Source organism: Pinus tabuliformis, chromosome 3_2 (genome assembly GCF_031772625.1).
Source record: "Pinus tabuliformis cultivar Carrire ecotype Pingquan chromosome 3_2, CPIR1, whole genome shotgun sequence".
NCBI classification, from domain to species: Eukaryota; Viridiplantae; Streptophyta; class Pinopsida; order Pinales; family Pinaceae; genus Pinus; species Pinus tabuliformis.
The window spans coordinates 530,804,443-530,948,621 of record NC_142302.1 but is presented as its reverse complement, the minus strand read 5'-3'; positions in this window follow the sequence as shown (position 1 = coordinate 530,948,621).

Here is a 144,179-nt window from a genome sequence, read left to right as displayed (position 1 = left end):
TATTATTCTGTAAATGATATGATCTAGGTATAACTGAAGTCCGGAATAGTTGCAAAATTATGAATTAATATTTGCAGATGTATACGCTGGTTGGATTCGTGAAAAGCGCATATACACAGATTTTCGACATATGAAAATAGCGTCTACCTTATAAAATATGTTTTAGTTATTGTTGTTTGCTGTTGCAGAGTTTTGGGTTCTGGTTTGGGTTCTCGTTACTATAGTCTACCTTATAAAATATGTTTTAGTTACTGTTGTTTGTTGTTGCAGAGTTTTGGGTTCTCGTTTGGGTTCTCGTTACTGTAGTCTGGTGACAGTACTCTGACTGATCAGAATGATGGCTTATCTAAGTGATTGATTTATTCGGTTGTGATTGGTTCAAAAAGTGATTGGTTGATGGAGATATATTTGATGATTGAATTACACTTATGATGTTTTTGATGGATCCAATCTAAAAATTTATGAAAGTGGTCCCTCGAGGAAGAAAGAAGGTCGTAGCCTTTCGTAGATCGACACCTATGTACTAGTAAACATATCGACTAGTACAAGAGCTAGGGGGTTGTAACTCCCTTCCCGTAGAAGCTGGAGAATGAGAGAAGGTTGTAGCCTTCTGCAAGTAGAAGCATGCGTACTGGTATAAGACTGCACGAGTACAGAAATTATAAACATAATTTTCTTATTATTAAAACAAGACAAAGACGACATCAACAGGTGGTTTTCACCCACATTGGGTTTCCAAATTATATCTTGGCATTGATGTGTTTCTTATGTGTGATGATTTATTCTGCTTTTACTGCACTGTCTAATTAATCCCTAATATACTGGTTAAAGTTCAATGCATGATAATTTGGGTAAATCAAAATATCTCTGCATATACGTTGGTTTCCTTAAGTACAGTTGCGTATAAACGCTAGTTCACTTAGCTGAAGTAGTGTATACAAATGAGTTCTGAAAATTAAATTATTGATCTAATAATACTAATTCACCCCCCCTCTCAGTATTATATTCAACAATTGGTATCAAAACAAATCCTTCAGAAGAAGCTTGATCACTTGAAGGAAGATCCATCATCATGAGTAATAAAGAAAGCGGGGGATCCATCACACCGCTAATCTTTGATGGGAGCAACTTTGTTTATTGGAAGATAAGAACCACAACCTATCTTCAATCTCTTGGAACATATGTCTAGAAAATCATGGAAGGAGGATATAAATTTCCATCAGCAATTCCTACACATACAACAGGTAAAAATCAATATGAAACCAATGCCAAGGTTGTCAATACATTATTGGGAAGTCTGTCACAATTAAAGTTTTTCAAAGTTATGCAGCTCAAATCAGCAAAAGAAATATGGGACAAAATCGTTCTAAGTTATGAACGAGAATCTTAGGTAAAATGTGTTAAACTGCAAACTCTGAGAATTTAATATGAAACTCTTAAGATGCATAATGATGAAAGTATAACTAGTTACTTCTTACGTACAGATGAGGTTTTTAATTGCATGAAGAATTTGAGTGAAGAGATAAAGGAAGTTACCTTAGTTGAAAAAGTTTTAAGATCCTTGTCTGCTAAATTTGAATCAAAAGTATCTGCCATAGAAGAAAAGTAGGATCTACAAACTATTACTATGACACAGCTTCACAGAATCTTAACTTCCTTTGAGATGAGAAAAGGAGGTCCATCAGATATGAGAAAATCCGCATTTGAAGCTTCAGCAAAAGGAAAAGAAGAACTCAATGCATTAGGACATATTTCAAAAGAAGAATATTAAGTAAACTTTGTCAAGAAGCTTCAACGGGGTTCTAGAAGATTCAGAGGTAAACTGCCTTTCAAATGTTTTTCCTGTGGTATAGTCGGTCATTATGCTACCAAATGTCCTCATAAAGATAAATATGATAAATGGAAGGAATCTGCAAAATGGAATAGAAAACAAAGTGTAAGTAAAAAGAGCTACTATAATCATGAGGATAGCGATGGTTTATCAAATAGTGATGAAGATTAAAATAGTAATGACTATAGACTTCTGATGGCTTATGAAGATGATAATTTTTGCGATGCTTTAGATGAAGATGACCTTTATGAATAAATCTCTAAACTCAAAATCTGTTTAGAAGAAAACAATATCATTATAGATACATTGACACACAAACTTGTTGAAAGAGGAAAAAACAATGAAAAACGAGAATGTGAAATTGTGGGTCTAAGAAAGGATCTCGAGAAAAAAAAATCTCTCAATCTTAGATTTGCTAAAGGATCAGAAACCTTAAATGAAATGATCAAAGTGCAGTGTTCTCCTCTGATAAAGATAGGTATTGGATATACTGAAGAAGCATCTCAATCATAGAAGTCGTCAACCTCCACTAAAAGCTATCTTGATGCAGCAAAGAGTAGTGAACAATTTTATAATCGTCAGCAAAGGCATAAAGCAGATCACCAAGTAAATCAGGCTCAATTTACTTCAAGGATGAATAGAAGCCACAACCAACCTCAAGTAAATCATACTCAATTTGCTTCAAAGATGAATATTAATAGAAACTACAATCACCAGGTTAGTAAATCTGATAATCGCAGGAACATCTTTAATGATCAATGTTTCTCATGTCATAATTTTGGACACAAAGCTACTCAATTTGTTGCTTACAAAACCATCATGACTAGAGAAACACGAAATCAAAGCAATGTGACACGGATCAAGAAAAGTTCCTATAATAACTTCTCTTCTTGAAAATGAAACAGAATGCTCAATCTGCAACAACCTTGGCCGTGAATAATCTTAATGTAGGAGTAAATTTCAGCAAATACCTCAAAAGGATAAAATTCCATTAAATCCCAAAATATGGAGAAAGAAAGAACCGCAAACAGAAAGATGTGGTATAGCCTTCTATGCAGAAGGACAAGAAAACCAGTGGTACATCGAGAGTAGATTCTCAAAACACGTGACAGGTGACAAAGAAAAACTACACTCATATAATTCCTTAGAAAAGGAAAATAATGTCTCATTTGGAAAAGACACTCCTACTGTCATAAAAGTTAAAGGCTCTGTTTTCATGAAAGAAAAAGTTAAAGCTCGAAATGTTATATATGTTGATGGCTTAAAGCATAACCTATTGAGTGTGAGTCAAATGTGTGATCAAGGAAATGAAGTGGTGTTTCGATCAAATAGATGTGTTGTTTGTGAGCTTGATACAAGAGAAACCGTGATCAAAGGTACAAGATCTCCAAACAATCTATACATACTGAAGGGAGGATAACAACAATTCTATCTAAGAAAAAAAGATGAAAACTGGCTATGGCAGAGGAGATTGGGACATCTAAGCTTTTCTCAAATAAGAAAAGCATGCAAATTCGAGGCTATTTGTGATCTTCCAGATATCAGTGTTCCTGAAAATACCATATGCAAGTCAAGTCAATTTGGTAAGAAAACCAGATCTCACTTCATCAAAAAGGAAGGGTCAGCTAGTAAGCCTCTTGAACTTGTTCATACTAATTTATGTGAACCATCAAGGAAAAAGTCGCCTCGTGTAGAAGAATACTTTATATTATTTATTGATGATTTTTCCAAAATGTGTTGGATAGGTCCTCTAAAGCATAAAGATAAAGCATTCGAAAAGTTCAAAGCCTTTCAAGCTTTGGTTGAAATGAATAATATTGCAAAATCAAATGCCTCAGATATGATCGGGGAGGGGAATTTACCTCGAATGAATTCTTTGACTTCTGTGAACAACATGTAATAAAAAGGCAGCTCTCCAATGCAAGGACTCCTCAGCGAAATGGAGTGGTAGAAAGAATGAACATAATTGTTCAACAAATGGCTCGAGATACGCTAGATGAATCTAGAACTCCTACAACCTTCTCGGGTGAAGTTTCATTCGCCGCCGTCACTATTCTCAACCAAGAAAATGTTCGAGTAAACATCACTCAAACTCCACATGAACTTTGGTATGGTAAGACTCCTACTGTAAAATAATTCAAAGATTTTGGAAGCAAATGTTACATCAAAAGGACTGATGAAAAACTTGCTAAGTTTGAACCCAGATCAGATGAAGGTATTCTTCTTGGATACTCTATCCAAAGTAAAGGATATAAATATTATAATAAAAGACTTTGGAAAATTATTGAAAGTATTGATGTTGTGGTTGATGAAGCATGCAAAAATCCAAAATAGATAAAAACCAAAGATTATGACAATGAAGAAGATGAGGATCATTTTCCCACATCAAATCACACTGATTTTGAAGAAGAAACCAATGAAACATCAGAAGAAGAGATAAAAGTAGAAGAAAAGACTCCGTCCAGGTATGTTCAAAAAAATCACCTAGAAACTCAAATTTTAGGTGATAAAGGGGCAGGTGTGCAGACAGGAAGAACTATTACAGAAGCCTCAAGCTATCTAGCATTACTATCTTCCACCGAACCTCAAAATGTAAATGAAGCATGCAAATATGAATGTTGGATCAAGGCCATGAATGAAAAACTTGATAAAATTGAAAAGAATAATACTTCGGAATTAGTTCCTAGACCTCATGATAAAAATATCATAGGAACTAAATGGATATTCAAAAACAAGCTGAATGAAAATGGAGAAGTTATTGGAAACAAGGCCAGACTTGTTTGTAAAGGATATGCTCAACAAGAAGGTATAGATTTTGAGGAAACTTTTGCACCTATTGCAAGAATTGAAGCGATAAGAATGTTTCTTGCTCTTTCTAGTTTTCAGAAATTCAAAGTATACCAAATGGATGTAAAATCCGCCTTTCTTAATGGAGACTTAGAAGACGAAGTCTATATTGAACAAACAGAAGGGTTCATTCTTGGAAATGATGAAATACTTGTATGCAGACTCAGAAAGGTTCTCTATGGTCTGAAATAGGTTCCAAGGGCCTGGTATTACCATCTTGACAAATATCTCCATGAACATGGTTTTTTAAAGGGGCTAGCAGATATCAATCTATATACAAACATTGACAAGAACAAATTGCTAATAATTATTTTTTATGTTGATGATATCATTTTTGGTAGCAATGAAGAATCCATGAGTTAGAATTTTGCTTCAGTAATGCAGCAAGAATTTGAAATGTCCTTTCTTGGTGAGCTTACCTATTTTCTTGGTGTACAAGTTCAACAAATTGAAGATGGTATTTTTCTCTCACAAACGAAATATCTCAAACAGATCTTGAAAAAGTACAACATGGAAGATTCTAAACTAGTATGTACCCCAATGCTAACATGATACAATCTCAGCTCAAATGATGAATCAACAGCAGTACATCAACCAACTTACAGATCCATGATTGGAAATCTGCTTTATCTAACAGGTACCCTACCTGACATCGTGCATGTAGTTGGAATAGTTGGAAGATTCCAAGCAAATCTAAAGGAATCACACCTTTAGGTAGTCAAAAGGATTTTCAAATATCTTCAAGGAACATAAAACTTTGGTTTATGGTATCCTAGAGATATAGATCTTACACTGCATGCATATACAAAAGCAGATTGGGCAGGAAGTGTTGATAACCTAAAAAGCACTAGTGGTGTTGCATTCTACATGGGTTCCAGGTTAGTATCTTGGTTCAACAAGAAACAAACTTCAATTTCATTATCTACAACTGAAGCAGAATACATGGCTGCTACATCTTGCTGCACACAACTACTTTGGACGATGCAAACCTTGCAAGACATTCAGATCACATGTACTCCACCGATCTCCATTCTGTGTGATAATACGAGTGCCATCAGTATTTCAAGGAATCCAATCATGCACTCCAAGACCAAGCAAATACCCATCAAATATCATTTTCTACATGAACAAGTGCTTGAACACAACGTCAAATTGGAGTATGTTCCCTCCAAAGAATAGGTTGTTGATATATTCACTAAACCACTGCCCAGAGAGACATTTGAATATCTCAGACAAAAACTGGGAGTAGTTACAACATCATCCTACTGTTAAAATCCATTTTTTTTAGAAAGGTTGTTATACACAAGTTTCATGAAGTGTAGTTGCATACGCACGCCAATTTCTACGTGCACAGTTGCATATATGATGGTTTGAGGAAAAGCAGTGGGCCAAACTCAGGAGAAAGGGGTCTAATATGGTTCAGTGAATTATCTCCTCTGGTTGATGATGGTTACAATCTGTTGATGACATGTGGAAATATGTTGGTTGTCATAAGTTGTTGATAGCTTGATGTATAACTGATTGATGATGATACCTTGATAATTCTTCTGATCAGATCTGACAGTGAACATCTGGCACTGGTTCAGGGGGAGCATATGCTTCTAATAATGCATTGTTGGCATTATCGTAGAAGATCTTTGTATAGATCCGCATACTTTTTTTATTCAGGTGATTCTTTTTTATCGACATATACAAGTTGATGGTCTGGATGCTGTTCACAGATGCTTATGTAGCAGATCATACATGGTGTATGATAGTTTCTAATGACTATCATGATCTTGCTTAGATTTTTTGGTATCTGTTATAAATATCATGTATATCATTCAATGTAAAGGTCATATCAAGATCCATGATGTAATAAATTTTCTCTGTCTGTTGTAGTCTTTTAATGAGTCCCTTTTGGTCATATGATGTAATTTGTACCCCCACTATGCATGGGAAGGATGATGTAATAATTTCTATATTTCAGTCATGTATAAACAATTGGTATATCCCCACTTGGTTGGGTGGATGGTTCAAGTTTGGTATATCCTCACTTGGTTTGGAGAATGGATGTATGTATGAGAATTTGGTGATAGGGACGTCAAACTCACTTAGTTGAGTTATAGAAGTCATGTCATTTTTTCTTGAAAATATTTGCAGACTTTACATGTGCTCAGGGGGAGTAAGGATGATCTAGTACATCTCAGCATGACAAAGGGGGAGTTCAATCAAAGAATTCAGCATGTTCTTGGTCACCCCTTTGTCGTTGATGTCAAAGGGGGAGAGTGTCTTGGTGTTGTTGTTGCCATCAAGTCCAAAAGGGGGATATTGTTGGCATTATAATGTATGTGTTGTACTTGATGGCAGCCCACTTGTAGTAGAACAACTCACTTGTCTATGGTAACTAGATGAATCTACAGAAGATATATCAGATGTGATAGAGTGCGGATGAAATATCACAGTATAGCAGGTAAACAGCAAAGAGTTACAGATCAGTATTCATAGAATGAGGAAAGAGAGGTATACGTTGGTTCACCATTGACCAAGCCGCGTATACACATAAGTTCATTGTATACAAGTCGCTTATACATACACATGCACTTTCACAAAAGGAAAAGCGTGTATACCTTGGAAAATTAAGTTTTTGGTCTAGAGTATTTGGTCCATGGTATTTTGATCCATGGTATTGGTCCAAGGTATCTGGTCTGAGGTATTGACCCTAGGTATTTGGTCCAAGGTACTGGTCCTAAGTGGTTTTGGTCCATAGTATTGAGAAAGGCCTAAAACTATAAAAGGAGGAGAAGATCATTAGGCCAAGGTGTGCAAGTATCGAACATCTGACGAAGTGTGAGATCTAGTATACAGGTTATTAGGTTATGGTGCATTGCTGGATTTGAACCAAGGATGAACGTTAGCAAATGATGAGGAACTAGATCCAATGATGGTTCAGGATCTTAAGGTGTAAAATGAACTATCTTTGAGTGTTTTTAATCATGAATATTCTAGATCTGAATACTGACGCATATATTATTCTATAAACGATATGATCTGGGTATAACTGAAGTCTCGAATAGCTGTAGAATTATGAATTAATATTTGCAGATGTATACACTGGTTGGCTTTGAGAAAAGCGCGTATACACGCAGGTTCGACATATGAAAATAGCGTATACCTTATAAAATATGTTTCAGTTGTTGATGTTTGTTGTTGCAGAGTTTTGGGTTCTGGTTACTGTAGTCTGGTGACAGTACTCTGAATGATCAGATTGATGGGTTGTCAAAGTGATTGATTGATTCAGTTGTGATTGGCTCAAAAAGGTGGTTTGTTGATGTAGTTATATTTGATGATTGAATTACACTTATGATGTTGTTGATGGATCCAGTTTGAAAATTTATCAAACATGGTCCCTTGAGGAATAAAGAAGGTTGTATCCTTATATAGGTCAGCACCTTCATACTATTAAACATATTGGCTAGTACAAGAGCTAGGGGGTGGTAGCTCCCTTCTAGTAGAAGTTGGAGAACGAGAGAAGGTTGTAGCCTTCTGCAGGTAGAAGCTTGCATACTGGTATAAGACTACACTAGTACAAAAATTTTAAGAATAATTTTCTTATTATTAAAAGAAGATAGAGATGACAACAACAGGTGGCTTTTACCCACATTGGGTTTCCACCTTATATCTTGGTGTTCATGTGTGTTGCTTGTGTGTGATGCTTTATTCCGCTTTTACGGCACTGTCTAATGAATTCCTGATATACTGGTTAATGTTCAATGCACGATAATTTGGGTAAATTAAAATATGTCTGCATATACGTTGGTTTCCCTAAGTACATTTGCGTATACACACCAGTTCACTTCATTGAAGTAGCGTATACAAATCAGCGTTGAAAATTAAATTATTCATCTAATAATATTGATTCACCCCCCCAATATTATTTCCAACACACCATGGAAAATCATCTCAAGAGCATCGCTAAGTGGTTATTAATTTCTAAAACAATAGTGGTGCTATAGTAAATCAAAATATCGATACAGTACTTGTAGAGAATTTCACTAGGGCATCTCTCCAGAAAATAAATGCCATATTTTTTAATTAAAAAATGTGGTGCTTTTGAATATATCAGGTACTCGTGCATTTGGAGAAACACACCAAAGGAGTGTTAAAAAAAACCCTCATGGACATAATTTTCATTTTTACAATCTAGAGTGCGGAAGAGATATGAATCACCGGTGCCACTCTTATCACATGCAAGTTCCCTGACGTTTGTGCTTGTTTTTCTCACCATCCTTCAATACTATGCTCACTGTTTGAGTTTTCAATTTTTTCAAACTGTCTTAAAATGTGTTTTTCTCTATTACATGTCCACAATGCATCGCTAGCCAAATGTCTAGGTAATGTCTATGTTTCTTTGTAATTTAATTGTTTATAAAATTAGAATTGTATATTAGGCTAAATTTTCCACTTTTTTTCAAATAATAAAAATAATCATTGCATGGTGCATTTGATACATTCGGCTCAAACCGGGCGAGGTGCACCCTGTAAATTTATAGTTTGTACCACATTTTGGTGTGTGAACATAATGCACTGCTATTTTTGTAGTGCGTTTTGTAAATAAAAACACACCAAGAAACATGTGATATATTGTATGTCAATGTCTCACTCCTGGTACATTTATATTTACCAAATGCATCGTAAAAATAATATTTAAAAATGTTCCTATAACTTAGTGCGTTTGATAACCTAAACATTTTGTATCGATGCATAAAGGTCATATGTGCACACTAATGCACAAGTGTGTTGCACTACTATCAAAAGTTAAATTTGTTAAACAACAATCGTGCATCATACTTATGTGTGCACCAATATTGGTGTTTTTATAGTTGAAAGAGTACCAAAGTCAGTGCATGATTGTGTTTGGAGCGCACCAATGATTTTTTATTTTTATTTTAATTGGAATTTATGTTTGCATATTTATAAATACATGTTTCTTTAATAAAAAAATTGATCTTTATGTATGAGGCTGATGTATTTTATATGTGAATCATGTAGTAAAGGCATCAGCAGAGGAAGCAACAATAGGACCCAGAGTAGTAGGCGGACCCATACAATATGGTCCGAACATGACAGGCCATAGAGAGTGAGAGGGATTGATACCCTTTCCCTATACTATGGTGACCCAATCAATCTTGAGGAATGTGGGCCTCCTCAAGTGTTATGAGGAGGTTACGTCCATGAAGGTGTAGGTTTTAACCCCATACATAAATTAGTTGCATACGAATTCTAAAACACAGAAAATAAACAATGCGAGAGTAGAACACATAAAACACATATACAGAAATATTTTCCCCTCGATCCCAAAACTGGGACTATCAGCTTGATTTTCATTATATTCCTTTCAGTGTTACAAAACATATTTATACATGTCAAAGCATCCAATACCATGGACCAAAAACCATCGCGTCTAATACCATGGACCGAAAAACCATTGTGTCCAAAAAACATGTGCAAAAATCATTCACAAAACCATAGGTGGGTCCGCCCAACCTAACATAGGGTCCAAAACCAAAATTTTCTGTGGAGTTGCCCCGGACCCCATAAAGTGGGCTTACGGGTGCCCCTCAAATGCCCTATAACCTACCTCCCTCTAACCCCCAGTTAACTACATGGGCTAGTCATGGAAAGAATATAACAGAACCCAACATTCTCCCACTTGTTGTTTTCTTTCCACAGGCGGCCACAAGAGAGCTTAGTCATTTATCCACCCCTACAATGCCCATTGTTTCTCTACACCAAGGGAACTTCTTAGAGCTCACAAATTTTGTCAATGCATCTGCAATATTCTTCAGTGTCCACCTTTACCAGCAACACCTTTTTGTCTTCTATCATATCCCTCACAAAGTGATACTGAACATCAATGTTCTTTGTCTTTGAATGATATGCAGGGTTCTTTGCCAAGAAAATTGCACTTTGGCTGTCACAGACTATCCGTATAGCTTCCTGTACTAACCCCATACTTGAACGCAATCTCTACAACCAATCTGCTTCCTTGCTTGCATGAGTGGCTACCACGTATTGTGCCTCTGTAGTTGATAGTGCCACTACAGATTGTTTCTTACTCATCCAACTGACTGCACCTCCAAATAGGTTGAACACATACCCACTTGTAGATATTCTCTGATCCAGATCTCCTGCCCAGTCTGCATCAACAAAGCCATGAATGTCCAAAACTTTGTCCAATCCTTGTCTTCCTTGGTAGCACAGACCATAATCACTAGTGCCACACAGATACCTGAAAACCTGCTTCACTGTTGTCCAATGCTCCTTTCCTTATTTTGACATAAACCTGCTCGATACTTCCACTGCATGTGCAATGTCTGGTCTAGTACAGACCATTGCATACATCAGGCTACCAACTGCACTTGCATATGGAACACGAGACATGTCCTCTTCCTCTTATTGTGTCTTGGGTCATTGTTCAGTAGATAACCTCACACCTACAGGAATAGGAACCTTCACCGGTTTAATATCCTGCATGTTAAACCTCTGTAGTATTGTCTTGATATACTTCTTATGGTTTAACCAGAGCTTCCTCTTTGCTCGATCTTTTTTAATTTCCATGCCCAAAATATGGTTTGCAGCACCAAGATCTTTCATGTTGAATTTGGAGGACAATTGGGTCTTGAAATACTGGATAACTTCTTTTTCATTTCCAACCAGCAACCTATCATCCACATACAAGACCAGATAAATAACATGGTCACCAATTGATTTAAAATACACACAATCATCTGCTTTGCTTCTGGTGAAGCCAAATCCCTGTATAAATGTATCAAATTTCTGATACCACATCCTTGGTGTCTGTTTTAACCCATACAAATACTTCTTTAACTTGCATACTAGTTCTTTCTTACCCTTCACCGCAAAGCCTTTAGGTTGCTTCATGTAGATATCCTCTTCCAAATACCCATGAAGAAATGTTGTCTTCACGTCCATTTGTTCTACCTCAAAATCAAAAGCAGCAACAATAGATAAAAGTAATCTAATAGAAGTTACCTTGGAAACAGGAGAAAAAATATCACCAAAATCAATTCCCGGCGCCTGGGAATAACCTTTTGCTACCAACTGAGCTTTGTATTTCTCCATTTTTCCTTTTGCATTTGTCTTATTTTTGAGCACCCATTTGCTGCCAATGATTTTCCTTCCAGTCGGCAACTCCACGAGATCCCAAACCTCATTTTTGTGCAAAGATGCCATTTCATCAACCATGGTCTCTTTCTAGAGTTTTCCATCCTATGAATCCACTGCTTCCTTGACTGTTCTGGGATCATAATCAGTAATAGAACAAGAAAAATTTGAACAAAAACAAGATGGAATATACCTTTCTGGCTGCCTTCTTTCCCAAACTGATCTTCTCACAGCGAGAGTTTGTGTCTCTTCATCTTCTGATTCCTCCTCTGTTGTAGAGTCTAATTCTTCCTCATTTAGCTCAAACTCTATCTTCTCAGGTTCCTTTGGTTGGAATTCATGTTTGATAACATCTTTCACCTCTCTGAATACCACATCTTGCCTATACACAACCTTCCTTGTTACTGGATTCCAAAGCCTATAACCATTTAAGCCATCTGTATACCCAATAAAGATGCACTTTTCAGATTTACTATCCAACTTGGTTTGTTTCTCCTTTGGAACATGTACGTATGAATCACATCCAAATACCCTTAGATGTGAAAGAGAGGGTTTCTTACCAGTCCATACCTCTCGAGGAGTCTTATTCTCCAACGCTGATGAAGTTGACCAGGTAACATGCAGTATCCACCACCTCTACCCAGAATTCTTGTCCTAACCCAGCACCATTGAGCATGCTTCTTGCCCTTTCCATCAACTTCTTATTCATTATTTCTACAACTCCATTTTGCTGAGGTGTATATGGAGTAGTCTCCTGTGCTACTATACCACACTTCTTACAAAATTCTTCAAATTGCTTAGTGCAAAACTCTCCAACGTTATCTGTCCTCAGCACCTTTATCTTCTTCTTTGTCTGGTTTTCCATGAGAGACTTAAATTCTTTAAAGTTGTCAAAGAATTCAGATTTCTTCTTAAGGAAATATATCCATGTATTCCTTGAGAAGTCATTTACAACAGATACATAGTACACAGACTTACCCTATGATGGAACCTTCACAGGTCCAAACACATCACTGTGCACAAGTTCTAATATCTGTTTCACCCTCTTACCACTAGAGGGGAAACTCACTTGATTTTGCTTCCCATATACACAATTTTCACAAAATTTAAAATCCAGAGAGCTATTACTCATAGCTTCTACCATACCTTTACCATGAAGTATCTGAAGGCCCTTTTCTCCAATATGTCTAAGCCTTTGATGCCACAGCATGGTCTTCTCTCTAGAGACCTCTAGATTTTTTGCTCCACTTTTAGGAGCCACAGAACTATTGCACCCATCAATAATAGTGCTACCTTGCAGCTTATACAGAGTTCCAATCCGAACTCCTCGCATCAATACTAGTGCTCCCTGAACCATCTTGCAGGTATCCTTCTCAAACACTATTTTTACACCTGCATCATCCAACTTGCTAACAGAAATAAGATTTATGGCTAATGCAGGAATATGTAGAACACTTGGAAGCATTCTAACCCTTCCACCTTGTAACTTCAACTTTACTTTTCCATGACCAATGATCCTATCCTTCTTGTCATCGCCCAAAAAGAAATCACCACCATCATATTTCTCATACTTGCAGAACCACTCTCTATGCAGAGTGAAGTGAAAGGATGCACCTGAGTCAATCAACCATGCCTCATGATCTACATGTGTACTTGAAGAAGCCAAGTACAGATCCCCACCTTCATTTGAGGTGGTTTTTGCCTCTGCAGAAGGAGCCTCATCAAATCCCTTTCCTCTGTCAGTATCTTTAGATTTATAATCCCTTTTGTAGTGCCCTTCCTTTCCACATTTCCAGTACACCACCTTTACAGGTTTTCCTGGATATTTAGATCTCTCTTTAGATTTAGATCTCCCACTCGATGACTTATTTTTGTTTCTGTTCTGGTTCCGCCCTCGTATAGACAAGGCATCACCATTTTGGTTCTCCATATTTTTCTGTCTCATCTCCTTCGTCAGCAAGGATGAGACTATTTCATCAAAATGTAAGGTAGTTGCATTTGCTACCTATTGCAATATCCAGACTATCCCACGAATCTGGTAGATAACACAACAAACTGATGCACTTATCTTCATATGAAATTTTAATATCAACAGATGCTAACTGACTTACCACAGTATTAAATGTATTCAGATGCTCTACCACCGAGTCTCCATCTTTGATCCTCGTGTTATAAAGCTTTTTCCGCAGGAATAGTTTATTCACCAAAGACTTAGATTGGTACAAAGTCCCTAACTTGTCCCACAAAACCTTCGTCGTGGCTTCCCCTGATACATTCAGCAATACTGAATCTGAGACACACAATTGTATTGTGCTCTTTGCCTTTCGATCCAACTTCTTCCATTATTCATTAGACAATCCTGTTGGTTTCGTACCCAGATCTACCGTGATCCACTGATCTTTATCCACCAATAGATCCTCCATCTCGAGTTTCAACAACTCAAAACTCTAACCATTAAATTTCTCGATCTCCATCTTTCCACTACTTGCCATATTCTTTCACCACCCGAATCGATCTCGAAGATTTCCCACTGAACAGGGTCTACCATAGGCCTGAGCAAAACCCCTCAGCAACAAAGGCGTCCCCTTGAAGCCAAATCTGCTCTGATACCAAATGTAGGTTTTAACCCCGTACAGAAATTACTTGCATACGAATTCTAAAACAGAGAAAATAAATAATGTGAGAGTAGAACACATAAAACACATATACATAGAGATTTTCCCCTGGATCCCAAAACCGGGACTACCAGCTTGATTTTCATTATATTCCTTTCAATGTTACAATACATATTTATACATGCCGAAGCATCCAATACCATGGATCGAAAACCATCGCGTCTAATATCGTGGACCGAAAAACCATTGTGTCCAAAAAACATGTACGAAAATCATGTAGAAAACCATCGGTGGGTCCGCCCAACTTAACATAGGGTCCAAAACCAAAATTTTATGGCGCGCTACCCCGGACCCCATAAAGTGGGGTTACAGGTGCCCCTCAAACCCTCTGTGACCTCCCCACCTCTAACCCCCGGTTAACTGCATGGGTTAGTCATGGAAAGAATATAACACAACCCAATAGAAGCCACACTCGGTCTTATTGTTGCATCTGATGCAGCAATGGAGCACCTAGGAGTAGGCTTTTCATGTTGGCCTTGGGGTGTGGTATAGGCTCACTGAGGAGGACATATACTTTATCACTGACCTATCTAAGAGAGGGGAGGATTTTCCCTACTTCGAGATGTCCCCCACGGTGCTGTAGCTGAGACTCAACTTGAATAAACTCAGATATATGTGGAGCCTCATGCGGTCCGTCCATCATGTTTCCAGGCCCATCGTGGACAAATACATATTTCTTCTTTTTCTCAAGACAAGGTTAGGTTCCTTCCGTTATTAGTCACCACCATTACACACTTTAGTGGTGATGGGAAGAACATTAGTTTCCATGTTTTATATTATGTTTATTTTTTAATTCATTTACGTATTGCATCAAATGGTTTAAATTATTTTAGGAAATTTTACATGGCTTTAGATAGATGTTGTGCATTGAGACATGGGAGGGCGACCTTCCATTTCGATTTCGGGTTTTTTTCTTAAATTTTTGAGAGGTTTCTAGAGACAAGGCCTACATTTGACCATCACCGTCCTAAGCTGTTCACTTAGGCCTGGATGTGCATGTGGGGGTAGATGATGTGCAAGAGGGGCCTACTAGAGTGTCCAACCAAGATTTGTCATGAGGAACTAACATTACAATCCAGTGAGGATGACCATGTGTTTGTCACATTGGTGTTTCTATACACCGGTATAGATAGGAGAGGTTGTGCTAGAATCTTGTTCATAGCGACTGAGCCTCGAGATGATAGAGGTAATATTAGTGTTTTCTATAAATTAATCTAGTTTCATTTACTTGTTTTAATGAATTGGAATAAAATTTATTCTAGCACATTCCTTAACTTGTTTTATTAAATTTTGTAATGAAGTTGTCTAATTATTTTTTGTACTACATATCTTTTGGACATCTGCACATTCTATGGGGACATGCCTCCTACCGCACAAGATTTTATAAGGGATATGGAGATGGGTGTGGCCCGTTAGAGGAAATTTTAGCCTAAAATTTCCCATGAAATTTTCACATAATTTCCATGTCATAATATGTAAACCAATCAAAATCAATTAAATTTAAAAGGAGGTATGTGTAAATATTTTGGAGGGAGAAAAAACTACATTTTTTAATTGTATTTTTGGCTTATCTACTTATAGGATTACTAAATTTCAAGTGTAGACACTCATTGGATGTGGAATTAAATTTCTCATCCAACAAGAACCCATTATTCATACTTTTGAGAAGACCCACATTGATAAAAATTGAAGATACATTAAGAAAGCATGTTCAACATGTATTTTTAATGTATCTTCATTTTTTATCAATGTGGGTCTTCTCAAAAGTATGCATAATGGGAACTCATTTGATGCAAAATGTAATTTCACATCCAACTAGTATCTACACTTGAAATTTGAGTAAACCTATAAGGATATAAGCACAAAATACAATTAAAAAATGTAGTTTTCTTCTTTTCTCTCTAAAATTCATAGCTCTTATTTTATTATTTTAACTATTGTTTTATTATTTTTCCTTAGGATCCCACTTTTAGGCTAAAATTTCATCTAATGCAAGATGGTGAGGCACATCCTCAGGAGTGTGTGAGCATCTGGGGTTGTAGGGTTGGTCTACGAGTTCAAATGGACTACTGTGACATATTGGATAGAGTTTTTCTTAATTCGAGAGTCCTCCCTGTGAGGGCTAGAGATATCAAGGTGGACCCTAGTTTAGTGGGTTTGTATAGGGACTTTTTGTTATTTCTCTTATGTGGTATATCATTAAAGCTAGTAGGTTACTGACAATGTTGAGGGATGCAAGCCAACATCATGCAATGATAGATAAAATAAATGAGGGTGGTGATGATGATGATAAGGGTGATGATCATGATCATGATGATGAGGGTGGTTATCATAATGCTTCTGGTACTACCACCCCATCATATCATGGTCATCAGGGTATCCATGATCCTTCTATTATTACACCTCCTTGTTAGTCAGCTGATGATGAGATGCCAAAAATAGAATGTATGCCTCATGTTTCTCATGACAGAACAAACCAACTACCTCGTCGTCCACCTTAGATTTTGCTAGACCACATTGAGGGCACAGATGTAGTTGACTATCCATCATCTTCTTCTCATGCAGACCGGCCACCTCCTCCTCCAACTCAACTAGATTCGACAGAGGTTGATCATGTAGTAGTTCACCGTCCATCATCTTCTAGTGTAGAATAGCCTAACACTACGTCTCTTTTATTAGATATTTGATTGTGCTCATTCGACTTGATGTAGTTATTTGACTTATTTTTGTATATACATGTTTACATATATATGGTGCATTTTTTTCATGTTTATGTACTTAATTTATATGTTGGTGTCTATGTGTATATTCCTAAGTCATGTTAGATATGTTCATGTAATGTGCTTGCAGATATGTGTATCTGATAAGAGTTATTTGAGATGAGATTTATATTAATTTGAGGATGTGTGTGGTGATGATGTTAGAGTACAATTTTTTTGTTTGGTTAGATGTTATAACGATGATGATGCCTGCTTTTATTATTAGAGTTTTGGGCTAGATAATGACGTTTATATGTGCCAAAGGTGTAGATAATTAGATGATGGTATTGAATTCGAGTATGTATTTTAGATGATGTTTATGATTGTTAAATGTTTATCATCATGATTTTTATTTTTAGAAATAATAGCTATTATAGATTATGTATGGGTGAAAGTCAAACTTTTATATATGAAATTGCATGCAAAACGACATAGTTTAAAAAAATGCAAAGATATTTTTATAAATTACAAAGTTTAGTATGGTTGAAACTATGATTGAAAAATTACAATAAATATTTTTCTATTGATTGGATAGTTCATTGATATTCAACATAACTTAATTAGTAAAATATTTCAATACTGACAAGGAAAATACAATTAAAGGTAAAATAATTTGGTTAGTTATTAGTAATAAGAAAATACATAACTAATTCAATTTTTAATATAAAATATTATTAATAATAGATTATTTAAAAATGCAATTTAACTAATTAAATGTTACTTTATAAGATCTAATCTATTGTTAAATTTTAAAAACCTAAGTTATAGATTTTTATAACCTATATCCTAGATCCATCTTAACTTTGGATCTACCAAGCATCGATAGGGATCAAATACCTTAAGATGCAAACATATTTTAGAGTGAAAAGAGAATTGATCCATTTAGACAATTGATCCATCTGGGTGTTTGGTAGATCCGGAGTTAAGATGGATCTAGGTTGCTATAATATATATGTACTTGACATTGAAATATTTTATTTATAATTCATGTTCTCCACATTAAAATGTTAATATATGCCCCTTCATAATTTTTTCATGTATGTATGCATTTAATTACTTTCATTATTAATATTTTCTACAATATTACATATCAAATCTATATTAAACATTCAAAATTTTACAAATATCCCTCATACATTGAATTACAAGTAAACAATTAATGGAATAAGAATTCTCTCAATCTTTCTCACTAAAGTGAAAATATAAGAAAATTTTCAATTTAAATTAGTTTACTTTTCTCTAAATAAAGTATCTATAAAATTATGTTATTTAATATGGACAATGAAATATTTTACCTAACATTAAAATATTTTTTGTGATAAATATTTTTTGTTTTAAATATCACATATAAATGGAACATATAATGAATTACACATAATGTAATATCAATAATAATATTTATTGTCATGTGAAAAAATTACATTTCTTCCTTGTAGTAAAAAGTAAATTATATTTTTTTACTCATTACATTTCTTCCTCATAATAAAAGATAATTTATATTTTTTTACTTTCAGTTAGTTAGTATATGTGAATAAAGTTATATAATATTAAGGTGTAAATTGAAGTATTGTAATTATGGTGGACATTGATTTTTTTTGTTTTCACTATTTTTAATTTGCTAATTTAAATTATTATTTTACTATTTTTAAATGTATAGTTAAATGACAACATCTCTCCCATACTGAGTTGTAGAGAGCCTCTTGGCCCAATTAATTTAGATTTAGTATAACTTGAAAAAAATTATTTACATAAAAATTTAATTTATCATTAAAGTTATGGGTTTTTCAAGCTATTTAAATTTAATATTGATAGAAACTGGAAATTTTTTTCTCTAAAGGTTAGGAAAAAGAAATGTAACATAAGGCTTAATGTGGAGTTACTTGTAGTTGGGGAGTTTCCCTATTGGAATTTCTCGCTTAAAGAGGAAAGTGAATGTTTTCTAGTAATAAAGATATAACATTTTGATGCTATTTTGGATCTTTATTTGTTATTGTACTGATTTAAATTTAACTCTTTTTAGTAATAAATATGAGATAAATAATACAAATATGATAATATATTCGATTTAAACTTTTGACAAATAATATATTTGATTTTTGTGAACAACTCACAAAATATTATCTGCTCCACATACTTATCATGAGATAGTCACTAAAATTCACGTTTTTCACATTTCTCCTAGCCAATATTACATCATCTTCACAATCATAATGAGATGACTAGTCCTAATGATGTGGTCCAATAGTTAGGTGGGGAGGTTCAATCGCCACAGGTCATCTAGTCAAATCTTGGATAGGACTATGTATGTCTGAGACTTGCACTAGGTACGAATTTTTCAGTTCAAAGAAAATTGATAAAGACATTTCTACTTTAAATAATTTAGATATAAATACCTAAAAAGGAGATATTTATTTCACATAATCTAAATAGGAAATGAAAATGCATCATCAAGTCTATATGAAAGTAAAACAAATGCCTCCGAAACACCATCACAAATTCAGTCTACTTGATATGTTCCTCTCACACCGGTGTGATCATATTTATCAAACACAATGCACAAATGATATTTAAACATATAATTATATCTTAGTGCATTTGATAACATGAAATTTCCATACTGGTATTGAAACATTATACATTCCCTCTAGTGCATAAGTTTGACGCCCCTACAAAAATTTAAATTTGTGAACTAATAAGGGTTCGTCAAAGGTATTTTTGCATCGATTCTGGTGTGGCTGTTGTAACAAATTCCTCCCACATTTACCCAAGTTAATCAGTATTCTAGGGTAGACATGTGACAAGAGGATATTGTGATATGACTCAAGTACCCGTGTACATTTAAGGAAGTGGAACCAACAAAAGACAATCAATTTGACCTTCTACACATGCTACAAAACCTTCAAGAGCCAACTAACCCTTCTAGGTGACCAACCTTTGAGAAAAATTGACATTTTACTTATCTGTACCCTCATTCTCTCCCATGAAAATCCATGCATGTGAACAAGGCCTTCTAGTTCCTCACACAGCAAGGCATTCCAACGATTATGGGTGTTTTTAGCCTATTTTGAGCGAGTGACCCCGAATTTTGAGCCACATTTTCAGGGCTGGGTCTGAGGCTACTTCCTAGAACTTCATGTAGCCTTTAAAAAAGGTAAATAACAATGGAATAAGGATACTAATGCAATCATTGGTACACTTACTTAATCTGACCCATACTAGCCATGATAGGAATTTCGTCAAACATGTCAGAAATATGAAATCTATAGGTCATAACAACATATTTGAGCATAGGGGTCTCATACTTATTTGAGATTTGTAAAGAAGAATTGATTCCTTATCACAATACCTAATGAGCCTCGATATTGCAACAAGAATGTTGCAACTCCCAAGGCTACCGGCTTTAAATATCAACCTAGGGTTTGTACAAACTTAAGAGGTATCGGCACTATATGTGCAGCATAAAATGTTTCCTTCCTTTGATGTCATGATGTAATGGAGTGCATGCACTAAAATCAAACCCTAAACTAATTGCAGAAAATGAAATGCTTGAAATGGAAACCCTAACATGTTGCAAGAAATAAAGTACAAGGAAAGAAATATATTCTAATTACATAAAGATCATGAACTAAATGTAAAAGAAACCTAACTTCACCCTTTTTATCACATATGATGATTTAAACTAAATGAGAATGGAATCTGATGTAGGGAGTATTAACTGTTGCATGCATGTGATAATTAAGAAATAAAAAGAACTATTTTTCTTTATCTTTTCATTTTATAAATGCAAATTCTAATCTTTACTTGTTCTTTGGTTGGGGAGATAGGTATGAAGGAAGAAGGGTACTATGGTTTTGATGGCTTGGAGGTCAAGTAGACGCCTAATCCCACCTTCAATGATGACTTTTCTCAATTCAGGCTCAGAACAGGCCACTACAGGATTTCCTATAGGATGTCTGTAGGATCTCTATAGGATGTAATAGTTCCTACAAGAACCCCTATTTAATTATAAGAACACGCCAAAATCGTAGGAAGTTGTTTAGAAGGTGGAATGGAGCTTCAGAAAGGTGGATAATGGAAGAATAAGGCATGGAGGTGGTGGAAACTTCCAAGATTTCAAGAAAGGACTTCAAGGCAGGTAGATTTTCTAAATGGAAATGGAAATTATTGGTTATAAAACAAGAATTCAGATTGAGATTTTAGTGGATTTTGGCAACATGGGTGGATGAGGCTTTGATGGGGCGAACGAGATGAGGTCTCTTTATAATGTAGAATATCCCGCAATAACACATAGTATTGTCTACACATATCCACAAATTCATCTATCCGTGGGAAATATTTATTAAATAATGGAAAATTACTAGTCTAAAATCTAGAAATTTGAGAATTAGTGAGCTAGTAAATCTATCTAATACCTAACCTAGTCAAGTGAAAATGCAATGGGGTAAATTTTTTTATTAAAAAAAATGTCTTTGTGATCTAATGCAAGTAGAATTAGCTTTGTTTGAATCTCGTTAGCATGTTCTAAAGACATAGTAGAAATTTACTATTCTTTGCTACAAAGGAGTTCTAGAAATCTAGATCAATAAGAAAACTAATCCATGTAGCTAAATGATTACTATGGCCTTCCAAATATTTTCCAAGGATGAAATTATGCTTGTTATCCTGCAAAATAGCTTGCATCAACCATTTAACCCAATCCTATAACAAGAATTCATTAATAATAAATGCAGAAATAAAAAGAAACAAGAACAAGAGATGCATGTGAATAAGAAGTGAAAAGAATAAAAACAAATGATACAAAAGGGCTCCGAGGCTCCTAGGATGGCCAAGCCCAAGGAAAATCAGAGTCCTATGTAGGAGAAGAATATTTAGAAGCTAAACATGACATCAATATTCATTATTTTCATCAATACAATTACATGCCTGCAAGAAATGACAATGGAGCTACAAAATTATGTGTTCTCTCCACAATAAGACTAATAAAATCCACCCCTAGAGGACAATTCAACTTGGTACTTATACAAATTGACTAGGAATCATTCCCCATGAAAGGACAAAGATTTCCCCACCAAAATCTTTTGATTACTGGATCTGGTTCCCAATACTATGAATCTGCATTAAATGGTAGGCAACCCATCCCTAGATTTTCTCAATCATTGGAGTTCTAGAATCTATGTCATAATTCCATAATATTTTGTTCATTTATTATTTAATATTGATCCTCCTAAAGTAGGGAGAAAGTACCTGAATTATCTCCTCCTCCAAATCTTCATAATGTGCCCAATATTCTCATAATATTCCACAAAAATAAGTAATATTAAGCACAAGTATGAAATTATCCATATACCTTCCTAATGAACATATTAAAGTTAAAAATACATTATCTAATGTAAAAAGAGAGGTTTAAAATGTTGAAGGATGGTTAGATGAGCCTTAATGTATGTTTAATTTACAGGCATGTGCCTTAATTTATGTCTAATTTAGAGGTCCATCATACCCACCTACTGAAAGTGTTGTTCATCCTTTGAGCAACTTAGTGACCTCATTGTTCCTCATTCATGGCCCTCGTGGCCTCTCTCTTCTGCATTCCTCAGTACTTTCTCTTAATAATCTTGGCTATAAGTTCTGCAAGGACAAGCCCAAAAATATATTTGTGTAGGGAAAAATCATTGTTTCTTGAGACCATTAGCTTACCTTCTTCTTTTATTTTGTGGCCTAGATGATTGCCTAGTGGCCTTGGAGTCTTATGTTTTGATTAGGTCTCTCTTAGGCACAACCTCTTTTTTTTTTGTTTTAGCACCATTTGTACCTTTCTTCCTTCTTGTAGCAACATTATGACTTCCTGTAACAGCCATTTCTTCTCATTCAGAGTCTTTTAACTGTATGGGAGTGATGAGAAATAATGCAGAGGATTTGGAGGATGATGCTAGGGCTTAGAGGGAGTAGTGTAGTTTTGTGAAAATGGAGAGGATGCTTTGTTTCTTTTTTTCAAGAAATTATCAGGGTGAGACAGAGTGCATGGCTTGTTATTGAAATTATGAAATGGGATGGATGCATGATGGATAGAGAGTGAATATGAAGTGGATGGAGGGCTTGGAGTGTTGTGGTGACTTGGCCTTTGGAAAAATTCCTTCTCTGAACTTTTGCCCCCATTCCTTGAAATCATCACCCTTCATAATTTGACTTTTCCACATTGCATGACTGAATGAGTGAGTCGAAATTAACTAGTTGAAGGTTGTCGAGACTTCTAACCCATCCTTGGCTTATAAAAACTCATCCCTTGTGCATTGACAATAAATTTCTAACTATAATATGCTCAAGAGAGGAGTTCGAGAATATTTCATACATGTACCTACTTGATGGTTGTTGGAGAGACATGCATGTTGCTACCTAGTTGATGTTGTTGTGCTGCTAATGGTTTAGGTACATCTTATTGACTGCCTTTTTTTTTTGTTGGTCACATTTTGTTGATGGGTTTTCTTCTTGTTGATGTGCAAGTGTTGGCAGACCTATATCAATCTTCCCTAAGGAATACATAAACGTTTGACTCATTTATCCATCAGATTACCTCTTGTAGCTTCTTCGCAGCCTTCTTGTAGAGATCATGTAGTAATTCAAGACAACGTCTTGTAGCAGACTTGTTTTTTCCATACCTCCCGAAAGGTAGAATGGATTGACTTGAAATTGTTTGAGCATATTTCCATGATCATTATGCACCTCCCCATAAAAAATCTTGGGCAATGGATGCACAAATCTAGAGAAAAGTGAAAAATCGTTGAAGGTGATGAAGGTCGATTCCTTGGAAGAAGTGCACTGGAATTTATTGAAATTTCTTGGGCATGTTACCATCATCCATATGCATCTCCCCATGAAACTACCTTTTAAATGGATCCACAGATATTGAGAAAATTCAACTATGGTTGTAGGTGATGGAGGTTGATTTCTCAAAAATTGTGCATTGGAATTTTCTAAAATTACTTGATCATGTTATCATCATCCATATGCATCTCTCCCTGAAACAACTTGACAAATAGATGCATGGTTTGAAAGATATGGGAAAAATAGTTTTCTTCTCTATGTATTTCTATTTCCTTTAGTAAAATAGAGCATTCCTGTAGTTTTTTAGGACAACAAGCAAAATGAGTGGTAGAAGCTTGGAAATTATGAGTGGATGGTGGAAATATATGAGGGTGATGGATTTTCATGGCCCTGGTCATGTTGGAGCATTTGAGAAGAGGAGAAGAAAGTCAAAATTTGGCTTCTTTTGACTAGGTTTGATCTACTTTTTCTTTTGCTGGTGCCAACTTGTCTCTGTTGCTTGCAGATATTCGAATGCACATACGTTCATCAGAGAGATACATGGAGCACATATTTTTTTATTTTTTCTCTTTTTTTTCTAGGCCTTCTAGCTGCATCAATGAGGTTTTCAACTAATATGTCTGCCTAGTTGCCTGAAACTAGGTTTTCACCTAAAATCTTTTTTTTCTCTCTTTCTTTTCTCTTTTTCCCTACCCATTGACTGTCTCAATAAGGTTTTCAATCAATGAGCTAATCTGAGGCTCCTCAAACGAGGTTTTCATATGAGATTTTATTTTTTTCCTCTTATTTTTCATTTTTGTTTTCTACCCTGCCCTACTTGAAAAACAAAATTACTTTCAAGTATAAGAATACTTCCAATGGAGCCATGTGCACATCAAGATGATAGATAATCTGATGTGTAGGCTTGCAATATATGCTTTGACATGAACCTATATTTAAGAGAAAAAATGATTTGACTTTGAAAGGATCAAGCATAATTGAAGAAGAGTGTATTGCTGCAACTTAATGATTGTCTGGAACCATATTTCAATATAGTTTTGATAGCCATAGTCCAATTACTAATTTGGATCATCTTGGATATATTATTCTTCCATGACCTTCAAATATTTGTCTTTTTACTGATTGTTCTATTGAACACATAGAGGATCTAATGGTAACCATGAGGGAGTTTTCTCAATATCTGATTTGTTGTCTTCTCTTCATCAAGTGCAACGCATGATTCGTTGATCTTCTCTTTCGAATCTTCTTTTTGTTCATGTTTTCCTTCAATGGAATTAAGAGAATATCTTTTTTTGAATATTCTTACTGAGTTGAGATGAATACCATTGAAATCGAAAGGAGATATTTTGATGTGCTGTACCTCGGCATTGTAAGTGCGCTGAGCTACTTCATTGTGTGGGTTTGTAAATGGTGGTATATGTAGTTGAGTGGGAATGGATATTTGAGATTGATGTGGTTGGGGTTGTGGTTATGGTGGAGGTGAATGGTAGGGTTTACATGGAGTTGGGTATGGAGGATATTGAGGAAAATATTGAGGATGTGAATGGCTCCCATAAGTTCCTTGGAAACCTTGTTTCCATGATTGGTTTTGTAGTTGAGATGGCCAATCTTGCCAAGGAAAGGGCGTTTTCCAATTACTTTGAGATGGATTTGCATAAGATTGAAATTATAAATTAGTTTCTTTCATCATACTAGGTTGAATAGGCTACCATGGTCCTCTTGGAGCTACATAAACTAGATGCGTTGGAAATTGACTTGCTCTATTTTCCTCTTGGTAAAATTCCCTCAAGCTTTGTAATGAGGTGAAATATTTAACATCGTGTGATTCTGCATGGATGACACAAATATCAAAATCTTCTTTTCTCTTATTTTGAATTCTTAACATTTTTACTTGTTCACTTAGATTGCTAAGATTTTTTTTCTAAGTTATCAAGAAAATTTCCAATTTTAGCTTGACTTACCGATCTTGATGTTGATTTACTTACTCTTGCACTTACTCTTGATATGTGTTTTGCATGTTTCACAAATTTCTTCAAATGATGGTATACGTCACCTCCCATCATGAGATGAAGGAGATCAATCCACACATCCCTAATTGTTCTAAGTAAGAGGGTTTTTAGTGTGTCAGATCCTAAATTATGTAGTTTTTCCCTCTTAATATTATACATGAACCTCTCTATTAGATCCTCTAGACTCTCATATTCTCTTTGATTCATTCTAAGGATGTATTATTTAAGATCGTGATCTTTATATTTTTCTAGAAATATATTTTTCATATCACTCCATGATCTTATTGAATCAGTCCCTAAACTCATGAACCATTTAAGAGATCTATCCTTCAATGTTTCCAGAAAATATCTCAGTTTTTGAATTTTTAATAAGTAACCATAAGATCTAAAAACAATTTCAAACTCAAAGAGAAATGTTTCTGGATCCTCTGACCTTAGACCATGAAATTTTGGAAGAGAAGGTGGAGGGATATTCTTCATGTGCACACTACCATCGGTATCTTGAACGGGAAATTCTACAGGATCTTCCTCATTTTCATCATCTCCATCCACCTCTTCTACATTCTTTGCCATTTTTTTCTTCTACCTACAAAAGTGAATGCTGATGTGGCTCTTACTACACCACGTGATCAAATGGGGAGGGTGGGTTGGTGTTGGAGATTTTTTTTTCTTATGATTGAATGAAAACATTAATGCAATGCACTTTTCTACTTTTGGAATGAAATATGCCCAATGCAATTATTTTTTGTTTTTTCAAAAAGTAAAAATAAATGAATCAAATAGGCAAGAAAACAATGCATACTTTGGCACCTCCATGGAAACAGTGCCAAAAAGTGATGAGCCTCGGTATTGCAACAAGAATGTTGCAACTCCCAAGGCTACCGACTTTAATTATCAACCTGAGATTCGTACAAACATAAGGGGTATCGACACTATATGTGCAGCATATAATGTGTCCTTCCTTTGTTGTCATGATGTAATGGAGTGCATGTACTGAAACCAAATCCTAAACTAATTGTAGAGAATGAACTGCTCGAAGTGTAAACCTTAAACTATTGCAAGAAATAACGTGCAAGGAAAGAAACATATTCTAATTGCATAAAGATCGTGAACTAAATGTAAAAGAAATCTAACTTAACAATATTTATCACATGTGATGATTTAAACTAACTGAGAAGAGAATATGATCTAGGGAGTATTAACTGCTGCATGCAAGTGCTGATTAAGAAATAAAAATAACTATTTTTCTTTATCTTTTCATTTTATAAATGGAAATGCTAATGTTTCATTGTTCTTTGGTAGGGGATACAGGTGTGGAGGAAGAGGGGTACAATGCTTTCGATGGCTTGGAGGTCAAGTATAAGCCTAATCCCATATTTAATGATGATGTTTCTTAATTCGAGATCAAAGCAGGCCACTACAGGATGTCTACAAGATGTACTAGTTCCTACATGATCTCCTCTTTTATTACAAGAATAGGCAGAAAGCTCATGAAGTCATCTAGAATGTGGAATGGAGCTTTGGAAAGGTGGATAATGGAAGAATAAGGCATGGAGGTGGTGGACACTACCTAGAAGAAAATAAAGGGCTTCAATATGGGTAGATTTTCTTAATGGAAATGGCAATTTTAGCTTATAAAACAAGAATTTGGATTGAGATTTTAGCGGATTTTGGCGAAATGGGTGGATGAGGCTTTGATGAGATGAACGAGATTCGGTCTCCCTGCAATGTAAAAGCTCCTGTAAAAACTCATATTATTGTCTGCATCTATCTACAAATTCATCTATACATGGGAAATATTTATTAAATAATGGAAAATTACTAGTCTATAATCCAGAAATTCGATAACTAGTGTGCTAGTAAATCTATCAAATGCCTAGCCTAATCAATTGAAAATGAAATGGGGTTATGTTTTTTATTAAATTGAATTTTTTTCTGATCTAATGGATGTGGAATCAACTTGATTAAATCTCGTTAATATTCTCTAAAAAATCGCAGAAAATTATTGTTATATGCTACAAAGGAGTTCCAGAAATCTATATTTGACAATAAAAAATCTAATCCAAGTAGCTCAGTTATTACTATGAACTTCCAAAGCTTTTAGAATGATTAAATGATGCTTTTGATCCTACAAGATAACTTATATCAACTATTTAACCCAATCCTACAACAAGAATTCAATAATACTAAATATAGAAATAGAAAGAAACAAGAAAAAAGATGCATGTGAATAAGAATTGAAGAGAATGAGAATAAATGATATAAAAGGGATCTGAGGCTCCTAGGATGTCCAATCCCAAGGAAAATCAAAGTCCTATGTAGGATAACAATATTTATAAGTTGAACATGACACCAATCTTCATTATTTTCATTAATACAATTACATCCTTGCAAGAAATGAAAGTGGATCTGCAAAAATACGAGTTATCTCCACAATAAGACTAATAAAAATACACCCCTAGAGAAAAGTTCGACTTCGTACTTATAAAAAATTATTAGCAATTATTCCCCATGACAAGAGGAATCTTTCCCCACCAAAATCCCTTGATTAGTGGATCTGGTTCCCAATACTATGAATCTACATTAAATGGCAGGGAACACATTCCTAGATTTTCTCAATCATTGGACTTCCACAATTTGTGCCATAATTTCATAATATCTTGCTCATTTATTATTTAATATTGATCCTCCTATAGTAGGAAGCCAGTTCCTTAATTATCTCCTCCTCCAAATCTTCATAATCTGCCCAATATTCTCATAATATTTCACCAAATAAATAATATTAGGTGCAAACATGCAATTTTTCATAAACCTTCATAATGAACATATTAAATTTAAAAATACATTATCTAATGCAAAAAGAGAGGTTTAATATGTTGAAGGATGGTTATATTGGCCTTAATTTATGTTTAATTTGGAGGCATGGGCCTTAATTTATGTCTAATTTAGAGGCCCATCAGTACCTAAATTATCATTTGTTAGGTCATAATTCATTATACATTCATTTTCTAATCAAAACATGATGATATCCATACACCAAGTATGTCATAAAATATACTTATAACAGGCATATATCCAAAATAAGTAAAAATGATATAAAAACCATAAGGATCACATATGAATGAGTATATTTACACATGAAATACCAAGGAGAAGGAGCTATTATTAATGAATGCATCATTCAACCAATCTTGGGACTTCCACAAACCAACTGATCATAGATTAGGCTGAACCAAATATTTATTTCATCTCATCACCCCCATGCCATATTCCAAGCATGAATATGGGACTCACAACAAAAATAACCAGGGCTTCCTCAGGAATTACCGTATATCTCACCAACGGATTCCTAGGCCCGAACCCTTGTGAATACAACCAGGCTTTACCGCAATCGCCATTGTATAAGTAGGCCCTAAACAAGCATGGATGCCTCTGGATCCTCCACCTAAACCATGAAGAATTTGTTTGTCTCAACCTCTCGCCCTTACCATGTATCCCGCCATTATGGGTCAAAGGATTACTATGCCTACGAGGTCACCACCCTCTAAGCTTTAACGTGCTTCCTTACATTATTAATGAAGGGATTCCTAGGCCCAATCATGGGTATTCACCTTTGAGCTTTACCATGTATCCATATACTCATATACCATGGATTCCTAGGCTCAAGCGAGGTGCTCACAACCAATATTTACCATGTATCGCATCCTAGTATTCCTAGGCCTTGTGAATATTCCTAAGACCACCCCACTAAGAATCGAATCCATTTGGAAATAGATCTCAACCAAAATAATAGAACTACATCACACCATGATATTTTGAAATGGAAAGACAAGGCTACAAATCGTTGTCACACTTAGACAAACCCATGTTGGGTTGTGTTATATTCTTTCCACGTAGTTAATAGGGGGTTTGAAGGGCACCCGTAAGCCCACTTTATGGGGTCCGGGGCAGTGCCCCGGAAAATTTTGGTTTTGGACCATATGTTAGGTTGGGCGGACCCACCTATGGTTTTGTGCATGATTTTCGCACATGTTTTTTGGACGCGATGGTTTTCAGTCCATGGTATTGGACGCGATGGATTTCGATCCATGGTATTGGATGCTTCGGCATGTATAAATATGTATTGTAACATTGAAAGGAACATAATGAAAAATCAAGCTGGTAGTCCCAGTTTTGGGATCCAGGGAAAAATCTCTATACATATGTGTTTTATGGGTTATGCTCTCGCATTGCTTATTTTCTTTGTTTAAGAATTCATATGCAGGTATTTTCTGTACAGGGTTAAAACCTACATTTGGTATTAGAGCTGTTTTGGCTTCAAGGGGACGCCTTTGTTACTGAGGGGTTTCGCTCGAGCCTGTGGTAGACCCTGTTCAGTGGGAGATCTGTGAGATCGATTCTGGTGGTGAAAGAAGATGGTGAGCAGTGGAAAGATAGAGATTGAGAAGTTCAATGGTCATAATTTTGAGTTGTGGAAACTCAAGATGGAGGATCTGTTGGTGGATAAAGATCAGTGGATCGCGTAGATCCAAGTACTAAACCATCGGGAGTGACTGATGAAGAATGGAAGAAGTTGGATCGGAAGGCAAAGAGCACAATACGATTGTGTGTCTCAGATTCAGTATTGTTGAATGTATCAGGGGAAGCTACGGCAAAGGCTTTGTGGGACAAGTTAGGGACTTTGTACCAATCTAAGTCTCTAGTGAATAAACTATTCCTGCAGAAAAAGCTGTATAACCTGAGGATGAAAGATGGAGACTCAGTGACAGAGCATCTGAATACGTTTAATACTGTGGTAAGTCAGTTATTATCTGTTGATATTAAAATTTCAGATGAAGATAAGTGCATCAGTCTATTGTGTTCTCTACCAGATTCGTGGGATAGTCTGGTTATTGCAATAGGTAGCAATGCAACTGCTTTGCAGTTTGATGAAATAGTCTCAGCCTTGCTGACGGAGGAGATGAGACGGAAAAATATGGACAACCGGAATGGTGATGCCTTGTCTGTACGAGGACGATCCCAGAACAGAAACAAAAATAAGTCATTGAGTGGGAGATCTAAATCTAGAGGGAGATCTAAATCTCCAGGAAAACCTACAAAGGTGGTGTGCTGGAAATGCAGAAAGGAAGAGCACTTCAGAAGGGATTGTAAATCTAAAGCTCCTGATAAAGGAAAGGGATCTGATGATGCTCCTTCTGCAGAGGTGAAAACCACCTCAGATGAAGGTGGGATGTGTACTTGGCTTCTTCAAGTACACATGTAGATCATGAGGCATGGTCGATTGACTCAGGTGCATTCCTTTCACTTCACTCCCCATAGAGAGTGGTTCTGCGAGTATGAGAAATACGATGGTGGTGATGTCTTCTTAGGAGATGATAGGAAGGCTAGAATCATTGGTCGGGGAAAAGTAAAGTTGAAGTTGCAAGGTGGAAGGATTATAACACTTCTAGGTGTTCTACATATTCCTACATTGGCCAGAAATCAGATTTCTGTAAGAAAGTTGGATGATGCAGGTGTAAAGGCAGCGTTCGAGAAAGATACCTGCAAGATGGTTCGAGGAGCACTGATATTGATGCGGGGAGTTCGGATTGGAACTCTATACAAGCTGCAAGGTAGCACTGTTGTTGATGGGTGCAATAGTTCTATGGTTCCTGAAAATGGAGTAGAAAATCTAGTGGTCTCTGGAGAGAAGACCATGTTGTGGCATCAAAGGCTTGGACATATTGGAGAGAAGGGCCTTCGAATACTTCATGGTAAAGGTAGGGTAGAAGGTATGAATGATAGCTCTCTGGATTTTGATTTCTGTGAAAATTTTGTGTATGGAAGCAAAATCGGGTGAGTTTCCCCTCTGGTGGTAAGAGGACGAAACAGATATTAGAGCTTGTGCACAGTGATGTGTTTGGACTTGTGAAGATTCCATCACTGGGTAAGTCTGTGTACTATGTATCATTTAAAGATGACTTGTCAAGGAATACATGGATATATTTCCTTAAGAAGAAATATGAAGTCTTTGACAGGTTTAAGGAATTTAAGGCTCTGGTGGAAAATCAGACAGAGAAGAAGATAAAGGTGTTAAGGACAGATAATGGTGGAGAATTTTGCAGCAAGGAATTTGAAGAATTCTGTAAGAAGTGTGGTATAGCATGGCAGAAGACTACTCCATATACACCTCAGCAAAATGGAGTCACAGAAAGAATTAACAAGACGTTGATGGAAAGCGCAAGAAGCATGCTCAGTGGTGCTGGGTTAGGACAGGAATTCTGGGCAGAGGCGGTGGATACTGCATGTTACCTGGTCAACAGGTCACCTTCATCAGCGTTGGAGGGTAAGACTCCACAAGAAGTATGGACTGGTAAGAAACCCTCTCTTTCACATCTGAGGGTATTTTGATGTGATGCATATGTACATGTTCCAAAGGAGAAATGAACCAAGTTGGATAGTAAATCTGAAAAGTGCATATTTATTGGGTATAAGGATGGTTTAAAGGGTTATAAGCTTTGGAACCCAGTCACACGAAAGGTTGTGTACAGCCGAGATGTGGTGTTTAGAGAGGTAAAAAATGTTATTCAACATGAAGTCCAACCAAAGGAACCTGAGAAGATAGAGTTTGAGCCAAAGGAGGAAGAATTATACTCTACAGCAGAGGAGGAATCAGAAGATGAAGAGCCACAAACTCCGGCTGTGAGAAGATCAGTTCGAGAAAGAAGGCAACTAGAAAGGTATAGTCCATCTTCTTTTGCTTTGTCTGTTACTGATGATGATCCCAGAACTGTGAAGGAAGAAGTGGATTCAGAGGATGGGAAAGTCTGGAAAGAGGCCATGGTTGATGAAATGGCATCTTTGCACAAAAATGAGGCTTGGGATCTGGTGGAGTTGCCGGCTGGAAGGAAACCCATTGACAGCAAATGGGTGTTCAAGAAGAAGACAAATGCGGAAGGAAAGGTGGAGAAATACAAAGCTCGGTTGGTAGCAAAAGGTTATTCCCAGCTGTCGGGAATTGATTTTGGTGATATTTTTTCTCCTGTTTCCAAGGTAACTTCTATTAGATTACTTTTATCTGTTGTTGCCGCTTTTGATTTTGAGGTAGAACAGATGGATGTGAAGACAGCATTTCTTCATGGGGATTTGGAAGATGAAATCTACATGAAGCAACCTGAAGGCTTTGCGGTGAAGGGTAAGAAAGAACTGGTATGCAAGTTAAAGAAGTCTTTGTATGGGTTAAAACAGTCACCAAGGATGTGGTATCAGAAATTTGATACATTTATATGGGGACTTGGCGTCACCAGAAGCAAAGCAGATCATTGTGTGTATTTTAAATTAATTGGTCACCGTGTTATTTATCTGGTCTTGTATGTGGATGATATGTTGCTGGTTGGAGATGACAAAGAAATTATCCAGGATTTGAAGACCCAATTGTCCTCCAAATTCGACATGAAAGATCTTGGTGCTGCAAACTATATTTTGGGCATGGAAATTAAAAGAGATCGGTCAAGGAGGAAGATCTGGTTAAACCAGAGGAAGTATGTCGAGACAATACTGCAGAGGTTTAATATGCACGATAGTAAACTGGTGAAGGTTCCTATTCCTGTAGGTGTGAGGTTATCTGCTGAACAGTGTCCCAAGACACAAGAAGAGGAAGAGGACATGTCTCGTGTTCCATATGCAAGTGCAGTGGGTAGCCTGATGTATGCAATGGTCTGTACTAGACCATATATTGCACATGCAGTGGGAGTATTGAGCAGGTTTATGTCAAAACCTGGGAAGGAGCACTGGACAGCAGTGAAGCGGGTTTTCAGGTATTTGCGTGGCACTAGTGATTATGGTTTGTGCTACCAAGGAATACCAGGATTGGACAAAGTGTTGGATATTCATGGCTTTTTTGATGCAGAGTGGGTTGGAGATTTGGATCAGAGAAGATCTACAAGTGGGTATGTGTTTAACCTATTTGGAGGTGCAGTCAGTTGGATGAGTAAGAAATAATCTGTAGTGGCACTATCAACTACAGAGGTAGAATACATGGCAGCCACTCATGCAAGCAAGGAAGCAGTTTGGTTGCAAAGATTGTGTTCAAGTATGGGGTTAGTACAGGGAGCTATAAGAATAGACTGTGACAGCCAAAGTGCAATTTTCTTGGCAAAGAACCCTGCTTATCATTCAAAGACAAAGCACATTGATGTTTAGTATCACTTTGTGAGGGATATGATAGAAGATAGAAAGGTGTTGCTGGCAAAAGGTGGACACTTTGAAGAATACTGCAGATGCATTGACAAAATTTGTGAGCTCTGAGAAGTTCTCTTGGTGTAGAGAAGCAATGGGAATCTCAGGGCTGAAAAAAATGACTAAGCTCTCCTGTCGCCCCCTGTGGAAAGAAAACAACAAGTGGGAGATTGTTGGGTTGTGTTATATTCTTTCCACGTAGTTAATAGGGGGTTTGAAGGGCACCCCTAACCCCACTTTATGGGGTCCGGGGCAGTGCCCCAGAAAATTTTGGTTTTGGACCATATGTTAGGTTGGGCGGACCCACCTATGGTTTTGTGCATGATTTTCGCACATGTTTTTTGGACGCGATGGTTTTCGGTCCATGGTATTGGATGCAATGGATTTCGGTCCATGGTATTGGATGCTTCAGCATGTATAAATATGTATTGTAACATTGAAAGGAACATAATGAAAAATCAAGCTGGTAGTCCCGGTTTTGGGATCCAGGGAAAAATCTATATGCATATGTGTTTTATGGGATATGCTCTCGCATTGCTTATTTTTTTTGTTTAAGAATTCGTATGTAGGTAATTTCTGTACAGGGTTAAAACCTACAACCCATTCCAATGATAACAAAAAACAAAATACACACATGCATGTATCATGCATGCCAAATCTAGCAAGGAAATCACACATGCACATAAATATATATAAGTAGTCTCGTTGTAGCCACTTGATCCGATTCTTACTTACTTTATCTTCGCTTCTCTTCCCTTTCTTTGTCCTTCCTTTCCTTTACTTGATCTAATGTTGCAGGGCTCCGAAAATGATCGAAGTGTCCAAGAGTGAGAGAGAGAGAGAGAATAGAGGGAGAGCTCCAAAACTGAACTTAGAAGAGGTTACTAACTAATCCTAATAGTCCCTTTTATTAATGAGGCTTCTAATTCCTTCAATTTTCCATTATTTTCCTTCATTTTCCTCCTCACATGCAACCTATGACATTTCACCTTTATTTTCTCCTAATTTCCATTATTTTCATTAATAAAATGGTAATTAATGCCACTTTGACTTTTCAAATCTTTTGTCATAGCCTTTTCCCATTTCCTTTAGCTAGAATAACTAAAGTGAACACCCACTAGGATTTTTTTCCCAACATTCAACTTGGAATACATGTCCCATGACCTTGGTCTTATATTTTTTTACATGAATTTTTAACCAGGGTTTCTATAGAACACTTCCCTTGGGGGAACGCCATCCTCAGTGTTGAATGACACGTATAACAAGAAAAATCACTAAAAAGAAAAACATACTATCCATGGAGCTTTATAGCACATCTCGTTGCAGTATTTTCTATGGACAAACTACTGAAAACATGCCAATCATACTATTTACTGGAGCTTTATAACACATCTCATTATGGTATTTACAATAACCACCATATATACTTATCCACATTTTCTTCAACCAACAAATAATCATACTATCTATAGAGTTTTATAAATCCATCTTAATACCATATTTTCAATGATATACACATATGTTAAGTTATGGTATGTTCTATGCTTATAACAATTTACTTCTTTTTCTTATTATATTCCACCAATTAGCAATCACATGTACATAAAGTAAAGTGTAGATAGAACATTAAACGATCGACAAAAAGCAAGCCAAGACAAGAGACACAAGATGTGGCAGCTAGCCAGGGACAAACCCCACAATGTGTGGGGAAACCCTTTGATCAAATCTTCTTTTATCTTCAATAATTCAGTAGAGAGAAATAGTACAATAAATATGATTCATATCAGTAGTAGCAAACCCTAGATCAGTAGCATCAGCGTTAGCAGCTTCATTATCAAACTAGGGCAGACCATATCTCACAAACCGACAATCGGATTGACTTCATTCCACCACCAAAAGTTTCGGCTTCCAGAGGAGGTTCAGATGAACCTACAATGCAGTTCAAAGGAGGAGATCTTCTAGGCCACGCAAGTCAATCTTTACTTCTGCAGTTGCAGCTTCAGTTTCAACAGTTTCCGGCTTCAAACTTGGGCAGTCGATATCTTGCAAACCGTTCGTTGGATTGACTTCATTCCACCACCAAAAGTTGCAGCTTTCAAAGGAGGTTCAAATGAACCTACAGCACAGTTCCAAAGAGGATATATTCTAGGCCACACAAGTCAATCTTTACTTCTACAGTTGCAGCTTCAAATTCAACAGCTTCTGGCTTCACATGTGTGAGAGAGAGAGACCCATTTTAGCACAGTAGAGAAGAGACTCATATCTACGCAGTAGAGAGAGAGAGAGAGAGATGTGATGAGATGAGTGAGTCCAAATGAGGAAAAGTCCTCTTATATTTATACACAACGTTGGTGGGTGAATAGATTCGACTGTTGGGCTTCTGAACCTACATGAGTTGTAGGTCGGCTTGATAATAATTCCATAATCAAAATAAATTCATATCTCCATGAATAATTATCAGAATTGGATGATCTTTATATCAATCCTACACCTCTCGATGAGAGGAATCTAATAAAAATGTTATTAGCCATGAATAAGATGACCCACATGAAGTTTTACCCTGGTTTCCAATTTTAGCACTCCCTCTCAACCATGGAGAACTTCATCTGCAATCTGTCTATCGGTCGTTACTATTCATCCATCAAATGCATTGCCTTGTACGGCCTGACCCTTGCCTTGCTCTGCTCTATTTTTCCTATTTTGTTTTGTCTTGTTTTTCCCTGCACTGATCTGTACTTTTTTGTTGTGTTCTGCTCTGCTCTTGCAGTGTTCTGTTCTACTCTGCTTTTGTCCGAATTATGAAGAAGAATAAATGATCGAGGATGTATCATACTGACTCAAAGTCAGTCCCAGAGTATGTACCACTGGTCCCAGACCAGTCTCAACCAACCCAAAGTCAGCGTCATAGTGAGTACAACTGCAATGGTCCTAGACCAATATCATCCTCCACTGACTCAAAGTCAGTCTCAGAGTATGTACCACTGATCCCAGACCAGTCTCAACCGACCCGAAGTCAGCGTCATAGTATGGTACAACTCCTACCACTGGTCCCAGACCAGTATCATTGATCCTAGATCAATGGAGGTCATCCTAGTGTAGGGAGTACGGTAGTTACAACGATGCGTCCATCGGTACTACTATGGTCCCTATCTTCATTTCCCTGCTCATTGATCAGATGAGAGGTACTTCCCATGAGTCCCACACTGCATGGGTAGGATGCCTCGACAGGAGAACTAATCAATCCTGTTCTCACAGGATAACACATCAATCCTGCTACAATCGCCATGGAGAACACATCAATCCAGGCCTCATAGGAGAATACATCAATCCTGCTACAATTGCCATGGAGAACACATCAATCCAGGCCTCACAGGAGAACACATCAATCTTGCTACAATTTCCATGGAGAACACATCAATCTAGGCCTCACAGGAGAACACATCAATCATGCTACAATTGCCATGGAGAACACATCAATCCAGGCCTCACAAGAGAACACATCAATCCTGCTACAATGTCGCCACAGGTTGTACATGTATACCACCAGGGGATAGTCAATAATCATGTGGTCATATGCTGCTCCAAGAAGCACCCCGCACCCCCCTGGAGCTCTCAGAGCTCAATGCATCATACATGACCCTCATTGGAGGGTCTTTGAACAACTCCAAGTTGTTCATGGAAAGTCAGAAATTTTACTTTCCCAAGGGGTTTTGTCAAAATGTCGGCGAACTGTTCATCTGTACCGATATGATGGAGCCTTATAGCTCCCTGTTGCACCATATCTCGAATATAATGCTATCTGATATCAATATGCTTGGAGCGATCATGGAATACGAGATTCTCTGACAAACAAATCCCACTTTGGTTGTCACAAAGGATCAAAGTGGTATCCAATGTGAATCCAAACAACTCACTGAAGAGCTTTTGCAACCAAACTGCCTCACAAGAAGCCATGCTAGCAGCAATATACTCTACTTCGGCAGTGCTCAAAGCCATCGACTTTTGTTTCCTGCTCATCCAGGATATCGAAGCAGATCCGAAGGAGAAACAACACCCGAAAGTGCTCTTACGGTCCTCCACATTGCCTGCCCAGTCAGCATCTGTGTATCCAAATAGTCTCACATCTTTGGTAATGTATCTTAACCCATAAGTGATAGTGCCACGAAGATATCTCAGCAGATTCTTGGCACCAATCCAGTGTATGTGGTGGGGTTCAACCATATGCTGGCTCAATGTGATGACTGCAAAGCATATATCTAGACGGGAGTTCACTAAGAACATTAATGCTCCGACGAGTTGCCGATACTCGGTAGCATTTCGTAAAATAGGTCCAGCAGCACTACCGCTTAACTTCTTGAAGTCAAGCTCCACCGGAGTAGTTACAGGCTTGCAGTCCACCATTTCGAATCTTTCTAATATCTTCATCACATATTTTCCTTGAGATAGGAAAATTTCTCCTGGCTTTTGCCACACTTCAAGTCCTAGGAAGTAGTGCATCAGTCCTAGGCCTTTCATTTCAAATTCAGAGGCCATCTCCCTCTTACATTTGTGAATGAGAGGGTTTGCACCTGTTAGAAAGAGGTCATCCACATACAACACTAGTATGAGAGGCTTGTCATCTTCAACCTTAAAGTAAAGGTTAGGATCGGCTTCACTCCTAGTAAATCCCAGCTTCATCAAGTAGCTATCGATCCTCTCATACCATGCTCGGGGTGCTTGCTTCAGCCCATAGAGAGTTTTCTTCAACCTGCATACATGAGATTTTTTATCATAAATCTCAAATCCTTTGGGTTGCTCCACGTAGACCTCTTCCTTGAACGAGCCATGCAAGAACACAGTCTTGACATCCATCTGATGTAGGTTCCATCCTTGTGAAGCGGCAAGGGCTATGATTGAGTGGATGGTTGTATATCTGGCAACCGATGCAAATATCTCATCATAGTCTATACCTTCCTTTTGGGAGAAACCTCGAGCAACAAAACGAGCCTTATACTTTTCCGTGCTTCCATCTGCTGCATGCTTTATCTTGTAAAGCCATTTGGAAGTAACAACAATCTTGTCCTGGGGTCTGGGAACTACTTCCCAAACATCATTCTTTATGATTGACTCATATTCTTCGGTCATAGCATCCTTCCATACTTGATGCTTGACAACATCTAAGAATGACGAAGGCTCATTTTGTATGATCGTGCTCATGATGGTCAGGTATCCTTGATACCTATTAAGTTTCTTACTTTCATGAAAGGTTCCTCGGGGTGCAGCATGTCCTTCACCATCATCAAGTAACCCCTTAAGCCATGAAGGCCTCTTCCTAGAAGAGGAAGGCTCATATGGAGGAGGATCAATCGGATCCATGGGTTCTTCTACATTAGGCATTGATTCATCATCCTTTTATTTATGCTCCCTGGTGTCGGCTTCTTGAGAGCTCCTCAAAGTCGGAAGATTGATCACCTTGCTGAGAGCCATATCTTCTTGACCGGCTACATAGATTCTATAGCCTTTAGTATTTTCACCATAGCCCATGAAAATTCCCTTCTTCCTAGATGATCCCAATTTATTTCTTTTCTCTTTCGGAAAATGAAAGTACACAGGGCTTCCAAAAATTTTAAAATGAGAAACATCAGGTTTCTTACCGGTGAGTTTTTCTTCAGGGGTCTTGGAACCCAATGCTTGATGAGGGCATCGATTTTGTACATATATGGCAGTGTTTGCAGCTTCAGCCCATAGAAACTTAGGAAGACTTTGATCATGTAGCATGGCCTGGATAGCTTCCATAATTGTGCGGTTCTTCCTTTCTGCCACACCATTTTGTTCAGGAGTATATGGTGTAGTAGTCTCCCTCTTGATGCCAGCCTCTTTACAAAAATCATGGAACTCATTAGATTCATATTCAGTCCCATTGTCAGTTCTTAAGATCTTGATCTTCTTTTCGCTTTGATTCTCGATTAGTGCTTTGAAGTGTCGGAACCAAGGGAACACTTCATCCTTCTTTTTCAAGAAGTATATCCAGGTCTTTCGAGAATGGTCATCTGTAAAAGTGAGATAATATGAGTATCCTCCCAAGGAGTTCACAGGCATCATACCTGATATGTCTGAGTGAACTAGCTGTAATATATTGGAGGTATTGCTTTGACTTGAAGGGAATGGTCCCCTTTTGAGCTTTCCTTCGGCACATCCCGGACATACACCTTCTTTCTCTACTTGGAATACGGGCATCCCTGTTACCATCTGTCTTACATCGGGTAGAGCTTTGTAATGAAGGTGGGCAAACCTCCAATGCCAAAGTTCGGACAGAAGCGTTGTGTCACAAGACATGACACCTAGCGGAATTCCACCGACTTGATATAAAGAATCAACTCGAAACCCAAGAGTGAAAGCATCTTTAACATTATTTTCCCATATGCGTACCTTGCCATTGTTGAAGGTTACCTTGTAGCCTCTATCTTCCATTGCCAAGATGGACACTAGGTTCCTTTTGAGGTCAGGTGTATTTAATACATCCCAGAATTTGTAGCCTTCTTGAATGCTTGTCCTCTTCCATGATTCCCAACTCTCCTCTTACCTTTGCTGTTCAATTTGTCATTCCTTTGATTGCCATCAGAGGGATTTCGAGTTGCACCACTGCATACTGTACCATGCTTCTCTAATCATGATTATCATCATGATGCCCATGTCCATGATTTTATAATGCTACTCAAACTAGTGTGCATCATCATCATGCTATCCTATATGTCCATGATCTCATTCATCATGATGCTCAAGATCTCATACATAGTGACTTGCTTTATTGCAAATGTAACATCGTCATTTTCTTCTAGCCTTAGTTCCAGCCTTTCCTTTTGATTTAGTCCCGGAATTATTTCTTTTCTTTGCATGAGAAGAAAAGGTAGCACGAGGACCTTTAGGCATGGGCATTTCTTGCACTTCTTCCCTTGCTTCTTCTTGAATGCATCTAGCCATTAATTCCTCGAAACCAAGAATTACATTATAGTTCAAAAGAGTAGTCCCGAACACATACCATTCAAATGGCAATCCTCTAAGAGTTGTGAGTGCCATTTCTCTGTCAGTAATAGTTTCCCTAGTAGATAGGAGATCGTTCTTGATCTCGGTGATTCTTAAGAAGTATGCTTACATACTTTCATCTTTACCCTTCTTGATTTACCTCAGCTTATTTCTAAGAAACAAAACTTGATTTGCATCATTAACTTTAAATAAACTTACCAGTCTATCGTAGATTTCCTTGGAGGTGTCCAGTTCAGAGATGTAGGCCACCAAGTGCTTGTCGATAGAGTCCTGGATGATCTTCTATTATTTTGACTTGTCCATTTTTTCATTTGTTCCAGGCAGCAGCGGATGCATTTGATGGAGGCTCAACAATATTGCCTCTCACATGATCCAACACTCCTTGATTCTCAAGGGTTAGATCGATAGACATCTTCCATCCGTGATAATCAGCTTTCTCACGGAGCTTGTCTTCAGAAGGAAAGAGTGTTGAGGACCCCATAGTTCTTTCAGGATAGCCTTGCCAGTCTTCTCTTCGGTGATTGCTCTTGCTCTTGCTCGGGCTTTGTATTCACCTCAGCTCTGATACCATGTTAAGTTATGGTATGTTCTATGCTTATAACAGTTTACTTCTTTTTCTTATTATATTCCACCGATGAGCAATCACATATACATAAAGTAAAGTGCAGATAGAACATTAAACGATCGACAGAAAACAAGCCAAGACAAGGGACACAAGGTGTGGCAGCTAGCCAGGGACAAACCCCACAATGTGTGGGGAAACCCTTTGATCAAATATTCTTTTATCTTCAATAATTCAGCAGAGAGAAATAGTACAATAAATCTGATTCATATCAGCAGTAGCAAACCCTAGATCAGTAGCATCAACATTAGCACCTTCATTATCAAACTAGGGTAGACCATATCTCACAAACCGACAGTCGGATTGACTTCATTCCACCACCAAACGTTTTGGCTTCCAGAGGAGGTTCAGATGAACCTATAGCGCAGTTCAGAGGAGGAGATCTTCTAGGCCACGCAATTCAATCTTTACTTCTGCAGTTGCAGCTTCAGTTTCAGCAGTTTCCGGCTTCAAACTAGGGCAGTCGATATCTTTCAAACCTTTCGTGGGATTGACTTCATTCCACCACCAAAAGTTGCGGCTTTCAAAAGAGGTTCAAATGAACCTATAGCGCAGTTCCGAAGAGGAGATATTATTTGCCACACAAGTCAATCTTTACTTCTGCAGTTGCAGCTTCAAATTCAACAGCTTCCGGCTTCACATGTGTGAGAGAGAGAGACCCATTTCAGCGCAGTAGAGAACAGACTCATATCTACGCAGTAGAGAGAGAGAGAGATGTGATGATATGAGTGAGTCCAAATGAGGAAAAGTCCTCTTATATTTATACACAACGTTGGTGGGTGAATAGATGCGACTGTTGGGCTTCTGAGCCTACATGAGTTGTAGGTCGGCTTGATAATAATTCCATAATCAAAATAAATTCATATCTCCATGAATACTTATTGGAATTAGATGATATTTATATTAATCCTACACCTCTCGACGAGAGGAATCTAATAAAATTATTATTAGCCATGAATAAGGTGACCCACATGAATTTTTGCCCTGGTTTTCAATTTTAACAACATACGTACATTTACTCTAACCAATAAATAAAAGGATATGATGCGTGCATCCGCAACAAGGTAATATAGAGGCTCATACCTCCACCGTAAAAAAAATACCAAGATTCACCTCCTTCCCATAAAGTCCATAATCCACTATCAAAATTAAATGTACATCCAATGTCCTCCTAGTCCTCCCAGTGAATAGTTACTCATTCATTATTCCAATGCACACTCCAATGTGCATCTGATTCCATCTAGTAATGGTAATAACCAAAACAAATCCATTCCTAGCCTTCCCTTCTCTGCTACATAGTCCCTTAGTCATTACAGTCACCCCTTCCATGCAGTTACTCACCTTCCATGTTTCCTGGAATCCCATGTCCTGGGAGATGCATCTCTTTGCAAGGTTTCCTCACATCGGAAGGTCGAAAATCCAAGGCATATCCCTACCTCAAAACCATCATACCAGTTATAGAATTCTCATAGAAATTAATGCACACTATTGGGTACCAGTGTCCCACAATGACCCTACTCCTGAAGTGATTTACTAGCATATTGTTGCCTCTTCCAATTCCTTTTGTTGTTGCTGCTAATGCTTGCAGCTAGTTTCAACCGCCCAAGCCAGGCATTTTTCCATGCTTTCATGTACCAAGCACATAATTTTCATTAGAGTCAAAACGAATTGAAATAAATCCAAAGCATACCTCATTGTTAGCTCTTCAATGAGGTACAATTGCAATTTTGTTTACTTCCTATCACAAGAAGAGAAATTAACTTTTTCATCAAACCATTATGTATAAACATATCACATCCAGTTAGCTTGAAACACAACCATCATAGATAAAAATCATGAATCACATGCCATCATGATAAACTAGAATCATAAATCACATGTACCCATCATAAATCAAAATCATAGATCACATGGATAATAAAATTAAAATAAATACTAATACCAATCCTTTTATCGGTCCTTCACTTCTACCTTTATCCTTTTTCCTTTTCGTACACACACTAGATTAGTTGCCACACCTAGCAAACACCTAGTTCCTTTTTCTTTTCTTCAATCACATAAACATACGCAATGTACATGAAAACACATAAATCTACACACATTGTACAACATCACACAATGCATACACCTACACTTGATATACATAGTGACACATACACCTACACCTGGTGTACAAAACAACACAATACATACTCCTACATCTGGTGTACAACACAATACACATATGTAAAGGTAGTACAACATAATGAATACACATGTCATAATGTCACAACTACAAAATGAACATATATAGTACCACATGTACACAACACAACAAGTATGACATGCACATAATACCACATGTACACTAGTACCACATGTACAACATGTACAAAGTATCACATGTACACAACACCACCTACACAATGTGTACATAATGCCATATGTACACCACACCACCTGTATAACATGTACACAACAAGACATGTACAATCATACACACAACACCATATGTACATAACAATACTTGTAATAGATATGACCCAAAGACATATGAAAATGCAAATATACCCAGAAATAACAAGATATAAATAGATAAACTTTAGATATTTATTAATATCAAACCCTTAAGGTAGGATAACACCATAAAATCACTCCTTAAGGAAGGAGAACACTCCATAATCCATATTCTTGTTCATACAATATTCCTTGACATTATCAATGGGGAGTCTCTAGTGTCTATTTATGATTCATACATATAATACCATGGGTCATTACCCTGGTTCTGTCAATACCATATATCTAATACCACGGGCTTACGTAGGGGTGTAGTATGGGGTACAAAGGGAGGTACCCAAGGGAATATTGTAATAATGGGATGGGCCGTAGTTATAAGGTAAGCTGGTGGTATTAGATATATGGTATTGAGAGAACCATGGTAATTACCCATGGTATTGTATCTATGAATCATATATAGAGGCCAGGGACTCCCCGTTGAGAAATGTCAAGGATTATTGTATTGGCAAGCATATGGCTTGTGGAGTGTTTTCCTTCCTTAAGGAGTGATTGTATGGTGTTACCCTACCTCAAGGGTTTTGATCAATAGACAAGAATTTCTATATTTTGTGTTTGTTTACAATTATTGGGTATATTACACTATAGGTACAACATGCACATAACACATATGTACATAGAACTGGATATACAACATGTACATAGAACCATATGTACAAAACACCTCATATCCAACATATGCACAACACCATCTTCACACAACAACACATATACATCATGAACACAATACAATATGTACACAACACCACATATCCAACATGTGCATAGCACAATCTATACCCAACAATGCATATGTAATATGAACACAACACCATATATACAATAGCCACACAAAACCATAGGTACAATCATTGAATATACAATATGCAAAACATATAAACAAGAGTAGAACTCCACATCCAAAACCACACTGTCTCTACCAAGAAATATTACTTCCAATGTCTCTCCACCATCCATGTTTATCTTAGCATGCCATGGATCATGTTGTTTTCATTATGTTGATGTATCTCTTAGCATTAACTATCCATAACATAAAAACATGCATAGTATAAACACATAATTTCAACTCATATCCACATGATACTGGTCTCACAAATTTGTCGAGGCTACTCTTCCCACTTTGTTCCCCATAATACCGGGAACCTCTTTCATGCCATTCACCTGCATAAGGAATCATTACTCCATAAGAATGATCCTTGACAACCATTTCAGGATGTGAGATAGATACATACGTATATATAAACATTAGCATAAAAAAATCATGATCATGTCAGACAACGACATACAAACATACGTATATACATATAAACATTAGCATTAAACAATCATGATTACTAACAACCCTGTCAGAAAATGACTTACATGTATAAATGTATACATATATAGACATCTGTATAATCATGATCACAACATAATTACCAGATAATATAAGGTCAATGTTAAGAGAACTCCTCTTATGCGTGCACAACATGCACAACATTGGGAACAAGAATTCCAAACTTAGCCAAGGCATCTGATGCCTCAAATCCATTTACTTTTTCTATCCTAATTACTTTTTTCATTATTATCCTACCATCATCCATTTACATCAATGGACCCAACCAATCCAACTGGTTGTCATACTATTGCCTTCAACTACCCTTATACACACATCAAGCTTCATTCAGGTCTTACATCACTTGTTGGATTTCATTTAGCTCTTCCTAAGCTCCATTAATTTCATCCTTCCAAATCAATTCCAAAGACCCTCAAAACAAAAAGGAAAGAAAAATAAACAAACAATAAGAAAACTATGAAAAACCAATAGAAACATGACACCACAAACAACATGGCAAGGCCCTACATGATGCAATCAAAACCTGTAAATCAAGCAGAAACAAATTACAAAATAAGAAAGGGACAAAAATCCCAACAAACACCATGACTCAACCCCATGGGTTCCCAATGAATCTAAGGGAAATTCAACCTTATCCTTTTTCAATATTTCATGGCAGTCTCATTTTATATGCAATCCTTGTTTCATACCTTCATAAACAGATAAACATTAGTGTATAAATAAATATAACAATACACCAGTTATCTTACCTTATTGTACCCATCACAGTCACCTGTAACTGAACTAGTACATATATCATCTCTCAAGGGACTCCATTCCCTTGACGAATCCATCCATAGTTGAAAACAAACTTAATATATCTTTCAAATGCCTGTTTGAGAATATAAAATATATCCACATAATATCATATAAAATATAAGTTAAGAGGACTTCCTATATTCAAAGCATTCATTCATTTGGAATTGTGGTTTCCAAACATAGCCAAAGTAATTCTCACCCAATTCCTTTCATTTACCTTTACCTTGCTGCAATTGAGCCTTACTATGTACTGTCACATCACCCAATGTATAGTTATATAAACAAATCAACTATTACCTTGTCATTCTAATACCAAGCATGGTTCCCTGCAACTATTTACACATGTTAGCCACATGTTCCAACAATCAAAAAATCATGTCTATTAACTAAAATCAACCCTTTCCAAGCCTAACAACCATGTCATAATCAACTATCAGTCATTACTCATACTAATACCACTAGCACCTACTTACACTCAAGTGCATATCAGTTGTCTCAGCACATATGTGCTAGTAAAATCATCTTAAAACAAGACCTTTCCTTCATGCAATCTAATAGACACATACTCATATCATGCAAGTAATCAAACATTCATACAACAGATAGCAACATAATAGACACCAAACACTCAAACACTAAATAAATGACATAATCAAACATTTAAACACCAAATAAACGACATAAGAAAAATCATACCTTAATGTATCTCACGGGAAGCTATCTTATCTGCAAACTCAATCTATATTATCACGATATATCTTCACAACATATCAACTCAAACGTAAATAAGGTCATGATGTCCATACCAGTAACTAGCCAACATTTTTACATCATAATACCATAAACAACTCTCGTTCATGCTTAACAATCACATATCCATAGTCAGTCTAGATTAGTATGACATAATATCACAATATATTAACTCATACCTGATTTTCATAACCATAATCATCTGTATATGTTAATCCAAATTAGCATGGTACATATAAAATCAAGACCTTAATTACAATTACCATAACCATAATGCATATGACCACAATGCATATACAATAAGTTACTACATCACTATCTGACACATGCATATGACTACACTAATCAAGTATCATTTATCATACATGTAATCACAACAGCGATAGAATGGAAAGAATGTACATAACCATAATTCTTATAAAACTCCATTAACTAACATACGTGAAGGCCAATAAGCAAACCTATATGATGGCCTTCTCTTACCCCAACATTCAATGTTGCAACCTCACTCTAATAATTTGCATCTCCTACTCCATGAAATCCAACACATCAGTCAACAACATCATGATGACATAAACTACATACAACAACCTCACAATGCATGTTTGAGATACTATACATGCATAACTGCAACTATGGCAATGCATGCATAACAACAAATAGACACTGGCATGCATAAAAGATGCATATATAACTAGCAGGCATTTATGACTAAATCATACCAACAACAACCTCATTAAATCCTAAATGGAAACACAAATATAATAATGGCCATTGCCATGCATAACAAATGCATATATAACTAGCATGCATTTATGGCTAAAGCATACCAACAACAACCTCATAAAATCCTAAATGGAAACATAAATATAATAATGGCCACTACAATGCAGACATGTAAATCACATCTACAACCTACATGCATGCATGAAAAAGACACCCACCCATCTAGTCCAAGTGTTGAACCATGCTCTGACATGACTCTGTGGTTTCAGATATCACACAAAGAGATCGGAAACTAGACACCGCCTAAAGAGAATGGAACCTGCTCTCATAACACTCTGTAACACCCTCCTCCCACATTTACCTAAGTTAACTGGCCCTCTTGGGTAAACATATGACAACAAGCTACTATGTTGTGATTCAACTCCACATGTATAGCTAAGGAAGTGGAAATAACAAAACGAAAGCAATCTTGCCTTCCACACCTGCTACAAAACCTTCACAAGCAAGCCAACCCTTCCAAGTGACCAACCCCTAAGACAACAAGACATTTTACTGATCTATACCCTCAACTGCTCCCATGACAAGCTAGGCATGCAACTGAGGCCTTCGAGTCACTCCCAAAACAAGGCATGCGAGTGAACGTGGAATTTCTCACCCTGTTCTTAGCCAGTGACCCCAGAACTTCAGGAAACCTTCAGAAATGTTAAATAATAATTGGATAAGGTGACTAATGTAATCACTATTAAAATTACTTGATGTAACCCCTACTATCCATGTCATACATGTTTTCAAACATGTCACAAATATGAAATCTACAGGTCATAACAACATATTTAAGCATAGGAGTGCCATACATATCTCATATTTGTAAAGAAGCATTGATTCCTTATCTAAATAGATGCATTATCATATATTAGGTAATATATTCATTGTACATTCATTTTCTAATAGAAACATGATGAGATACATTGTCATAAAACATACTCATAACTAGAATATAACCAACAAAAATAACAAGGATATAACAGCCATAAGGATCACATATGAACTAGTATATTTAGACATGAAATACCAAGGAGGAGGGCTATTATTAATGAATGCACAAGCTGACCAAGTATGGGACTTACATGAACCACCCGACCATAGATTGTGTTGAACCATATATTTTTTCAGCCAATCACCCATGTGCCATATTCAAAGCATGAATGTGGGATTCACAACAAAACAAACCACGGCTTCCTCAACCTTTAATGTGTATCCCACTAAGGGATTGGTAGGCCTAAACACTCATTAATACAACTAGGCTTTAATGCAATCCCCACCATATCAGTAGGCCCTAAACAAGCATGGATGCCTTCAGATATCTCTAGGTCAACTGTGAGGAATTTGTCTGTCTTAGTCTCTCAGCATTACCATCTCTCCTACAATTACCAGACAAGGGATTCCTAGGCCTATGAGGTCACCACCCTCTCGGATTTATCATGTATCATGCCACTACCACTCAAGGGATTCCTAGGCCCAATGAAGGGTTTTCATCTTTGAGCTTTACCATGTATTCCTCCATTCACCGATCGAGGATTCCTACGTTTGATCGAGGTGCTCACAACTAGGATTTATCGTGTATCCCATCCTAGGATTCCTAGGCCTTGTGAATATTCTTTAGACCACCCAACTGAGCTTTGAATCCATTTGGAAATCGAGCTCAACCAGAACAAGAGAACCCCATAACAACATGCGTATCCATAAATGACTACAGAACCAAATACACATATGCCAATGACAACAAGAGAACCATATACACACATACATGTATCATGTGTCCCACATATAACAAGAAAATTACACATTTAATTCAATACCTGCAAGTAGTCCCATTATAACTGCTTGATCTTCTTGTTCCTTTCTTTATCTTTACTTCGCTTTTCCCACTTTTCCCTTCCTTTTCTTTCCTTGATCCAATGCTAGAGTGCTCCAAAAATTCTCCAAGTGTCCAAGAATGTGAGAGAGGGAGAATAGAGAGAGAGATCCAAAACAAAACTTATAAAAGGTTACCAACTGATCCTCAAAATCCTTTTTATTAATGATGCCTCCAATTTCTTCAATTCTCCATTATTTTCCTCCATTCTCCTCCTCACATGCAACCTATGACCTTTTATCTTCCTTTTCTCCAAATTTCCATTATTTTCATAAATAAAATTCCAATTAATGCCACGTTTCCTTTTCAAAACCTTTGGCACTAGCTTTTTCAATTTTATTTAGCCATAATAACCAAAATGAACACCCACTGTGATATTTTTCTCAATATTGAGCTTGGAATATGTGTCCCATGACCTTGGTCTTTTAACTTTTTACATGAATTTTTAACTGGGGTTGTTACAGTTGTATTTTAAAGTGCACCAGATCTGGTGCATGGTTGTGTTTTGGGCACGTTGTTGCTTTTTATTTTTTAATTGAAAATTATGTTCTCACTAATACCTTTTTCATTTAATACAAAATATTGTGAATCTTACCAAATATATTATAAAATTCCAATAAGACAAATAAAAAAGCAATATAATTAGTGAAATAATAATAAAAAAAACACACAACAATAGTATAAATGATGAAATAACACAAGTAAATATCACTCTCCATTATTATCACTTTGATTATCTTCCTTGTTTGCATTGATAACACTTTTTTTCTCCAAAATACGTTTTGATCTAGGGTCAGGTCTTAATACAAACCACCAATCCCTATCCAACACATTTGAGTAAAAAAACATCTAGTTGCATTGTTTTGGGAATGTATAAGGCTCCCTAGCTTCACGCTACATCTTTCTAGAGTTTGTAGATATCAACCCACTATTGTGATATTCCTTTACATTATTCCGTTAAAAGGTGTCTTGCCAGTTGCACCTAAAAATAACACATTGGAATGAAGAGAAGTCCACCTAAATGATCTCTTGTATCTTTCCAGTGTAACCTAGTGTCCCCTAAATTATGTTTTTATCGCGATGGCTAGCATGACTAGATTTTTCAAACTTGACTTCCACTCACCAACCTTGTTTCATGCGTTCATCATTGACATCCTCCATCTAAAACTGATGTCCATGTGCCCACATAGATTGGAACAAATACACCTGTAAAAAAGTGAAAAAATAATAGTGTCATGTGTCTAATAACCTAACATAATTAGAAATAAAGAACCATATATAGATGTTACAATTCGAAGTTGTAGTATGAATTTAAAACTATACTAAAAGAAAATATAATTACCGAGTTAATACACCGAATCGCTATGTTTAGTGCATCCTCTTTAGGACATAGGTAACAACTTGATGTGTCATATTTATCTCTGACTTGATTAGCAAACCAACTGCTAAGGAATGTCATTGGCATACTTTCTTTTAAATAACGAAGATAAGGCATGATTCTACCATTCAACCATTTTAAATATCTCCTATCACTCTCCCATTTCCCCCTCTTGTCTTCATACAATGCAAAACAAGGTTGTGTCCTTCCATATTGTAAAGAATGAATTTGTTGATGGCTTAAATTTATGAATGTGTTGATGGTCAAATCACACACACACACACACACACACACACAGATATATATATATAGATATTATGTATGAGATCAAAATATGCATTAATATGAATTTGAGTGTGAATAGTTACTATGTGGTAATTTGAAAAATTATAAGCCTACACTTACTCTTTATCATATGCCTCTTTCCATTCATTTATAGAAGCTCCCCTCATCTTTTGTCTTTGAAAGACCTCCCTAGAACATCTACCCAAGTAACTGGCCAACCTGGGTAAACATGTGATGAGAGGATACTATGATATGATTCAACTTGCTAGGTGACCTGAAGGAAGTAGAATCAATGGAAAGACATGAAGCATACCTCCTACATCAAAAACAACACTCCCAAGCTCCATCCCAGTGACACGGGTATCATGCCCCTGAGTCCCACGTAATTTTTAATCTATTAAACCTCTGCACGCTCCCATGCTATGGGAATTCCAGTGTCCAAAAGGATTTGGATGCTTCCACAAGCTTGTGTCCATGGACTATTTCCATCATACCCGTGGCATATTTGGTGGGAATTAAGGCACTTTTCAAGATTGGAATTCCAGCCACAACACAAAACTTGTTGTAACTTCTTGAATCCATTAAACACATGATGATAAGGGTAATAAACTAAAAACTAACTCCACGACTAGGCCCAACCATCGCCAATGATGATTAGCATTCTATCAAACACTTGGCATCAATGCAATCTATAGGTGTAAACAACATATTTAAGCATAGACATCTCATACTTATGAGAATCGCTAAGAAGCATTGTTGCCTTATATCATTTTGATCTGAGCTTAAACAGGAATTCTACAACTTACATATATAATCATAAACACATATATGCAGCAAAAGAGTATTTCATTTCATTAATAGAAAAATATTGAACAATGCTTACAAACAGAATGGAAATAAGATAGCTTGGGCGATGGTAGCTTATCTCTGAGAAGATATGTGGTAGCTACATGCCTCTATACTGAGTTACAATGAGGCTCAAGGGCCTTTTAATTATTGGAGAATAAGAGAAAACCCTAAACAACCAAAACCCTAACCCGAGGAGATGTAACACCTAGAGTTTATGTGTCCCATTGTGGTTAGTTTAGCAGCCAACTTCCCGGGGTCGTAACTTGGTCACATTATATTTGTTTTATGTGTATGATATCTTGTTGGAAATATCTCTTTTAGGATTATAGCTACCAATGTGACTCTTCTCAACAAAGAAAAGTTTCCAAAAAAACGTCGTTTAACACCTCAAAACGGCTCCAGATGTTGAGGACCCGAAAAACTGTCAAAAATAGTAAACTATGCTACAATTCAAGAAACTAAAAAGCTAAAAGAAGCAATGGTGAGGGCAAGTGAAATAGGTGGGTGGCCACAAATATCCACCTGGATCAGTCCTCCCTTCGTAGGAAGAAATTTCACCGATTGCGTTGAGTTCCTCCATAAGATGAGGAAACTTCTTCTTAACTTGGTCCTTGGTGAAGGAGTCGATGTGCTTTGACAACTCGATATAGTTGTGTCCTCTGTTGCCCAATGTTCTTGATATGTGTGTCCATGATCTGATTAGTTGTGGCCTATTCCATGCAGTATGGGTAGAGCTCTATTGGTGTGAATTATTTTGCAATGTGAGATGTGTCCAATAATGGTGGAAAGTATGGCCGAAGGCAATATACATTGAACACTAGGTGCAAACTAAGAAATGTTGGGATGTTGAGATTGAAGGTATTGTCACCGAAAACCTTGGTGATGGTGTGTGATCCATCTCGGATTGGGTGAAGCCTGCGGTGGGGTCGAGCAAGGTGCTCCCTCTGCAAATGTACCCAAACGTTGTCGCCCACCTGGAACTTCTGTAGCACTTGATGTTGATCATGGTGTTGCTTGTACTTAGCATTAGCTCCGTCAAATATATCATGGACCTATTGGAGGATGTATTGAATGCACTCAATGAAGCTATTATCCCTTTTGGCTTCAGACTTCATGTGATCTGAGTCTACTTGAGTGGTTGCAAATGGTATGGCCACATCAATGGGGCATAATGGGTGAAATACCAGCCCTACCTAAAAGGGGTTGTGACCCGTTGAGCTGTGGAGAGCTCTGTTGTAACTATGTTGGACATAGGGGAGACTTTCATCCCATATGTGTGGATTCTTTGAGTTGTACATGTGCAAAATGTGTACAATCATTCTATTGAAAACCTTTGTTTAGCCATCAGTTTGGGGATAGAAAGTCGTGGACTTGGCAAGTTTTGTATCCAGCATCGACTAGAGACTTGACCAAAATTCACTAAGGAATCTATTGTCTCAATCTGAGACAATGGATTGTCAGATCCCAAAGTGTACCCACACTCACTCAAATAATAGCTTAGTAGTGGCCTTTGTTATGATACTCTTCTTCTAGGCCACCATGATGGCCATCTTAAAGAATCTATTGATGACCATGAAAATGAAATCAATTCCGTGCTTAGTAGAAAGAAGGCCAGACATATAATCCATGCAGACATATTCCCAAGGCTGACTAGGAGTAGGTAGAGGACTATATATGCCTTTCTTCTTGATGTTTTATTTTGAAATGGCATAGGAAGTGTAGGATCTAATGTACTTCCCACCATCCTGATGAAGCTTCGAACAATAAAAATACTTCTCCAATACTGCCATTTTTTTCTCTACTCTGAAATGTCCAGCGACTTGATTGTAATGTGCCTCCCAAATCATCTTGGCATGCTCATTTGAAGGAACACAGATGTGTCCCAAGCGGCATAATAGTGCATCCTAAAGGTGAAAATTTAGAAATTGCTTCCCTTCTAGGAGTGTCTGGTATATGTTGCTGAACTTTGGACCTATCTTGTAAAGATGCGATGACCCTAATGTCTCATGCTCATAAGAGTCGAGCACAGTGATTATAGCCATCACTACTGGTCAGATGAGGCAATCAATGACACTATTGGTGCTGCTCTTTTATACTTAATGTTCAAATGGAACTGTTGTAGATAGGTGGACCATTTCTGATGGTGATCATTCTGCAACTTTTGTTGTGTATGTATGAACTATAGAGGTCAGTGGTCTGTGTGGATTTCCATTTCCTTCCACAGAATTTAATGCTTCGATTGATGGCAGGCATGCACAATGGAATACATTTCTTTATCGTAATTGGGGTAATTTCAGACTGTGTCTAAAAGTGTCTCATTGTGGTAAGACACTTGACGCCCCTGCTGAGTAATAACCATACTAATAACATAGTTAGAGGCATCTCTCTCAATCTCAAATGGTTGTTCTAGGTCTGGTAATGTGAGAACTGATGCAAAACAGAGGCGATTATTCAACTCGGATAGTGCTCATTGTTGGGTTTCCAACCAAAATAACTTTTCTTTTGCTATGCACTTGGTGAATTGACATAAACTTGAAGTGATATGAGAGAACCCTAACATGAACCTATGGTAGAAATTGGAAAGACCTAAAAAGTTGCGAAGATCTCTTAGAGTGGTTGGTGCTGGCCAATCCCGAATGACTTTTATCTTGGACAGGTCCACATGTACACCCTTCTCATCAATGATGTACTCTAGATATTGAAACTGGGCTAGGCCAAAGGTGCATATCTCTAAGCTAGCACATAGCTTTTGTTGTCGAAGGGTTTGAAGGACCCGCCGAATATGGTGAAGGTGCTCTTCCCAAATTTGGATGAAGATCACGATGTCATCTAAATATACCACCTCGAATGCATTGGTGAAGGGTCGCAATTTGTTGTCCATCACTCTCATTAAGGTTGCAGGGGTGTTCGTTAATCTGAATTGTTGGGTTGTGTTATATTCTTTCCACGTAGTTCACAGGGGGTTTGAAGGGCACCCGTAACCCCACTTTATGGGGTCTAGGGGATAGAGGGGGGAAGGTCACAGGGGGTTTGAGGGGCACCCGTAACTCCACTTTATGGGGTCTGAGGTAGCGCTCCAGAAAATTTTGGTTTTGGACCCTATGTTAGGTTGGGCAGACCCACCTATGGTTTTTTGCATGATTTTCGCACATATTTTTTGGACGGGATGGTTTTCGGTCCATGGTATTGGATGAGATGGTTTTCGGTCCATGGTATCGGATGATTCAGCATGTATAAATATGTATTGTAACATTGAAAGGAACATAATGAAAAATCAAGCTGGTAGTCTCGATTTTGGGATCCAGTGGGAAAATCTCCATGTATATGTGTTTTTGTGTTATGCTCTCGCATTTTCTATTTTTCTGTGTTTTAGAATTCGTATGCAGGTAATTTTTGTATAGGATTAAAACCTACATTTGGTATCAGATCTGTTTTGGCTTCAAGGGGACACCTTTGTTGCTGAGGGGTTTCACTTGGGCCTGTGGTAGACCCTGTTCAGTGGGAGATCTATGATATCGATTTTGGTGGTGAAAGAAGATGGCGAGCAGTGGAAAGATAGACATCAAGAAATTTGATGGTCAGAGTTTTGAGTTGTGGAAACTCAAGATGGAGGATCTGTTCATGGATAAAGATCAGTGGATCATGGTAGATCCAGGTACTAAACCAACGAGAGTGACCAATGAAGAATGGAAGAAGTTGGATCGGAAGGCAAAGAGCACAATACGATTGTGTGTCTCAGATTCAGTATTGTTGAATGTATCAGGGGAAGCTACAACAAAGGCTTTGTGGGACAAGTTAGGGACTTTGTACCGATCTAAGTCTCTGGTGAATAAATTGTTCCTACAAAAAAAGCTGTATAACCTGAGGATGAAAGATGGAGACTCGGTGACAGAGCATCTGAATGCGTTTAATACTATGGTAAGTTAGTTAGCATCTGTTGATATTAAAATTTTAGATGAAGATAAGTGCATCAATTTATTGTGTTCTCTACCAGATTCATGAGATAGTCTGGTTATTGCAATATGTAGCAATGCAACTGCCTTGCATTTTGATGAAATAGTCTCATCCTTACTGATGGACGAGATGAGACGGAAAAATGTGGAGAGCTAGAATGGTGATGCCTTCTCTGTACGAGGACAGTCCCAGAACAGAAACAAAAATAAGTCATCGAGTGGAAGATGTAAATCCATAGGGACATGTAAATCTCCAGGAAAACCTATAAAGGTGGTGTGCTGGAAATGCGGAAAGGAAGGGAACTTCAAAAGGGACTGTAAATCTAAAGCTCCTGAAAAAGGAAAGGGATTTGATGATGCCCCTTCTGTAGAGGCGAAAACCACCTCAAATGAAGGTGGAGTTGTCTACTTGGCTTCTTCAAGTACACATGTAGATCATGAGGCATGGTTGATTGACTCAAGTGCATCCTTTCACTTCACTCCCCATAGAGAGTGGTTTTGTGGGTACGAGAAATACGATGGTGGTTATGTCTTCTTAGGGGATGATAGGAAGGCTAGAATCATTGGACAGGGAAAAGTAAAGTTGAAGTTGGAAGGTGGAAGGGTTAGAACACTTCCGGGTGTTCTGCATATTCTTGCATTGGCTAGAAACCTGATTTCTGTAAGCAAGTTGGATGATGCAGGTGTAAAAACAGTGTTCGAGAAGGATACTTGAAAGATGGTTCGGGGAGCACTGGTATTGATGCGGGGAGTTTTGACTAGAACTCTATAGCATTGTTGTTGATGGGTTCAACAGTTCTGTGGTTCTTGAAAGTGGAGTAGAAAATCTAGTGTTCTCTGGAGAAAAGACCATGTTAAGGCATCAAAGGCTTAGACATATTGGAGAGAAGGGCCTTCGAATACTTCATGGTAAAGGTATGGCAAAAGGTATGAGTAATAGCTCTTTGGATTTTGATTTCTGTGAAGCAAAATTGGGTGAGTTTCCCCTCTGGTGGTAAGAGGATGAAACAGATATTAGAGCTTGTGCATAGTGATGTGTTTGGACTTGTGAAGGTTCCATCACTGGGTAAGTCTGTGTACTATGTATCATTTATAGATGACTTCTCAAGGAATACATGGATATATTTCCTTAAGTAGAAATTTGAAGTCTTTGACAGGTTTAAAGAATTCAAGGCTCTGCTGGAGAACCAGACAGAGAAGAAGATAAAGGTGTTGAGGACAGATAATGGTGGAGAGTTTTACAGTAAAGAATTTGAAGAATTCTGTAAGAAGTGTGGTATAGCAAGGCAGAAGACTACTCCATATACACCTTAGAAAAATGGAGTTGCGGAAAGAATGAATAAGACGTTGATGGAAAGGGCAAGAAGCATGCTCAATGGTGCCAGGTTAGGACTGGAATTCTGGGCAGAGGCAGTGGATACTACATGTTACCTAGTCAACATGTCACCTTCATCAACGTTGGAGGATAAGACTCCACAAGAGGTATGGACTGGTAAGAAACCCTCTCTTTCACATCTAAGGGTATTTGGATGTGATGCATATGTACATGTTCCAAAGGAGAAAAGAACCAAGTTGGATAGTAAATCTGAAAAGTGCATATTTATTGGGTATAAGGATGGTTTAAAGGGTTATAAGCTTTGGAACACAGTAACAAGGAAGGTTGTGTACAGCCGAGATATTGTGTTCAGAGATGTGAAATATGTTATTAAACATGAATTCCAACCAAAGGAACCTGAGAATATAGAGTTTGAGCTAAAGGAGGAAGAACCAGACTCTACAGTGGAGGAGGAATCAAAAGATGAAGAGCCACAAACTCCGACTTTGAGAAGATCAGTTTGAGAAAGAAGGAAGCCAGAAAGGTATAGTCCATCTACTTTTTGTTCAAATTTTGCTTTGTCTGTTATTGATGATGATCCCAGAACTGTGAAGGAAGCAGTGGATTCAGAGGATGGAAAGCTCTGGAAAGAGGCCATGGTTGATGAAATGACATCTTTGCACAAAAATGAGGCTTGGGATCTGGTGGAGTTGACAGCTAGAAGGAAACCCATTGGTAGCAAATGGGTGTTCAAAAAGAGTACAAATGAAAAAAGAAAAGTGGAGAAATACAAAGCTCGGTTGGTAGAAAAAGGTTATTCCCAATTGCCGAGAATTGATTTTGGTGATATTTTTTCTCCTGTTGCTAAGATGGCTTCTATTAGATTACTTTTATCTGTTGCTGCTACTTTTGATTTTGAGGTAGAACAGATGGATGTGAAGACAAAATTTATTCATGGGGATCTGGAAGAGGAGATCTACATGAAGCAACCTGAAGGCTTTGCGGTGAAGGGTAAGAGAGAACTCGTATGTAAGTTAAAGAAGTCCTTGTATGGGTTAAAATAGTCACCAAGGATGTGGTATCAGAAATTTGATACATTTATATGGGGACTTGGCTTCACAAGAAGCAAAGCAGATCATTGTGTGTATTTTAAATTAATTAGTGACCATGTTATTTATCTGGTCTTGTATGTGGATGATATGTTGCTAGTTGGAAATGACAAGGAAGTTATCCAGGATTTGAAGACCCAATTGTCCTCCAAATTCGACATGAAAGATCTTGGTGCTGCAAACTATATTTTTGGCATGGAAATTAAAAGAGATCGGGCAAAGAGGAAGCTCTAGTTAAACCAGAGGAAGTATGTCGAGAAAATATTGCAGAGGTTTAATATGCCGGATAGTAAAACAGTGAAGGTTCCTATTCCTGTAGGTGTGCGTTTATCTTCTAAATAGTGTCCCAAGACATACGAAGAGGAAGAGGGCATGTCCCATGTTCCATATGCAAGTGCAGTTGGTAGCCTGATGTATGCAATGGTCTGTACTAGACTAGGCATTGCACATGCAGTGGGAGTATTGAGCAGGTTTATGTCAAAACTAGGAAAGGAGCATTGGACAACAGTGAAGTGGGTTTTCAGGTATTTGTGTGGCACTATTGATTATGGTTTGTGCTACCATGGAAGACTAGGATTGGACAGAGTGTTGGATATTCGTGGCTTTGTTGATGCAGACTGGGCTGGAGATCTGGATCAGAGAAGATCTACAAGTCGGTATGTGTTTAACCTTTTTGGAGGTGCAGTCAGTTGGACGAGTAAGAAACAATCTGTAGTGGCACTATCAACTATAGACGTAGAATACATGGCAGCCACTCATGCAAGCAAGGAAGCAGTTTGGTTGCAGAGATTGTGTTCAAGTATGGGGTTAGTACAGGAAGCTATAAGGATAAACTATGATAGCCAAAGTGCAATTTTCTTGGCAAAGAACCCTGCATATCATTCAAAGACAAAGCACATTGATGCTTAGTATCACTTTGTGAGGGATATGATAGAAGACAAAAAGGTGTTGCTGGAAAAGTTGGAAAATTTGAAGAATACTGCAGGTGCATTGACAAAATCTGTGAGCTCTGAGAAGTTATCTTGGTGTAGAGAGACAATGGGCATTTCAGAGCTGGGAAAATGACTAAGCTCTCTTGTGGCCCCCTATGGAAAGAAAACAACAAGCGGGAGAATGTTGGGTTGTGTTATATTCTTTCCACGTAGTTAACAGGGGGTTTGAAGGGCACCCGTAGCCCCACTTTATGGGGTCTGGGGGTTAGAGGGGGGAAGGTCACAGGGGTTTTTAGGGGCACCCGTAACCCCACTTTATAGGGTTCGGGGCAGTGCTCTGGAAAATTTTGGTTTTGGACACTATGTTAGGTTGGGCAGACCCACCTATGGTTTTGTGCATGATTTTCACACATGTTTTTTGGATGCGATGGTTTTTGGTCCATGGTATTGGACGCAATGGTTTTTGATCCATGGTATTGGATGCTTCGGCATGTATAAATATCTATTGTAACATTGAAAGGAACATAATGAAAAATCGAGCTGGCATTCCTGGTTTTGGGATCTAGTGGGAAAGTCTTTGTGTATATGTGTTTTATGTGTTATGCTCTCGCATTCTTTATTTTTCTGTGTTTTAGAATTTGTATGCAGGAAATTTTTGTACAGGGTTAAAACCTACATAAACGACATGATCCACCATTCGAAAAGGCTCTCCTTTGATTTGAAAGAAGTCTTCCACACATCGAAGGGTTTGATAGGAATCTGGTGATAACCTTGCTTCAAGTCAATCTTGCTGAAATATTTTTCCCCTTCGAGATGGTCGAAAAGGTCATCAATTCACGAGATTGGGTACCTACTCTGGAAAATAATACTATTCAGTGCCCAATAGTCAATACAAAGCCTTCAGGTTCCATCCATGTTCTATACCAATACAATCGGGCTCCCACAGGGTGATGAGCTTGGCCTAATGTGCTCTTTCTATAGTAGTTCCTAAATCTACCCCTTGATCTCATCATTCTCCATAGTAGAGCATTGATAGATCGGTACATTGGGCAGTGGCGTGCTCGAGGTCAAATCAATGGAGTGCTTGACCTGACAGTGCAGAGGTACCATTATGGGTGAGGCAAAAATATCCTGTTACTCCTCCATGACCTTTTCCATCTGTTGTTGTTGTGTAGAGGAGCCTTGCCTAGAAGTCGTGGCCACAACCTTCTTCTTTCCTTCGGGTGAATAATAACAAAAACAAATTTCCTAGTCTAGGAAATGATCTTACTACATTTCTTTGCATTCATCAAAGAGATGGCAGTAGGTTGGGATACCTCTAGTATCATGTAAAAGTGTTGTGGGCTCATAACCCTACCAAATGTAGGTTTAAACCCTGTATAGAAATTACCTACACACAAATTCTAAAACACAGAAAATGAACAATGTGAGAGCATAACACATAAAACACATATACACAGAGATTTTCCCCTAGATCCCAAAACTGGGACTACCAGCTTGATTTTTCATTTTATTCCTTTCAATGTTACAATACATATTTATACATGCCGAAGCATCCAATACCATGGACCAAAAACCATTGCGTACAAAATCATGGACCGAAAACCATCACGTCCAAAACCATGGACCAAAAACCATAGGTAGGTCTGCCCAACCTAATATAGGGTCCAATTTTTTTTTTCCCGGGGCGCTACCGCATACCACGTAGATGGGGGTTACCAGACCCCATGAAGGCCCCCATGTGACCCCCCTGCTGCGCAATCGTCATGACGAAGGGGCAGCTCCGCCACCCGTCTAACCACCTGGTTCACTACGTAGGTTAGTCGTGGAAAGAATATAATGCCAGTCAACATTCTCCCACTTGTTGTTTTCTTTCCACAAGCAGCCATAGGAGATCTTAGTCATTTTTCTATCCCTCAAACGTCCATTGTTTCTCTAAACTATGAGAACTTCTCAGAGCTCACAGATTTGTGCATCTATAATATTCTTCAAAGTTTCCACCTTTACCAGCAACACCCTATTGTCTTCTATCATATCCCTCACAAAGTGATACTAAAACTCAATGTGCTTTGTCTTTGAATGATAAGCAGGGGTCTTTGCTAAGAAAATTGCACTTTGGCTGTCACATTCTATCCTTATAGCTCCCTGTACTAACTCCATACTTAAACACAATCTCTGCAACCAAACTGCTTACTTGCTTGCATGAGTGGTTGGCATGTATTATGTCTCTTTAGTTGATAGTTCCACTATAGACTGTCTCTTACTCATCCAACTGACTGCACCTCCAAATGGGTTAAACACATACCCACTTGTAGATCTTCTCTGATCCAAATCTCCATCCTAGTCTGCATCAACAAAGCCATGTTTATCCAAAACTTTGTCCAATACTTGTCTTCCTTGGTAGCACAAACCATAATCTTTAGTGCCACGCAAATACTTGAAAACCCACTTCACTGTTGTCTAATGCTCCTTCCCTAGTTTCGACATAAACCTGCTCAATACTCCCACTGCATGTGCAATGTCTGGTCTAGTATGTAGGAATTTACAAGGTAAATTCCTCAGAAAGAACACCAAAAGGACACCACTAACAACCAGATCTCAAATCAATACACCAGTATTTTTGACGTGGTTAAAACCTTAAAAGAGGGAAACAGTCCACGGCCTGAGCCAACGTGGCCACTTCAGGAAATTTATTAATCAAAGAATGAAAATTTACATAAGCTTTCTCTCATAGACGGATTACCCGAACAATGACCCTCCATGCGCTTTAAATAGAACTCATGGACCAATCGGGTGTCAAGTCACGGATCAAGTGTCGGTAATACCGAGGAGAGAGTGAACCGTCGGATCACTACATATCGTGACCGTCGAATTGTAAGTTACAAAATGTACAACGGTAAAGAAACACACTTTACCTAACTCTATACTAGACCAAGTTGAACTTAACTATTTCCTATGTGTCGGAATATCCTAACATCCCCCCTTAAGAACAACTTGGGATAGGATTGAAGGATTTACAAATATGACACAATAGGAGAAGGAAGGAGGCACTAGAGCCTATGCCCCCTTAGTGACAACTTCCTGAACTCCAAGCATATATCGAAGTTTAGTGAACTTCGCCTCTGTGAGAGCCTTTTTGAAGATGTCTGCAACTTGATCATCTGTTGAACAATATTGCACTTCAAGAACATCGTCATGAATGAGCTTTATGATGAAGTGCATGTGTAGTTCAATGTGTTTGCTGCGCTGGTGCTGGACTGGATCTTTGCATAGCTGAATGGCACTTTGATTATCACACCAAAGTGTGGTTGGATGCTGCTGCTCAAAGCCAAACTCTGATAGGATCTGACGAAGCCACAAGGCTTCCTTAATAGCTTCCATGGCACCACGATACTCTGCTTCTGCTGACGAAAGAGAAATGGTAGCCTGTTTCCTACAAGCCCATGTAATAGGTCCTGAACCAAGAGTGAAGACATAACCGGCAGTAGACTTCCGATCATCAGGGTCACCAGCCCAATCAGAATCAGTGAAACCAACTAATAGAGGAGATGCTTTGGCACTGTAATGAATCCCAAACTGTACTGTACCTCGAACATAACGAAGTATTCTTTTAGCTGCTTTCCAATGACTTTCACGGGGGTTTTGCATAAAACAAGCAATAAGGCCAACAACAAAGGAAAGGTCAGGACGAGTATGGGTTAAATACAAGAGTTTTCTTACAAGTTGACAGTATAAGGTAGCATCAACTTCAGGAGAAGTACAAGAGACTGAAAGTTTGACTCCAGACTGAAAGGGAGAAGGGGCTGGCTTACAGTCTTCCATGTGAAAATGACGAAGAATATCACAAGCATACTTGGACTGGGAAAGGGAAATACCCTCCTTGGATTGCAAGACTTGAAGACCGAGAAAATAGTGTAAGTGTCCTAAGTCTGTCATTTCAAATTTCTTTTTAAGGCTGGAATTCACATGGTTTATAAGGTTGGGATCACTACCAGTAAGAATAAGATCATCAACATAAAGAACAAGGATGATAAGAGAGTTGCCCACTTTCTTGGTGTAGACAGTATTGTCAGAATAACACCTAGAAAAGCCAGATTCTAAAAGAAAGCTATCCATTTTGGCATACCAAGCCCGAGGAGCTTGCTTGAGACCATAAAGAGATTTCTTAAGTCGACATACAAGGCTGGAGTCTATTTGGATGAAGCCAATGGGTTGTTCCATATAGATTTCTTCATGCAAGTCCCCATGCAAGAAGGCAGATTTAACATCCATCTGATGGACTTCCCATTTTAAAGAGGCAGCAAGGGAAAGAACAAGGCGGATAGAGTTCATTTTGGCAACAGGGGAGAAGGTTTCAGTGTAGTCAATGCCTTCAACCTGTGAAAAGCCCTTAGCAACAAGACGAGCTTTATGTTTATCAACTTTCCCATCTGGTCCATACTTGGTTCTGTAAACCCATTTACATCTAACAAGTTTGCGTCCCTTTGGTAGAAGAACAAGATCCCATGTATCATTTGCCAACAATGAATGATATTCTTCATTCATAGCTGCTTCCCAATGTGGATGGCCTGAAGCTTATGCAAAAGGGTCAGGATTATGATTTACTGGAGCTTGAGCCAGTAAAGAAGAGGCTCTTTCAAACTGAGAACGTGTTCGTCGCTAATCTGTAGGATCACCGGCAAGATCACCTGCTGCATCCCGAGTAGCATGCACCCATATTGGAAGTTGAGGATCCTGAGAAGGTGGGGGAGGATTTTCATCCTCACTTTCATCATCTGAAGAAGAAATGTTTTCAAAAGTAGAAGAGATAGGAAGAGGTGGCACATCCGCCGGACTAGGCTCGCAGGCCAATTTATTTTCATCAAATTTTACATCTGTTCTAATGATAAAATTTTTGGACTTAAATGGAATAAGTCTATAACCTTTTACATCTTCAGAATATCCAACAAAAGTACATTTCTCACTCTTAGGTTCTAAAGCTTTATGCTTTTCATCTGGAATATGGGCCCATGCTTCACTTCCAAAAACACAAAAGTGACTTACATCTGGTTTAATGGAACTCCAAGCTTCTTCTAGAGTGATATTCTTTAGAACCTTAGTAGGAGTGCGATTTATTATATAATTTGCACAATTAATTGCTTTGGCCCAAAAACTAAGACTGAGTCCTTTAGATTGCAGCATACAATTAGCCATTTCCTTTAAGGTGCGAATTTTCCTTTCAGCTACACCATTTTGCTGTGGAGTGTATCGAACAGTATGTTCCATTTGAATTCCATTTTCGGTGCAAAAGTTGATGAATGTGTTTTTAACATATTCTCCACCATTATCAGTTCTTAGCTTAAGAATTTGATGTACAGATTGTTTTTCAACAAAGGCTTTGAAGGCCAAAAAAGTGTTAAATACTTCGCTCTTGAGTTTTAAGAAGTATACCCAAGTGCATCTGGAGAAATCATCAATAAAGGTTAAGAAATACTTGCAGCCAGAGAATGAAGCAACATGAAGTGGACCACATAAATCACTGTGCACAAGCTGTAAAGGGGCTGAGGCGTGCCAAGAGGCACGTTTTTCAAAACTGTCCCAATGATTTTTTCCGAGTACACATCCGGAACAAACACCATCTCTGCAAGATACCATAGGAAGACCTGTCACCATATTTTCTTTACATAGATGCTGAAGGGAGCGATAGTTTAAGTGACCAAATTGCTCATGCCAAAGTTTGCTCACTTCATCATTATGAGCAACAAATATTGAGGGAAGATTTGATGACCCAAAGTTGTGAAACTTATACAACCTTGTGGAATCATCGGCAATACCAGTAGCTAGAATCTGTTTAGGATCTCTTAGATCCTTGATTACAACATCATGAGGTGAAAATTCAACAATTTTACCTTCACCTGAATGAGTTATCTGATATACAGATAGAAGGTTGCAGGATAAGGTTGGAACACATAATACATCGTTAAACTGACCATTGTCTAGATGAAAAGTTCCAGTCCCTACAACATTAAGAGATCTATCATCACCAACATATATATTTTTGGTGTTACAATCATTTAAAGAAGAAAACATGGCTTTGTTTTTGGCCATGTGATAAGAGGCTCCAGAATCAATGAGCCACTCATGAGAATGAGAAGAAGAAGATACATTTAATGCGTAACCAGACTGAGATGATTGACAACGACATGCAGAAAGTGCCATTCCTGAAGATGAAGTTGAAGTTGAAGTTGAAGAATGCTCCACATGGATGTTATGTTTCTTCATTGCGGCTTCCAAGGCTTCCATCTTCTTAAAGCATTTAGATTCTAAGTGGCCATCTCGATTACAAAAGTTACAATGTCTATCAGTCTTCTTCCATTTGTTTTTATTGGTCTTATCATTTTGCTGAAATGATCTTTCATTTTGAGGGTGAGTTTGCTTAGGACCCTTGTTTGGTTTAGGACCATTCCTTTTAGGATATGACTTCTTAGGATTCTTTGAATTTGGTTGCTGCTGGGCGGCTAACGTTTTCTTGGAAGAGTTTCCAAGATTAAGAAGACCAATGTGTAAGAGTTTTTCTTGTTCTCTTATTAAAGAATCACAAAAAGAGTCAAAGGAAGGGGCCGTGTAGTCTTTTCCTTGACAAATGAAAGATTCCCTTGTAGAATGGAAGGTGGAAACAAATACAGAGTAGGTTGGTCCCAACTTAGTAAGGATGGAATAAATAAGGTTGATATCTTCTTTCTTAACCTTAACACCTTCCAAGAGATATCTCAGGGTCTTGAATTTGGACAAGAAATCTTCAGTGCAAGAAAAATTATTAGGATCCAATGTAAGCAACTCATTTTCAAGTTGATGGGCTCTAATTTCATTTTTAATCCCAAAAACTTTAGTGATTTGTTCCAATGCTTCATGAGGAGTATCAAGGTCTGCAATATGGAATCTAAGATCGGGAGAAATAGACATTCCTATCAAACCACGTGCTTGATCTTGTCTATTTTCCCATTTTGCAGCCTTGTCTTCATCTTTTGGTTTCTTCTTTTGGCCTGTGGCTATTCTGTAGAGAGATTTAATTCTAAGTAAATCTTCCATGTAGGCTATCCATTGGAAGTAGTTAGTGCTGTCAAGAATGACTTGGCATGGACTTTCCATTTTAAAAAAACTGAAGCTGAAGATGCTAAAAGTAAGTGTTCCAATGGATAGATCTCGAAAAATTAGGCTGTTTTAAAAAAAAACGGCTCTGAAAAAGGCTTCCGGATGAAGAAGTTATGGCTTTTTGAAAAAAATGTGTTGAAGTTGCGAGCAAAGTGCGGGAATGAAAAAAAACGCCCCCACAAAATGGAGATTTGAACCCAAGACCTCTACTCTCTTAAAATAACTTTGAACCAATTGAGCTATACAAAAAATTTGAGAGAGAGAGAGAGAGAGGGGGGGGGCCTTGGGTTGCGTGCTTGCCTTGAGAAAGCTCTTTTTTCCTACAAAACAAAAACACAAAACCCAACACGAATATGCAAAGAAAAACGAACCTTACGGCTCGAAGTTAGCTTTAGCCGGAAACTAAATATTTTTCTCAATGTTTCTTATTTTACCTTTAATTGTATTTTCCTTGTCAGTATTGAAATATTTTACTAATTAAGTTATGTTGAATATCAATGAACTATCCAATCAATAGAAAAATATTTATTGTAATTTTTCAATCATAGTTTCAACCATACTAAACTTTGTAATTTATAAAAATATCTTTGCATTTTTTTAAACTATGTCGTTTTGCATGCAATTTCATATATAAAAGTTTGACTTTCACCCATACATAATATATAATAGATATTATTTCTAAAAATAAAAATCATGATGATAAACATTTAACAATCATAAACATCGTCTAAAATACATACTCGAATTCAATACCATCATCTAATTATCTACACCTTTGGCACATATAAACGTCATTATCTAGCCCAAAACTCTAATAATAAAAGCAGGCATCATCATCGTTATAACATCTAACCAAACAAAAAAATTGTACTCTAACATCATCACCACACACATCCTCAAATTAATATAAATCTCATGTCAAATAACTCTTATCAGATACACATATCTGCAAGCACATTACATGAACATATCTAACATGACTTAGGAATATACACATAGACACCAACATATAAATTAAGTACATAAACATGAAAAAAATGCACCATATATATGTATACATGTATATACAAAAATAAGTCAAATAACTACATCAAGTCGAATGAGCACAATCAAATATCTAATAAAACAGACATAGTGTTAGGCTATTCTACACTAGAAGATGATGGACGGTCAACTACTACATGATCAACCTCTGTTGAATCTAGTTGAGTTGGAGGAGGAGGTGGCCGGACTGCATGAGAAGAAGATGATGGATAGTCAACTACATCTGCGCCCTCAATGTGGTCTAGCAAAATCTAAGGTGGACGACGAGGTAGTTGGTTTGTTCTGTCATGAGAAACATGAGGCATATATTCTATTTTTGGCATCTCATCATCAGCTGACTAACAAGGAGGTGTAATAATAGAAGGATCATGGACACCCTGATGACCATGATATGATGGGGTGGTAGTACCAGAAGCATTATGATAACCACCCTCATCATCATGATCATGATCATCACCCTTATCATCATCATCGCCACCCTCATTTATTTTATCTATCATTGCATGATGTTGGCTTGCATCCCTCAACATTGTCAGTAACCTACTAGCTTTAATGATATACCACATAAGAGAAATAACAAAAAGTCCCTATACAAACCCACTAAACTAGGGTCCACCTTGATATCTCTAGCCCTCACAGGGAGGACTCTCGAATCAAGAAAAACTCTATCCAATATGTCACAGTAGTCCATTTGAACTCGCAGACCAACCCTACAGCCCCAGATGCTCACACACTCCTGAGGATGTGCCTCACCATCTTGCATTAGATGAAATTTTAGCCTAAAAGTGGGATCCTAAGGAAAAATAATAAAATAATAGTTAAAATAATAAAATAAGAGCTATGAATTTAGAGGGAAAAGAAGAAAACTACATTTTTTAATTGTATTTTGTGCTTATATCCTTATAGGTTTACTCAAATTTCAAGTGTAGATACTAGTTGGATGTGAAATTACATTTTGCATCCAATGAGTTCCCATTATGCATACTTTTGAGAAGACCCACATTGATAAAAAAATGAAGATACATTAAAAATACGTGTTGAACATGCTTTCTTAATGTATCTTCAATTTTTATCAATGTGGGTCTTCTCAAAAGTATGAATAATGGGTTCTTGTTGGATGAGAAATTTAATTCCACATCCAATGAGTGTCTATACTTGAAATTTAGTAATCCTATAAGGGGATAAGCCAAAAATACAATTAAAAAATGTAGTTTTTTCTCCCTCCAAAATATTTACACATGCCTCCTTTTAAATTTAAATGATTTTGATTGGTTTACATATTATGACATGGAAATTATGTGAAAATTTCATGGGAAATTTTAGGCTAAAATTTCCTCTAATGGGCCACACCCATCTCCACATCCCTTATAAAATCTTGTGCGGTAGGAGGCATGTCCCCATAGAATGTGACGATGTCTAAAAGATATGTAGTACAAAAAATAATTAGACAACTTCATTACAAAATTTAATAAAACAAGTTAAGGAATGTGCTAGAATAAATTTTATTCCAATTCATTAAAACAAGTAAATGAAACTAGATTAATTTATAGAAAACACTAATATTACCTCTATCATCTCGAGGCTCAGTCGCTATGAACAAGATTCTAGCACAACCTCTCCTATCTATACCGGCGTATAGAAACACCAATGCGACAAACACATGGTCATCCTCACTGGATCGTAATGTTAGTTCCTCATGACAAATCTTGGTCGGACACTCTAGCAGGCCCCTCTTGCACATCATCTACCCCCACATGCACATCCAGGCCTAAGTGAACAGCTTAGGACGGTGATGGTCAAATGTAGGCCTTGTCTCTAGAAACCTCTCAAAAATTTAAGAAAAAAACCCGAAAGCGAAATGGAAGGTCGCCCTCCCATGTCTCAATGCACAACATCTATCTAAATCCATGTAAAATTTCCTAAAATAATGTAAACCATTTGATGCAATACGTAAATGAATTAAAAAATCAACATAATATAAAACATGGAAACTAATGTCCTTCCCATCACCACTAAAGTGTGTAATGGTGGTGACTAATAACGGAAAGAACCTAACCTTGTCTTGAGAAAAAGAAGAAATATGTATTTGTCCACGATGGGCCTGGAAACATGATGGACGGACCGCATGAGGCCCCACATATATCTGAGTTTATTCAAGTTGAGTCTCAGCTACAACACCGTGGGGGACATCTCGAAGTAGGGAAAATCCTCCCCTCTCCTAGATAGGTCAGTGATAAAGTATATGTCCTCCTCAGTGAGCCTATACCACAACCCAAGGCCAACATGAAAAGCCTACTCCTGGGTGCTCCATTGCTGCATCAGATGCACCAATAAGACCGAGTGTGGCTTCTGTTGGGTTGTGTTATATTCTTTCCATGACTAGCCCATGTAGTTAACCGGGGGTTAGAGGTGGGGAGGTCACAGAGGGTTTGAGGGGCACCCGTAACCCCAGTTTATGGGGTCCGGGGTAGCGCACCATAAAATTTTGGTTTTGGACCCTATGTTAAGTTGGGCGGACCCACCGATGGTTTTCTACATGATTTTCGTACATGTTTTTTGGACACAATGGTTTTTCGGTCCACGGTATTAGACGCGATGGTTTTCAATCCATGGTATTGGATGCTTCGGCATGTATAAATATGTATTGTAACATTGAAAGGAATATAATGAAAATCAAGCTGGTAGTCTCAGTTTTGGGATCCAGAGGAAAATCTCTATGTATATGTGTTTTATGTATTCTACTCTCACATTGTTTATTTTCTCTGTTTTAGAATTCGTATGCAAGTAATTTCTGTACGGGGTTAAAACCTACATTTGGTATCAGAGCAAATTTGGCTTCAAGGGGACGCCTTTGTTGCTGAGGGGTTTTGCTCAGGCCTGTGGTAGACCCTGTTCAGTGGGAAATCTTCGAGATCGATTCGGGTGGTGAAAGAAGATGGCAAGCAGTGGAAAGATAGAGATTGAGAAATTTAATGGTTAGATTTTTGAGTTGTTGAAACTCAAGATGGAGGATCTATTGGTCGATAAAGATCAGTGGATCACGGTAGATATGGGTACTAAACCAACAGGATTGTCTAATGAAGAATGGAAGAAGTTGGATCGAAAGGCAAAGAGCACAATACAATTGTGTGTCTCAAATTCAGTATTGTTGAATGTATCAGGGGAAGCTACGACGAAGGCTTTGTGGGACAAGTTAGGGACTTTGTACCAATCTAAGTCTTTGGTGAATAAACTATTCTTGCGGAAAAAGCTTAATAACCTGAGGATCAAAGATGGAGACTCGGTGGTAGAGCATCTGAATACATTTAATACTGTGGTAAGTCAGTTAGCATCTGTTGATATTAAAATTTCATATGAAGATAAGTGCATCAGTTTGTTGTGTTCTCTACGAGATTCGTGGGATAGTCTGGATATTGCAATAGGTAGCAAATGCAACTACCTTACATTTTGATGAAATAGTCTCATCCTTGCTGTCGAAGGAGATGAGACAGAAAAATATGGAAAACCAAAATGGTGATGCCTTGTCTATACAAGGGCGGAACCAGAACAGAAACAAAAATAAGTCATCGAGTGGGAGATCTAAATCTAAAGAGAGATCTAAATATCCAGGAAAACCTGTAAAGGTGGTGTACTAGAAATGTGGAAAGGAAGGGCACTACAAAAGGGATTGTAAATCTAAAGATACTGACAAAGGAAAGGGATTTGATGAGGCTCCTTCTGCGGAGGCAAAAACCACCTCAAATGAAGGTGGGGATCTGTACTTGGCTTCTTCAAGTACACATGTAGATCATGAGGCATGGTTGATTGACTCAGGTGCATCCTTTCACTTCACTCTGCATAGAGAGTGGTTCTGCAAGTATGAGAAATATGATGGTGGTGATTTCTTTTTGGGCGATGACAAGAAGGATAGGATCATTGGTCATGGAAAAGTAAAGTTGATGTTACAAGGTGGAAGGGTTAGAATGCTTCCAAGTGTTCTACATATTCCTGCATTAGCCATAAATCTTATTTCTGTTAGCAAGTTGGATGATGCAGGTGTAAAAATAGTGTTTAAGAAGGATACCTGCAAGATGGTTCAGGGAGCACTAGTATTGATGCGGGGAGTTCGGATTGGAACTCTGTACAAGCTGCAAGGTAGCACTATTATTGATGGGTGCAATAGTTTTGTGGTTCCTAAAAGTGGAGCAAAAAATCTAGAGGTCTCTAGAGAGAAGACCATGCTGTGGCATCAAAGGCTTAGACATATTGGAGAAAAGGGCCTTCAGATACTTCATGGTAAAGGTATGGTAGAAGCTATGAGTAATAGCTCTCTGGATTTTGAATTTTGTAAAAATTGTGTATATGGGAAGCAAAATCAAGTGAGTTTCCCCTCTAGTGGTAAGAGGGTGAAACAAATATTAGAACTTGTGCACAGTGATGTGTTTCGATCTGTGAAGGTTCCATCATAGGGTAAGTTTGTGTACTATGTATCTGTTGTAGATGACTTCTCAAGGAATACATGGATATATTTCCTTAAGAAGAAATCTGAAGTCTTTGACAGCTTTAAAGAATTTAAGTCTCTCGTGGAAAACCAGACAGAGAAGAAGATAAAGGTGCTGAGGACAGATAATGTTGGAGAGTTTTGCACTAAGAAATTTGAAGAATTTTGTAAGAAGTCTGGTATAGCAGTGCAGGAGACTACTCCATATACACCTCAGCAAAATGGAGTTGTAGAAATAATGAATAAGAAGTTGATGGAAAGGGCAAGAAGCATGCTCAATGGTGCTGGGTTAGGACATGAATTCTAGGTAGAGGTGGTGGATACTGCATGTTACCTGGTCAACTTCATCAGCGTTGGAGAATAAGACTCCTCAAGAGGTATGGACTGGTAAGAAACCCTCTCTTTCACATCTAAGGGTATTTGGATGTGATGCATATGTACATGTTCCAAAGGAGAAACGAACCAAGTTGGATAGTAAATCTGAAAAGTGCATCTTTATTGGGTATACAGATGGCTTAAATGGTTATAGGCTTTGGAATCCAGTAACAAGGAAGGTTGTGTATAGGCAAGATGTGGTATTCAGAGAGGTGAAAGATGTTATCAAACATGAATTCCAACCAAAGGAACCTGAGAAGATAGAGTTTGAGCTAAATGAGGAAGAATTAGACTCTACAACAGAGGAGGAATCAGAAGATGAAGAGACACAAACTCCCGCTGTGAGAAGATCAGTTTGGGAAAAAAGGCAGCCTGAAAGGTATATTCCATCTTCTTTTTGTTCAAATTTTGCTTGTTCTATTACTGATGATGATCCCAGAACAGTCAAGGAAGCAGTGGATTCATAGGATGGAAAACTCTAGAAAGAGACCATGGTTGATGAAATGGTATCTTTGCACAAAAATGAGGCTTGGGATCTGGTGGAGTTGCCGACTGGAAGGAAAATCATTGGCACCAAATGGGTGCTCAAAAAGAAGACAAATGCAAAAGGAAAAATGGAGAAATACAAAGCTCAGTTGGTAGCAAAAGGTTATTCCCAGGCGCCGTGAATTGATTTTGGTGATATTTTTTCTCCTCTTGCCAAGGTAACTTCTATTAGATTACTTTTATCTGTTGTTGCTGCTTTTGATTTTGAGGTAGAACAAATGGACGTGAAGACAACATTTCTTCATGGGTATTTGGAAGAGGATATCTACATGAAGCAACCTAAAGGCTTTGCGGTGAAGGGTAAGAAAGAACTAGTATGCAAGTTAAAGAAGTCTTTGTATGGGTTAAAACAGACACCAAGGATGTGGTATCAGAAATTTGATACATTTATACAGGGATTTGGCTTCACCAGAAGCAAAGCAGATGATTGTGTGTATTTTAAATCAATTGGTGACTGTGTTATTTATCTGGTCTTGTATGTGGATGATATGTTGCTGGTTGGAAATGACAAAGAAGTTATCCAGTATTTCAAGACCCAATTTTCCTCCAAATTCGACATGAAAGATCTTGGTGCTGCAAACCATATTTTGGGCATGGAAATTAAAAGAGATCAAGAAAAGAGGAAGCTCTGGTTAAACCAGAAGAAGTATATCAAGACAATACTACAGAGGTTTAATATGCAGGATATTAAACCGGTGAAGGTTCTTATTCCTGTAGGTGTGAGGTTATCTACTGAACAATGACCCAAGACACAATAAGAGGAAGAGGACATGTCTCGTGTTCCATATGCAAGTGCAGTTGGTAGCCTGATGTATGCAATGGTCTGTACTAGACCAGACATTGCACATGCAGTGGAAGCATCGAGCAGGTTTATGTCAAAACAAGGAAAGGAGCATTGGACAACAGTGAAGCAGGTTTTCAAGTATCTGTGTGGCACTAGTGATTATGTTCTATGCTACCAAGGAAGACAAGGATTGGACAGAGTTTTGGACATTCATGGCTTTGTTGATGCAGACTGGGCAGGAGATCTGGATCAGAGAATATCTACAAGTGGGTATGTGTTCAACCTATTTGGAGGTGCAGTCAGTTGGATGAGTAAGAAACAATCTGTAGTGGCACTATCAACTATAGAGGCAGAATACGTGGTAGCCACTCATGCAAGCAAGGAAGCAGTTTGGTTGCAGAGATTGCGTTCAAGTATGGGGTTAGTACAGGAAGCTATAAGGATAGTCTGTGACAGCCAAGGTGCAATTTTCTTGGCAAAGAACCCTGCATATCATTCAAAGACAAAGAACATTGATGTTCAGTATCACTTTGTGAGGGATATGATAGAAGACAAAAAGGTGTTGCTGGTAAAGGTGGACACTGAAGAATACTGCAGATGCATTGACAAAATTTGTGAGCTCTGAGAAGTTCCCTTGGTGTAGAGAAACAATGGGCATTGTAGGGGTGGATAAATGACTAAGCTCTCTTGTGGCCACCTGTGGAAAGAAAACAACAAGTGGGAGAATGTTGGGTTCTGTTATATTCTTTCCACGACTAGCCCATGTAGTTAACTGGGGGTTAGAGGGAGGTAGGTCATAGGGCGTTTGAGGGGCACCCGTAAACCCACTTTATGGGGTCCGGGGCAACTCCCCAGAAAATTTTGGTTTTGGACCCTATGTTAGGTTGGGCGGACCCACCTATGGCTTTGTGAATGATTTTCGCGCATGTTTTTTGGACACAATGGTTTTTCGGTCCATGGTATTAGACGTGATGGTTTTTGGTCCATGGTATTGGATTCTTTGACATGTATAAATATGTTTTGTAACACTGAAAGGAATATAATGAAAATCAAGCTGGTAGTCCCAGTTTTGGGATCCAGGGGAAAATCTTTGTGTATATGTGTTTTATGTGTTCTACTCTCGCATTGTTTATTTTCTGTGTTTTAGAATTCGTATGCAACTAATTTCTGTATGGGGTTAAAACCTACACCTTCATGGATGTAACCTCCTCATAACACTTGAGGAGGCCCACATTCCTCAAGATTGATTGGGTCACCATAGTATAGGGAAAGGGTATCAATCCCTCTCACTCTTTATGGCCTGTCATGTTCAGACCATATTGTATGGGTCCGCCTACTACTCTGGGTCCTATTGTTGCTTCCTCTGCTGATGCCATTACTACATGATTCACATATAAAATACATCAGCCTCATACATAAAGATCAATTTTTTTATTAAAGAAACATGTATTTATAAATATGCAAACATAAATTCCAATTAAAATAAAAATTAAAAATCATTGGTGCGCTCCAAACACAATCATGCACTGACTTTGGTACTCTTTCAACTATAACAACACCAATATTGGTGCACACATAAGTATGATGCATGATTGTTGTTTAACAAATTTAACTTTTGATAGTGGTGCAACACACTTGTGCATTAGTGCGCACATATGACCTTTATGCATCGATACAAAATATTTAGGTTATCAAACGCACTAAGTTATAGGAACATTTTTAAATATTATTTTTACGATGCATTTGGTAAATATAAATGTACCAGGAGTGAGACACTGACATACAATATATCACATCTTTCCTGGTGTGTTTTTATTTACAAAATGCACTACAAAAATAGCAGTGCATTATGTTCACACACCAAAATGCGGTACAACCTATAAATTTACAGGGTGCACCTCGCCCGGTTTGAGCCGAATGTATCAAATGCACCATGCAATGATTATTTTTATTATTTGAAAAAAAGTGGAAAATTTAGCCTAATATACAATTCTAATTTTATAAACAATTAAATTACAAATAAACATATACATTACCTAGACATTTGGCTAGCGATGCATTGTGGACATGTAATAGAGAAAAACACATTTTAAGACAGTTTGAAAAAATTGAAAACTCAAACAGTGAGCATAGTATTGAAGGATGGTGAGAAAAACAAGCACAAACATCAGGGAACTTGCATGTGATAAGAGTGGCACCGGTGATTCATATCTCTTCCGCACTCTAGATTGTAAAAATGAAAATTATGTCCATGAGGGTTTTTTTTAACACTCCTTTGGTGTGTTTCTCCAAATGCACGAGTGCCTGATATATTCAAAAGCACCACATTTTTTAATTAAAAAATATGGCATTTATTTTCTCGAGAGATGCCCTAGTGAAATTCTCTACAAGTACTGTATCGATATTTTGATTTACTATAGCACCACTATTGTTTTAGAAATTAATAACCGCCTAGCGACGCTCTTGAGATGATTCTCCATGGTGTGTTGGAAATAATACTGGGGGGTGAATCAATATTATTAGATATATAATTTAATTTTCAACGCTGATTTGTATACGCTACTTCAATGAAGTGAAATGGTGTGTATACGCAACTGTACTTAAGGAAACCATCGTATATGCAGACATATTTTAATTTACCCAAATTATCGTGCATTGAACATTAACCAGTATATCAGGAATTCATTAGACAGTGCCGTAAAAGCGGAATAAAGCATCACACACAAGCAAAACACATGAACACCAAGATATAAGGTGGAAACCCAATGTGGGTAAAAGCCACCTGTTGTTGCCATCTCTATCTTCTTTTAATAATAAGAAAATTATTCTTAAAATTTTTGTACTAGTGTAGTCTTATACCAGTATGCAAGCTTCTACCTGCAGAAGGCTACAACCTTCTCTCGTTCTCCAACTTCTACTAGAAGGGAGCTACAACCCCCTAGCTCTTGTACTAGCCAATATGTTTAATAGTATGAAGGTGTTAACCTATAGAAGGATACAACCTTCTTTATTCCTCAAGGGACCATGTTTCATAAATTTTCAGACTGGATCCATCAACAACATCATAAGTGTAATTCAATCATCAAATATAACTACATCAACCAACCACCTTTTTGAACCAATCACAACTGAATCAATCAATCACTTTGACAACCCATCAATCTGATCATTCAGAGTACTGTCACCAGACTACAGTAGCCAGAACCCAAAACTCTGCAACAACAAACATCAACAACTGAAACATATTTTATAAGGTATACGCTATTTTCATATGTCGAACCTGCGTGTATACGCGCTTTTCTCAAAGCCAACCAGTGTATACATCTGCAAATATTAATTCATAATTCTACAGCTATTCCAGACTTTAGTTATACCCAGATCATATCGTTTATAGAATAATATATGTGTCAGTATTCAGATCTAGAATATTCATGATTAAAAACACACAAAGATAGTTCATTTTACACCTTAAGATCCTGAACCATCATTGGATCTAGTTCCTCATCATTTGCTAAGGTTCATCCTTGGTTCAAATCCAACAATGCACCATAACCTAATAACCTATATACTAGATCTCACACTTCGTTAGATGTTCGATACTTGCACACCTTGGCCTAATGATCTTCTCCTCCTTTTATAGTTCTAGGCCTTTCTCAATACTATGGACCAAAACCACTTAGGACCAGTACCTTGGACCAAATACCTAGGGTCAATACCTCAGACCAGATACCTTGGACCAATACCATGGATCAAAATACCATGGACCAAATACTCTAGACCAAAAACTTAATTTTCCAAGGTATACACGCTTTTCCTTTTGTGAAAGTGCATGTGTATGTATACGCGACTTGTATACAGTGAACTTATGTGTATACGTGGCTTGGTCAATGGTGAACCAATGTATACCTCTCTTTCCTCATTCTATGAATACTGATCTGTAACTCTTTGATGTTTACCTGCTATACTGTGATCTTTCATCCGCACTCTATCACATCTGATATATCTTCTGTAGATTCATCTAGTTACCATAGACAAGTGAGTTGTTGTACTACAAGTGGGTTGCCATCAAGTACAACACATACATTATAATGCCAACAATATCCCCCTTTTGGACTTGATGGCAACAACAACACCAAGACACTCTCCCCCTTTGACATCAACGACAAAGGGGTGACCAAGAACATGCTGAATTCTTTGATTGAACTCCCCCTTTGTCATGCTGAGATGTACTAGATCATCCTTACTCCCCCTGAGCACATGCAAATTCTGCAAATATTTTCAAGAAAAAATGACATGACTTCTATAACTCAACTAAGTGAGTTTGACGTCCCTATCACCAAATTCTCATACATACATCCATTCTCCAAACCAAGTGAGGATATACCAAACTTGAACCATCCACCCAACCAAGTGGGGATATACCAATTGTTTATACATGACTGAAATATAGAAATTATTACATCATCCTTCCCATGCATAGTAGGGGTACAAATTACATCATATGACCAAAAGGGACTCATTAAAAGACTACAACAGACAGAGAAAATTTATTACATCATGGATCTTGATATGACCTTTACATTGAATGATATACATGATATTTATAACAGATACCAAAAAATCTAAGCATGATCATGATAGTCATTAGAAACTATCATACACCATGTATGATCTGCTACATAAGCATCTGTGAACAACATCCAGACCATCAACTTGTATATGTCGATAAAAAAGAATCACCTGAATAAAAAAAGTATGCAGATCTATACAAAGATCTTCTACGATAATGCCAACAATGCATTATTAGAAGCATATGCTCCCCCTGAACCAGTGCCAGATGTTCACTGTCAGATCTGATCAGAAGAATTATCAAGGTATCATCATCAATCAGTTATACATCAAGCTATCAACAACTTATGACAACAAACATATTTCCACATGTCATCAACAGATTGTAACCATCATCAACCAGAGCAGATAATTCACTGAACCATATTAGACCCCTTTCTCCTGAGTCTGGCCCACTGCTTTTCCTCAAACCATCATATATGCAACTGTGGACGTAGAAACTGGTGTGCGTATGTAACTACACTTCATGAAACTTGTGTATAACAACCTTTCTAAAAAAAATGGATTTTAACAGTAGGATGATGTTGTAACTACTCCCAGTTTTTGTCTGAGATATTCAAATGTCTCTCTGGGCAGTGGTTTAGTGAATATATCAACAACCTATTCTTTGGAGGGAACGTACTCCAATTTGACGTTTTGTTCAAGCACTTGTTCATGTAGAAAATGATATTTGATGGGTATGTGCTTGGTCTTGGAGTGCATGATTGGATTCCTTGAAATACTGATGGCACTCGTATTATCACACAGAATGGAGATGGGTGGAGTACATGTGATCTGAATGTCTTGCAAGATTTGCATCATCCAAAGTAGTTGTGTGCAGCAAGATGTAGCAGCCATGTATTCTGCTTCAGCTGTAGATAATGAAATTGAGCTTTGTTTCTTGTTGAACCAAGATACTAACCTGGAACCCATGTAGAATGCAACACCACTAGTGCTTTTTATGTTATCAACACTTCCTGCCCAATCAGCTTTTGTATATGCGCGAAGTGTAAGATCTATATCTCTAGGATACCATAAACCAAATTTTTATGTTCCTTGAAGATATTTGAAAATCCTTTTGACTGCCTAAAGGTGTGATTCCTTTACATTTTCTTGGAATCTTCCAACTATTCCAACTACATGCACGATGTCAGGTCGGGTACCTGTTACATAAAGCAGACTTCCAATCATGGATCTGTAAGTTGGTTGATGTACTGCTATTGATTCATCATTTGAGCTGAGATTGTATCATGTTACCATTGGGGTACATACTAGTTTAGAATCTTCCATGTTGTACTTTTTCAAGATCTATTTGAGATATTTCGTTTGTGAGAGAAAAATACCATCTTTAATTTGTTTAACTTGTACACCAAGAAAATAGGTAAGCTCACCAAGAAAGGACATTTCAAATTCTTGCTGCATTACTGAAGCAAAATTCTAACTCATGGATTCTTCATTGCTACCAAAAATGATATCATCAACATAAAAAATAATTATTAGCAATTTGTTCTTGTCAATGTTTGTATATAGATTGCTATCTGCTAGCCCCTTTAAAAAACCATGTTCATGGAGATATTTGTCAAGATGGTAATACCAGGCCCTTGGAGCCTATTTCAGACCATAGAGAACCTTTCTGAGTCTGCATACAAGTATTTCATCATTTCCAAGAATGAACCCTTCTGTTTGTTCAATATAGACTTCTTCTTCTAAGTCTCCATTAAGAAAGGCGGATTTTACATCCATTTGGTATACTTTGAATTTCTGAAAACTAGAAAGAGCAAGAAACATTCTTATCGCTTCAATTCTGGCAATAGCTGCAAAAGTTTCCTCAAAATCTATACCTTCTTGTTGAGCATATCCTTTACAAACAAGTCTGGCCTTGTTTCCAATAACTTCTCCATTTTCATTCAGCTTATTTTTGAATATCCATTTAGTTCCTATGATATTTTTATCATGAGGTCTAGGAACTAATTCCGAAGTATTATTCTTTTCAATTTTATCAAGTTTTTCATTCATGGCCTTGATCCAACATTCATCTTTGCATGCTTCATTTACATTTTGAGGTTCGGTGGAAGATAGTAATGCTAGATAGCTTGAGGCTTCTGTAATAGTTCTTCCTGTCTGCACACCTGCCCCTTTATCACCTAAAATTTGAGTTTCTAGGTGATTTTTTTAACATACCTGGATGGAGTCTTTTCTTCTACTGTTATCTCTTCTTCTGATGTTTCATTGGTTTCTTCTTCAAAATCAGTGTGATTTGATGTGGGAAAATGATCCTCATCTTCTTCATTGTCATAATCTTTGGTTTTATCTATTTTGGATTTTTGCATGCTTCATCAACCACAACATCAACACTTTCAATAATTTTCCAAAGTCTTTTATTATAATATTTATATCCTTTACTTTGGATAGAGTATCCAAGAAGAATACCTTCATCTGCTCTGGGTTCAAACTTACCAAGTTTTTCATCAGTCCTTTTGATGTAACATTTGCTTCCAAAATCTTTGAAGTATTTTACAGTAGGAGTCTTACCATACCAAAATTCATGTGGAGTTTGAGTGATGTTTACTCGAACATTTTCTTGGTGAGAATAGTGACGGCGGCGAATGCAACTTCACCCGAGAAGGTTGTAGGAGTTCTAGATTCATCTAGCATAGCTCGAGCCATTTGTTGAACAATTATGTTCATTCTTTCTACCACTCCATTTCGTTGAGGAGTCCTTGCATTGGAGAGCTGCCTTTTTATTCCATGTTGTTCACAGAGGTCAAAGAATTCATTCGAGGTAAATTCCCCTCCCCGATCATATCTGAGGCATTTGATTTTGCGATATTATTCATTTCAACCAAAGCTTGGAAGTCTTTGAACTTTTTAAATGCTTTATCTTTATGCTTTAGAGGACCTATCCAACACATTTTGGAAAAATCATCAATAAATAATATAAAGTATTCTTCTACACGAGGCGACTTTTTCCTTGATGGTTCACATAAATTAGTATGAACAAGTTCAAGAGGCTTACTAGCTGACCCTTGCTTTTTGATGAAGTGAGATCTGGTTTTCTTACCAAATTGACTTGACTTGCATATGGTATTTTCAGGAACACTGATATCTGGAAGATCACAAATAGCCTCGAATCTGCATGCTTTTCTTATTTGAGAAAAGCTTAGATGTCCCAATCTCCTATGCCATATCCAGTTTTCATCTTTTTTTCTTAGATAGAATTGTTGTTATCCTCCCTTCAGTATGTATAGATTGTTTGGAGATCTTGTACCTTTGATCACGGTTTCTCTTGTATCAAGCTCACAAACAACACATCCATTTGATCGAAACACCACTTCATTTCCTTGATCACACATTTGACTCACACTCAATAGGTTATGCTTTAAGCCATCAACATATATAACATTTCGAGCTTTAACTTTTTCTTTCATGAAAACAGAGCCTTTAAATTTTATGACAGTAGGAGTGTCTTTTCCAAATGAGACATTATTTTCCTTTTCTAAGGAATTATATGAGTGTAGTTTTTCTTTGTCACCTATCATGTGTTTTGAGAATCTACTCTCGATGTACCACTGGTTTTCTTGTCCTCTGCATACAAGGCTATACCACATCTTTCTGTTTGCGGTTCTTTCTTTCTCCATATTTTGGGATTTAATGGAATTTTATCCTTTTGAGGTATTTGCTGAAATTTACTCCTACATTAAGATTATTCACGACCAAGGTTGTTGCAGATTGAGCATTCTGTTTCATTTTCAAGAAGAGAAGTTATTATAGGAACTTTTCTTGATCCGTGTCACATTGCTTTGATTTCGTGTTTCTCTAGTCATGATGGTTTTGTAAGCAACAAATTGAGTAGCTTTGTGTCCAAAATTATGACATGAGAAACATTGATCATTAAAGATGTTCCTGCGATTATCAGATTTACTAACCTGGTGATTGTAGTTTCTATTAATATTCATCTTTGAAGCAAATTGAGTATGATTTACTTGAGGTTGGTTGTGGCTTATGTTCATCCTTGAAGTAAATTGAGCCTGATTTACTTGGTGATCTGCTTTATGCCTTTGCTGACGATTATAAAACTGTTCACTACTCTTTGCTGCATCAAGATAGCTTTTAGTGGAGGTTGACGACTTCTATGATTGAGATGCTTCTTCAGTATATCCAATACCTATCTTTCTCAGAGGAGAACACTGCACTTTGATCATTTCATTTAAGGTTTCTGATCCTTTAGCAAATCTAAGATTGAGAGATTTTTTTTCTCGAGATCCTTTCTTAGACCCACAATTTCACATTCTCGATTTTCATTGTGTTTTTCTCTTTCAACAAGTTTGTATGTCAACGTATCTATAATGATATTGTTTTCTTCTAAACAGATTTTGAGTTTAGAGATTTATTCATAAAGGTCATCTTCATCTAAAGCATCGCAAAAATTATCATCTTCATAAGCCATCAGAAGTCTATAGTCATTACTATTTTAATCTTCATCACTATTTGATAAACCATCGCTATCCTCATGATTATAGTAGCTCTTTTTACTTACACTTTGTTTTCTATTCCATTTTGCAGATTCCTTCCCTTTATCATATTTATCTTTATGAGGACATTTGGTAGCATAATGACCGACTATACCATAGGCAAAACATTTGAAGGGTAGTTTACCTCTGAATCTTCTGGAACCCCGTTGAAGCTTCTTGACAAATTTTACTTAATATTCTTCTTTTGAAATATGTCCTAATGCATTGAGTTCTTCTTTTCCTTTTGCTAAAGCTTCAAATGCGGCTTTTCTCATATCTGATGGACCTCCTTTTCTCATCTCAAAGGAAGTTAAGATTCTGTGAAGCTGTGTCATAGTAATAGTCTGTAGATCCTACTTTTCTTCTATGGCAGATACTTTTGATTCAAATTTAGCAGACAAGGATCTTAAAACTTTTTCAACTAAGGTAACTTCCTTTATCTCTTCACTCAAATTCTTCATGCAATTAAAAACCTCATCTGTACATAAGAAGTAACTAGTTATACTTTCATCATTATGCATCTTAAGAGTTTCATATTAAATTCTCAGAGTTTGCAGTTTAACACATTTTACCTAAGAGTCTCATTCGTAACTTAGAACGATTTTGTCCCATATTTCTTTTGCTAATTTGATCTGCATAACTTTGAAAAACTTTAATTGTGACAGACTTCCCAATAATGTATTGACAACCTTGGCATTGGTTTCATATTGATTTTTACCTGTTGTATCTGTAGGAATTGCTGATGGAAATTTATATCCTCCTTCCATGATTTTCTAGACATATGTTCCAAGAGATTGAAGATAGGTTGTGGTTCTTATCTGCCAATAAACAAAGTTGCTCCCTTCAAAGATTAGTGGTGTGATGGATCCCTCGCTTTCTTTATTACTCATGATGATGGATCTTCCTTCAAGTGATCAAGCTTCTTTTGAAGGATTTGTTTTGATACCAATTGTTGAATATAATACTGAGAAGGGGGGTGAATTAGTATTATTAGATCAATAATTTAATTTTCAGAACTGATTTGTATACACTACTTCAGCTAAGTGAACTAGCATTTATATGCAACTATACTTAAGGAAACCAACGTATATGCAGAGATATTTTGATTTACCCAAATTATCATGCATTGAACTTTAACCAGTATATTAGGGATTCATTAGACAGTGCAGTAAAAGCAGAATAAAGCATCACACATAAGAAACACATCAATGCCAAGATATAATTTGGAAACCCAATGTGGGTGAAAACCACCTGTTGATGTCGTCTTTGTCTTCTTTTAATAATGAGAAAATTATGTTTATAATTTCTGTACTGGTGCAGTCTTATACCAGTATGCATGCTTCTACTTGCAGAAGGCTACAACCTTCTCTCATTCTCCAGCTTCTACGGGAAGGGAGCTACAACCCCCTAGCTCTTGTACTAGTCGATATGTTTACTAGTACATAGGTGTCGACCTACGAAAGGCTACAACCTTCTTTCTTCCTCCAGGGACCACTTTCATAAATTTTTAGACTGGATCCATCAAAAACATCATAAGTGTAATTCAATCATCAAATATATCTCCATTAACCAATCACTTTTTGAACCAATCACAACCGAATAAATCAATCACTTAGATAAGCCATCATTCTGATCAGTCAGAGTACTGTCACCAGAGTACAGTAACGAGAACCCAAACCAGAACCCAAAACTCTGCAACAGCAAACAACAGTAACTAAAACATATTTTATAAGGTAGACGCTATTTTCATATGTCGAAAATCTGTGTATATGCGCTTTTCTCAAATCCAACCAGCGTATACATCTGCAAATGTTAATTCATAATTTTGCAACTATTCCGGACTTCAGTTATACCTAGATCATATCATTTACAGAATAATATATGCATCAGTATTCAGATCTAGAATATTCATGAATAAAAACACATAAATATAGTTCATTTTACGCCTTAATATCCTGATCCATCATTGGATCTAGTTCCTCATCGTTTGCTAAGGTTCATCCTTGGTTAAGATCCAACAATGCACCATAACCCAATAACCTATATACTAGATCTCACACTTCATCAAATATTCGATACTTTCACACCTTGGCCTAATGATCTTCTCCTCCTTTTATAGTTTCAGGCCTTTCCCAATACCATGGACCAAAACCACTTAGGACCAATACCTTGGACCAAATACCTAGGTTCAATACCTCGGACCAGATACCTTGGACCAATACCATGGATCAAAATACCATGGACCAAATACTTCAAACCAAAAACATAGTTTTCCAAGGTATACGCGCTTTTCCTTTTGTGAAAGTGCATATGTACGTATACACGACTTGTATAGAGTGAACCTACATGTATACGCGGCTTGGTCAATGGTGAACCAACATATACCTCTCTTTCTTCATTCTGTGAAGACTGATCTATAATTCTTTGTTGTTTACCTGTTATACTGTGATCTTTCATCTACAATCTGTCACATCTGATATATCTTCTGTAGATTCATCTAGTTACCATATACAAGTGAGTTGTTCTGCTACAAGTGGGTTTCCATCAAGTACAACACATACATTATAATGCCAACATGGTGCTTTGTTAAGATTACCACACGAGGTCTTCATTGCAAAATAAGACCACATTTCTCTAGAATTTATAACTATAGTGGTTCTCCTTACTTGTATGCACTAAGAAATTTTACTATGTGAAGGGAACCAATGCTATCGACTATTCAAGCACCGATGTGTTGTGTTATTTAATGCACCATTTTTTTTATTTTATAAAAATAAATTTTCGACAGTACACCATGTCATCTTCAACACCGGTTCTTGTATTGATATTAAAGAACTTGTGCATTTGTATATTTTAGATGCACCGTAAAAACAAAACCCCATTAAAATATATGCCCACCAACCTTCGCTAGTGACCTCTACTACAAACAAATTTTTGGGCTATTTTTATAGGGGCTTTCACAAAAACCTCTTCTAGAAGAAATTTTCCTTGTAGTCATAGGATAGAAAACATGGAAGTTCTCTAAAGGATCTTAGAAGAGAAATGTAAATTGGATTAATCCACTTCCCCTCAAAAGAGCACTAACCCTCCACAAAAATAAACATGAACAAACTATCCTCCTCAATCTAAGATAAAATTACTATGGAAAGAGGATAGATTAGCACAGTAACCACCCATCCATCACATTTCACACCCTCATACTCTTCGCATCCATAATACCAACTATTTTATTTATAAAAAAAATGCTAACAGAGTGACTTAGGAATGAAAAGCCATTGCACTTACACTACAGTCTCATGGAATGCCAAGTGGCATACCTCACACTCAACAAAAAAAATCATCTCGAACTCCTTCCCATTATTAATTGTTTCCTTTGCTAATCTACAATCCATAACCTAGTAATCTCACTCACCGTTAACCTCATCTAGTGTTTTTATGAAACTAAATACCTTTGTGATATTACATGAATCTCAAATCCCTTTTTTCTCACCAACCTCCTCTCATTTAAGGTGATCAAGGTGATTAGACAAATGTTTGTTTCAACGGATAATACCCTCGGTTTTGTATGCCCCATGTCCTAAAGAGAGGGAGGATTTCCATAGTTGGAAAACACTTCAAATATATAACATTTAATGCAATGTACACACCCCCATTAGTGAGCCCCAAAGTTGTATTCGTTGACTTACATTTCCAAGCATGCTTAAAAATGGTGGTATTCGGTCCCCATTCCATCCTTTGATAAGGAAAAATTACTATCTAGTAAGTACTCTACAAATGTATCCCCACACAACCTTATTTACCTTTGACTTAGATCCATAATGCATCTATTATATGAGAAATTCCCTTATTTACAAGGCAATAATTAGAACTATATTTAGCCATATTTATAAGATTATCCAAAACATAAGACTTCCTTTGGAAGAGTAACTCCCTTCCTTTGTTGATTATCTCCTACAAATAAAGGCAAGTTTTGAGCCACGTCTAGCCTTTCTTACATAGTCCAAGGAAAATAAATATTAGTATATGGGATGCAAAACCCACATTTTCCAGACAGTTTGCAATTCCATTGACATCACCTTTAGTCTCTAAGACAATAATATACTCAAAACCTATCAACGTCGAAGGAATATTACACACCAAGCCTGCTACGCTCCAACTATGCATAGTTTGGAAATTTCTTGTCCATTTATAAGCTTTTGAACATAATTAACTACCATTAGAGAGTCACCAATAATCTATAATTGTTTATATCCATCTCTAAGAGATATTTGAAGTCCTGTTTCTAGTGCAATGAATTTCACATAATTCTTAATCGTCACTCCATAATTCATAGCATATATTCTAAAAGGATTAAGTTTTTCATCCCTAAAAATACTTGAATATCTAAAATTGTCGGTATTACCTTTTGAATCCCCATCAAAATTCAATTGAATAAAATGCATGGACAGATTGTTATGGCAGGAGTTGGCTATCGTTGGTGTCAGCAAAGAGATTGTGGGTGTTGTAGATGTCAGTACCTTATCTAGATTGAGATTGCGAATAATAATAGATTTTGTTTCATGACCCTCCCAATATTATGATCTCCAAGGATAAATTAGAATAGTTTCTCTAACATTTGTAAAAAATTGGTCCCAAATCATAACTGGATTTCTCTACTACTCCCTAAATATTATATTATTTCATTCCTTCCACAGATCCCACAAAATAAATCCAAATTTAAGCTTCCAAGCTTGATTGTTTATTGGATTCTTAAACTTGTTTGTAAACCACTCACTCATAGATAGATGAGAAATCTGGGAAGCAACCTCGAATTTTATAAAAAAACTTGAAAAGAGTAACCAGATTTCTATTGTGAAAAGGCATGATACAAATAAATGATTGATTGATTCCTCCTCTTTAACACAAAGATAGTAGATAGATGGTCCTCCCACCCATGCTTTTTAATTCCTTCCCAAGTGTAGAGTTCATTCCATGAAATTATCCATAAGAATGTTGAATTTTGGGCCATCCATCTTCTATCCAATACTTCCACAAATTTGCCTCTTCCAGACTCATATGCTCTATAACAATTGCTTAGGTTTATTTAAATATAAAAGAGAGAGGAGAATGTGATCCCCATCTTAATATATTAAGTTCTTTTGAGAGTTGGATTGTCCTTTGTGAAAGCTCCTTTTATAAAATATCACAAGGAATATTCTGTACAAATTTAGTCCAATATTGCTTTTGTTTCCATACTTGTAGAGGGTTTTCATTAATATTTTCTATCCGATAGTAAACAAACTTAATAAACCCCATATTTTCCAAAATAATTCCATACCTGTAGAGGGTTTTCATTAATATTTTCTATCCAATAGTAAACAAACTTAATAAACCCCATATTTTCCAAAATAAGTTACATATCCTTAATATTAGTGTGATCTTTCTTCCTTGGCATCTGTTGCCAAACCCAATTGCTAACAAAATCATTTCTTCACTTATTTGACATCCCAGAACACTGCATTTGATACTAAGTCCCTGTTGTTGATTTCCCAACTCCATCAACTAGATCCTTTATTATAGTTGGAAATAATTAATTCCTACTTGTCTATGGTTGTAATTCTCCATTTGAGGAGTTTGTTCCTACATTATAGGGATTTAGTTTCTTCTAGTTTAGTGTGTGGTTGAGAGAATCTCTCAACCACACTACTATACGTCCAAGATAGCTTTCCTATCTTGAGACTATTAATTGTATAAATATATGTGTAATTTCCTCATTTAAGAGAATAGAACATATCATTGAGTGTGTGCTAATTTTATCTTGGTATCAGAGCCTGTGAGGGCCTGGCCCCTCCTGGGCTGAGGGAAAATAAAGAGTTTAATATATGTTGTTTGTCCATCAATTATTTTCTATGATCTGTTCAAGTGCTGGAGCGGCCTGAGTGCTTGAGTGGAGCGGTCTCCCAGGACGCTGAGATCCAATGGTTGACAATGTTGTTTGAGTCTGCAGCGACTGATGTGAAGGGCGTTGGGACTGCGGTGGAGGAGGCCGCAGGACGCCGCCATTGAAAGTCGAAGGGAGCTGCTGTGGGGTGAATCGATTGGAGGGCAGACCATCGGGTGGACGGATTGGGGGTGGACGGATTGGGTGGTTGCTGCGCTGGTGCCCGGTCTGGTATCCCTGATCGTTGTCTCGCTTCTTTTTATGTGATCTACCCTCCCTCCCATGTAACCCTGAGTGTGAGATTTCGATCCTTCGGCATCATCCCCTATAGAATATCAACGAAGGCTCAACTCATCCCTTCCCTTCGTGCAGCTGCGACTGAAATATTCACAGGCGGAAAGAAAGGAAATCAGGTCCAAAAATCGATTGGACAGTGGACAGCCAGCCACGGAATTCTTGAGTATCAATTGGGCCACATTTATACTGCTGTTATCATGCGCTTTCCTGCCACAGCAGATCAACGCAGAGGCAAGGGGAGGAGGATCATTGCTGTTCCAGGGCAACCCCCATCATCGTTTTTTCCTGGACTGAATCTCTTGCATCTGACTCCGAGGAGATTTCTATGACTCAGTCAGATGTTGCGTCAACTGTGTCAGTGCTGCTTGGTTGTGATCTACCCTCCCTCTGTCAAGAGCAGCCCCGACGCGCCGAAGCTTGACAAGGAGAAGCTGGAGAAAATGGGGCCACCTTGCGGCCCTGCTCAATGCCTTCGATATCATTTCTTTTTTGCCTGGATTTAATCTTTCCGGGCTCTTTAAGGACAAGGCCGTGAGGCCGAGTCGAGAGGGGCGCGCAGTAGTCGAGGCGGTGCTGTAGAGGTCTTCAGCTTTAAGCATAACCAAGTGAAGGCTAACAAATTCCAGGCTCCAGCTCCCGATCTTATCCCGTTTGTGGGATTCGATCGCTAAACCTCGGCTTCGAATAGATCCATGCAAAGCCCATCGACTAAATCGCTGAATCTTACCGTGTCTTTTTTACCGTGTTTTTTTTTTATTTTTTCTCATACCAGAGAAGAAATTGCTTGTAACAAGGGACATCATGGCCCGGTTCATTGTGTGCGTTTTGCTCGAATCATATTCAACTGGATCTGAAGATGGAACAATCAGAATATGGCAGACGTCGAATATGAATTCTAAAAAGAATGAAGTTTTGGTATAAATGGATTGAGTGGCAAGGTCAGAGTTCTGGATCTCTTGTTGATCTGTGAAACAAATCATATGTTTTTGAATTCTTGTTGTGACAGATCGGTATTTCAGCGTTGTTCTTATTGATGAAGATCAAATTGCTGCAAATCTGGTGAAGAATGGACCTCTATCAGTGGGAATCAATGCTGCATTTATGCAGACATACGTAGGAGGTGTATCTTGCTCATACATCTGCAGCAAGCGCATGTTGTGATCATGGTGTGCTCAGGAAATTGAACCAGCCGAAATTGATCCCGTGGTGGCCCTATGTGGCTGCTAGTGTTTTGACCGCGGAAGAGAAGGATTGAATCGTGAAAGCTGGTGGACGCGTGGCTTTGTGGACGCAGGTAAAGCGTGGTGGTGCCTTGGTGCCTGTTCGTGGTTTTTTTGTGGATCTCCAGAATAGCTAGCCATCGTTCTCTGTGCGAGGGCGTTTTGTAACCTGTGTTTTTTTTAATTCACACCATTTCCCAGTAAGGATCCAGATTAGATCTGATTGGATCCATTCAATAGGAACCATAAGGGAAATCCAATCGATTGTGTTTCTTTGACAGTTGAATCTAGTGCTGAGCCAGATTCACAGTATTGGCTGGATCCCTATTTGTGCATGATGGTGGGAAAGCTATCATGATTGGGCTCGCTGCTTCTGGTGTTAAAGCAGAAATTGACATAACCCGCCTTGTTCGCCGTCAGACTAAATTCTCATTTTATTTTGCTCTTTTGAAATCACGGCATCAGTAGTTTGCAGTTCATTCACAAAACCAGCGGATGTACAGACTTGGCTTTTATAATCATGAGGTTGAGTTGCAATGGCTGCCAAGTCCTCTGAAAGGGCTGCAGCGAGTCCTGTGTTCTCAGGCCCTGCCTCTAATGGATGAGGAGCGCAGAATCTCAGGCGAACGCTACCGCTTTCTTAGCCAAGTTCTATGGGTGCACTGGATTGATCAATCTGCTATGCAATGACTCTGAGCATATGAAACCTGTTATGTTCAGGTCTCTTTTATACGATGCATGTACCAGGATGTTGTATCCAATATTTGGTTTTGTAGGACTTGTTTGGTTAAGAAATTGGGCAGTCTATCAATCGGAGAGTGAGATCCGTGCAGTGAGGCAGCAGATCGGCTGATTGGGGCAGTAGAGCCGGCGCACTACAGATCACAGGCTGAGTAGAGATCGGAAAGTCCGAGTGATGTGTATTTATCATGTTTGCAGTAAGCGGCCATGTGTATTTATGCTATTGTCGAAATGCATTTTTTAATTCTCTGACGATGTTGCAATATATTGATTAATTGTCATGACAATGAAACTACTTGTAATTTAAGTGATAAATGACATTAGTATGACCAACTATTGTCACAATGCTGAGTGTGTTGGAACTGGTCATTCCAACACTAAGCAGATTTGCAGGGAATGGTGAACACATGACAGTGAAAACGACATCAATTGGAGCTACATCAAAAATTGGAGGATGATTGAGATCGTGCTGCAGATTGTTAGCAAGCATGAGGTAGTATGCTTAAAAATAGTGACTAGCCTTGATACTGTGAATAGGGGAAGTGGCATTATGTTGCGATGCCAGGAGAATCTGATACTCAAATGCGATGGAAGATTGGATGGTGGAGTCCTGGATTACTGTTCTTGAAGGGAAAATTGTGTTCTCTTCGTGTGGCTATGAGTGCCTATGTTCCGGTTTCTTTATCAGTGGACCCCTCACAGATGCCCAAGATGTGAACTTGGGATAAAGGAGTAGCAACAACAATTATGGTGGACAACAAAGTAGATTTTTTGTTTTAGTGTGGTTTGTGGAATAGACTCCCTAGCATATTATTGTAATAGTCATTGTATGTACTAGAAACTCCAAATGTTGAATGTAAGCCTTGTAAAGGCATTTGAAAGTTCGTGGTGATCTCAAAACCACTTTGTAATGGTTGGTGGTGAACCAAAAACCATCTATAGAGTCCTAGTGGCTACAGGATTTGCCCGGTGGTGGCATATTGAAGTTGGCGGATTTGCCCGGTGGTGGTAAATCGGACTTGCCCGGTGGTGGCATATTGAAGTTGGCGGATTTGCCCGGTGGTGGTAAATCGGACTTGCCCGGTGGTGGCAGATTGCCTTTGTGGCTGAATGGTTGGTGGTGAGCCAGAAACCATCTATATGGTCTGAGGCTGAAGTGCCTTTTGAAGCTAGCTTGCCTGTGTGGCGGAATTGCCTGTGTGGCTTAAAGTGCCTTTGTGGCTGTGTGTACACGAGAGCTTTGTGCTCGTAGGAGCAGGTGGACTGCAGAACACCTGGCTCGGACTCAGATGATTTTTTCTGAGTAGAAGGGGATTGGCGTTTTTCGCGCTGACAGCAGCGCCAGGAAGGCCAACTGGCGCGACTGTTAGGCCATTAATCGCGTCAATGGGCGTGGGTTTTACGTTCAGGATCATGCCAATTCACCTTCAAGTGGATATGGGGATCAGAGAAGTTGTGGATCTGTCCGAGGGCGGCAGATTGTGTTTTTGGAGGTTCTGTACATGATATTCGCCTGATGGTGGTGGATTTCACTATTATGACAAGTAGTCATTAAGGGGGGGAGTTGGAAATAATTAATTCCTACTTGTCTATGGTTGTAATTCTCCATTTGAGGAGTTTGTTCCTACATTATAGGGATTTAGTTTCTTCTAGTTTAGTGTGTGGTTGAGAGAATCTCTCAACCACACTACTATACGTCCAAGATAGCTTTCCTATCTTGAGACTATTAATTGTATAAATATATGTGTAATTTCCTCATTTAAGAGAATAGAACATATCATTGAGTGTGTGCTAATTTTATCTATTATTAACATCATACCAAATATTGTCTTCTTGTTCCTATATATCTACATATTCCTTAACCAAATTTGAGTCCAAATTTACTTGCCTCATGTTATCCATTGCCACCAAACTTTAGCTCCAAAACCATTATTCATCATTTATGGATATTTTGATCCTAAGATGCTAACAACTTCAGGGAAAATGGCCTTTTACCAACTAAGTAATGACCATCAATTAGATTTGTTGGATCCTCTCCAAAAAAAATTATTTCCATAGGGATCTAAGATTAGATATAATAGTCTTTGGAAGAGGCATAGCCACTATCTAATATACTGGAATGGCTTGCCAAACCAACTTAGTTAGAACTAATCATCTTGCCAAATTAAGAGTTTTGAATGTCTAGTTTTGAACCTTGTTTGACATATTTACTCATGAATCTTTCCAATAGGTTATTATTTTTGAAAATAAAACCAATGGAATCCCAAAGCATTTAAATAGTATTTAACGTCGTTGTATTGCCAAAAATTTTGTAGGGTTTATTTGAAAAGTGTCCTTACAGTTGAGGAAAAGTATACGAGTCTTCTCCCAATTTATTATAGTATTAAAAAACTCAGCCAAAAGGTTCAAAATCTGTTTAATTCCTCTAGCTTCTCGAAGAGTGGGTGGACATAACAGATAATTATCATCTACAAACTGTTCGTAAATTAGTGGAAAGTCTTTCCCAAATAAAGGAAGACCTTTAACATATCCTTGTGTTTGGAATTTATTTAACAATTTTCCGAAGCCTTCCATAACTAACGAAAAGAGAAAGGGAGATAAAGGATCACCCTGTCACAAATGTTGAGAGGATCGAGAGGTAGAATATACCGATTGATCAAAATTGAAAAGAATGAAGAGGAATTGATAGAATCAAAAGGCCTATCAAATTTGGAGCAAATAAAGTTGAATTAAAGAATCATGCGCTCTAGATAAGTCTAGTTTGATTAACATACCTAGACTTTTTATGGTCTTAACGGAGTTGATAATATCTTGGGCTATATAAATATCATCCATAATTTTCTTCCCCTCTAAAAATATGATTTGCTCTTATGATATGAGAGAGGAGAGCAGTGATTTCAGGTGCTTCATCACAATCGTAGAGATAAATTTGTCTATAATGTTGCATACATCTATGGCACGAAAACCATTTGAATCTTACAAACAACCTTATTTAGGAGTGTGGGTAATAAAAGTGGCATTCATCCCTCTCCATAGTGACTGTGACTGTGACTGTATATACTTTTCCTCCAGTTTAGATGTCTCTTGTTATACAAATTACCAACACGCCTGATAAAATTCTACCATGAATCCATCTAGACTAGGTGAATTGTTTTTAGGCATACCCATCACTACTAGTTCCATTTCTTGTAAATTAATAGGCATCATCAATGGTAAATTTTTCTCTTTTGTAATAAGATGAGGAATGTTATGCAAATTATGATTGATATATCCCTGATGATGAGACAAGGTTTCAGAGAAAATATCTTTGTTATAAGTGATCAAATCTTTCTTTATATCATTATAGACAATTTTTTAGCTACCGTTACCTCCCAAAATAGAGAAAATCTTATTCTTACGGCGATGCTGGATCATTGAATTATGGAAAATTTTTGTATTTCATTTTCCTTCTTTAAGACTCTAGACTTTTGCCTCCATAGGATGTCCTCCTATTGTTTCCTTTATTATAATTGATGTAGTGTTAAACCTTCCTCTACTATTAGATTTGGCGTTCTCCCATGCAATATCATTCTTTGCTGTAAATCTTTCATTTGTATACTAATCTATATTTATCGTGAAAAGTATTTATGAAATACTTTTTGTTCCAGGCCTTGATATGTTGTTTGAGTATATGTAATTTGAGTTGGAACTCATGCATCCAATTCGACCATTTTACCTTGATATCCTTCCACCAACCTCTTACATTTTCAAGTAAGTTTGGATCCTATAACTAGAAGAATTCAAACTGAAAAGGACAGTTCGTTGGGGTTTCCTTGAGATCCAATTCCAAGCGTAGTGGCCAATGGTCTTATCCTAGGCAAAGAAAAATAACATCTTCCATAAATATGCCTTCCTGTAGTATTTGTTATGATACAAAAAATCGATCCAGGTGACTAACAATCTGATACTTTCCTCGTATATTATTCCAGGTAAAGATATCATTTAAAGGAGGAATACATACTAGCTTGAGACTTTGAATAATGTAATCAAACATCCGTGAAATCTGTTCTAATTTCTCTATACCTCCTTCCTTATCCTCAAATGAATGTATTATACTGAAAGCAACTCCAACTATCCATAACAGTTGTTGTAAAGAATTTGGTTTCTCTATTAATACCAAACACGCATAGAATCCTATTAAATAAATTAGGTCTTTGGTACCAATTTACAAAAAAAAAATCAATTAAAATTCCTAAACTTTCCTTACAATCCTGATAAAGAATTCTAAGGGATTCCACAAAATAGTTATATCGTTGGATCTTCCTAGGGCGTCAATAGCCATGAATTTGCTATGTTTCCAACAAAATTATACAGCCTTTGTTAGTTTATCCCAAGTAAGTTTAGTTTCCTGCATGATGGCTTCTCCTTTTTAACCTATTCTTTTAAATACCTTTGTTTTCAGTTAAGATTCAGACCTCTAATGTTGCAAGATAGAATATTTGTTGTTAGTTTTTATTTTTAATGAGAACATAATTAGAGATTGTTGTGGCTTGTCCACATTTCACCAAATCCTTCCCTATTTATTGCAAAGATTTTTGTTTCGGTTTTCATCCTTTCCATTTTACATCTTTAAAAAAATCTTTAACTGTAATATCCCTACTTTTTTCATGAAATTCTTATAAGGAATGGATCCCATTTACTCCACTCAAAAATTTAGGCTATAGAGTTTTTCATTCAATGAGGGCCTTCACATATTTTTCTCTTTTTTATTTTGATATCTCTTTCATCCCAGTAATTTAGGAGATCCACTAGTGTTCCATCCTCTTTTGACAATGAGATAGTTTTGTTTGGCAATAGGAGCCCCTTCATCAATGGCTGGTAAATCAAAGACTATGATTCTATGGTCTTCATTTTCCTCAGCCTTCGGGGTCTTCCTTTTAGCTGTTTGTTTACCTTCTTGTGATTGCTTCATACCATGAGTTGATTCCCCCATGGGAACATCAATTCGCCCCTCTACCTTTATGTCTTCCTCAATATATGTTGGGACATCAAATAAATTGGATTCCTGTGCCCCTAGTGGATTTGTAGGATTCCCCATTCTAATGTTTCTTCTGCCCGATGCAACTTTTTTAAAGCCATCATTACCTAGAAAACCCGTGCTTTCTTGTTCTTTCTTCATAGTTGGAAACTCTCTCAAACAATGTGCATTTCCATGACAAAGGCAATAATGAGAAGGAGGAATATGCTCATAATCCATCGGTTGAGACTATATTTGTAGTTGATAATTCAGATTATTTGAATTTGGCAAGGGATGCGAAATATTTTGCTCACATCTTTCTACCTCTAAGAGTTTAACAAATCGACCCAAAACATTACCAATTCCCTATAGAATTTCCAAAATCCAAAAGTTGTCGGGAAAGGAATATAGCCTTACCCTGATAGGACCAAATTGAAACACTTATTTATCAGCATTAAAAAATTCCTCCCAATGATGAACGTATAAACTCACGTTGTTGTAAACATATCCTGCATAAAAAATTCTTTCTTTATATTCCATATTAGAGAATATGATTGTGTAAAAACCTTTGGGTTGTAATCTTAAATTGGTCTCTCCCTTCGATTTCCATTTCTATGAAATCCATCTTTCTAATTCCTCCTTTGTAGGAAATATGCCTATAAAATTGCAAACGAATGCATGGTACTTAATTTTCTTTAGATGGTCTTCTAAAAACTTGGGTGGAATTATGAAACAAGGATTATAGGGATCCTTTGGCATACATTTCCCATTCAAACTAGCCTGCAATTATGCCCCAAAGACAGGGGAAGATAAATATGAAGCTCCAATATTATAAGGGCTAAATGAAATTTGAATGTAACCTTCCACAAATTTTTTAAAGGAGTGGGCACTAATCCCCTATGTCGAGGCTCTCATAGTTAAAACCAATAGGAGTAAGCTATTCCTCTATAAGTCGCACCATGCATCGAAAAAAGAAAAAAAAAGAAAGAAAAGAAAACCTAATATCTTCCAAAACAATATCAGGAATTTAAACTCATGCCTAAAAAATATAGATTGATTATGGAATTCCTTTCTCTTTTCTATGTTAATGCTCCACATTTCTTATGAGTGCCTAACTGGTTAAATGATGGCTTCAAGGTCGAAACAATTAGATTATTTTATATACATACATTAACCAAACTTGATTTCAACATTGAGATAGAAATTATATCTATGTTATTAATGTTACGAGGAGCTTCCATTTCCTTCAATTTATTTTTCTTTAGATTAATGTGTTAGTATTTATTTTTATGGCAGAACATTTTTTATAGCAAATTGTAATGCACGGATTGAATCCAACACTAAGGTCTAGTTATCACAAGATCAATGATTGTCATCATTTAGGATTTGATCAGATGGTGGGAATACATGGGTTTCAGTTATATGTGAGAGCTTCCCTCCTACCCCGCCTCCAACTCATAATTGCATGCTCTTGCCTTCGAGTGAGCTCTAAAACTATTGGTCATGTTGTTTCTCAAGATTACTCACCATACCATTACGGTAAAACTCCAAGAATACCCTAAAGACATGTAAGGCTACTATGGTGGTAATGATTTCCTATGTTTTCAATTGAATACCCTTAACTTTGTGCAAGTGATTATACATTATTCCTCCTTTGACATTTCTTTTCTTTCCTTCCATTCCCATATTATGTGATAACTTAGGGTTTACAAGTTACTAATTTGGATTTATATTTATAGGTACTCCTTAGTAAGATCTTAGGGCTTCAATAGGGAAAATGTTGCTTTGAGTGGTTCTTTAGTGTTGATAAAGAAATCCTCGAAAATATTAAATTATTTTTCCTCAAGATAAACTGAGAATTTTTTCTTGGTATTTTATAAATTCCTTATTTGACGAAGATGGTTGATGAGCCCCAATTTTTGGTACAATTTGGGCTCATATTGGCCTACTTACCTCGTTCAACCATTCACATTTTACCACTTATGCATTCATTTCTTAGTATATTCGTGTTGTTTGTAGGAAGAAGGGCACGCATTATATCTATGTGACTAATACATGATGATTTCAGGTTCTTGGCATTAAAGTGAGCAAAAGACCACGCAAAAAGAGACAAGGAGACAGCAAAGGTGGCATTGCATGTTTATAGGGAGGTTTTCTACAGCTTTAAATGACTTCCCTCGTGCTTTTCACCTTAACTCTGAGCTCTAACACCTCTCCCCACCGAGCTCAAAGGCAGCCAACACGTTCTACATGATCAACAGTTTTACAGCAGTTTGACCATCGGTTGGACAGCCAAGCTCCACGAATGAAGGCAGCCAGCTTGATCCTCATTTTGTATAAATATGGAGGCCGTAGCCTTTGTTAGAAGCTTTTTGAACTTTTGGAATTACTATTGTAATCTCTGAGCACGAGTTACAGCTCGGTTTTTGTTATTTTGTAAGCGATTTTTGGCATGACATTAGACTTTTGATTATGAATAAAGGCAAGCAGATTTGGATCTAATTCTGAGTTTTTAAGGGAGCTATAGCTCACAGGTTAGGGCCCAACCTGAGAGAAATAGACCTCCTATGTTTTGTAGTGTTATTTGCCTTTCGTTCCAGCACTTTGTTTCTTTACTTTGACATGCAATTCGAATTTACAGTCTGCTAATTTAGTTTTCATGTGATTGAGTAGGATTATCTTATGGTCACTTTGATTTCAGCTGCTTAGATTCAATAGGAGGTTTGTAATACACAGGAGCTCCAAGAAAAGGTTGTTAGAGATCACTGCCATCTCTGTTTAGGGATTGGGGTGCAGTCCATATCAACCACCAAAAAAAGAAACGTAGTCTTTTACTTCCATGCAAGCTGCAACATAGTCATTTTCGTTGAAGATCCATCCATGCACTTTTGATATTGAACCATACTTCTACATTTTTCATTCCATGCACGGCTTCTTTTCTCGGTTTTACATTGCTGTTCATAGGTTTAATGGCACAGGTATCATAGGTTAATGAATTCTCGTTTTTGGTGCAAGACATAAGTCATTTGTTTCATTTACACTGCTCCATATCATTCCACTTCCTTCTTCTTCTTCTTGACCTCTCCTCAACTCACCTACTCGGCCTCTGTCCAGCTCGTTTACCCTCCAACTCATCCATTGCCACGTAGCTTCATCTTTTTGACCTTTCGTTGCTGCCATCCTTCTATCCACCAACCAACTCCATGCACTCTCTCTCCATCTTGTTCCTCTGCCCCTGAGCCATCACAAGTTCCATCTCCACCTCACCTATCCACCCAAACCATTCCATCCCTTCACCATCACCCAAAACTTCCACTTACAGCACATCCTGTAGAAGTTAGCAGACTTCCTGTAGAATTTCTTAGTTTCCTGTAGGATCCCCTGAAGACATCCTGTAGAAGCCTGCAAACTTGGTTGCCAAGCATCTGAATGTTGTAGACCTCTGTGCACTAATGCTAGGGACCCTCTGCGACCTCTCCTAGCCCCCCTGACCTTTCCCAAGCTTTCCTCCCTTTCGCTCCACCTCTGCACAACCAAACCCTAATAAGAAACAAAATCGTCATCACTCCAACCAATTAAGCAAAAATCCAAAAACATGTTTTTTTCAATCAAAGTAGTTTAAGTTCATGCATTTCACATCACTAGAAGTAATGGCATCCTTTTTAGACATTTGCACTTTCATCATTGCATCATAGAGGTTAAACTAGTCAGATTAGGGTTTACTAGGGTTTCCATGCTTTGGTTGGCTTTCAGTTCATTGTTGCAAAGTAGATCAATTTCCCTTGAGATAACCTTCGTCCATCATTTAGAAAGCTTCTTCTGAGAGCATATAGAAGTTGGCTTGAGCCCTAGTGGACTTGTGCGAGCTGACCAAGTGACAGCTGCGACAAGAGCTAGTACTTGGGCATACAACACCGTCGCTTCCAAGTTTGTACGAACTACCGGGTTGATAAAATTAGAGATAGGGAGCCCCAGGAGTTGCAGCATTATTGCTACAATACTGGAGCCCACCAATGGTCCTTATGTATAGGAATTCTAGAGCTTCTGCACGTTTTGAGTTAATTTTCCTCAAATAAATGCTCTTGTGTTAGAGCCAAGATGCATAGCAGTCAAAATAAACATAAATACACAACAATTAAATCATGCACAGGAGACAACAAATTAACGTGGTTCACCCAACCAATCTGGGCTACGTCCACCAAACATAGGCATCGACAATTCTTTATTATCAAACAAGAGATTACAAAATAATATTTTCGTCACAAACTCTCACAACTCTCAAACAATCCATATGGATACATGTTTTATAGCTAAGAGAATCTAATTGTCTCATAAATCCTCTCACATCAAATATAGGATGCATTAACTCCCTCCCAACAACCTGGAGCTAATCTAGCAACAAATTCCTATTATTGTCACACAGTGAGATTTTTGCCTATTTTAATGAAACATAAAATCTCAACAATCTCCACCTTGACAACAATTAGTGTGATGCCTTGTTTGTTTATTATTTTATCTTTTCTCCAAGCCAAGAGAAGCCAAACACCAACGTAGCTTCTTTAACAAAACTGGTTTCATGAACATGTGTGCACAATTCTCCTTTGTATGCACCTCTCCAAGAGAGACTCCCCTTTGAGTGATAACGTGTCTTACAAAATGGTACTTGATCGGTATATGCTTTGATTTACTATGATAGGCCAGATTCTTAGCCAAATGTATTGCACTTTGACTCTCACAAAATAACTTGATGTTGTCGTGCAGCCTACCAAACTCACCAAACAAACCTTTCAACCAAATCGCTTCTTTGCAAGCATGAGAAGCAACAATGTATTCTACTTCAGTAGTGGATAAAGCAACAATGTTCTGTAGCTTTGACATCCAGCTGATAGTTTCACCTGCAAGAGTAAAGGCATACCCTGATGTTGACCTTCTCTTATCCAAATCACCTGCAAAATCGGAATCAACATATCTGCAAAAATATTCACAACTCTTATTGTAAGTGATACAATAACTACTTGTGCCTCTCAAATATCGAAGCACCCATTTCACTGCTGACCAGTGTTCTTTACCCGGATTTTCCATATACCTGTTGACAACCCCAACTGCATGTGAAATATCTAGTTGCGTACACACCATCGCATACATTAAACACCCTACTACATTAGCATATGGAATTCGAGAGATAAATTCCTTTTCTTCATCTAAATTAGGACATAAACTCGAAGAAAGCTTGAAATTGGAAGCGAAAGGGACTGACACAGGCTTCACATTATTCATACCAAACCTCAAAAGTATTTTCTCAATATACTTAAGTTGTGATAGCCATATCTTACCATTTCTCCTCTCTCTCAAAATATCCATGCCCAAAATCTATCTTGCTGCTCCTAGACCTTTCATACCAAATGTCCTTGCCATCTGAGCCTTCAACCTGTTGATTTCTTCTATGCTTTTTCTTGCTAAAAGCATATCGTCAACATACAATACCAAGATAATGAATATGCGTTTATTTAACTATTTAAAATAAACACAATGACCATATTAACTTCTAACATATTTCTAACTCAACATGAAAGAATCAAATTTCTTATACCACTGCCGAGGCGACTGCTTCAAGCCATATAATGACTTCTTGATCCTGTAGACAAATTTCTCATTGCGATGTTGAACAAACCCTTCCGGTTGTTCCATATAAATTTCCTCATCTAAGTCTCCATGTAGAAATGCAGTCTTAACATGTAACTGCTGCAACTCTAAATCAAGCAAAGCCACTAATGCTAACACAATTCTAATTGAAACAATTTTAACCACTCGTGAAAAAATCTCATGAAAGTCAATGCCGACTTTCTGAGAAAACCCTTTTGCAACCAGCCTCGCTTTGTACCTATCTTCCATATCATTCACACCCCGTTTCAGCTTGAAAACCCATTTACACCCCATAGTCTTCCTGTCTTTCGGAAGCTCAACCAGATCCCATGTGCCATTCTTACCTAAGGCCATCATTTTGTCCTTCATGACTGCTTTCCACTTGTCACCTTTCGAACCTTCTATTGCTTCCTGATAGCACAGAGGTTCATCGTCATTAGCAGTAAATGCAACTGAAGTAACATAATCATCATACCTTCTCGGTGGCCATTTGATTCTTGTCGACCTCCTTAAGGATGTTTCTGGTGCTTCCTTGATTGGCTGACTACCATCTGTAGGAACTTCTTGATGATCAGTATCTGAGACCTGTTCATGATCTAAACCTGAACCCTATTCATGTTCTGATTCTGAAACCTGTTCATGACTAGTATCTGAACTATGGTCATCATGACTATCATTAGAAATGCTATCAAATTGAATGTGATGAAAGTCAGATACATCATCCTGTTTCAATCTACTATCTACATCTAACTATACAAGAGAGGATTCATTAAACTTTACATCTCTCTTGATGATGATTTTGCGGGTAGTAGGATCCCACAATCTATATCCCTTTGTTCCAACACCATACCCAACAAAGATATACCTTTTAGACTTTGGATCTAATTTAGTTCGCTGATGTTTAGGCACTAGAGCATATGCATCACAACCAAACACTCTGATTTTAGAATAGTCGCAAGGGTGACCTTTCCATACCTCTTGAGGAATATTGCAGCCTATCGTCGTCGATGGAGATCGGTTTATCACATAACAAGCTGATGCCACCGCTTCCGTCCACAACTCCTTTTGCAACCCAGCATTACTCAGCATACTCCTTGCTCTCTCTAGAAGAGTCCTATTGATGCGTTCAACAACTCCATTTTGCTGAGGAGTATAAACCGTGGTCTTATGTTACTCGATCCCTGCATCCTTGCAATAGCTATCAAACTCCTTGGAAGTAAGCTCACCACCATTGTTAGTTCTTAAACATTTTATTGTTCTACCAATGCTATTTTCTACCAATGCTCTAAACTGCTTGAAAACTGAAAAAACATCAGACTTCCTTTTCAACATGTAGACCCACACTTTCCTAGAAAATTCATCAACAAATGATACAAAATAAGACGAACCACTATATGAGGTTTTAGGGGTTGGTCCCCAAACATCTGAATGGATATAAGCAAGTATGCCTTTACTAGTATGTTTGCCTATTTTAAATTTTTGCTTACTTTGTTTTCCAAACAGACAATGCTTACAGAAATCTAACTTTCGAGACTTTAGATTTGGAAGTAACTTGCGATCAGCCAAAATTTTTAACCCTCTTTCACTCATATGCCCCAATATTTGATGCCATAAGTGAATGGAACTACTATCATGTTCAGACACTGTAGACACATAATCTGACCCTGTACTTCCTTCTAACTGAAATAGATTTCCTACCTTCTTAGCGTTCATAACTAGTAAAATACCTTTGTAAATTTTCATTGCTCCACCTTGAATTATAATTTTATATCCATTTGAATCAAATGCTCCTAATGAAATCAAATTTTTTCTTAAATCTGGTACATGCCTCACATCAGTTAACATTTTAGTTGTCCCATCAAACATTTGTAGTTGTATGCTCCCAATCCCCACAATATTACATGTTACATCATTACCCATGTACACAACTCCAATTTATATGTCTTAAACCATTCTTTATGGATACACATGTGGTTTGATGCACTGGAATCTAACAACCAATGTTGATCATGATTTGACACATTAACTGATAATACTTCATCACTCATACCTGAACCAGATGTCGAACCTGTATCTGTCGTATTTGCCTCCTTCTTCTCTATTGAAGAATCTAATTTAGAAGTTTGTTACTGTCACTTCCAACAGTCCTTCTTTAAATGCCCTGATTTGCCACAAAACCAACCCTTTAGCTTAGTCTTCTTCCCTTTCAACTTTGAACGTGAGTCGCTCAGCCTCCTAGAGCGTCTTTCTTTCGAACGACCTCTAACCATAATAGATTTTGATGTAGAGGTTTCAGAATGCGACCTTCTCCTCGTTTCTTCCGATAATAAGGATGCAACTACATCATCAAACTCAATAGTTTCTGATGAACTAAGACTTATAGAAGTAACAAAATGATCCCATGACTCAAGCAACGAGCACAATAAAGTAATAGCTTTATCCTCAGATTGAATTTTTACTTGTATACTTTCTAATTGCACCAAAAGAGTATTAAAAGCATTCAAATGATCAGCAATTGATGTACCTTCTTTCATTCGAAAACTGTGCAACTGTCGCTTAAGGAGAATCCTATTGGTTAAGGATTTGGTCATGTATAGTTTCTCCAGTTTCGTCCACAAACCAGCAAATGTTGTCTCTGACACGATATTAAACAGGACATCATCAACTAGACACAGTCGAATAGCACTTATTGCTCTTTCATCCATCTCGGCCCACTCATTATCTATGATGTTGTAAGGCTGTTTGGATTTGCCCAACAACGGCTTTGCCACACCATGTTGGACAAGCAAATCGTACATCTTCACCTTCCAGATCTCGAAATTATTTTTGCCATTAAACTTCTCAATTTCAAACCGGGCACTCTGAGTTTTCGCCATCTTGTATCAACCAAAACACAATAATCTCCGAAACCAACTATTAAAGACCAGCAATTAATATCTAAAAAATTGCCTATGTTTTACTCTGAACAAATGATTTGAGTGATAGCTCATGCTCGAGAAAAGAAAATCATCATTCGTTTTCGCAAAGAAAACTTATTTCTCGTTGCACGAGGCAGAAAACCACTTTTCAAAGAACAAAGGTCGATTCTATTAATTTATGGAAGTTATTGCACCTTCACGATGGGATTTAAATCTTACCCAACCAACTCTAAATTTAAAACGTTAAAAAACGTGGGAGACAAGTCCTTCTCAACATACATTGATAGCGCAATTGTGCGTTTATTTCACACTCCTCTGTGGGAGGTTAGCTCGATTACTGGGTCATAAACATGACAGTGAAGTAATTACCCTTTGCATGAAATTGTTTAAGCAAATACCCATCCGGTAACTTAATATCGATTACGGAACACATTACCTTTCAAATTCGGACTAACGTTACCAGTGAGCTATTCCACACACCAACAGTTGGTCCACGGCACCACCGCACTGTAAAACCACCACACGACTGCATGATCCAACTCCACGCAACGTAGGTTTGTAATATGCACACTTGACATTGTTATATCATTATGAAAGCACCCAGCTTCAACACACGATCCACCAGCAGGTAAGGGAGTAGACCACCTCCACGCAACACCAGACAACACCTCCACGCACCAGTGCTCCAGCAACGCCTTCATGCATTAATGGTTGTCGCGGGTTTATAAATATATACGCGCAGGTCCACGCAGCTCTCTAGCAACGCACCAGTAGGTACGCAACGCACCAGCAACAACCAATGCCGAGCAGAAGCCCATGTGAATACCACACATAAAACTCAGCACAAAAATAAAACACGCATTACATGCGTCCAGCAACGTAGGTTGGAAACACGACCTCTATGCAGGTTGTAGAAACGATCTCCACGCAGCTTTAATCCTCAGCGCGCAGGTAGATTGGCATCTGCCATTTCTAGATTACGCCACTCCACTGCGCACCCCTCCAACAAGCTCTGATACCAATTGTTAGATCCAAGATGCACAACAGTCAAAATAAACATACATACACAACAATTAAATCATGCACAAGAGATAGCAAATTAACGTGGTTCACCCAACCAATCTGGGCTATGTCCACCAAACATAGCCATCGACAATTCTTTATTATCAAACAGGAGATTACAAAATAATATTTTCGTCACAAACTCTCACAACTCTCAAACAATCTGTATGGATACCTGTTTTATAGCTAAGAGAATCTAACTGCCTCATAAATCCTCTCACATCAAATATAGGATGCATTAACACCCTCCCAACAACCTCGAGCTAATCTAGCAACAAATTCCTATTGTTGTCACACACTGAGATTTTTGCCTATTTTAATGAAATATAAAATCTCAACATCTTGTAGTTAGGGATATCATTCTGTATTTTCTTCTTGCTATGAGTCTACATGAATAACACATTTTTCTTGTTTATCTCTTATCATAGGTACAGGCTTAAGATTTTGACAAAGTAACAATTAGTGTCTTTAGGACGATATTGTGCGGTCATCAAACACTGTTCTCACATAAATTTTATTTATATATATTTTTAGTTCTCTACACCCGATGGACTTGTCTAACATGGAAACCATTTATCTTGGGGTTTAACATTGTTGTCAAATATTGTTTAGTTTAAAAATGTCTGGTTTCTTCGTAATGTGTCTAGACTTGCTCATAGCCTTGGCCTTACTTTACATAATTATTCCCTTCAAGTCAAACTGTGATGATTTTGTTGTTTAAATATAAATATTAAGGTTTCCTATTCAAATATTGTTTAATGTATAATGGTTTTATAATATTTTATTGACACAATGTATGGAGAACTATGCTCTCCTTGGCCAAATGCATGCACTAATTTTAATCACATTTTTATTCTTCTTAGTTCCCATGTATTATGTTATTGGGTTGTGATAGTTTACTTATTATGTACTATTGCATATAGTTGGTATTTCTAAAATATAGCTTGAGACCCTTCTTTTCACTATCCTCCATTTACATATATAGTAGAAAAATTTAACGTGAAAAGAATCGCCCAATATTACAATGAAGTTGCACATTAATTTACACATTTAATATTTTTTCTCATAAGTGCTTATATATTTATTTATGCTTTAAGTTTGTAGATAACACAGGCCCATCCGAGGGCTTGAAACTTGTTAAGACCTAATATTTAGCGTTCATTATTGTTTCCCTTGAAGCTGATGGATTTAATTTGGTCCATTAGCCTAAGTGACTGACCTAGCCCAAAATAAATAGCTACAATCTTAACTGTTGATTTCATATCATGTGAATTTTCCAAAATAATGAAATGTACAAAAAAACAAAATTCAGATGCACAAATAGAATATACATTGAATTTATTTCTTATTTACTTATCTCAATAAATCACATGGCCTGCCATAAACCATAATGATCATAAATATTGTTAGGGTCCCACCCTAACCCCCTTATTTATGTAATGGGATCACGTCATAGTTAAGAGTCAATAAAGCCCATATTAATAATTGTAAGTGGTTAATCCGCAATTAATGACGAAACCACAATTAGTTGCAAATGGATCGTAGTATTAGATAGATGGTATTAATAAAACCCACGGTATTGGCCCGTGGTATTGCATGTATGAGTCATATATAAAGGATAGAGACTCCCTGCGAGGAGCATCGTGTCTTATTTTGTAATCGAGCTCTGCTCTATTGAAGGTTGCCCCCTCGAAGAGGCAAGTGAACATTACTCTCTGAATAATAAAATCATTGCTATTCTATGTTTTGGGTATCTTTTCTTTGCATATTCTGTATTTGGGTATCATTTTGCAGGTTAAGAGCATAACAAGTGGTATCAGAGCACTTTCCAGGGCTGGTGGGATATCCATTTCCTAGAAAAAAAAAAAATGGCTAGAGACGTGTTTCGGCATCTTTAAACCATGGGATTTGTCATTAACCGCATAAACCTGCAGATTTGGGGAGGCATGCACGCAGGAAATACAAGAGGTGGTCACGTCTGTTTGACTCCCTTGTAACCCCTGTGGGTACCCCTTCGAGTAGTAGCGCATTAGACAGACTGCGCATGGACTGTCTTCCACATATCCTCTGGGTATATCATAAGCCCCCTAGGCTCCCTTGAAACCTCGCCATAGATAAACCGTCGGTCATCTTGCGGCTACAGTACACCGAGAACAACACTCAGAGAGATTACTCGCCCGTACGATAGGGTAGTCGGGTTGTACGGCTAAGGGTACAGTCGATCCTCCTTAGTTAGAGCTCTGAAACATTGGGCCGAGTACTACTGCCAGACCCTTATGTATATTGCGATTTGTAGCACCTGACACTCCTCAAGACCATAGTTCCCTTTTCTATCGGTGTATCACAAATCATCTCTTCCAGATCTGCTTGTGCAAAGGGGTGCAGCAGCAGTACACATCAGTCCCGCAGTCTCGAGTTCGCAGATCCATTAGATCCGCAGAAGCAGTCTGTTCCACCGCCCAGAGCTATCAGATCCGCTGTTCAGATCTCTCAGATCCACCAGATCGGAGTCGTTGTGAAGGGTTCCTATACCAGCGTATAATTTTCGCACGAATTTTGGCCGCATTGACATTTTGAGGATTTGGCCATTGCAGTATTGATAAGGAAGGAGTAAAACTCCATTAGGAGTATTCAGAAAAATAAAATAAAATAAAATAAAAAATAATAATAATAAAGTCTTATATATTTTGGGGTGCTTATTGGTGATCTAGCCCATCAGAATCAGGACGACGAGCTGAGCACGGTGGTACTATTCACTTCTTAGTGAATCTTTTTTTTTAGGCAGTCTCAATTTTCAAAAAAAAAAAATTAGGTTGGTGTATGGTAGAAACTAGATCTCAAGCTATGGTCAATGAAAGGATGGACAAACTTGAAGAATCAGTGCAATCCCTCCACATTCACCTTAGCGGACTATGTAGCATGGTCGAGAAAATAGTCTCGAAGGGCAAGGAGCAAGCCCACGAGGAGGGGTATAATGGCAATGAACACAATGAGGGTGAGTCTAGCCACTCTCCTCACGTCTGGAACACCCACCAACAACCTAGTCAGCGACCTCCCAAGTTGGATATGCATAAATTTGACGGTTCTCACCCGTTGGCATGGATAGCACAAATGGAGCAGTATTTAAAATTGAATCACATCTTCAATGATGAGACTAAGCTTACGTTGGGGAGCATGTACCTGGACAATGAAAGGTGGAAATGGTGGGAATGGCATCAACATTGCACTGGACCTTTTAGGACTTGGACCAAATTCACCAAAGCTATTCAAGATCGCTTTGACCAGGAATCATCTTTTTTGGGTCGTCTTACTAAGCTCCGACAGACTGGTACAGTGGATGAATATATTACAGATTTTGAATCCTTATCCTTCTGCACTTGGGGTCTCTCAGATGTGTTCTACACGGAATGTTTTATCAGCGGTCTTAAAGAAGCTCTCAAAGCCCAAGTCCTACTGCACCACCCTCCCACATGGACAGGAGGCTTTCAAGGTAGCTCGTAACGTGGAATGTGCATTAGTAGCCCAATACATCGCCCAAATTTCTCCGCTAAAGGTCACCCCCCATAGGCTCACAACACAACTCAAACACTTAAGGTCCAAAAGGTGTCACCTGCCGAAATGGCCGAAAGAAGAAAGCAAGGCCTATGTTACTACTGTGATGAAAAATACTCCCGAGGTCATAAATGCAAGGAGCCCAAATTTTTTCAAATTGATGCCACTGACTACAGCTCAACAGAGGAAGATCCACCACTCGAGGAACATGAGCCGCTAGAAGAAGACAACCAAAAGGACAATGTCGCTGACGAACCAGTTATTTCGTTGCATGCTTTGGAAAGAATTTCTTCCCCTCAAACTCTCAAAATCAAAGGTTTTATTAAACATCGCCCAGTAGTACTCTTGATTGGTAGTGGAAGTACACATAATTTCATCCATCAAAAAGTCGCAGAAGCAGTGCATTTTTTTGTATGAGCAGTTTCTAACTTCCAAGTTCAAATTGCGGATGGAGGCACAATGAAATGTGAAGGCCACTGTGAAAATGTCAAACTTCAAATGGGGGATTATGAGTTGAAAACCCACATGTTTTCCATACACATGGGGGGTTGTGACATTGTCCTCGGTGCTGAATGGCTCCGCACTCTTGGGCCAATCACAATGGATTTCCAGAAGTTATATATGAGTTTTAAGCAGAACAACTACACACACATACCCTCCATGGACTCCAGGCGGGAGCCCCCTCTATCATGAGCTCACATAGGATGGAAAAATTGTTAAAAAAGGGAAATCATGGAGTTGTAGCTCAATTTAATGCCATCCAGGCAGTCAAAACCAAGCCTCTGCCAATTCATCCTGAGATGCAACAGATTTTAAATAACCATCTGCCGATCTTTGACAAGCGTCATGAGCTTCCACCCTCGCGAGTGAAACATGATCATAGCATCACCTTGGTTCCACGGGCCCAACCCCCAAATGTGCGCCCCTATAGATATCCATTCACCCAAAAGAATGAAATAGAAAAAATCATCAAGGAACTTTTGGAATCAGGTGTCATTCGTCCCAGCATTAGTCCTTATTCATCCCCAGTGGTCATGGTGCTCAAGAAAGATGGGGAGTGACGGATGTGTCCCGACTTCAGGACCCTCAATAAGTTGACAGTCAAAGACAAATTTCCCATCCCGGTGGTTGATGATTTGCTGGATGAATTCAATGGGGCTTAATTCTTTACTAAGCTAGATCTTCGCTCTGGCTAGCACCAAATTCGCATGAAGGAAGTCGACATTCCCAAGACTACTTTCAGAACTCATGAAGGCCATTATGAATTCCTGGTCATGCCATTTGGCCTTTGTAATGCCCCCTCTACTTTTCAGAGCCTTATGAACCACATTCTCAAACCATATCTCAGGAAATTTGTCCTTGTCTTCTTCAATGACATCCTCATCTATAGTTGCACTTGGGCCACACATCTTCAGCATGTAGATCTACTCTTGCAACTGCTCCGCAAGCATAAATTATTTGTCAATATGTCCAAGTGTTCGTTTGGCATGGCAGAAGTAAAGTATTTGGGCCACATTGTGGGGCGTGAAGGTGTCAAGGTGGACCCCAAAAAGATCCAGGCAATGCAGGAATGGCCTCAACCCAAGACCTTGAAGAGCTTGAGAGGATTTTTGGGTCTCAAGGCTATTATCGTAAATTTGTCCGCAACTATGGTTGCATAGTGAAGCCCCTCACCCAACTCCTAAAGAAAAATTCATTCTTCTGGAATGAGGAAGCACAACATGCCTTTACAGCTCTAAAAAACGCCATGTGTTCCACTCCAGTCTTAGCACTACATGACTTCACCAAATCTTTTGTCATTGAATGTGATTCTTTGGGTACAGGTATTGGGGCGGTCTTAATGCAGGAAGGGCGACCATTGGCCTTTACAAGCCAACAACTCAGTGGGAGGAATCTAGGCCAATCTACCTACGAGAAGGAAATGATGGCCATCTTACATGCCGTCGAGACCTCGCGACCTTACTTATTGGGGCGACATTTCCAAATCCACACAGATCATCACAGTCTTAAATATTTTTTGGAGCAACGCCTATCCTCCCCACAACAAAATAAATGGCTCGCCAAAATGCTGGGATATGATTATGAGATCATTTACAAGAAAGGGAAAAACAATAGTGTAGCAAATGCATTATCTCGCCAATTTGAGGAGGAAAGTACTCTGCTAGCAATTTCCCTCCCCATTCCAGAATGGATTGAAGAGGCTCGCAGGGAATGGTTTTCACACCCTGGGCTCTCCCAACTCATTTATCAATTGCAGGTAGATCCAAATTCCACCAAGGGCTACTCGTGGCAGGATGATATTCTTTGCTACAAGTACAGAGTCGTAATATCACCAACATCCACCCTCAAAAGTCGCATTTTGGCAGAATTGCACTCATCTCCCATTGCAGGACATTCGGGTTTTTAGAAGACGTATGCTCGCACCAGAAGATCATTTTTTTGGACAGGCATGAAAAAGGACATCCTTACTTTCATAATAGAATGCGATGTCTGTCAATGCCACAAAGGGGAAACCGTCAACACACCAGGCACATTACAACCATTGCCCTTTTCGGCATCAGTTTGGATGGAGGTTTCTATGGATTTCATTACAGGTCTTCCAAATTTAGGGAACAAGTCAATCATCATGGTGGTTGTGGACCGACTGTCGAAGTATGCTCATTTCTGCGCCCTACCCCACCTGTTTACACCAACTTTGGTTGCTCAATATTTCATGGATCAAATCTTCAAATTGCATGGCATGCCCACTTCTATTGTGTCCGACCGCGACCCGATCTTCACCAGTAATTTTTGGCAGGAACTCTTCAGAATACAAGGCACTCAACTCAAACTTAGTACTTCCTATCATTCGCAAACAGATGGTCAAACAGAAGCCGTCAACAAATGTCTAGAAACCTACCTTAGGTGTTTCACTTCAGAAAAGCAACACCTTTGGGTACAGTGGTTACCTCAGGCTGAATGGTGGTATAACACCAACTATCATGCCACCACCAAAATGACTCCCTATGAAGCAGTATATGGTCAACTCCCACCTTCACCTACTTCGTATCTCAAGGGATGCTCAAAAGTACAAGCAATGGATCAACTCCTACAACACCGCGCAACCATGCTCGCCCATCTTCGAGAGAATCTTCATCAAGCTCAGAACCGCATGAAGCAACAGGTAGACCAGCATCGCTCAGAGCGCCAATTTCAAGAAGGGGATCAGGTCTTTTTACGGCTACAACCATATAAGCAAACATCACTCAAAGACAAGGGGTGTCAAAAACTCTCTCCAAAATTCTACAGACCATATCAAGTACTTCAGCGCATTGGAGAAGTGGCCTACAAGTTGGCCTTGCCACCTACTGCAAAAATCCATCCAGTTTTCCATGTCTCATGCCTCAAGAAAGTGATTGGGAACAATTGCAGGATTCAGACCAGTCTACCTGAATTGGACGAAGAAGGGTCCATCTGGCTTCAACCCGATCAGGTCCTAGACACACGAGACAGGCAACTGCGCGGCTACATGATTAAGGAAGTCCTTGTCAAATGGAAAGAAACCTCTTCGGAAGATGCAACTTGGGAACGAGCCACTATTCTTCAGCAGTTTCCGCAGCTTCAACCTTGAGGACAAGGCTAGTCTTAAGGGGGAGGGCCTATTAGGGTCCCACCCTAACCCCCTTATTTATGTAATGGGATCACGTCATAGTCAAGAGTCAATAAAGCCCATATTAATAATTGTAAGTGGTTAATCCGCAATTAATGACGGAACCACAGTTAGTTGCAAATGGGCCGTAGTATTAGATAGATGGTATTAATAAAACCCATGGTATTGGCCGGTGGTATTGCATGTATGAGTTATATATAAAGGATAGAGACTCCCTGCGAGGAACATCGTGTCTTATTTTGTAATCGAGCTCTGATCTATTGGAGGTTTCCCCCTCGAAGAGGCAAGTGAACATTACTCTCTCAATAGTAAAATCATTGCTATTCTGTGTTCTGGGTATCTTTTCTTCACATATTCTGTATTTGGGTATTATTTTGCAGGTTAAGAGCATAACAAATATGCCCCACTTGACCAATGGGAACTGATAACTCTATGAGAACTCCCCCCCCCCTTCACAAGTGAAATTCACACCGAGAACAATTATTTACCAATAGAGACCCTTCCAGGTCAACATATGATTCCTCCTGGAAGATTCCTTCCCTCGTCAACATAATGTACTCTCCTTGAGGGTTGTACCTCAACAACAACTTATCTTGCTTGGGACTCCTCTTACCCTTATCCATTTTTAGTAAGTTTCCATAGGATTTTTCCCTCAAACCCTCCTTTCCAAGCTTTTCCCAAAGCTGATAAAATCTATTTGGGATAGAGGAATCTCGGCAGACAACTACCTCTACCCTTTTCCCTTCTTTGGATTTCCCTAATTTTCTTCTTAACTATCTAGGTGTGAATTTTTCTCTAGAATATTTCCCCGCCATAATTTACATTGCTAGCTAAGTGCAACATTTTATTAATATAAAATTAGAAAAACATTTATTTACATTACACATTCATACCTCACCCTTAGCATGGGACCATAGTCTAGAAAAGTAAATTCACAAGAATGTAAATGAAATATTTACATCAATGGGGGATATTACATCTCCTCCGATCAAACAAAGCATCTTCCTCAGTGTTTTCCTAGCCCTTCAAAATATTAGGGTATGCCTCACACATGAAAATTTCATCTTCCGATGTAGCCTCTACTAGGCTAAAGTGATTCCATTGCACTTTTTACTCTCTCCGATAGCATAGTTCCTCTTTGGTTTAGTATGCACAGAGGCTCAGCTGAGAATTCTCCATTTGGCTTGACCTACATCCACACAATTAAGTCAACCATTAGTTTCTAACATTTATCATAGAAAAATATACATAATTATTGCAAGTTTATTGTTTACCTAGACATCCTGCCAAATAATAATATGCTTAGGATCATGCACATATATTTTTAGCAATGAAACATGAAATACACTGTGCACATGTACATTACTACGTAAATCTAGTTGATAAGCTACAAGTCCAACCTTGCTAAGTACTTCAAAAGGGATACAAAATTGGGGAGCTAGCTTTCAACAAATTCCCCATCAGAAGGTGATTATTTTTGGATTTACCTTAACATATACTTTTTCTCCCACTTGAAATTCTTTGTAAGTTTTCCTTTTGTCTACATATGTTTTCTACCAATCCTAGGCAACTTTTAAGTCCCCCCACACATTTTTCACAATTTATTCCATTTCCTTCAGCATATCGAGTCCCAATATCTGTCTATCCTTGGGATGACTCCAGTTAGGATGTTGTATGCACCTTTTTCCATACAAAACTTTGAATAAGATCATTCTTAATGAAGCGTGATAACTATTATTATAGGAAAATTATACTAGTTGGAGATATTCTTCCCACTTGGTATGTTGTTGCATGATGTACGTTCTTAACATGTCCTCTAATAATGGATTTACACATTATTTTTTCCCATCTGTCTCCAGATGACAGGAAATATTAAACTAGAATTGGGGACCTAATCTTATTAATAAACGTTTCTAGAAAGGAGAAGTAAAGTTTACATGTTGATTATAACTTAATGTTTTAGGTATACCATGCAAGCTAGAAAAATTATTTCATAAATATATCAACAATTTGAAATTATTTATAATTTGATTGCACATGAATAAATTTGCATATTTACTTACCATATCTACCAAAACAATTATAGAATCTCTTTGACTTGGGTGGACCTGTGATAAAGTCTATGGTGATGGTTTCCCATTTTCATTTAGGAATGGGTAATGGGCGAAGCACACTCACTCGGTTTTGATGATCTACTTTCACCTAATGGTACTCTCGACATTTCACTAGGTATTTTGTTACTTCCCCCATTCGTGGCCAAAAGTAATCCTTTCTTAAGGTTGTAACCAATTTATGGTATCGAGGGTGAGAATCATAAGGACTCCTATGACATTCATCTAAAATTATTTGTTTAATAAACTGCTAGTTAGAAACATAAATTCGATTTTTATAGATAAAAAAATCATCATTGTTATTATCATATCCTAGTTTCTTTTCATTATTGTTTTCTTGTTTAATTTTTTATAAAAAATAATAACTAATTGTCACTTGACGAAGGTCATAATTTAGGGTTTCATCTAATAGTGGGAATTCATGGGTTTCAATTATGGGTAATGACTGCCCTCCTACCCTACCTCCAGCTCCGCGTTGCACCCTCTCACCTCCGGATGAGCTCTAATACTCTTACTAATGTTTTTTCTCACTATTGCTCACTATACCATGGTGTTACAACTTCGAGAATTTCCCTGAGACAGGTAAGGCTACTCTAGTCGCAACAATTTCCTTCCTTTCCAATTGAATACCCTAAATTTTTCACAAGTGATTATGCATAGCATCTCCTTTGACTATTTTTTTCTTTTTTTTTTTTATTTCCTTCTAGTCCCATATTATGGGATTTACAGGCTCCTATTCTAAGATTACATTATGGTTTCAATATGGAAAGTGTTGCTTTTAATCGGTGCTATGGCATTGATAAAGAAATTTGAGTGAGTATTAAATTATTTCTCTTCGAGATACGTTCAACATATCTTTCGTGGTATTTTCTAAATTCCTTCCTTGTCTAAGATGAATGTTATGTATAATAATTCTAGAGATTATGCACATTCTAAGTTCTTTTTCCTCAAGTAAATTCTCTTACATTTGGGGTGATCATTCTTTATTTTCCTTTCTTCTTATGATTTTACACTAATAACACGTTTTTTGTTTTTTCACTTACCAAAATTACAAGCTTCGGCTTTCGGAAACAATAACAGTTAGGGTATTTAGGACGATATGGTGTTTCCATCAGACCAAGTTCTCACACCATTTTTATTTTATATATATTTCTAGGTCTTTATGGATGAAGGCCTTGTTTAGCATGGAAACCCTTCATCTTGGTATTTAACATCCTTTCCAAAGACAGTTTAGTTTTGAGATATTTGTTTTCTTCATAATGTGTCTACGCCCTCTCATGACCTTGGCCTTACTTGTCTTAAATGTTCCCTTTAGGGCAGCATACGAAGATTTTGTTATGTAAATTTATTTGTTAAGGTTTCCGATTCAAATAACGTTGGTCGTACAAGGGTTTTATAAATATTATTTGGATACAATGTATGGAGAACTATGTTCTCCTTTGTCAATTTCATGCAGTAATTTTAATTATTTTTTTGTTCTTCTTAGTTACCATGTATTACGTTATTTTCCTTTGATAGTTACTCATTATGTATAGTTTCTTATACATTGTATTTCTAAGAAGATAGCTTGAAACCCTTCTTTTCATAGTCCTCTTGGTAGGATAGAAAAATTTATAGTAAAAAAAGTCACCCAATATTACAAGGAAGCTCTATATTCATTTAGGTATTTATTTATGTTTTCTCAAGAGTTCTTATATATTTATTTATTTATTTAATCCGTAGATAACACAGGGCATGCAATTTCTTCAGTACTTGTATTTAGGGTTGAGGACTATTTCCCTTATGGTTGAAGGATTTAATATGGTCCATTAGACTTGGTGGCTAACCTAGGCCAAAAGAAGGAGTTAGAGTTTTCACTATTGATTTCATAGCCTGTCATTTTCATGTACATAAAAACAAAATTTACACACAAAAACGAAATGTATGATGAATTTCATTCTTTTTTACTTATCTGAATAAATCACCTATCCTACCACCAACCACATTGAGCAGAAAGGTGCTCCACCCAACCAATGAGGATTGGTACCTCTACGAGAAGCCTCCCCCAAGCCAACGTCACACTGTGAAACACTATTTATTGAGAGCTACCCTTGTAGGTCCATCTATGATTCCACGACCTGCCCTCCTCCCCTCCTAAGTCAGTGTCCCGTCCTTAATGAATGTAACTCAAAAACTATTTATCTTGCTTCTTACTCCTCCTACCAGGCTCCAAGTTCACCATGTTGGCTAAGGATTTTCCCCTCTTACCCTCTTGGCAAACATTTTCCCAAAAATGAGATAATGTATCTTTGGGGAGAGGATTATATGCAGGCAACTTCCTCTGCCATTTTCCCTTCTTGGGATTTCCCTAAATTTTTTCTTAACTATGTGGGTGTGAAATTTTCTATAGAATCCTTTCCCCACCATAATTAACATAGTCGACCAATTGCAACATTTTATTGATATAAATTAGAAAAACATTTATTTACATCACACATTCATACCTAACCCTCAGCATGGGCACATAGTCCGTAAAAGTAAATTCATAAAAAGTTAAATGAAATATTTACAAGTCGCGAGGGGGTATTATAGGGATGAAAAATATGTCACCTTTTTTATACTAAGAGGGTTGGAGATGAAAACCACTTTCTCTTGGATTGCCTAGCCTTTACTCATATCCATTCTCATTTTGAAAACATTCTCTCCATTACAAGCATTCTTGACTTGATAAATCAACAAAACTATAGTGATCTAGGAATGCTTCTTTCCCTCTTTTTGATAATAGAAATAACATACTTAAGAATCAAAATTAATTCCTTGCTTCCTTAAGGTTTGATAGAACACATTGGTCTTACTAACTTTAATCATCATCATCATCATCATAGTCATAAATCATTTCCCTTATGTTATTCATGAAAAATATTAGCAAATATATGTTTATTTATTTAGTCAAGAAAACAAATTTCTAAATTTATTCCTTAATCCCTAAACAAACGATTTTTATTTGAAAATTATTTTTTGAAAAATAATTTTCAAATACAATACTTTACTTTTATAGAAATTATTTTATTTAAAATAACTAACCTTTTATATAATTTAATCAATTTATTTCTAAAGAAAAATAAATCTTTCCTAAATTTATCTAAAAATCAATCGACTACCTTAAATTATAGATTAATATCACTATTTTTAATTAAAAATTTGTATTACCTTTTAATTAATCCATTATATGTTAAAAACTTGGCTTGGTCAATTCCAAGGGACTAGCAATAAAATCCACTAAAGAAACATGTTATCCAACTAACCTAAATTTACATGAAACTAATCTATCATCAGCAATGTCAATGCTTTTACTACTTTCTTGTAAAAGAACCGAGGAATGATCCTAGATTTTATTGAGGGCCATTTTTCCCTTCTTTCTTCCATAAAAAAATCAACTTCCAGTTACCAAGGAAAACTGTAGAGGATATACTAACTACATTTATTTGTTCCAATTCCAAAATTAGAGGTTGTTCTATTTTAGTTGTTTCATTATCACTATTCATGTCATTTGATTCATGGAAGCACTTGTGGCCAATCATTGACAAAGTTAAAAATTGTAATTGTATCTTGTGCCTTTCCATCTAAGGGACGAAGCTTGGCTTTTGCATGAATAATTGTACCTATAAGTGGTTTGTTTAAGGCTGAAGGACTCATTTTAGCTCTACAATATTTTGTTGCCACATATTTTATGTCTTGTCACTTGAATAATTTTTAGCCCCTTTAGAACATTTTGATCTTGCCATCCTTGTGACTTATTTCTGAAATCTAGAGGAGGAGAGTACCCTTGAGAAGAGGGATAGCGATTGTTGAGATGACCTAATTATTGACGGATCCTACAACAAAATGTTGTATTTTCATAGTCCATCGACTGAAAATAGATAATATCATTCCACTCAAGGATGACCTTTCCTAGCAATGATTTATTAAGATCAATTTCAACACATATTCAAGAAAATGTCAGAATACCCTTCTCAAGCCTTTCTTTTTCTACCTTAATAAAACCTAAGGAATTTCCCACATTAGTTAAGATTTTTCAGATGAAGTCGATGAAGGAAAAAATATGGGATTCTTACCCAAACTAGAGTGATCATAGATGGCATAGAGAGAGGAGTTAAAATAAGAAGACCTAGTTCTAAAAGAGAGACTACTATGGCCCCAAAACAAATGTACTTCATCATAACCTTTGGATAATCGTTCATATATTAAAAATGCACCATAGAAAACCTTTTAAACATAAAAATATATTTGGATTGGTGGAGTAAGTTTGAAGAACTAGCTACTAGAGCAGAGATTTTGTAGGCCATAACCCATTAAATTGGTAGATAATAGCGTAGATCCAATAAACAATGTAAGCATCATCGGATTGAAGATAGTCCACTTTAATAGTTTGGATATTATTCTCATGATCCACAGTGAAGTTTGTCCCTAAGATCTCTTTAGGAATCACCTATGTGGAACTTGGCTTAAGGTTATCCTTGAAATATTTGGGTTGGGAGGAAGAGGATGCATCCCGACATTTTTCTCCACCTCTGAGCCTTAAAACTAAATGAATCAATGGATCATTGGTTTTGCCATGCGTGTTGATTGATTTTAGATCTTGAAGCTTCCAACATCTATTTAAGAGACAAAGGTTGCCATATGGGATTCTCATTCAATCTCCTATCATGGTTTTGAGTGATGCGGCAATATTTATGACATTAACCTACAAGTACAAGGATCCCTCTCACAGTGGTCTCTCAAAGACAATAAACCCTTCACATCGTTGTTGCAAGACGAGCCCTTCATTGAAAAATATTTTCTTTGATTTATAAGATATTAAGGAAGATCTGGTTTCTGATTCACTAATGCTAAGAAGACAATGCCATTGCCATAACATAACTCCCTTCTCAAGATCTTGAATTCAAGATCTTGAATTTCGATCGCGGTTGGGGCATTGCCTGTTTCACCCATCACCTTGGCTATAAGTGGAGGGGAGCCCTCTATCGAAGTGAACCCTCAAAAAATTATTGGAGGCCAAAAAATAGTAGGAGGCCATCAAGGGGGAGATGATTTTCACACTCAAAAGTATGACACTCCAAGACAAAAAAGGAGTAAAATCAAAGATAGTGGTAGGAGGCCCTAAATGTAGAGTTAAAGGGTCATAACTTTTGCATAACAAAAATTTCAATGATAAATAGACACAATTACCCTAAAATTATATAATATATGGAAGATTTATTTATTTTAAAAAAATAAAAATAATAATTATTGAAATTTAAAGTAATAATAATGGTTAATTTGGCCCACGGGGCTTTGGATTGACAGTGAATGGGCGCGCTGTTAAGGCACTCCTTGCGATAGGTCACTGGTTCAAATCCCCGAGGGTGCGTAGGTTAGTCTTAGCAAAGAAAAAAAAATAATAATTGTTAGTTTTATGTATTTTATTTAATAAAATAAGTCAAAGTGTTATGTAAAATATTATAGTTCTTTTTATTTGATATTTAAATTGAGTAATATCTACATTGTTGCAATTACAATCTAATTCCACTAATCATGAAAACATATATAATTCTTGAAATTTATAATTATTAAATATTATGAAAGATGAAATGCACTCTCAAAAGTGTGACACTCCCAAAGGAGTTAATGGTAGAATCAAATATGGTGGAAACAACGTGTTAACGTAAGGTTGCAAAGGCCATAGCTATTGCGGTGTAAAAATTTCAGCGGTAGATAGGTAGAATTACCATAAAGCTATAAGTTATATATGGAAAATTTACTTATTTAAAATATAAATTTGAAAAAAAAATAATAATTATTGTAATTTTAATTAATAATAATTCTTAGTTTTGAATATTTTATCTAATAAAATACATGAAATACAAATTAATCAACCAAATAGATTAATTAAACATCATGTCATTAAGATTTAAAAATAGAGGGTTGAACTGTTGATACGTTTTCTTTCGAGTTAAAGGATTATGGCGTGAAAAACACTGCGGCCAAAGAAGCACACATTTAAAATTCTAAAAGAAGGAGACGTTACGGCTTTGAAAGACCCGGGCATGGATGGACAATTAGGAACCAGTTGGAAGGGAAGATTACGTTGCAGCCAAAGAAGCCCACATTAAAAAATTGTTAAAGGGGAAGAAGACGTCCACGCCAATGGAAGACCTGGACATAGATGGACAGTAAGGAACCTGTTGGAATGGAAGACTATGCTGGTAGGTTTGTCAGTGGGAGTGTTGACCAGGATTCATTATTTTTTATTCCACAAATTGGCTGCCATTGTTAGAACAGGTAAACGTTTTGACACGTCTGAGCGCACGGGAATACATAGAAAATGATACAAATTCTGAAGTTGGGAGGTTGACATTTCATTTTATCAATAAGAAATTTGATATAGTTTGAGTGAATCGGCGGTGTTCATGTTCGAAATTCTTCATTTGCAGTTTAGAGAATCCATTTGGGGCAAAAATTAGTTTGTTAATTTAGACGATGTGGATGAAAATAAAGGTGAGTGGATTTATATTTCCGCTTCTTCATTCCAATCCAATTAAATTTCATTGCAGTGGAAGCCATCAAACGCTGGCTACAAACATTGAGAACGGGATGATTCGATTTTGTTTGTATTGCTTTCATGTTTTTTCAGGGGAAATCACTTGATACAGTTCGCCCTCTCAGGCAGCTTGTCTTCAATTGGAGGTTATAAAGTCAAAGCCTCCGGTTTTCGTTTGATTATGGCTCAGGAGTCCATAAAACCTAATCTCAATCAGATAAAGAAAATGGCCATGGAAGAGAGGGTGGATAGAGTTAAAGATATTGATCTGTCTGTTCGGCTGGAAGAAGAAAATGATGAAGGGGATCAAGACCCTGTGTCAGATTTCAGGGAGAAGATTAAATCGGCCTTGCTGTTTAAGTTAGAGCGATCTGAGGACGAGGACACCGAGGCTGCAGAGACTTCTAAGGAGATCCGCGATAGTTACTATCATGATAAATTCGGTTCTTTAAGGGTTTCTACACCTGTAAGTTCAACAATAGATGGACAAATGAAGGTATTTTGCATATCTCTTTGTTTTTCCCTTCCTAACTGCAGAGGTTAACTGGTTCTGGATCATTTTTATTTTTGTTATCTTTGCTATCAAGTGTTTGAGACACGTACACGGTCTTTGAGTCGCAATGAACATCTGCGTTAAATAAGATGTTAGAGATTGAAAAATATGGAGCAGAAGTCACAATATTCACATTGCTCAATAGCGGTTAAATAAAATTACATAGGAGATGGCAGTAATTAGAATAAGATTACATAGGAAAGAGCAGTAACTAATTACCGGAGTGAAACTCTCAATCACACTTTTAAGAGAGAGTTTTATGCAGACTTAGGGAGCGAAAAATAAGTAGAGTACAGATGCTAATTTTAATATTCAAAATCAGTTAAATAGATTAAGTAGGGGACATCAATATTCAATAATTGATCGGGAACTCAACTTAAATAGATTGTGATATGTTTGGACTTAGTTTCTTTAAATAAATTAATACCCAAGTATGTGGTTGGAATTAGTTTCTCGAACCGGGAAAAAATTCCCAGAAAATTATAATTTTTTAAGTCGAAATTAGAAGTATTTAGTACTATTGAAATACAGTTGACGCGTTAATAGAAATGGTTTAATTTTCTTTTTCTAAAAGATCTTTGATAGAACTATCTTCTTGTGTAGAACCCACCGCAGAAAAGTCGAAAAGTAGAAATATTTTAAAGTTCTAAACATCTTTGGTACAACAATGTTCCTCTTTATAGCGCAGAGTTGTAGACTTTCTAAACAATTGAGATCTTCACCCATCATTCAGTGTTTCTAATTTTCCTGCTCTAGCACAAGGTGCAATTACGGCACGACCACCTAATCTTGAAATTCTCCTTTCTGCCAAAGCAAGCATAAGTTCTCTTTTAGTTTTACAAACTTTTTCATCCGAAGGGTTAGTTCTTGCTGCTCAGATTCGAATCTAATCCATCGCTCCCATTAACTGCGGACAACGTGCGAATTGTTTACTCTATATTTCAATAGCCTTAGCTTCTTGCGATATATAGATTGTATGAGTGACTTATTTATTTGATTGTTTGTTAACAGATTCAAAGTTTGGGCATAGAAATGTGCCAACTAAAAGAGGAGAATGATACTTTGAGAAAGGATCTGGCTCGGACATTCAGCAATTATCATAATCTCCAGATGGATCTGTTCAGAGTTATGCAGCAAAAGCAGGAAGACAACGCCCAACTGAGAGAGCAGGTGAGTTTGACAAATACTGAGCATGAACAATTAAGATCGATGTATCGGATAGATCAATGCGTAGAATATACAGATTCTAAATTCAGTAGCATCTGCCTTTCGGTGCTTACTTCAATAGATTAGCTCTGATGAAGGAGATGACAATTGTTGTTCCATTGCAATTCAGGATTCGCAACGCCCTGAAGATGAATCGCAACTAGTGGCACTCTCTCTCTGCACAAATCCATCAGCTAAAGGGATCAAAGAAGAAACAACGGCATCTGCAGAAACTGGAAAATTGGTGCTCGATAAGACCAAAGGAAGACCTGTGGATTGGGGACCAGTAAAGAATCTGAAGGGTTTAAACCTAACATTAGAATTAATGGAGGAAGAAACAAGCGCAGAGTCTGTTGACGGGAACCTCTCGCCGAGTGGTACTCCCACAAGATCAGGTTGCGGTTTAATAAAGACGGACACCGTGCAAGGCAAGGCATGCCTTAGTCCTGAAAGCAGTTCTCTGGTTAATGATGAAAGTATGTATGCACAAGAAGGTGGATCTTGGACGCCAAACAAAACAATGAAGACTTCGCATGACACGAGCAAGAACGAAGAAACTGCACCCCCTGTGAGAAAAGCCAGAGTATCTGTGCGGGCTAGATGCGAAACACAAACAGTAAATCCTTTGATCTAAACTACTGTACCACATGATTTCAATGGGAAAATTTGATAGTGTAGCAAATACCAACATTGTTGAACCCAAAAAGTTGTATATTTAACAAGGAGAACCCAATGAAATAAATCCAAAACATATTGTAAATAAAAACCCATGATATATGTAACATAGATATAGCATGCTGCAGATACATTACTGGCAATTTCTGTTGAACGCTTCAACATATTTCCAATGAATTTTGAGAGCATTGCGTAATAATTTACATTTCACTTCTCAGATGAACGACGGTTGTCAATGGCGGAAATATGGTCAAAAAATAGCCAAGGGCAATCCCTGCCCTAGAGCATATTATCGGTGCACAGTCTCGCCAGGATGTCCGGTCCGGAAGCAGGTCAGTATGATTTTCTCAACCTGTTAAAGGAACATATGGTTATATACAAGATGTTTATAAAGGGTGTTTTAGAATTTTAAAAGGAACGACGTTTTAGAACGTTAGACTGAACATTGGGATTGATAAAATGCATAGAAACAGTTTTAATTTTCTTGTCTCGGCCCATGGACCTGAAATCTCTCGAAAGCACTTACTTTAATTCTATAACATTGTGAATAACCTAACAAATTTTGTTTAAATCTTGTATTTCTTGCTATATGCAGGTACAAAGATGTCCTGAAGACATGTCTATATTGATAACCACATACGAAGGGACGCACAATCACCCTCTTCCTATTGCCGCAACTGCCATGGCTTCCACTACTTCTGCAGCAGCTTCCATGCTTACTTGTGGTTCTACCTTAAGCCTAGAAGCCATGAATGCCAACTCATACTTTCTTGGGTGCGGGAATAGAAGAATTGGTCGATTCGTTGCCCCTAGTCCTAACATGCCCACTTCAGCCCATTCACTTCCTTCAATCACGTTAGACCTCACAAATAATCCTTATCCACAATCAAACGTGCGCATGGGCGGATCAGCAGGACCGTCATTAACCACCAACTTCCCCACCTCATTTCGATATCCATCGGCCGGTTCCGGCTTGCTTTCTCATAGCAGCTCGATTATGGCTTCCGACCATTCGTTAACACGGCCCTCAGGGTCAAATCTCTGGAATAATAATAGCGTCTATTACAGCCAACCTCATGCATGCAGCAAGCCTTCTCCTCTTGGCGCAAAGTATGATATCGCTAGCCAGCAGTTCCTGCAACAAGGACCAACAACAGTCGATCCTTCAACAGCGATTCAAGGGGCTTCATCAAGATATTCTACGCAAACTTTGATTCAAAACATCATTGCGGAGGCGGCTGCAAAGTGCAATAATTCACCCCGATCACAGCATTCTTTAGCTGATACTGTCGGCGCTGCAACTGCTGCTATTACATCGGATCCCAACTTCACAGCTGCACTTGCAAATGCTATCACCTCCATGACCAGTCAAGGCAGTACAAAATCTCAGTCAGGATCAAGCGATAAGACATTAATATCTACCAAGGGTGATCAGCTCCCACTTCCCAGAAAATGGAAAGAATCAATGCTTGCCTTATATGCGACGGATCATGCTGCAAGCGCAGCGAGTGCGACCCCTCATTCGGCTTGTCAATCCAACGTCCCTTTTTGTGCTTCCTCTATCCCTTTCTCGACTAAAAAGTGGCCTACAACTTATGGGGACAATCAAAGCCTCCGAGGGCCATCGAAGGGTAGTACCCATCAAGAAGGTGAGCGGTCACCAGAAGCTGCTTACTATCCTCTCTTGCATTAACCATATCAAAGAAAACTTCGTTTACTACATAAATTGGACTTAACGATACAATCGAACTAGCTGACAAGCACATCAGTTGATTGATTTGATTTCCCTGGATTTCTCTGTACGTTTGTAATTTAGTTCTCAATTGCGCGGTCTTCATTACATGTGTTTTGAATTTGTGAAACTTCTTAAAGATTATATGTGGATTGAATTTGTGCAATTTATGTTCTCAACTGTAAACATTTTGGAATGATTGAGGGTTTTAGCAGATTACATCAAATCCAGGCATTCTTTACGAAGTCCACGCGGAACAACTGGTCATATTATTTCCTTAGGAAACCCTAAAAATGTTACATTAAAACATGATGAACAAATTGGATGTAGACTCCAAATCTACAATATTTAGATACATTATAAGGAGAAGACGCAACAATGAAACCCACAAAGAGCTACAATATTCAGATACAACATAAAGAGAAGACACAACCATGAAACCACAAAGAGCTACAATATTCAAATACATTACAAACAAAAGAGGCAACAATGAAACCTACAAAGAGCTACAATATTCAGATACATTATAAAGAGAAGACACAACAATGAAACCCACAGTAATGAAATTAAACAACACCCAAAAGCCATATTATGTTGGAAATTTCAGGTGATTTCAAACTCAAAAGACCAGAGAACAATGCTCCGATATCACTATTGGGAATTCCAAAAACAAAATCACAGGACACAGAGACAATGCTCTGTTTCAAACACAGGATTTTAACACAGCAGAAACTTAAAAAAAATTATTTGGAGCTGACAGAGTTTTCACACACCAACAAATTTCTATTTATTAATAAAAACTGTTTTTACAAAATATGGTTCTTCCTCTCTCACAGAGGGACTTACAAAAACAAAAGACTCTGTTGTGTCTGTTGTATATTCTATTTTGCTGCTGCTGCCTTTCTTTTTCATTCACGCGATGCTGCGTTCTATATTTTTACTTCTTCGCACTGCTGTGCATTACAATACAATTTACACTGCTCTATATATTTTCATACGCACTGCTGCATTCTTCCCTCTTCTCACATCTTATCAACGCAACAAAAAAAACATTACATATGTATATCAACAATAAGAACTTACTTCATGTTTTCACTTCCCATGCTTCCATAAAAGAAATAATAAAAATTAAATGGTTTTACCAACTTTTTCTTGTGTCCATACTCGCGCTGAAATAAAATTAAAATCGTTAACAAAACTTACCAACCCACAGTAAATTGCATTTACTATTTTACTGACATTTATTGGTGGTAAGTGAAACTTTTACTTCACGTAAAATTCATTTGGTGCTGGCTTGTACTTCAACCGTTGACTTCATTTAGATCGCATCGCAGAAATCGCTTTTGGCAGAACACAAAAATGGAGCACACACATATGGGTGCAATCTGCGATATGCGATCGGATCACATCGCAACATAGCAATCGCAGAAATCACAGCACATAACGGAGGGTGACAGGGTGTGTTTGCAATTTGCGATATGTGATGGATCGCATCGCAAATAAAATAAAGCTGCAGTTGAAATTATTATTTCAACACTCCCCTTTAATTTCAACTGCTGGGTATTCAATCATACCCAAACATTTCCTCAAAAATTCAAAGCTCTTCTGATCCAGTGGCTTTGTTAGGATGTCTGCTACCTGTTCCTGAGTCCTGCAATGTTGTACAACAATTTCTCCATTGTTCACCAATTCTCTGATGTAGTGAAACCTTGTATGAATGTGTTTCGTTCGCTTGTGAAACACAGAATTCTTGGACAACGCAATAGCAGAACTATTGTCGCAGAAAATCACTGTTGTTGTTGCCTGCTCTTGGCATATACTTCTTAACAGTCTCCTCATCCAAACCGCTTGACATGCTGCTGCTGTAGCTCCCACGTACTCTGCTCCTGCTGTAGACAACGCCATAATGGGTTGTTTCTTGGAAGCCCATGAAATGGCTCCTGAATCCATGTGAAAAACGTAACCGGATGTGCTTTTCCGATCATCTCCACTTCCAGCCCAATCGCTATCGGTGTAGCCAACTAAGTCTGAGCTTTCTGAAAAAGTATATAAAATGCCAAATCTTTTTGTACCTTTGACATACCTCAGTATTCTTTTTGCTGCCTGCCAATGTGCTTCATTTGGCTTCTCCATGAATCTGGAAATCAAAATAACAACAAACATTATGTCAGGCCTAGTTGCAGTTAAATACATAAGGCTGCCAACTATGCTCTTATACAAACTAGGATCAAAATCCTTGCTACTGTCCTCTTTGCTGAGTTTTAATCCCATTACTGTGAGAGTGATTGCTGTTTTGCACTCTTGCATATTAAATCTGCTGAACACTTCATTTACATATCTTGATTGAGAGATAAAGATTCCATTTTCATTTTGATCTACTTCTATTCCTAAGAAGTATCTCAACAAACCCATGTGAGTCATCTCAAATTCTTCTTTCATGACTGATTTGAAGTTTTCAATGAGGTAGTCATCATTACCTGTAAAAATTACATCATCAACATACAAGACAACAATGAAAATCTTGCCATCCTTTTCTTTGATGTAGACGGTGGGTTCTCCCTCACATTTGTCAAATTCATTTTCCAGTAGATAGGAATCTATCCTACTTTACCATGCTCTTGGAGCTTGTTTCAGCCCATAAAGAGCTTTCTTCAATCTGCACACTTTGTGCTCTTGGCCTTTCTTCTCATAGCCTAGAGGTTGCTCAATATAAACCTCCTCCTTTAACACTCCATTTAGGAATGTTGACTTCACGTCCATTTGGTAAACTTTCCATTTGTTTTGTGCTCCTATGGACAACACTGCTCTCACGGTTTCCATTCTTGCAACCGGTGCGAAAGTTTCCTCATAATCTCTCCCATATTGCTGCTTGTATCCCTTGACAACCAGCCTTGCCTTGTGTCTTTCAATTTTGCCTTCAGCATTGCACTTGGTCTTATAGACCCATTTGACTCCAATGACTTCTTTACGTCTTGGTAGTTCAACCAAATCCCATGTCTTGTTTCTTTCTATGGCGTTGATCTCCTCATCCATAGCTTATATCCATTTCTTATCTTTAATAGCATCTTCAAAATGAATAGGATCATCAACATGACAATAGAATGCAAACAAAGAATTCATTCCTTCATTATAAATGTCACTTAGATTTCTAAACTTCTTACCTCTTTCATTTGGTGTGCAAGTGCTTGAGGACGCACTTGAATTTCCTCATTGTGGTGTGCTTGGAGAACCACTTTCATTTATCCTCAAAGGTGTTCCTTGTTGTCCTTGGGTTGGTGCTGCTGTTTGGGGATGCATTTCAGCCATCTCTTCATCATCTTCATCATGAGACAAATAATTTTTAGCATTCATTGTTTTCTCTATGCTTCCATCCCAAGCTTCCTCCTCAATAAACTGAACATCTCTGCTCACAAAGAACTTCTTGGTGGATGGGATATACAACCTGTAAGCTTTGGATTCCTCACTGTATCCAATGAAAATACATTTCTCCCCTTTGCTGTCCAACTTCCTCCTTAGCTGATCTGGAATGTGTGCATAAGCCACACATCCAAAAATTTTCATGTGGGTGACTCCTTGCTTTCTCCCACTCCATGCCTCTTCAGGCACTTTGTTCATCACAGCTTTTGTAGGACACCTATTCAAGATATATACTGCACAGTTTACCGCTTCAGCACAATAATCATTTGGCAAATTCTTTGCCTTCAACATGCTCCTCGCCATATCCATAATGGTCCTGTTCTTCCTTTCAGCAACTCCATTTTGTTGTGGGGTGTACCTCGTTGTAAACTGCTTATGTATTCCATTTTCTCTACAAAACCATAGGAAATCTTTGGAGATATACTCACCTCCTCTGTCTGTTCTCAAGACTTTAATACGCAGCCCACTTTGATTTTCCACAAGTGCTTTGAAATTTCAGAATTTTTCAAACACTTCCGATTTGTTCTTCAAGAAATAAACCCAAGTCTTTCTTGTAAAATCATCAATAAATGTTAGAAAATATTGACTGCCTGCTAAAGATGGGGTTTGCATTGGTCCACATAAATCTGAGTGGACAATTTCTAAGGATGCTTTTGCCCTTATGCTTTTTCCTGAAGGAAAACTTTCTCTTTGTTTTTTCCCCAATATGCAACCTTCACAAAGGCTATCAGGTTTCTCTATCAATGGTAATCCTCTTACCACCCCTTTTCTGTTCAACAAGTTAAGACCTCCAAAGTTGAGATGTCCAAATCTCAAATGCCACAACCAATTTTCATCTTTTGGTTGGCTTTGGAAAGCCTCTTGGGTAACTGCTGCAATTTCTTCTTTGTTTTTCAATTCTACCCTTATTCTGAGAGGGAACATCATATTCCTCGTCATCTTTATTTCAGCAATGCATCGCTTGCTGGGTGCTCTATCCATGATGGTGCATACATCATTCTCAAAGAAAACATTGTAACCTTTTTGAACTAGCTGTCCAATACTCAAGAGGTTACATCTCATTCCAGGAACATAATAGACATCTGCTATGGTTTTCCTTTCACCTTGCTTTGTAAATATTTTAACTTCTCCTTTACCCATAACAGAAATTTTGCTATCAGTCCCAAGTGTGACTTGTGACTTTGATCTAAAGCAGAAAAAAAAGCTATGTTTCCTATCATATGGTTGCTGTAACCGGAGTCTAGAAACCATATATCTTCACTATTTGTTTCAGCCATATTGCAAGCTAACAAAACATTATCTTGGCTGACATTTTCTCTAGTAATATTTGCATTAGATCTATTATTCACATCATGCTACTTCTTCCTACATTCACTGGCATAATGCCCATATTTTTTACAATAATAACATTGGACATTGGGTTTTTCATACCTTTGTCCTTGAGCATGATGTTTTCTTCTTTGTTGGCTGCTGCCTTGACCTTGGTTCTGATTTGGATTGCTGCCTCTTCCTTGAGCATTCGCTGGACTCTTCCTTCCACCTCTGTTCTAGCTTCTGCCTCTTCCTCTCTTATTTCCTCTGCCTTGACCTCTTCCTCTTCCAAAGGACATCTGGATCTTAAAGGCTTGCTCTAGAGATGAGTTTTCATTTCTACTCAACCTCTGCTCATGTGTGATCAGTGATGCATGAAGCTCATCAACTGAAAAGTTTGAGAGATCCTTTGTCTCTTCTATGGTGGTGACAATCACATGGAACCTTGAGGGTAGGCACCTCAATAGTTTCTCCACAATCCTCCTTTCTTCAAGTATCTCTCCATGAGATCTTATTTGTGTGACGAAGCCAATTACTTGAGTGAAGAATGATTCAATATTGTCTGACTCCTTCATGTTCAAATTCTCAAAATCTTTCCTCAGCAACTGCAGTTTTGCTGTCTTCACTCTCTCCATTCCTTGATAGGTTGTCTTGAGAGTTTGCCATGCTTCTTTGGATGTCTTAGCTGCTGCTAACCTTGGAAACACGCTTCCATGCACTGCTTGATACAAGAAGAAGAGGGCTTTTGAGTCCTTCTTCTTGTAGCTCTTTAACAGATCCTTCTCTCCCTGAGTTAGATTATTAAACTCATTTTCATCTGCTGGTTGTTCAAAACCATCCTCAACTATTTCCCATAAGTCTTGGGAAGCACACAAGGCTTTCATTTTTATTGCCCAATAGTTGTAATTTTTACCATCAAATAATGGGAGCTGCATACCCATGCTATTGCTGGTGCTGGTGCCAACCATTCTTGCACTCTTAACTATGCTTCAAATACCTCACTATGTATTTAAAATAACAGACTGTCTTCAGCAGCTACACAAAAAAAAACTTGAAAAATACCTTGGATTCTTTTGCATGAGTCTTCACACTGCTCGAGAAGTTGCTGCAGTAAGAAGCCTTCCTTCAACTTCTTTGACACCTTTCAAAGAGCCTGAACCAGCTATGATACCAGTTGTTGGAAATTTCAGGTGATTTCAAACTCAAAAGACCAGAGAAAAATGCTCCGATACCACTGTTGGGAATTTTTCTGGTAAAATTCCAAAAACAAAATCACAAGACACAGAGACAATGCTCTGTTTCAAACACAGGATCTTAACACAGCGGAAACTTAAAAAAAATTATTTGCAGCTGACAGAGTTTTCACACACCAACAAATTCTATTCATTAATAAAAACTGTTGTTACAAAATATGGTTCTTCCTCTCTCACAGAGGGATTTACAAAAACAAAAGACTCAGACTGTTGTGTCTGCTGTATATTCTATTTGGTTGTTGCTGCCTTTCTTTTTCATTCATGTGCTGCTGCATTCTATATTTTTACTTCTTCGCACTGTTGTGCATTACAATACAATTTACACTGTTGTGTATATTTTCATACACACTGCTGCGTTCTTCCCTCTTCTCACATCTTATCAACACAACAAAAAAAAACATTACATATATATATCAACAATAAGAACTTACTTCACGTTTTCACTTCCAATGCTTCCGTAAAAGAAATAATAAAAATTAAATGGTTTTACCAACTTTTTCTTGTGCCCATACTCCAGCTGAAATAAAATTAAAATCCTTACCAAAACTTACCAACCCACAGTAAATTGCATTTACTGTTTTACTAACATTTATTGGCGGTAAGTGAAACTTTTACTTCATGTAAAATTCATTTGGTGCAGGCTTGTACTTCAACCGTTGACTTCATTTAGATCGCATCGTAGAAATCGCTTTTGGCAGAACACAAAAATGGAGCACACACATATGGGTGCGATCTGCGATATGTGATCGGATCACATCGCAACATCGCAATCGCAGAAATCACAGCACATAATGGAGGGTGACAGGGTGTGTTTGCGATTTGCGATATGCGATGGATCGCATTGCAAATAAAATAAAGCTACAGTTGAAATTATTATTTCAACATATTATAGTTTTGTATTACACTTCTTCAAAAGCCTTGTTTAGCAAGAGAGTTTACAATCACTTGTTTATATATACATGATTTTTTTATAACCTTCATCTTTAGAGTTTTTTCTCTGTTGTATTCAATGCTTTTAACTACTTCTTTAATAGAATTGGGATATGGAAATATACAATCTTTTTTTTGGAAAAAATTGTCTTGTGTGTTTCTAAAATTTGATTATGCTTTATTTGGGAGTTGTCAGTGGTAAAAAAATTTCATCAACACTTTGTTTCAGCCTCTTCCAATAATCTATGAAAACTTCAAGAAGCTTTTTTTGCTTCATTCCTTGATATTCTCCCACTTGAAGCTAAAAGAAGGCATATGTTACAATCATTACTCCAAGTTTGTGCATTAAGTTACTGTGAGGCCTAGCGAGCTTCTACATAACTCATGCTTGTCATTTGGAAATATCTTCATAAGCGTGTCATTAGGATTCTTAGATATATGAATATTTTCCAAATTGAAATGTCCTTCCTCCAACACATGTTGTATCCAGTGGTACCTTAGATCAATGTGTTTGGTTCCTCAATGGAATGCTTGATTTTTTGCTAAATAAATAGCACTTTGACTATCACAATACAACACATATTTCTCTTGTTTTATTCCTATATCCCCAAGGAATCATTGCATCCCCATCATTCCATTGCAAGCCTCGGTTGTAGTGTGTATTCTGTTGTAGTTGTGGAAAGAGCTAGTTTTTTTGTAAGCTAGATACCCAAGATATTGTTGTGCCTTCAAATGTGATAACTAGTGGTGGAATTTCAAGTCTCCACATCTCTAACCATATCTCCATCTATAAATACTTCAAGGACAATATAATTTTCCCAAACATAACCAATAATGACTAGTACCTTTCAGATACCTCTAAATCCATTTTACTACTTGCCAATGTTGTTTTACCAAGGATTCTACTCAATGTTCCAAGTTCATGCGAAATATTTAGTCATGTACATACGATGTCATACTAGAAGTTTCACATACAGTGCTATACTTCAAGTTGCAAACTCCTCAAGAATAAGGAACCCTACTCAATTCTTCTTTCTTCGTGTCATCACAAGGACATAAATTAGTGTTTGGCTTGACATGGGTTGCAAGAGGGGTACTGAGTGGCTTGGAAACCTTCATGTTTGACCCGATAATCACCTTCTCAATATATTTTCTTCTCACGGCCATAGTTTTCTATTTCTTCTATCATGAATAATATTCATTCCCAATATCTATTGTGTTGAACCCAAATCCTTCATCGTAAATTGGTTTCCCAAATCATTTTCTAACATTGTAATCATTATCTCATCATGTCCACCAATGAGCATGTCATCCAAATATAGTAATAGTATAAAATATTTTTCATGGTCATACATTATGACATACACATAATGATAGCTTCTAGTATTTTAAAACCATGTATCAACATGAATGAATCAAATTTCTTGTACCACTAGCAAGGTGTTTGTTTGAACCCGTAAAGGCTCTTCCTCATTCTACTAACTAGATTGTCTTTACCTTTTACTTTGAATCCTTTAGGTTTCTCCATATAATCTCCTCCTCCAATTCACCATAAAGGAAGGTGAGAATAATTCACTAAAATAAATACCTCCTTATTTAGGAAAACCCTTTGCTACTAGTCTTCGCTTGTACCCTTTCTTTCACACTCATCCCTGATTTTGTATACCCATTGTTCTGTAGGGACCATCTTCCTTTTGGAAGCATCATCAACTCTCGGGCTTGATTTTCTAATGGGGAGCCAATTTATTCCCACATAGCCACCTTCAATTCCTTGATATGATAATCTTTATAAGCTTCTTGAAAATAGTAAGGCTCTCCTCATTAGTGACCAAAATATAGTTTAAGGGATGACACCTCTATGAGGTCTGATAAGGCCTAGTAGACATCCAAACCAAATGTGGTGGAGTGCTTTTCAACTAGACCTCTCGCAATGGTTTTTTGGTTGGACCTCTTGCAATGAATGTTGCTAATCCGTAAATTGTCATGGATATTCCACTTGAGAGTTCGTCAGAACAAATAATATAATATTATATTAAAATATGAGATTTTACACTATTACAATTTTATTTAAGTTCTATATGTGTAAAATTAACTATAATTAGTGGATGCATGTAAAATTAAATCAAGAAGGAAAGTAGAGAACGACAAAATAAGCTCACACACACATAATACACAAGATATGCTCTCTGGGAAACCCTTTTGGGAGAAAACCGAGTTGGAAGGTGATGCTACATCGCTCTCTTTCTCTGTCTGGAAATATGGTTACAGATACAAAGAAGTAATGTTTCTGGCCCGTGGGCTGCTACATGGCACGAATCATCTCTTTGTGCTCTACCCCTTATCTCTCCTGGCTATCATTTGTCAACTATGAAACAAAATGCTCTCGAAAGAATGTGTTGGCACCTAATCCTCTGCGATTGGGTGAATTTGGAATGTGAACGGCCATCAGAAGATGAACTAAGCAGTCACATTCTTTCTATATAACAATAACTACCTAATGAAATAAATTGTATCAGTTTTCTACCAGATTGGAATTACTCTTGGCCTAGCATGGTATTATAGCCAGCTCCCTGTTTACCCTTTATGTCTTTGTAACTCCTGATCTGCTCCATTGCACTCTCTATAATCCTATCTGCCATACGTACGTTCTATCTGCCACACCTGCGCTGCCCTGACATATTCTATTTATGATTTTTTGTGCCCTGTTGATTTGAATGCGCTCAGAATCCAAAACCGTTCCATATTCCTGCGCCACTGGGCTCTGTCCATAATTAACACATTTGTCCATATTCCTGCGCCACTGGGCTGTGTCAATAATTAACGCATCTGTCCATAATTAATGCATCTGTCATGGCCTGTCTTGTGTATCATTGACCGCATCTAAAACTGAATAGTCAAGCATTCTTGCTACAGGCTTTGTCCATGCAGCTATTCATGACACAAAAGATCTGGAGTCTACAATTTTAACAAAATTTCGAATACGCCTCTCAACTGTTCAATACGCCTCTCAAATGTTCTTCCCAGTCATTTTGTCAGACTCTTGTAAAATGCCGCATATTCTTCCTTCGTAATATCCTCTAGTTTTCTCATCCGGATAGGCTTCTGTTTGTTCACCAGACTCCATAACTGTTCCTAATAACTTTTGATATTTTGTTTTGTTGGAGAGTTTCATGAGAAATATTCAGAGGAAGGTCTTCAGAGTCCACGACACCCTTTACAAAGCTATGCTCCTGGATATGAAATGGGATTTGGCACGCATTCGTTCGGCGTAGATCTGTTCTGCTGTGGAGCTACTTGTTAGCATGTGCATGCCTCACTTGAGAATCTTCACTTGGCATTCCTTGATTCACGGTGGTCTCTCCTGGAATTTATTTGAACAACGAATTTAAATCATATAACTGTTGGTCTCTGCAAAGGAGATGCTGGAACTTCATGGTACCACAGCACACGGAAGGGCTTGTGGTCATAGTTTCATAAAGTGTTCAACATATGATGAATGTGTTTTGAGGGCTTTCTTCAATGCAGTCTGGAGAGTAGTTTCAATGAGAAAATCGAGGGATAGAAAGCGTGAAAACATCAAGCTGTCATATCAATCACTTGCTCGCTGAGCAACTAGAACTCGACAGCCTAGTTCTTGGCTCATTTACAGTAGCTGCTCCATAATCCCGCAATCAAGAATGTTTCCTACGTGTGAAAAGTTATTTTTTCCATTGTGATTTTTTCTGCCAAGGGTGACATGCTTCTGCCACTACAAAAGCAAATTTTTGAACAATGATGTGCTGATCGATTGGTTTCAGTCTTTTTCGAATGAAATACTCTTCAAACTCTTTGAACATATATTTTGTCATTTAATGGCAGCAATTAGTCAAGAAAACAGAGCTCCCGCCTGTCATCCTTTCTTGTGAAATATGGAGAGAATGTCTGCACTTTAACGCTGCCATATTTTTATTACTGGTCTAGAGAATCAAAGGGATTTATGGTGATTTTTTTAGTCTTTTCAGTTAACTTTGAAATTTTAATACCGTTGTTGCTCCAAATTTGTAGAGCTTGCGGTGAATGATTGATTATTTTTAAACAACCAAAGTTATTTCCCACAGAAATTTTTTGAATACAATTTCACTGTATATCAGCAGAAGTTTTTTTTTTTATCAGCAGAAGTTTTTTTTTACAGAATGCATTCAATCATCTCTATGGTAGGAATAGTTCTCACTGGCAAGGAGAACTATCCTGAATGGTCCTGGATGATAAAACACACCCTCATCTTCAATGGGTTGTGGAAAGGAGTGTGTGTCGGAGAAGCAGACAATGACCCAGTGCAGCCTACATCAGACAAAGAGCTCGTAATTTAGGAAAACAAGAACAACAAAGCCTATGCTTTAATCACATCATCTGTAAATGAAGAGGTGAGTCGCCATATTTCATCATATTCAACTGCCTTTGAAGCTTTACAAAAGCTGAAAGAACTCTATGACTCACATTTTGCACTTGAAGTTGTTCAGCTCATTATTAAACTCTTCACTCTTAAACTGAAAAATAATGATCCTCTTGCTCTTGCATTTGAAGTAAAGTCTATAATGCATGATATCAAATCCACTAAGGTTGAGTTGGATATCCCTCTTATTGCTTTTCTCAAGGCACTCTATCCTACCTACTCCAGTTATCTTGAGTCTTTACAAGCAAATGGAAATCTTAAAGATATAACCTTTGACTCTCTTGTGAAAAGGTTTGCTAAAAGAGAGAAAGCCTTTGGAAAGAAGACAGCCCGTGAATCTTCTGAAGAGACTGTGTGCCTCGCTCATAAAGAAAAACATCCTGCTCAAGATTCTACAAGACGAAGAGGTGGACGAAGAGGAAGAGGAATATACTTCAGAGGCAGGGGGCAGATATTCTCAAGGCGAAAAGGCAAACTTACACTGCATTCACTACAAAAGAAATGGATCACATGATGCTTCTACATGCAAGCTACCATGGGACAATATTGAGCAAAAAAGAAACCAACAGAAAGGTAAAACCGATGATACAGACAAAGGTAAAGCACCTGAATCCGCTCACTATATTGAGGCACAATGTAACATTGGAGTAAATGAAGATTGGTTTAATGCTTCACTTACTTCTTCGAAAAATGATTGGTTGCTTGATTCAGGAGCAGCCTGTCATATGACTCATAGAAAAGATTTTTTTGAAGATTTCACTGACAATGTTGATGGAGCAGTATACTTTGCAGATCAGTCAAAAATCAAGCCATCAGGGCTTGCACAATCAGGCTTAAACTCCCTGGTCTTCCAGACTTTCTTCTGGATCATGTTCTATATCTCCCACAGCTCAAAAGAAACTTGTTTTCCTTGGTTCACATCTGCCAGCAAGGTCACTCCATTCATACGTTTGATGGAAAGCTTGAGGTAAGAAAAGCATCTGACCACTCACTTTTCATGAGGGGAATAGAAGAAGAAAGGCTTCTCAAACTGCAAGGAACCTCTGGTCATGCACAACATTTCTCATATATTTCTCATCATGAAGAACGTACACTTCCATCAAGTTTATTATGGCATGCTAGATTTGGAAATTTAAACTATGACAGTCTCCGCTTATTCAAGAAAAATGGTGTTGCTGGTTTGCCTACAATTCCTAGGAAACATAACCAATGTGATGCTTGCATTCTAGGAAATCATAGCAAACAATCTTTTCATGATTCACATTGAAGAGCACATAGGAAGCTTGAACTCATTCATTCAGATTTATGTGGTCCAATGCCTATTCCTTCTGCAAATGGAAATAAATATATCATGACATTTATTGATGATTACACCAGAATGTGTTGGGTTTATTTATTCAAGAACAAATCTGTTGCCTTTCAAACATTCAAGAATTTTCATAAATGGATTGAAAATGATCCACAATCTCATATTGGGTCTATTCGCACTGATAATGGAAAAGAATATACATCAAATGAATTTGAAAACTATCTTCGCCAACATGGGATCAAACATCAAACAACTGTGCCTTATAATCCCCAACATTATAGTGTAGCTGAAAGAATGAATAGAACAATCTCGAATATGGTACGATCCATGCTTTTCTTCAAAAATGTAAAGATAATGTTTTCGGCTGATGCTATTCTATGTGCTACATATATAAAGAATTGATGTCCATCTAATGCTATAAGAAACAAGACTCCTTGAATTGTGGTATGGACATGTTCCTTCGGTAAAACATCTCAGGATATTTGGTTCCGCCTGTTATGCTTTGATACCAAAGGTACATAGAAAAAAACTTGGTGCTAGAAGTCGTAAGTGTATCTTCCTGGGGTATTCAAACACCTCCAAAGCATACCGCCTCTATGATGAAGTAAATAAAAAGTTTGTTGTATCTAGAGATGTATTTTTTCTTGAATCATCCAAATCTGACAATGTTGTTGAGCGACAACTTGATCGCTTGGATAGATTCACAAAAATGAAATCATTTCAAGAATCTGATAATCAGATTCCACATCTTGAAGCGGGGATTTCTATACTAGATCAACATGTGGAATCATCTTCTGAAGAACACTCTCCCCCAAATGAATCTCCAACAATGGATGATGCTTTAAGTGATGTAATTGATAGAATTGAGAGACTCAATCTTGATTCAGTCCCAACTCAATCAATAGAGCAGCCTTGACAATCTCAGAAAGGTTTCCCAAAGTGGCTGACAAAGACACTTGAAAGTGTTCATCCTGATGAAATTGGAAAAACAGGAACCAGAAATTCAAACAGACAAAATGGAGGTGCTGTAGATGACTCTAATTCACCTGTTGATATGGATGTTACTTATGATTGTGAATTGAACTTGTCTACAGATTTTGAACCAACTTCCTTCAAAGAAGCTGCTTCTCATGATGAATGGAAAGAAGTGATGCAAAAGGAGTGTGATTCCCTCATAAAGAATGGCACTTGGAAGCTGGTTGATCCTCCATTTGGAACCAAACCAATTGGCTGCAAGTGGGTCTACAAGAACAAGTACAAAGCTGATGGCTCACTTGACAAGCACAAAGCTAGGCTTGTGGCAAAAGGTTTTTCAAAGAAGGAAGGGGTCGATTATGAGGAAACTTTTGCCCCCACAGCAAAATGGGCCACCATCCGGACACTCTTTGCACTAGCAGCTCAGAACGATTGGAAAGTCCATCAAATGGATGTAAAAACTGCCTTGTTGAATGGAGATCTAAAAGATAATGTTTTTAAGTCCCCGCCTGAAGGATTTGTTGTGAAAGGACATGAACAAAAAGTATGCAAACTTGTGAAGTCCTTGTATGGCCTCAAACAAGCACCACGAGCCTGGTATGAAAAACTAACTGAGCATCTTCTGAAACTCAACTTCAATCATTTTGATCTTGATGATGCAACTTTATTTGTTAAGAAAGTTGGCAAAAAAGTTGTATGTCTTGTGGCATATGTAGATGATCTTTTAATGACAGGGAACAATGAAAGCCACATTGCATCCATAAAGAAGGATTTGGGGAAAAGTTTTGAAATCAATGATTTGGGCTATGTTCATTACTATCTTGGCATTGAAGTAACCCAACATCCAAAATCCATATTTCTTTCTCAAAAGAAATACATTGGAGATTTGTTAAACCGATTTGGCATGACAGAGTGCAATCCTCTTTCTACTCCAATGGAACAAAACTTAAAGCTCACATCTATTGAAGGAAAGGAATTTGAGGATGCAACAAAGTATAGACAGCTTGTAGGAAGTCTCATCTACCTCACTACTAACAGACCAGACATTTCATTTGCTATTGGAATCCTCTCCAGGTTTATGCAAAAGCCTTGTGAGGGACATTGGTCTGCTGCAAAAAGGGTTCTAAGGTACGTGAAGGCAACTCAAGACCTTAGAATCAAGTATACACAGGTGGACAACTTCAGCTTGACTGGATACTCTGATTTAGACTTCGATGGAGACAAAGAAACAGGGGTATCTACTTCAGGATATGCTATGAGCCTTGGATTAGGAGCTGTCTCTTGGAGATCATGAAAACAATCAGTTCTAACAGATTCCACAACAGAAGCAGAATACGTGGCAGCAACTGAAGCAACCAGAGAAATTGTGTGGCTCAGAAAAATTCTTGAATATTTGCAGGTAAAACAAGTACAATCATCTCCACTCATGATTTGCAACACCTCTGCAATAAAGTTGGCCAAGAACCCAAAGTTCCATGATCGTAGAAAGCACATCAATACTAAATATCATTTGATCCAACATCATGTTGAGGCCAAAACAATCCATCTCCATCATTGCTCCACAAATGAGCAAATTGCAGACATCTTCATCAAAGCGCTTGGAAGAGAAAAGCTTGAAAGATTCAGAACGATGCTTGGACTCACCAACATCCCTTCAGATTAAGGGGGGAAATGTTGACACCTAATCCTCTGCGATTGGGTGAATTTGGAATGTGAACAGTCATCAGAAGATGAAATGAGCAGTCACATTCTTTGTATATAACAATATCTACCTAATGAAATAAATTGTATTAGTTTTATGCCAAATTAGAGTTACTCCTGGTCTGACAGAATGGAATTACTCTTCCTCCTAGTGGCATGGTTGTAAGATAACCCGTTAGCCTATTAGTGGTTAAGTTTAACTATATCAACTATTAACTAGAGTTACAAAATAGAATCTTCTAGAATCTTTTATATCAAAAACACATGGCTAGCCCATTTTCCATGAATAATGGAGGCTGGCGCGACATCCTCCCGAGCTATATGTGTGAGAACAAGAAGGTCAACTTCTTAGTGGCATAATTTTTACATACAGACTCTGATTAACATGATTCTTGCACTGTTGGAAATATTTCTGTGTACAATAGTATCAAAAGCTGTGACGCTAAACTGGAAAAAATTTACCCCCAAAAATTGTCATTTGATGCCTCAAAATGCTCCGGAAAGGTTTGAGACCCCATTTCACGAAACTAGGTCCCGCCGGTAAAAACCGTCCCGTAAGTTGATTCCCCCACCTTTTCCACTCCAAATGCATCAATATCGATGAAAAACAATATAATGATCTAATTTGGATTAGCCGTAGTTGGACCCCTGGAGTTCTTATTCATCTTCATGTCCATCATGCTCATTTTATTGTAGCAGTGGAATATGTTCTTGTTGTTCTGTCAGCCTATCAACATCTTTTTTATCTCCATATTTCCTACATACTTCTTAAACTTTTCCAAATCACTAAATATGAAATATTTTCTTCTAGTAATTTTATTTTTAATTGGATCCCATAGTCGGTAACCAAATTCGTGATCAACATATCCCATAAAAATGAATTTCATGGATTATCATCTAGCTTAGTTCTTTCCTCTTTGGGAATATGAAAAAATGCTTCACATTCTAAAAAATTGAGGTGTGAATAACTTACACCTTATTTTCATTACATACATCTATAGGGGTGCCACCATCCAAGCTTGTAGAAGGCAGTCGATTTTTTATGTAATAGGTTGTCCTTACAACTTCTTCCCAAATGTTCTTTTGTAACCTAGAATTTGACAACATACTCCTAACATTCTCCATGTTAGTTTATTTCAAACTTTCTACAACACCATTGGATTGTGGAGTACTAGGAATAATACTCTCGTGTTTTATACGAGACCTATTAAAATAGTCCTTAAAGGTGCTTTTGTAGTATTATCCACCATTCTCTGTTCTAAATGATTTTATAATTTGTTAGCTTCCCTTTGAATAAAAACATGGAAATTTTAGAATATTTCAAATACTTCTCCTTTAGTTTTCATGGCATAGGCCAAAAATTTCTTGGATTCATCATCTACAAATGTCACAAAGTATGAGGCTCCACCTAGTGACTTAATATTGATAGACCACAATATATTAGAATCTGCTAATTCCAGTAGATTTTTTTTTCACTCATGGCCATTTCAAAGAAATGAAACCATTCATTGCATACCATATATACAATTCTAACTGAATTCAACACTATAGGATTTCAAACCTAGAATCAAATTTCTAATGGTGAATATTTTTAAACCCTTCTTTCTCATGTGACCTAAGGACCTATGCCATAATTCTATAAAATTTCCTTCTTTTGCAACAACAAATAAAACTAAGATTTATGTTTTTTCCCTAAATGTATGAAGGTTTCCAGTGTTTGATCCTTTTGGTGATGACCAATGCTCCTTTACTCATATTCTAGCCACTTTTTCCAAATCTTTTGGTTTTGTCTTCATCATCTAATTTTACCATGGACATTAGGCGCATGCAAATTTCTCGAATAGGCTTGACTTATTTCAACAAAATGTCTTGCCCCCCCTTAGACTTGATTTGAAAATCTCCTACTCCAACACTTTTTACATAAATGATTGTTTTCAAGATGTATTCTACCATAATCACCAGTGTCATATGCAATGAAATTTTGTTAGAGTTGCATGATGAGATGGCCGAGAATCAAATATCTAATCAAGGCTACAACTAGATATATAAAAGCGTGAAGCCTCTAGTCAAACCATAAATAAAACATCACATTCTTAAGATACAACATTAGTTTAACTTCATTTGTGCTTGTTGGTTTTTATTTGTGTTACCTAATTTGTGTTCCTTCTTCTCCCACTTTCAAACTCGTCATTCCTTTTTCACATGTTGTAGCTTCCCAAAATAAAATCATGTGATTATATATTCCTTTGATTTCACTCTTCCTCTTGACCTTGAACACCCTTAACGTGCTCAATAAATCTTCCTGCCACGATTCGTGAAGGCTAGAGCTTCTCATCTCTTCATTTTAGTCATATAATTATGACATAACTCCTCTTTCATTAGAATACTACTAATATCATCAAACTTCAACATCCTTGCAAGTGTTGAAACATTAATAACTATTATGAAATTCTCCCATCTATCCAACATAGAGCTCAATAATATGATGTTTCTAATCTCATCGTTGAAAGTAATTTTGATAGAGGCGAGCAAGCTTATAATTGTACTAAACTTATAATTGTACTAAACTTGTTCAAATGTTATGCCATTAAAGCACATTCCTACATCTTGAGATTGTGTAACATATTTTTCAAGAAAAAATTGTTCATTATTTTCTTTTTCTTATATTTA